The sequence below is a fragment of the Ahaetulla prasina genome, chromosome 1 (assembly GCF_028640845.1).
Source record: "Ahaetulla prasina isolate Xishuangbanna chromosome 1, ASM2864084v1, whole genome shotgun sequence".
Taxonomy (NCBI): domain Eukaryota; kingdom Metazoa; phylum Chordata; class Lepidosauria; order Squamata; family Colubridae; genus Ahaetulla; species Ahaetulla prasina.
The window spans coordinates 6,461,795-6,589,713 of NC_080539.1; the positions used below are offsets into that span (position 1 = coordinate 6,461,795).

A 127,919-nucleotide genomic window follows, 5' to 3' on the forward strand; every position below is an offset into this window, starting at 1 on the left:
AAATATATAGATAGAGGGTTGGATGGCTGGAGATAGATATGGATGGATGGATGGACGGACAGAGATAGATACATACATACAGATAGGGATGGAGATATGAATAAATGGATGGATAGATAGCGATGATAGAGGTGATGGATGGCTAGATAGATTCTGGATAGATAGATGGATGGCTAGATGAAGACAGACAGACAGACAGACATAGATCATCCTCAAACTGCCCAAGGAGCTGGGCGTGGCTTGGGGGGGCGTGGTATAGCTTGGTGGGTGTGGCAGGGGAAGGATACTGCAAAATCTCTGTTCCCACCCCACTCTGGGACCAGCCGGAGATGGTATTTGCTGGTTCTCCGAACTATTCAAAATTTCTGCTACCGGTTCTCCAGAATCTGCTCGATTTCACCCTTGGTCTCCAACCTTGGCAACTTTTAAGACTTATGGACTTCAACTCCCAGAGTTCCTCAGCTAGGTAGCTGAGGAACTCTGGGAGTTGAAGTCCACAAGACTTAAAGTTGCCAATGTTGGCGATCCCTGGCTGAGGAACTCTGGGAGTTGAAGTCCACACGTCTTAAAGGGACCAAGGTTGGAGACCCCTGCAATGGAAGATTGTCTTCTTGTAATACAGGATTGATTTGGCCAGTCATGCGACATAACTCCTCTCACCACATTTATTCAGAAGTAAACCCAGCAAAAGCGACGCTTTGCCTCTCTGATAACCTTAAAAAGGATTAAAAGTAGTCCTCTGTTTACAACACTTCGTTTAGTGACCAAAGTTACGACGGGCACTTTAAAAAAAGTGACTTGCAACCGTTTTTCAGTGTTACGACCTTTGTCGCATCCCCACGATCAATGGATCAAAATTCAGATGCTTGGCAAGTGGTTCCTATTTATGACCGTTGCTGTGTCCCTGGGTTACGTGATCCCCTTTTTGTGACCATCTGGTAAGCAATGTCAATGGGGAAGTCAGATCCACTTAAGACCTGGGTTATTCACTTATCATCTGTGGTGATTCACTTAGTAACGGTGGCAAGAAAAGTGGTAAAACAGGGCAAAGCTCGCTTTAACAAATATCTCACTTAGCAACAGAAACTTTGGGCTCACAATGGATGGCTACTAATCAAGGAGAGAAGCAACCTGGAATTAAAGGAGAAATTTCCTAACAAAACAATTAACCAGTGGAACAGCTTGCCACCAGAAGTTGTGGGTGCTTCATCACTGGAAGCTTTTAACAAGAGACTGAACTGAACTGGTATTGGCAGAGGTGGGTTTCAGCAGGTTCTGACAAGTTCTGGAGAACCAGTAGCGGAAATTTTGAGTAGTTCGAAGAACCAGTAGTAAAAATTCTGACTGGCCCTGCCCCCACCTATTCTCTGCCTCCCAAGTTACAGCTGACCGGAAGGAAATGGGGATTTTGCAGTAAACTTCCCCTGGAGTGGGGTGGAAATGGGGATTTTATAGTATCCTTCCCCTGAAGTGGGGTGGGAATGGGGATTTTATAGTATCCTTCCCCTGGAGTGGGGTGGAAATGGGGATTTTATAGTATCCTTCCCCTGGAGTGGGGTGGGAATGGGGATTTTATAGTATCCTTCCCCTGAAGTGGGGTGGGAATGGGGATTTTGCAGTAACCTTCTGCTGGAGTGGGGTGGGAATGGGCATTTTACAGTATCCTTCCCCTGCCACACCCACCAAGCCACACCCACAGAACCAAATTTTGAAACCCGCCACTGGGTTATAGGGTCTCCTGCTTGAGCAGGGGGCTGGACTAGAAGACCTCCAAGGTCTCTTCCAGCTCTATTCTGTTTCAACTCTGGTCGTAAAATCGAGGACCAGCTGCTGTATCGGGCTAAAGACGAAAACTAATCCTCCAAGCATCCCGGAAGTCTCTTCTACAAAATCCGACTTCACCGCTCTTCCCTTTTCTTCAATCTACCGTCCTCGTACGCAAAAAAAAAAAAACCCTCCTCGAGGCATCTCGGAAGTCCCTGCTGCAAAATCCGACGTCACCGCTCTTCTCTTTTTTTTTCGTCGCTCTACCGTCCTAGAACGCCAAGTAGCCAATTCGCTCCGAAAAAACGAGCTCGGATTGGCTGCCGCCGCCGCAGCGTCAGAAATTCTCTCCGCGCATGCGCTCTGACGCCTTTCCCCGGGGTGCGGAATCATCCCCGCGGCTGTAAGCTGTAAGCGGCAGCCGAGAAAGCCGCGGCTTCCAGCGAAGCGGCGGCCGCCGCGCGGGGCCTTTAGGATGGTGGGCGGCGCGACCGTGCAGGGCCCGGTGAGCTTGCATGAGCTGCTTTTAGCCGGGGTTCCTGCCGTTGCCGTGTCTGCCGCTGCCGCCGCTGCTTCTGCAGTTGCCGCGACCGCAGCTGCCGCACCATCGGCGGCCCCGGCTGCTGCTGCTGCTGCTGCTGCTGCTGCTGGCGGCGGCGCCTGCCCCGGGGTTGCTCCTCCGGGGGAAGAGGAGGAAGTATGCGTGGTAGGCATCTTCGGCAAGACGGCGCTGCAGCTGGGCTCGGAGAAGGCGGCGCTGGTCAACACGGTCTGCGACCGCCAGGTCTTTCCTCTCTTCCAGCGGGAGGGCGGCGGGGGGATCCGGAGGTCTTCAGCCGGGGTTGCAAGCCCGGATCCCGTGGCTGAGTCCCCTCCTCGGCCTTCCTCCTCTTCCTCCTCCTCTTCTTCCTCTTCCTCCTCCTCCTCCTCTTCCTCTTCGGCCAGCCCATGCCAGGGGGATTACAACCACCTGCAGGCTTTCTACAGCCAGGAGAGCAAAGTGCTTTACCTGGTCCTGACCGCCATCAGCGACAGCCACCAGCTCTTGCAAGCTTGCAAGGACTTGGAAGCCATGGGGGGTTCCGTCCGCGGTGTCTCAGCCGGCCAGGCGGGCTCCTCGCTGCCCCACGCTGAAGCCCACGAGTTCTGGAAGCACCAGGAGAAGATGCACTGCCTCAACCTGCTCTACCTTTTCTCCGTCTGTCACATCCTCCTCATGGTGCATCCCACCTCCTCTTTCGACATCACTTATGACCGGGTTTTCCGGGCGTTGGATGGCTTGAGGCAGAAAGTCCTGCCCACCCTCAAAGCCGCCATCAAGGACTGCCCCGTTGGCAAAGACTGGAAGCTCTTCTGCCGGCCGTGCCCGCCTCGCCTACTCTTCCTCTTCCAGCTCAACCGGGCCTTGAAAGTGGAGCCTCCGCCGGGCCGGGGACAAGAACTGGGGGGCCAGCTGGAGAAGCCGCCCCCCAAGAAGCACTCGCCCAAACGCCGGCTCCAGCACGCCTTGGAAGACCAGATCTACCGCATCTTCCGCAAGAGCCGGGTGTTGACCAACCAAAGCATCAACTGCCTCTTCACCGTGCCGGCTAACCAAGCGTTTGTCTACATCGTGGCTGGTGGCGCCCAGGAAGGCGAAGACCCCATTGCCGTCTTGCTGGAGCAGCTGAAAAACAACTGCACGGCTAGGGAGACCGACACTTCCCTGGGCCCGGGATTGGCGGGCCCGCGGCGGTACCAAATGATGCGGCACGGCAGACAGCAGTTGTCGTTCCACGCCGAAAGCAGCGGCGGCGCCTGCGGGAGCAGCAGTTCGAGCTCGGGCCAGCTGGTGGATTGCACCTTGAAGGAATTCTTGTTCCAGCACGTAGAGTTGGTCCTTTGCAAAAAGGGCTTTGACGACAGCGTGGGGAGGAACCCTCAGCCGTCCCACTTCGAGCTGCCCACCTACCAGAAGTGGGTCGCCACGGCCCTGAAGCTTTACGAGGTGGCGATTGAAGGCAAGGAGAATGAATCATCCCCGGGTGGAGAGCTGACTTCCAAAATCATGGGCAGCATCAAAGTTCTGGAGGGCTACTTAGACATCGACACCAAATTCTCCGAGAACCGTTGCCAGAAGGCCCTTCCCATGGCTCACAGTGCCTATCAGTCTAACCTGCCCCATAACTACACCATGACCATCCACAAAAGCCAGCTGGCCCAGGCTTTGCGGGTCTACAGCCAACACGCCCGCGGGCCGGCTTTTCACAAGTACGCCCTGCAGTTGCACGAGGACTGCTACAAATTTTGGAGCAACGGGCACCAGCTGTGCGAAGAGCGGAGTCTGACGGACCAGCATTGCATGCATAAATTCCATTTGCTGCCCAAAGCGGGTGAGTTCAGGAACTTTTGAATTAGAAAAGCATGAAAGGAGCTTGGAAGCTTCGTAGAAACACATTGCGGTCCCCTCTCTCAGTTCTGCATCTGTGCTTTCCTTTTTAAGTTGGGGGAGTTGGTTGGTCCAATAGGTTTTTGCAAGCTGGAAACTGCAGAGCTTTGCATTTCCCTTAAGGTTTCTAGTCCTCTTTGTTTTTCAGAATACAATACAAGATTGATGTGACGGATAGTTTGCAGGAAAAGAGAATGTTATTCCCAGATTTTATTCCCCATTAACTCTGAAACACAACATTTCAGTAATTATATCATTATGTAAAAAAGCATAAATACTTTTTTATTTATTTAGATATTTTTATCCCGCCTTTACAGGTAGTCCTCGAGTTACAACAGCTCATTTAGTGATCGTTCAAAGTTACAAGGGCACTGAAAAATGTAATTTATGGCCATTTTTCACAGTTACAACCTTTGTAGCATCACTATGATCATGTGATCAAAATTCAGATCCTTGGCAATTGGTTCATACTTATTGGTTCATACTTATGACCATTGCTGTATCGCGGGGTCACATGATCCCCTTTTTATGACCTTCCGACAAAGTCAACGGGAAAGCCCGATTCACTTAACAACCGTGTTAATTTATCAACGGCAGGGATTCACTTAACAACTGTGGCAAGAAAGGTCATAAAATGGAGCAAAATTAACAAATGTTTCACTTAGCAACAAAAATTTGGGGTCAATTGTGGTCGTAAGTCAAGGACTAACGGTATTATTTTTATAAATAACTCATGGCGGTGAACAAATCTAATACTCCTTCATCATCTTGTTTTTCCCACAACAACCCTATGAGGTGGGTTGGGCAGAGATAGTGATCTGTCCAAAGTTACCCAGCCGTCTTTTGTGCCTAAGGCGGGACTAGAACTCACAGTCTCCTGGTGATTTGCCCAAAGTCACCCAGCCAGCTTTCATGCTTAAGGCGGGACTAGAACTCACAGTCTCCTGGTGATCTGTCCAAAGTTACCCAGCCGTCTTTTGTGCCTAAGGCGGGACTAGAACTCACAGTCTCCTGGTGATTTGCCCAAAGTCACCCAGCCAGCTTTCATGCTTAAGGCGGGACTAGAACTCACCGTCTCCTGGTGATTGGCCCAGAATTATCCAGCAGGCTTTCATGCTTAAGGCAGGACTAGAACTCACCGTCCCCTGGTGATTGGCCCAGAATTATCCAGCAGGCTTTCATGCATAAGGCAGGACTAGAACTCACAATCTCCTGGTGATTGGCCCAGAATTATCCAGCAGGCTTTCATGCTTAAGGCAGGACTAGAACTCACAATCTCCTGGTGATTGGCCCAGAATTATCCAGCTGTCTTATCCACCGTCTCCTGGTGATTGGCCCAATGTCATCCGGCCGTTTTTTGTGCCTAAGGCAGGACTAGAACTCTCAGATTTCTAGCCCAGTGCCCAAACCAATAGACCAAACCGGTTCCAATAATCTAATATTCAGGAATCGTATTGTGTTGAGCCATCTGATTCATAGACATGTAGCGAGAGAAATTCTGTAAAGTGTAAAAAAGGCTGATCGTATCCAGGTGTAATTCTCTCTTGTTTTATGGACTGGGCTTTGATAAACCACCGATGCCATTAGAAGCTAGATTCTAATAGATTTCATATCGCACCGTTGTAGCGTTGTGGCTGCTGAAAAATGGAAACCTGGCAGTATTTTGTCTGGAAAAGTTACATCACTCGACCACACCAAAATGCTAACATTTCGTTGTTCGGCCTAAGAAGCCAAAGCATCCAGCCAAACTGTTTGCAAAGGAACGAAACTGATGGATTTTGTCTCTTTCTGCCACTTTCTATTTAGGGGAAAAAACAGAACCTGATCGCAATCCGCCGGTCTTATATCATAACAGCCGGGCCCGATCGACCGGTGCCTGCAACTGCGGGAGAAAACAGGCACCCCGGGAGGATCCCTTTGACATCAAAGCTGCAAATTATGATTTCTATCAGGTAATCCCTTTCTCTCCCAAAAAAAATAGAGATCCGTAACTCCAATGGCCAATGGACTTCAGTTTTAACATGTAAAGTATGTAAGAAGACTCACGTTTCATAGGGACCCGAAGCTCAAGGTCATATTTACACAACAACTTAAGCCATATTTACTGTTATCGCTGTTGGATTTAACCTGTCAAGCGTCCCACCCACCAATACCCTGGTCCTTTATATTTTTTTAAATTTACTTATATCCCGCCTTTATTATTTTTACAAATAACTCCAGGCTTTGAATGTATTCAACACCCCTTCTTTATTTTCCTGACAAGAACAACCCTGCGAAGGGTCTTGGGCTGAGAGAGAGAGGAGCTGGCCCAAAATCACGCAGCTGGCAGGACTAGAACTCACCATCTCCTGATAATTGGCGCAAAAATCACCCAGCCTTTGCACCAATTATCTTAGGCACTTTTATTCCTAAAGTAGGACTAGAATTCACCATCTAATGATTGGCCCTTAGCTGGCTTCTGTGCCTAAGGCAAGACTAGAACTCACTGTCTCCTGGTGACTGGGCCAAACTCACCCAGCCGGCATTCATGCTTAAACTGAGACTAGAACTCACCGTCTCCTGGTGATTGGGCCAAACTCACCCAGCTGGCTTTCATGCCTAAACTGAGACTAGAACTCACCGTCTCCTGGTGATTGGGCCAAACTCACCCAGCCGGCATTCATGCGTAAACTGAGACTAGAACTCACCGTCTGTCGTGTCCCACTCCTCCGCTGACGGCCGGGTCGGGGAAGTCCGTATCAGGCGTGCCTCTGCAGCTCTGCCAAAGTCCTAGCAAAGTTTTCAAGGCAGGCAGGAGACCAGGAAGTGACTTCAGCAATCCAAGGTAGACTTTGCCTGACTCAGAGAATGTCAGAAAGCAGATCCTTTATATAGGCCATGGGGTGTGGCTCCATGACTCAGCACTTATCCAGGCCTGCCCCTCCCTTCCTTTTGCTGACGTCGCCTCTCCATTCTCCGGAAGCGAGGATCTCTCTAGGCTCCAGCTGTTGGCAATTCACATTCCTCAGGCTCACATGCTGTGGGGGAGGGGGAGGGGTCTAGTTGCTCCGTTTGCCTGGGCATGGAGCCAGGGCTGGGGGCTGGAGGCACGTCAGGCCCTTCGTCTTGCTTGGCCTGTCTGGGCATGGTGCCAGGGCTGGGGCGTGGAGGCATGCCAGGACATTCCTCAGCGTTCGGCAGAAGATAAGAGGGACCCGGCTGCGGGGAAAGTGAGCGAGACACACAACACTGTCTCCTGGTGATTGGACCAAACTCACCCAGCCGGCTTTCATGTCTAAACTGAGACTAGAACTCATCGTCTCCTGGTGATTGGACCAAACTCACCCAGCCAGCATTCATCCATAAACTGAGACTAAAACTCACTGTCTCCTGGTGATTGGGCCAAACTCACCCAGCCGGCTTTCATGCCTAATCTGAGACTAGAACTTACCGTCTCCCTGGTGATTGATGGGATTCATTTAGCCACCGCCTTGCTAAGCATCAGAAATTCTGGACCCAATTGTAGTCATAAGTCGAGGACTGCATGTAACATTATTGTCTCCCTAAATTCATTTGCTGGAGAAGTTGCATGGGGTGACGGTTGGAGCAAATTGCGTTAATTTCAATTTGGGTGCCCCCTTCCAGGTGGGTTGCGAGTACAGCCCTGCTTGAAGACTGCCAGGGTGGGGGAGGGGTCCTTTGAACCTCATCCTTCATGCTACCGCTCTCTTTTCCTTCCTGTTAACAGCTGCTGGAAGAGAAATGTTGCGGGAAGTTGGAGCACATCAACTTCCCCGTGTTTCAGCCCAGTACACCAGATCCAGCCCCGGCCAAGAACGAAGCCTCCCCCAGCCCTCCCGAAGGGGAAGCTGAGAAGCTGAAGGAGAAGGAGCCCCAAACTCAGGGGGAAAGCACCAGCCTCAGCTTGGCCCTCAGTTTGGATCAATCCACTGATAGTTTAGGGACCTACCCTGCGGATCCACAGGGTGGAGGCAACAACACAGAAGCTCATGGAGCAGCGTCTGAAGCGAAAGGGGAAAAGAGAGCAAGCTTGGTGGATCGGCAGCCGTCCACGGTGGAATATCTACCAGGGATGCTTCACTCCAATTGCCCCAAAGGTCTTCTCCCCACCTTCTCCAGCTGGTCTCTGGTGAAGCTTGGCCCTGCCAAAGCCTACAATTTCCACGCCGGCTTGGATCAACAAGGCTTCATTCTGGGTACCAACTATTTAATGCCCTGGGATATCGTCATCCGGACACGGACGGATGAAGATGGTGACCTGGATACCAATTCTTGGCCGGCCCCTAACAAGGCCATTCCGGGAAAACGGAGTGCGGTGGTCATGGGCCGAGGGAGGCGGCGGGACGACGTGGCGCGGGCTTTTGTGGGTTACGAATACGAAGATGCCCGAGGCCGAAGGTTCATGTGTTCGGGACCAGAGAAGATCATGAAAGTGATGGGCGGAGGACCTAAGGAGTCGGCCGTCAAAGCTCTCAATTCCGACATGCCCCTTTACATCCTGTCGTCCAATCCAGGGAGGGGACTTAAGCCGCACTATGCTCAGCTGATCAGGCTCTTTGTGGTAGTCCCTGATGCTCCCCTGCAAATAATACTCACCCCCCAGGTAAGAGGAGGGCCATGTAAAACCATTGAGCATTGAGTGGGTTCTAAATGCATTCTTTACCTTTCTAACTTTATACATTTAATTTACTTATTTATATCCTGTCTTTATTATTTCTGCAACTAACCGAAGGCGGGCAACATATCTGTTCTGTCCCCCCTTCGCCTCTGTCCGAGTGATGGGTTAATTAGCTGGCACTATCAGCTCTGGCAGCAGAATAGCCAGCGTCTGCCAAGTGACTCTGTTATCTCCCTCGACACCGATGAGTCACCTAGGAACAAACTTCAGCTCTTACTTAATCAGTTGATTTGCCTGCTACAAAGAGGCACAGCAGTTCTCACTGCCTTTATATCCTGTGGGGTGTGGCTCCATGACTCAGCACTTCCTAGGCCTGTCTCACCCCTGCTTCTGTTGTTCCCGCCTCTCCTGCCTACGAAACCTAGGGTCCAGCCAGGCCTGATTGCCATCAGCTGGGTCTGGAGGCGTGGCCTGGGGCGGGAAAGAGTCAGGGGACAGAGGCCTCATTATCTCTTCTACCTGGCCTGCCTCTGGCTCCTGGAGCTGAGCCAGGGAAGCCGTTGCTCCCGAGGTAAGTCCTGACGGCCCTTCCCCCTCACTTTCTAAGTCACTTTCTGGCAGGGGGCCCGGCTCGGGGGGCGCAGACACAACAATATCCGACACATCTTCCTCCTCCTATTTTACCCATAGCAATAGCAAGTAGACTTCTGTACCGCTTTACAGCCCCTCTCTAAGCGGTTTACAGAATCAGCATGTTGTCCCCAACAATTTTGGGTCCTCATTTTACCCACCTTGGAAGGATGGAAGGCTGAGTCAACCTTGAGCCTAGTGAGATTCAAACTGCCAAATTGCAGACAGCTGGCAGTCATCAGAAATAGCCTGCAGTACTGCACTCTAACCACTGCGCCACCGTGGCTATTTTACCCGTAACAATAATTCTGTGAGCTGGGTTGGGCTAAGAGAGACTGCCTGGCTCAAAGTCACCCAGTTGGCTTCCATGTCTAAGGTGGGACTAGAACTCCCCATCTCCTGATGATTAGCCCAAAGTTATCCAGTCGGCTTTCATGCCTAAGGTAGGACTAGAATTCACTGTCTCCTGGTGATTGGCCCAAAGTCACCCAATCAACTTTCATGGCTGGGGCGGGACTAGAACTCACTGTCTCCTGGTGATTGGCCCAAAACACTGTCATAAATGTAACTAGGTACAGATTAACAGAGTTGGAAGGGACCTTGTAGGTCATCTAGTCCAACCCCCTGCCTAAACAGACCCTACACCTTTTTTGACAGATGGCAGTCTAGTCTCTTCTAGAAAGCTTCCAGTGATGAAGCTCCCACAACTTCTGAAGGCAGCTTCTGTTGCATTGGTCGATTGCTCTCACTGTCAGAAAAGTTCTCTTTATTTCCAAGTTGAATCTCTCCTTGATCACTTTCCATCCATTGTTCCTTGTCTGGCCTTCAGGGGCTTTAGTAAATAGCTTGGCCCCCTTCTCTTTGGGGCAGCCCCTCAAGTATTGGAAGACTGCTCTCATGTCTCCCCTGGTCCTTCTCTTCCCTAGACTAGCTATGCCCAGTTCCTGCAACCGTTCTTCATGGCTGGACTAGCTTGATTTTTATCTTTAATTTTAATTGAATGTGATGGGTTTTTACATTTTTGTAATTTTATGGGGGTGTATATTATTTTAATTTTTGGGCATATTTAAATCAGTTTTTTAAGGGTTGTTTTAATTATTGTGTATGCTTGTATTTTATCTGCCTGTTCACCGCCCTGAGTCCTTCGGGAGAAGGGCGGTATACAAATTAAAATATTATTATTATTATTATTATTATTATTATTATTATTATTATTATTATTATTATTATTATTATTATTATTATTATTATTATTATTATTATATGTTTTAACCTCCAGTCCCCTCATCATCTTTGTTGCTCTTCTCAGCACTCTTTCTAGAGCAGTGGTCACCAACCAATGGTCCGTGGACCACTGGTGGTCCGCAAGAAAATTTTGGTGGTCCGCAGAAAAATTATTTGCATTTTTTATACTGCACTAAATACTTTTTATCATTTTAAAAAATTCATATTAGTGGTCCTCGGGATTTAAAATTATGAATTTAGTGGTCCCTGAGGTATGAAAGGTTGGTGACCTCTGTTCTAGATTCCCCGCATCTTTTTTATAGTGTGGTGACCAAAACTGAATGCAATACTCCAGGTACTAAACTAATTTACATTTAATGTAATGCAAATGCCAAATGTAGAGGGACGCGGTGGCTCAGGGGCTAGGACGTTGAGCTTGTCGATCGAAAGGTCGGCAGCTCAGCGGTTCGAATCCCTGGTGCTGCCGTGTCACGGGGTGAAGCTCCCGTGACTTGTCCCAGCGTCTGCCAACCTAGCAGTTTCGAAAGCACGTAAAAAAATGCAAGTAGAAAAAATAGGGACCACCTTTGGTGGGAAGGTAAGAACGTTCCGTGCGTCTTTGGCGTTGAGTCATGCCGGTCACATGACCACGAAGACGTCTTCGGACAGCGCTGGCTCTTCGGCTTTGAAACGGAGATGAGCATTGCCCCCCTAGAGTTGGGAACGACTAGCACGTATGTGCGAGGGGAACCTTTACCTTTTTTTTAAATGCCAAAACCGAAAACGAAAGTTGCTTCTTTCTCCGCTCTTCCAGGTACAGCCAGGGCCGCCTCCTTGCCCTATATTTTACCCAGAGAAGCAAGAGATAACTCTGCCTTCCGATGGGTTGTGGGTCCTTCGCTTTCCTTACGCCTACGTGACGGAACGCGGCGTGTGCTTCCCACCGAAGGAGAACCAGCATCTGATGAACTACAAGGTTCTGCGGGGAATCCTGAAGGCTGTCATACAATAGACCGGGCGATCTGAACTGGTTCTGCAATTCTTGGGTTTACTATCCTTATTTTTGTTTTTTTTTTATAAATGTGTAATAATTCCTTGCCTCTTCACGCAGCTGTAACGGAAATGATGGAGATTTTGATTGCATATAGCTGGTGTGCTTCCAGCAATCATTGGTTTAATTGGGCAGAGCCACCGTACGGTGGGGGGGGGAACAGTGTTTCAGTATTGATATCAGGGGTGAAATGTAAATTTTTTTACTACCGGTTCTGTGGCCGTGGCTTGGTGGTGGTGGAGGTAATGTGACAGGTGGGCGTAGCCAATTCTTTTTTTTTTTAACTTTTCAAAGCATTTTTTTCTACCTCTTCGGCTGAAGAGGTTGTAAAAAAAATGCTTTTAAAGCCCTCTGACGATCAGGCAACTCAGCTGGGATCGCCAGAGGAGCCTTTTAAAAAGCGTTTTTTCCACAACCTCTTCGGCCGAAGAGCTTGTAGAAAAAATGCTTCGAAAGGGTTCTGACGATCCCAGCTGAGCCGCGCGATCATCAGAGGCTTTTTTTTTTTTTACTTTTAAAAGCATTTTTTCGGCCAAAGAAAAAATGCTTTTAAAAGTAAAAAAAAAAAAAAGCCTCTGACGATCGCGCGGCTCAGCTGGGCATGCGGGGGTGGGAGGAGGAAAGGAGGCAGGGATTTTTGCTACCGGTTCTCCGAACCACCCACCGCCATCACAACCGGTTCGGACGATCCGATGCGAACCGGGAGCATTTCACCCCTGATGGATATGATGTGTTAAGTGCCAAGTCGGTAATATTATAATCGTGGGTATGTCAGCAGTACAGCGAAGTTGTGGCTTGCCAAGCGCTGTCGATCGTAATGAAGGAAGAACAAAAAAAAATTATAATAAAAACATTCGTTTCTCCATTGTTCATTCACAACTGCTCGCTTTTATTTCCAAACAAAACTTGATGGCTGGGGAATTCTGGGAGTTGAAGTCCACAGGTCCTCAAGTTGCCACGGCTGAGAAACGCTGATATTCAGTGTCTGTGGAGGTTCTCTCGGTCATCCAGGTGAAGGTTGTCGCAAAGGTGCTTTTTTTCAGGAGGCAACTGGACTGTCTGGTTTTGTTTTTGAAGGCGATTCGCTTCTCCTCCAAAGAAGCTTCTTCAGCTCTGACTGGATGGTGGGGGAATGGAAGGATTTATATTCTTTGAAGACAGCTGGTCATTTGTGTCCTTTTAGAGGGTCGTTGAGGCCACTTTGAGGTTTGTCTCTGTCCTCAGGGTCCAGAACAGGTCCCTGGATAATGTTGTTAAAGGATGGCCGATGTCGTGTCCCACTCCCCCTCTGACAACCGGGTCAAGGAAGTCCGTATCAAATGTGGCAACGAAGCCCCTGCAGCTTGCCAAATTCCTTCGAGGTTTATCAGGGCAGGCAGGAGTCCAAGTTGTGATGTCAGCGATAGAGTACGATATCAGCAAACTAGATGAGACTTTGCTTGACTCAAGGTTGGAATGCCAAAAGCAGGTCCTTTATATAGGCTGTAGGGTGTGGCTCCATGACTCAGCATTTATCCAGGCCTGCCCCTCCCTCCCTTCTGCTGGAGTCGCCTCTCAGATCTCCGGAAGCGAGGATCCTCCCACTTTAAATTCTCTTCAGCTGGATCTGCTGTCAGTAATTCCAGCACGTGGCTGGTTTCCTGCTCACATGCTGTAGGAGTGAAGTTTAAAAAAAAAAAATTCCAGTGTTGGAGCATTCACAACTTCTGCAGGCAAGTTGTTCCACTTATTGATTGTTCTAACTGTCAGGAAATTTCTCCTTAGTTCTAAGTTGCTTCTTTCTTTGATCAGTTTCCACCCATTGCTTCTTGTTCTACCCTCAGGTGCTTTGGAGAACAGCCCGACTCTCTCTTCTTTGTGGCAACCCCTGAGATATTGGAACACAGCTATCATGTCTCCCCTAGTCCTTCTTTTTATTAAACTAGACATACCCAGTTCCTGCAACCGTTCTTCATATGTTTTAGCCTCCAGTCCTCTAATCATCTTTGTTGCTCTTCTCTGCACTCTTTCTAGAGTCTCAACATCTTTTTTACATCGTGGAGACCAAAACTGGATGCAATATTCCAAGTGTGGCCTTACCAAGGCATTATAAAGTGGCACTAACACTTCACGTGATCTTGATTCTATCCCTCTGTTTATGCAGCCCAGAACTGTGTTGGCTTTTTTAGCAGCTGCTGCACACTGCTGGCTCATATCTAAATGGTTATCCACTAGGACTCCAAGATCCCTCTCACAGGTACTACTATTGAGCAAGGTACCACATATACGGTACTGGTGCATTTTGATTTTTTTGCCTAAATGTAGAATCTTACTTTTTTCACTGTTGAATTTCATTTTGTTAGATAGCGCCCAATGTTCAAGTTTGTCAAGATCTTTCTGTAATTTGAGCCTATCTTCTGGAGTGTTGGCTATTCCTGCCAGCTTGGTGTCATCTGCAAATCTGATGAGTTCCCCATCTATCCCCTCGTCCAAGTCATTGATGAAAGATGTTTATGAAGTTTATCGGGCTTGTCTGTTCACTCCTGACATCCTCTCTGGGCATGGGGCCAGGGCCGGGGGGCTGGAGGCATGACAGGCCGTTCATCTTCATTATCAGACTCGGAGTCTGATAACAGGCCTGGGTGGAGACAGGAGGGGCCCAGCTGAGGAGAGGAGGGAGGACGAGGCACAACGGCCTGCGTGCTCAAAAGCAGTTGCAGCTACAGCCGCAGAAAAAACACAGAAAAACCGTCAAGTGGCCTCAACAACTCTACAAAGAAAGCCTGTGACTGTTGGAACTGCCTTTGCTTTCTTTTGCCACAGTCATTCTCTGCTATTCTGCTGCTGCTATTGTTATGGACAGAGCATTAGATGTTTCAAACAACACATCCACCTTCTTAAGTCACCATTTCCCAGTTGGAAATGGAACCCTTCCACTGCAAATAATAACAGTATTATTTCTGAGTTCATGCACTGGATCCCCTGGGCCAATGTTCCACCATTCATTTCCATCACGGGAATGAATAATAACAACAGCAATAGTGTAAGGAAATAGTAATAAGGATATACTGAAATACTAGAATTAGTAGAAACTTGTTATTTGTTTCCTGGAACATATACTTGTATATGATGTCTATGTATACCTGCAGGTTGTAAATACTTTTTTTTCCTGTGACGCATACATATATAATATTCCCTTTGTAGTTATAACACAAACATGCCACATTGACTAACTTCCTGGAACAAACATGCTGTTGTTGGGGTTTGTTGTAAAGTATCTGGTGTCTGTCAAACTATAAATACCAAAAAGGTGGTATACGTTCCATCTTTTGATCAGAGCCTTATCTCTTCCCCACACCCCAGTGTAACACTCAGTCTGTGTTGAGTTCCGTTCCCTTCACACCAAGGGGTCAAGGGGACAACTGTGAGAACAAAGGAAAGAGGTAATGATAATAATAATAACAGAGTTTGGAAGGGACCTTGGAGGTCTTCTAATCCAACCCCCTGCCCAGGCAGGAAACCTTACACCACTTCAAAGGGCCGCGGTGTGGCTCAGGCTGTAAGAAGCCTGTTATTAAAACACAGCTGCCTGCAATTACTGCAGGTTCTAGTCCCACTAGGTCCAAGGTTGACTCAGCCTTCCATTCTTTATAAGGTAGGTAAAATGAGGACCCAGATTGTTGGGGGGGGGCAATAAGTTGACTTTGTAAATATACAAATAGAATGAGACTATTGCCTTACACACTGTAAGTCGCCCTGAGTCTTCAGAGAAGGGCGGGATATAAATGTAAACAAACAAACAAAAAAATGGCTATCCAACATCATCTTAAAAATTTCCAGTGCTGGAGCATTCACAACTTCTGCAAGCAAGTTGTTCCACTCATTAGTTGTTCTGACTTAATGATGCTCATTAAGAGGCTCTACCCTGTTCCAATGGGACGCGGTGGCTCAGGGGCTAGGACGTTGAGCTTGTTGATCGAAAGGTCGGCAGCTCAGCGGTTCGAATCCCTAGTGCTGCCGTTTACTTGTCCCAGCTTCTGCCAATCTAGCAGTTTCGAAAGCACGTAAAAATGCAAGTAGAAAAAATAGGGACCACCTTTGGTGGGAAGGGAACAGCATTCCGTGCGCCTTTGGCTTTGAGTCATGCCGGCCACATGACCACGGAGACGTCTTCGGACAGCGCTGGCTCTTCGGCTTTGAAATGGAGATGAGCACCGCCCCGTAGAGTCGGCAACGACTAGCACGTATGTGCGGAACCTTTACCTTTACGTTTACTTACCCTGTTCCAGGGGATACCCAAACCAAATCCCAGGGGATAAAACAAATCAAAGATGCCAGAGGTTTATGAGGTTCCTAAACAATATAAAAGGGATTTTCACATTCCCTCTCGTTTGTAGTTCTTCCCTGCATGTATCTTACATGTGTTTGGGACAGCTAACCGTTTAAGCTTGATCAAGATCAAAATGGGTCCAGAACAGGTCCCTGGATAATGTTGTTAAAGGAGGGCCTGCCTGCTCAAAAGCAGTTGCAGCTACAGCCATCCTGGATTGCAGAATCACAGAAAATTATTCTTAGAGCCCCTCTCCATGTTTTCACACCCCACGTGGTTCAGATTCCTGTTAGAACAAAAGCTTCCTGCTTGGGCAACAACAACAATAATGATAATAATAATAACAACAACAGAGTTGGAAGGGACCTTGGAGGTCTTCTAGTCCAACCCTCTGCCCAGGCAGGAAACTCTACACCATTTCAGACAGATGGTTATCCAACATTTTCCTAAAAATTTCCAGTGTTGGAGCATTCACAGCTTCTGCAGGCAAGTCGTTCCACTTATTAATTGTTCTAACTGTCAGGAAATTTCTCCTTAATTCTAAGTTGCTTCTTTCCTTGATTAGTTTCCATCCATTGCTTCTTGTTCTACCCTCAGGTGCTTTGGAGAACAGTTTGACTCCCTCTTCTTTGTGGCAGCCCCTGAGATATTGGAAGACTGCTATCATGTCTCCCCTAGTCCTTCTTTTTATTAAACTAGACATACCCAGTTCCTGCAACCGTTCTTCATATGTTTTAGCCTCCAATCCCCTAATCATCTTTGTTGCTCTTCTCTGCACTCTTTCTAGAATCTCAACATCTTATTTACATCGCGGCAACCGAAACTGAATGCCATATTCCAAGTGTGGTCTTACCAAGGCCTTATAAAGTGGTATTAACACTTCACGTGATCTTGATTTTTGTCCCTCTGTTTATGCAGCCCAGAACTGTGTTAGCATTTTTGGCAGCTGCTGTACACTGGTGGCTCATATCTAAATGGTTGTCCACTAGGACTCCAAGATCCCTCTCACAGTTACTACTATTGAGCAAGGTACCACCTATATGGTACCTGTGCATTTTGTTTTTCTTGCCTAAATGTTGAAAAAAAAAACATCCAATAGGATTTCCCAGTATGTGAGTACTATAGTGGAGCAAGAAAATTCCATTATCTAGATGCCAAATTTTAAAACCTGCTACTCTTTTACCATGGCCCAAAGAAGGCACACCCCATGATTGTTTATATATGCTAGAATGCATCGCAGGTTCCAGATGCGATCTAAAGACTGAGCCACTGATGGATGGAAAACTGGCACTCTGGACAGATGGTTCATCCTTTGTGAAAGATGGAAATATATACCAGTGGTGGGTTGCCTCCTGTTTGCACCGGTTCTATAGAACCGGTAGTAAAACTGGTGGGAGGCTCTGCCCACTGACCCGAACGTCATGAAAAGCGATCTGCGCATGCGCGGACACAATGCGAACCGGTAGTAAAGGTAAGTAGAACCCACCCCATACATACATATATACATACATACATAAGAATAAGAATAGAATTTTATTGGCCAAGTGTGATTGGACACACAAGGAATTTGTCTTGGTGCATATGCTCTCAGTGTACATAAAAGAAAAGATACCTTCATCAAGGTACAACATTTACAACACAATTGATGATCAATATATCAATATAAATCATAAGGATTGCCAGCAACAAGTTATAGTCATACAGTCATAAGTGGAAAGAGATTGGTGATGGGAACTATGAAACGATTAATAGTAGTGCAGATTCAGTAAATAGTCTGACAGTGCTGAGGGAATTATTTGTTTAGCAGAGTGATGGCCTTCGGGAAAAAACTGTTCTTGTGTCTAGTTGTTCTGGTGTGCAGTGCTCTATAGCGTCGTTTTGAGGGTAGGAGTTGAAACAGTTTATGTCCAGGATGCGAGGGATCTGCAAATATTTTCACGGCCCTCTTCTTGATTCGTGCAGTATACAGGTCCTCAATGGAAGGCAGGTTGGTAGCAATTATTTTTTCTGCAGTTCTAATTATCCTCTGAAGTCTGTGTTTTTCTTGTTGGGTTGCAGAACCGAACCAGACAGTTATAGAGGTGCAAATGACAGACTCAATAATTCCTCTGTAGAATTGGATCAGCAGCTCCTTGGGCAGTTTGAGCTTACTGAGTTGGCGCAGAAAGAACATTTTTTGTTGTCCTTTTTTAATGATGTTTTTGATGTTAGCTGTCCATCTGAGATCTTGCGATATAATAGAACCCAGAAATTTGAAGGTTTCTACTGTTGATACTGTGTTGTCAAGTATTGTGAGAGGTGGAAGTATGGAAGGGTTTTTCCTAAAGTCTACCACCATTTCTACAGTTTTGAGTGTGTTCAGTTCCAGATTGTTTTGGTTGCACCACAAGGCTAGTCGTTCGACCTCTTGTCTATATGCGGATTCGTCATTGTCTCAAATGAGACCAATCACTGTTGTGTCATCTGCGAACTTCAGTAGCTTAACAGATGGATCATTGGAGATGCAGTCATTGGTATACAGAGAGAAGAGAAGTGGGGAGAGCACATAGCCTTGGGGGGCCCCTGTGCTAATTGTACAGGTATTTGATGTGATCTTGCTTAGCTTCACCTGCTGCTTCCTGTTTGTTAGGAAGCTTGTGATCCACTTACAAGTCTGTTCCGGTACCTGTAGCTGGTTTAGCTTAGTTAGAAGAATGTCTGGAATGATGGTATTGAATGCTGAACATAAACACACACACCCCCACACACACACATATATATGTAGGTCTTGGCGTATTCGGGTCTTTTCCCGTGTAAGGTTGAGAGTATCTTGGCGACGTTTCGACGAGGTCTCACTCGTCATCTTCAGGCTGGTGCTTACGGCTTCGTGCTTGTGCTGAAGATACCAGCCTGAAGATGATGAGTGAGACCTCGTCGAAACGTTGCCAAGATCCTCTTAATCTTACACGGGAAAAGACCCGAATACGCCAAGACCTACATACCTATACCCATGAAAACCTACGAAAACACACGCACACACATATATATACGTACATACGGCTCCCTTCACAGTTCAGCTGCTTGTGTGTCAGCACAAGCAGCTGAACTAATGGCTGTCAAAGAAGCATGCTATTTAGCTGAAGGCCAGCGAGTGACTATATATACCGATAGCCGATATGCCTTTGTAGCTGCACCTACCCATGCCGCCTTGTGGAAGGCTTGAGGCTATGTAGGAGCTGATGGAAAAGCTTTAAAGATGAAACCCTTCTGGAAGATTTGATGGAAGCTATTCACCTACCTTGATAAACGTATCTTTTCTTTTATGTACACTGAGAGCATATGCACCAAGACAAATTCCTTGTGTGTCCAATCACACTTGGCCAATAAAAAATTCTATTCTGTTCTATTCTATTCTAAAGCCATTGCAATCGTCCATTGCCATGGACATCAAACTGACTCCGGTCCTGTGTCTAGGGGCAATAAGGCAGCGGACTGTTGGGCTAAACAGGCTGCCAGGGGCCCAGAGACCACAACCTGTGCAGTTGCATTAATTCCAGAAGAACCTATTGATTACTTTCCCCCCTTGTACCATGGTAGAGACAAGTTAGAAACAGACGGTTGGTGGAGAGATGGCTGGTGGATAATAAAGGATAAAGTACCACTGCCTAGGCAGCTAACTTGGCCAATAGTGAGACGTGTCCACCAGGCCACTCATGCATGTCCAAGAGTAATGAAGAGATGGTTAGAAAGGAGATAGAGGATTGAGAATGTGAGAAGGTTGTGTAAGGTAGTAAAAGAATAGATAGAATAGAATTCTTTATTGGCCAAATGTGATTGGACACAGAAGGAATTTGTCTTGGTGCATACGCTCTCAGTGGTACATAAAAGAAAAGATAATCAAGAATTCTAAGGTACAACACTTAATGATAGTCATAGGGTACAAATAAGCAATCAGGAAACAAAATTAATATAAATCATAAGGACACAAGCAACAAAGTGACAGTCATACAGTCATAAGTGGGAGGAGATGGGTGATGGGAACGATGGCAAGATTAATAGTAGTGCAGACTTAGTAAATAGTTTGACAGTGTTGAGGGAATTATTTGTTTAGCAGAGTGATGGTGTTGGGGGAAAAACTGTTCTTGTGTCTAGTTGTTCTGGTGTGCAGTGCTCTATAGCGTCGTTTTGAGGGTAGAAGTTGAAACAGTTTATGTCCAGGATGAGAGGGGTCTGTAGATATTTTCCCAGCCCCCTTTTTGACTCGTGCAGTATATAGGTCCTCCATGGAAGGCAGGTTGGCAGCCATGGTTTTTTCTGCAGTTCTAATGATCCTCTGAAGTCTGTAATGGATCAGTGTGAGATATGTCAGAAGAATAACCCCACAGGAGGAGCCAAAATCCCACATGGACATATCAGAACATCCTGCTATCCAGGAGAAGCGTGGCAAGTTGATTTCACAGAAATGCCTAAGAAAGGAGCTAAGAACAACCTTTTGGTCTTAGTCGGTATGTTCACCGGATTGCCAGAGGCCATCCTCACAGCCACCCAAGCAGCTAAAGAAGCTGTCAGGATCATGATAGAAGTAATCATCCCTAGCTTTGGAGTACCAAAAAGTACAGAATCTGACAATGGCAGACATTTACATCCCAAGTAGTTCAAGGACTGAGTAAATTTATTTATTTATTTTTATTTATTAAATTTTTATACTTAAATACTTTAAGTACTTAAATACTTTAAGCTTGATCAAGATTAAATGCTATTGTTATTCAAGCCTCTTTTTGGCATTTATGAGCTTAAATGTATTATTATTATTGAACCTTACTATAGCAACGACCATGAACGTATCTTTTCTTTTATGTACACTGAGAGTGTATGCACCAAGACAAATTCCTTGTGTGTTCAATCACACTTGGCCAATAAAGAATTCTATTCTATTCTATTCTATTCTATTCTATTCTATTCTATTCTACTCTACTCTACTCTATTCTAAATAAAGATTCTATTCTATTCTATTCTATTCTATTCTAAAGATTCTATTCTATTCTTAATAAATATTCTATTCTATTTTAAATAAAGATTCTATTCTTAATAAAGATTCTATTCTATTCTATTCTAAACATTTTATTCTAAATAAAGATTCTATTCTATTCTAAATAAAGATTCTATTCTATTCTTAATAAAGATTCTATTCTATTTTATTCTATTCTATTCTAAATATTCTATTCTAAATAAAGATTCTATTTTATTCTATTCTAAATAAAGATTCTATTTTATTCTATTCTAAATAAAGATTCTATTCTATTTTAAATATTCTATTCTAAATATTCTATTCTATTCTTAATAAAGATTCTATTCTATTCTATTCTAAATAATGATTCTATTCTATTCTTAATAAAGATTCTATTCTATTCTATTCTACATATCCTATTCTAAATAAAGATTCTATTCTATTCTTAATAAAGATTCTATTCTATTCTATTCTATTCTATTCTAAATAAAGATTCTATTCTATTCTATTCTAAATATTCTATTCTATTCTATTCTATTCTATTCTATTCTATTCTATTCTAAATAAAGATTCTATTTTATTCCATTCCATTCCATATCATCTATTCTATTCTATTCTATTCTATTCTATTCTATTCTATTCTATTCTATTCTATTCTATTCTATTCTATTCTAAATAAATTCCTATTCTATTCTATTCTAAATAAATTCCATTCCATTCCATTCCATTCCATATCATCTATTCTATTCTATTCTATTCTATTCTATTCTATTCTATTCTATTCTAAAGGAATCCAGCGCATTTTTTAAGGGCGAGAAGGCGGGGCAATCCCCCATCGCGTCCGCCGCTCAGCAACCGTTACTTCCGCTCTCCGCTTGGGCGAGCGCTCTGACGTCATCCGCTAGGTGACGCGCCCATCTCTCTCTCTCCTCCCTCTCTCTCTCTGGGTCTTCTTTCTTTCTGACTGCAGGTCGCGACCGTCCGCCCGCCTGCCTTGCCCGCCCGCCCACCTACCGACGTCCCTCCCTCCGGCCAATCGGCTTCGCGGGTGCGCTCGCACTCCCACCTACCCCGCCGCGATTGGTGGCGTCGGACGGAGTGGGCGGGGCGCCGCGTGCTTGTCGAGTCTCTCTCCCTCGGGTTGCCGGCTCAGAAGGGCTGGGAGAGCCGCGCCGGTCGGTTGGTCCCTTCGCTCGCTCGCTCTCGGCGCGGCCATGTCGACCGTTTTCTACCTCCTCTCCACGCTGGCCGGCTATCTGCTCACCTCGGCTCTGCTGTTGAAATTCCCCGGCTTGCTCCACCGGCGCAAACGCCACCGGTTCCGGTGCCGGCACATCTCCCACCGCGGAGGTGAGAGCAACGGCTGCCCGAAGCGTCCCTTATTGGGGGGGGGGGCATCCTTCCTCCTTCATTTTGGGGCGTCTTTTTTTTTTCTCTTTTCCTCCCGTTGCATATGATTTGGGCATCTAGAATTTCCAAGCTATTTTTTTTTTTAAAAAAATCCGATTGGATGATTTAAGCCCCCTAAGAGTCCTGCAAATGAGTTGGGCGGCCATCTCAATTCTCCAAAATAAATAAATAAATAAATATATATATATTTTAAAAAATGATTGTTTTTTAAGATCTTTAGATTTGGATTTGGCTGCTGCTTCTTGCTTTTTTTTTTCTTAAATCCAGCTATCGAGTCCCCTCCTAACTGTTATTAAATAGGATTTTAAAAAAAATGCTTGGTTCCATTAAAGAACTACATGTTTTGGGACGTATTTTATCTATTTCCTCTTTGCATCTCGATCGTTTTTTTAAATAGGATGTGGATCCCTTTTTTTTTTAAAAAAAATCACAGTTGGATGGTTTGTCAGAAGCGGTTTTGATAATATTTGGATGATTTTTTTTAAAAGGCGGAATTTGGATTCTTTCTCAGTAGTGGCTGGAGGCATGCTACTATAAACCAGATAATTAAAAACTAGCTTTTTTGGGGTGGGTGGGAGGGAGGCATGGGATTTCATCAGTATTTATCATTTTCCCTACAGATCACACCCTCCAGATCAAAATGATCTTTTCTGGGGTCGATGAGCATTTAAATTTGACAGATAAATAGCGGATCTTTTTTTAAAAAAAACAACAACAGTGTTTGGATGGGATTTTGTTTTAAAAGGCTGGCTTCGGCAGACCACAATAATTCGATATTCAGTGCCTGATGGGGGCACGAGTGGGGCAGGCAGGATGTGAGCTTTCAAGCCTGTGAAAAGACATCATTTGTGCAAAGGAGCGAAGCCAGGAGAATATAAATCAGGAGGGCTTTGATGTTTGCGGAGATGGCGAATAGAATAGAATTAGAATAGAATAAGAATAAGAATTAGAATAGAATAGAATAGAATTCTTTGTTGGCCAATTGTGATTGGACACACAAGGAATTTGTCTTTGTGCATACGCTCTCAGTGTACATAAAAGAAAAGATACGTTCAGAATAGAATAGAATAGAATTTTCATTGGCCAAGTGTGATTGGACACACAAGGAATTTGTCTTGATGCAGATGCTCTCAGTGTACATAAAAGAAAAGATACGTTCAGAATAGACTAGAATAGAATCTGTGGGAGCTTCATCACTGGATGTTTTCAAGAAGAGACTAGAGTGCCATCTGTCAGAAATGGTGTAGGCTATAGGGTCTCCTGCTTGGGTTTTTTTGGGGTTTTTTTGAATTTATATCCCGCCCTTCTCTGAAGACTCAGGGCGGCTTACACAGTGTTAAGCAATAGTCTTCATCCATTTGTATATTATATACAAAGTCAACTTTTATTGCCCCCAACAATCTGGGTCCTCATTTTACCTACCTTATAAAGGATGGAAGGCTGAGTCAACCTTGGGCCTGGTTGGACTTGAACTTGCAGTAATTGCAAGCAGCTGTGTTAATAACAGACAGACTTAGTCTGCTGAGCCACCAGAACCCCAACCAGAGGGGTTGGACTAGATGACCTACAAAGTCCCTTCCAACTCTGTTAATCAATCTGAGAATAGAATAGAATTTTTTTTATTGGCCAAGTGTGATTGGACACACAAGGAATTGGTCTTGGTGCATTTGCTCTCAGTGTACGTAAAAGAAAAGATATGTTGAGAGAGATGTTGCTGTTGGGGCAAAATAAATAAATCCAAGTCAGAAGATCTGTAATCTGGGGAATAATCTATGTTTGTTTATCACATTTATATGCCGCCGGTCTCCTTGTCCCCCAGTCCCTCACTGACTCTGCGGCTTTCTATATTTTTTGAGGAAGGGTAGAATTTGGGCAAGAAGAGATCATTTCTATCTGATGGGGTGTCTGTAGAGAATATAAATATCATGAGATCCTGTGTCTCTCTCCCTCCCCCGCCCCCCCAAAAAATCATCTGATTTCTAATTATCTGTTTAATTAGTAGCATAGATTCACCGCATGTACCTCTGAACGGGCACCGTGGAGGGAAGAGTTTGCTGACTTTGAGATAAGTATTTTGAACCTTTGGATAAGCCATCGTAGTTTTCATGTTGAGATGCGTTGCTTGGGATAAACCTGGGCATTGCTTGTATCTGTGGTCAAAATCTGCCACGATTATTCAGGCTTGCTTTTATTGTTAGCAGAGGAGGATGCTGCCTATGCAGTAGGGCTGCAAATCACATTGATAATTGTCTTCTCTGGCTTACTACAAGGGCTGAGTGAAAGCTTTTGATTGCTTGAAGCATGAGGGGCAATGGCAATCAAGGTCTACTACGGGCCTATTTATTTTTTGTATGACCTTGGTGTACGGCAGATTTGGAGTTGCGACGGGAGGGGACTACAGGGGGGAAAGAATTAAATAGGCAGGGAGGGAGGAAGGAAGGAAAGCAGGAGAAGGAGGGAGGGAGAGGGAGGAAAACGAGGGAGGTAAGGAAAGGAAAGACTGGAAGGGAGGGATGGAAGGAAGGAGAGAAGACAGCAAGAGAGGGAGGACGGGAGAGAAGGAAAATGAGGGAGGGAGGAAAGAAAGGGAAGGAAAGTGGAGAGGGTGGAATGGACAGAAGAAAAGAGAAGAGAGAGAGAGGAAGGAAAACAGGGAGGGAGGAAAGAGAAAGGAGCGAGGGAAAGGAAAGACAGGAGGAAGGAAAACGGAGGGAGGGAGGGAGGGAAGGAAAAGAGCAGGAGAGGAAGGGAGAGAAGAAGGAAAACGAGGAAGGAAGAAAAATGGAAGGGAAGGAAAAAGAGAGGAAGGAAAACAGCGAGGAAGAGAGGGAGAGAAGAGAGCAGGAGAAGGAAGGAAGAGAGAAAGGAAGTAAAACGGAGGGAGGGGGGAAGGAAAAGGAAGGAAGGAAAAGATGCTGTGTGTTTGGGAAACTAAGCCAGAAGGGAAAGATCTGTTATTGTATCTGAATGTAGGTAGTCTGATCCTCTATTGTTGATGAATCCATGCAGCCAAGTGAGGGTGTGGGTTTAAATACAAATTAAATGTATGTACATCTGAATTGATACCACCTCGCTTGTTGAAAGTGGATAGTGCTATGTTCCGGCGAAAGATAATCACGGAAGAACCACAGATGAGTTTGGGGAGAAATTTTTACAAAATCCTGAATGAAAGCAATCTGAAAGGGGGGGAATATATATATATATATATACATATACATACACACGTGCACACACACACTCTCGAGTTAACGGATGGGTGGCTGTGAGATGAGAGAATAATGCAAGAAAAAAACACACGATCGAGACGTTTGGAGACCTGAGGTTAAAGGGAAACAATGACTGGGATGTATCTGTTAAAAAAATTAAAAAATAAAAATAAAGAATGTTTCGTTTTATTTTTATTCTGTTTATGATCGATCGGTGTGTTTTCTCTCTCGTTGTTGGCCCTGAAGAGAATATTTAGCATGGCTGATGAGTCTGGAAAAAATATTATACTGGAGATGGACTGAATAGAGAAAGGAAGGAAGGAAGGAAGGAAGGAAGGAAGGAAGGAAGGAAGGAAGGAAGAAAGATCTTTTGCAGAGAATAGAATTTGTGGAGGAAAAGCAGAAAGGGCTTTTTTTAAAAAAAAAAAATTCTGTAGAATGAATGACAAAAGAGGTGTATGCTTTTGTGTGCACCTGCCAGCCGAGATAGGACAGAAGGCTGGGTGTCCTCTTGAGTCGCTGGGCATATTTATCCATCTGCTCTCCTTTAAAGGACCTGCAAGGCTTTTGTGTTCCCTGCAAGGTGGGGGGGGGGAGGAGGAAACGTGCCTAACCCCTTCCCACTCCCCCTCCCTCCCTCCCTCCCTCCCTCCCTCCCTCCGAAGCTCTTAAGGCTCCGCTCATTATTGAGTGCCTTGTCAAAATCCTCTCATTTGTCTTGAGAAAACTAAAATCGCAATCGCTCCCTACAGTCTTTGCCCTTTCAAACCTCCAGGTTGCTTGTTACAGGTTTAGCTAGCTGGGGAAAAGGAAGAAGAAAAAAGAAGGGGGGGGGGAGGAGAACCAGAATAAAGGAGGATTTTCTGTGTTGATTTTCCAGACGGCAGAGAAAATGACTGAGACTAGAGTGTTCCTTTCAGATAAATTTTTCAGATAAAAAAGCAGGTGTGACTTTGGCAAAGCAGTTTGTTTTCTCTGTTTCTCTCTCTCTCTTTCTTTCTCTCTCTCTCTCTCTCTTTCTTTCTCTCTCTCTCTCTCCCTCCCTCCCGCCATTCATATGTATCTTTATCTATCTATCTATCTATCTATCTATCTATCTATCTATCTATCTATCTATCTATCTATCTATCTATCTATCTATCATCTCTATTTCCAGTATCCTCTCTCTCTCTCTCTCTTTCTTTCTTTCTCTCTTTCTCTCTCTCTCTCTTTCTTTCTCTCTCTCTCTCTCCCTCCCTCCATTCATATGTATCTTTATCTATCTATCTATCTATCTATCTATCTATCTATCTATCTATCTATCTATCTATCTATCTATCATCTCTCTCCATTCCTATCTATCTATCTATCTATCTATCTATCTATCTATCTATCTATCTATCTATCTATCTATCTACCTACCTACCTACCTATCTATCTATCTATCAATCATCTCTATCTCCAGTATCCTCTCTCTCTCTCTCTCTCTCCCCTTGAAATTCAATTTTAACCTTGAAGTCTGTCCTATACTACATCCCTGCCTTCCCCTCCCCTCCAAAAAGGGGGTGGAGATTCCTGCCTTCCTTTTCGTGTGTTGGGGGGGGGGGTTGTCCCCCTCCCTAAGCAAATGGCAACAACCTGAGATTTTAATGAGTAGGGAGAACAATTTGCACCTATGTACGTCAATCTGCAAATGTAACTGACCTCTTGCTGTCATCTTAACAGCAGGTAATTACGGTATGGCTGTCATCTGTTTTATGGCATGATAAACTTAGCTCTGTCCTTCCTCTGGTCCCTAAAAGCAGCTCTATTTCCGGAAATAATTCTTCTCTCCCCCTTCCCCCCCTCCCACGGGTAGCGCTGGCTGTTTTACCACGAAGCCTTTTGGCTTTCCCATCACCTGTCCCAGTGCAAAAACCTCTTTCGTGAGGTTTTCAACTGGAGCTGTTGGTTGGTTGGTTGGTTGGTTAGTTGATTGGTTTGTTTTAAATCTCCCTTTAAAGTATTCTTCCTTGTTTTACGTCTTCCTGAATCTCTTTTTCTTCCTCTTTCCATACTCCCAAGCTTGTCCGTGAAGCTATTCGTCTCCGGGAGAGCCATTTTGCAACCTGTTATTGAAAAAGACTGCAACCTGGGTTTAGTCCAGCTTTGCAAAATGAGGGTGGTTTTATTCGTATATTTGTTTGTTCTCTCTCTCTTTTTTTCTTTTTCCTTCCTTCCTCCCTCCCTCCCTCCCTCCTTCCCTTCCTTCCTTTTCTTCCTTTCTCCTTCCTCGCTTTCTCTCTTTCTTCTTCCTCCTCCTCCTCCTTACCTCTCTTTTCTTCTTCTTCTTCCATTCTTCCTTTCTCCTTCCTCCTTTCCTCTATTTCTCACTCTTTTCTTCTGTCCCTCCTCTCTTTCTTCCTTCCTTCCTTCCTTCCTTCCTTCCTTCCTTCCTTCCTTCCTTCCTTCCTTCCTTCCTTCCTTCCTTCCTCCCTCCCTTTCCCTCTCCCCCCTTGAAATTCAATTTTAACCTTGAAGTCTGTCCTATACTACATCCCTGCCTTCCCCTCCCCTCCAAAAAGGGGGTGGAGATTCCTGCCTTCCTTTTCGTGTGTTGGGGGGGGGGTTGTCCCCCTCCCTAAGCAAATGGCAACAACCTGAGATTTTAATGAGTAGGGAGAACAATTTGCACCTATGTACGTCAATCTGCAAATGTAACTGACCTCTTGCTGTCATCTTAACAGCAGGTAATTACGGTATGGCTGTCATCTGTTTTATGGCATGATAAACTTAGCTCTGTCCTTCCTCTGGTCCCTAAAAGCAGCTCTATTTCCGGAAATTCTTCTTCTCTCCCCCTTCCCCCCCTCCCACGGGTAGCGCTGGCTGTTTTACCACGAAGCCTTTTGGCTTTCCCATCACCTGTCCCAGTGCAAAAACCTCTTTCGTGAGGTTTTCAACTGGAGCTGTTGGTTGGTTGGTTGGTTAGTTGATTGGTTTGTTTTAAATCTCCCTTTAAAGTATTCTTCCTTGTTTTACGTCTTCCTGAATCTCTTTTTCTTCCTCTTTCCATACTCCCAAGCTTGTCCGTGAAGCTATTCGTCTCCGGGAGAGCCATTTTGCAACCTGTTATTGAAAAAGACTGCAACCTGGGTTTAGTCCAGCTTTGCAAAATGAGGGTGGTTTTATTCGTATATTTGTTTGTTCTCTCTCTCTTTTTTTCTTTTTCCTTCCTTCCTCCCTCCCTCCCTCCCTCCTTCCCTTCCTTCCTTTTCTTCCTTTCTCCTTCCTCGCTTTCTCTCTTTTCTTCTTCCCTCCCTCCCTCCCTCCTTACCTCTCTTTCTTTCTTCTTCTTCCATTCTTCCTTTCTCCTTCCTCCTTTCCTCTATTTCTCACTCTTTTCTTCTGTCCCTCCCTCTCTTTTCTTCCTTCCTTCCTTCCTTCCTTCCTTCCTTCCTTCCTTCCTTCCTTCCTTCCTTCCTTCCTTCCTCCCTTTCTCTCTCTTTTCTTCTTCCTTCCCTCCCTCCTTAACTCTCTCTTTCTTCCATTCTTCCTTTCTCCTTCCTCCTTTCCTCTATTCTCACTCTTTTCTTCTTCCCTCCCTCCCTCCCTCCCTCCCTCCCTTTCTTTCTTTCTTTCTTTTTTCTTTCTTTTCTATTTATTTTCTTTTCTATCTATCTATCTATTTATCTATCTATCTATCTATCTATCTTTCTATATCTATGTATATTTCTAATCTATGAAAGTCTTGTGAAAAGGAGGAGTAGGGGTGACATGACAGCAGTTTTCCAATATTTGAGGGGTTGCCATAAAAAGGAGGGGGTCAGACTATTCTCCAAAGCGCCCAAAGGCAGGACAAGAAGCAATGGGTGGAAACTAATCAAGGAGAGAAGCAACTTAGAACTAAGGAGAAATTTCCTGACAGTGAGAACAATTAATCAGTGGAACAACTTGCCTGCAGATGTTGTGAATGCTCCAACACTGGAGGTTTTTAAGAAGAGATTGGACAACCATTTGCCTGGAATGATTTAGGGTTTTCTGCCCAAGCATGGGGTCTGACAGTGAGAACAATTAACCAGTGGAACTACTTGCCTCCAGAAGTTATAGGTACTCCATTACTGGAGGGATTAGACAACCATTTGCCTGAAATGATATAGGGATTTCCTACCCGTGCACGGGGTTGGACTAGAAGACCTCCAAGGTCCCTTCCATCTCTTGTTATTCTATTGTTATGGCAATTGGCTCATATTTATGACGGTTGCAGTGTCCTGGGGTCACGTGATCGCCTTTTGTGACCTTCTGACGATCAAGGTCAATGGGGAAGCCAGATTCACTTAACAACCGTCTTACTTCACTAACTTAACAACTGCAGCCATTCGGTTCACAACGGTGGCAAGAAATGTGGTAAAATGGGCCAAAACCCACTTCGCAAGTGTCTCGTTTAGCCACATAAATTTTGGGCTCCTTTGCGGTCGTAAGTCGAGGACTCCCTGTAATCTCCTTGAATGCAGATTGCAATTTCCCCCCCTCCTTTTTGTTTTCCCTACTTAAAGAGTGCTTAAATTCCCTTGAAAGGCAAAATCTGGATAGTAACTGACATTTTCTGGGGAAGAGAATCAAAGGTTTCTGGTCCACCAGAAAGTGGCAGTGAATCCCGTAAGTAAAACTGGCTTTCCAGCGACCTTTGGTAACTCTGGTGGGTGGATTAGGTTCAGGGACGACGGACTGTCGATCCGTCCAAGACTTTGCTATGGCCTCAGCGGAGTAAACCAGATAGAACAACCTGCACACAAAAACAGAACAACCTGCAGACAATTCGGCCTTGGTTGTTTAAAGGAGGACAAAATGGCCTCTGGGGTCAAGGAAACAGAGGGAGGGAACCAGAACTGGTGGGTTTCAGCAGAAAGGAAAGAATTTTAGGCTGGGAATCCTGATTTTACAAGCCGTCAGCCGGCGGAACAGCCCGCCACATGAAATATTCAGTTCTCCATCGCTGGAAGCCTTTAAACAAGAGGTTGGCTCTACCTTCATAAGCGCTCGACAAGAGAGGAAATGCATGGGTCGGTAGAGGTGGTCCTCGACTTACGACCACAATGGAGCGTGGAATTTGCGCTGCTCAGTGAGAAATTCGTTAAGTGAGTTTTGTCCCATTTTACGACTGCCGTTGATTAGGTAATAACCCAACTGTGAAGTGAATCTGGCTCCAACACTGACTTTGCTCGTCGGACGGTCGCAAAAGGGGATCACGCGACTCCAGGATACTGCAAGAGTCATAAATATGAGTCAGTTGCCAACCGTTTAAATGTTAATCAGGTGAGCATGGGGATGCTGCAAGGGTTATAGGTAGGGAAAATGCTAATCAGTCAGCTTTTTCAGTGCCGTTGTAACTTCAAACGGTCACTAAACGAATTGTTGTAAGTCAAGGGCTGCCTGCATTTCTTCAGAATTTAGTTGCAATAGGATCCTTGGTGCTCTCAGAGGTTGGTGGTTTTCCTGCAGATGTTACCAGCTAGGTAGTATGATCAGTGCTATAACATTACGAGAGACACCGCACAGTCCCTTCTGGCACTGATGGTGTTACCAAGGTGGGTCATGAAACGTCTGCAGGAAAACAATGAAGCTCAGAGAGCACCAATTCTCCTCCTCCCTCTTTCTAGCACTGATAATGTTACCTATTTGGGTAATGAAACGTCTGCAAGAAAACAACTAGGCTCAAAGAGAACCAAGGACCTTCTCTCCTTCCTTCCTCCCTTCCTTCCTTCCTTCCTTCCATCCATCCATCCATCCGTAAACAATCAAGAGATACTTCCACCAACATGGACAGGGTAAACCTCCTGTCCTATAGGTAAACCTATATATAAAGAGAGAGCAAACCCCACAGTCCTTTCTGGGACTGATGGTGTTACCTAGTTGGGTCATAAAACATCTGCAAGAAAACAGCCCAGTTCAGAGAGCACCAAGGACCCTCTCTCCTTCCATTTATCCATCCATAAACAATCAAGAGACATGAAGACGGACAGGGTAAACCTCCTATATATAAACAGAGAGCAAACCCCACCACCTTCTGGCACTGATGATATTGCCTAGTTGGGTCATGAAACATCTGCAAGAAAAAAACCCAGCTCAGGGAGCACCAAGGACTCCGCAAAAGTCTTTCTGTCCATTGGATAAATCCCCTGTTGAACCCTGAGCTACAAATATGATTTTTTTAAATTTAGTTTTAATGCTGACTAAAAAGGAGGCCTTTTCCCTCAGCGAAGGCCAGAACAGGGCGTGAGAGAGGCCTGATCTCTTACGCTCAGCAGCCAAAAGTTATTACAGGGGTTACAGTCCATTCATTCATTTAGCGGCCATTCGAAGTGACCACAGCCCTGAAAAAAGTGGCTTACGACCTGTCCTCACACTTACGACCCCACAGCATCCCTAGTTAACATGATCAAAGTTAAGACACTCGGCAACCGGCGTACGTGCACAAAAGTTGCAGGGCCTGACGTCACGCGACCCCCATTTGCGACCTTCCCACAAGCAAAGGCAAAGGGAAGTGGATTCACTTAATGACTGCATGACTCCCTTAACAACTGCAGTGATTTGCTTAACAACCGTGGCAAAAATGGTTGTCCCACTATGTGCGACTCCCTTAACGGCCGCTTAGCTTACTAAGGGGAATCCTGGCCCCAATTACAGGTAGTCCTCGACTTACAACCGGTGGTTGTAAGGAAGTTGCAACGGGCTGAAGAAAGTGACTTACAACCGTTTTTCACACTTAATGACTGTTGTAGCATCTTTGTGGTCATGTGATCAAAATATTCAGATGCTTGGGAAGTGGTTTCATATTCATGACCATTGCTGTGTGCCAAGGTCATGTGACGCCGTCTTGCGACCTTTTGACAAAGGAAAGTTAATGAGGAAGACAGATTCACCTAACAACCGGGTGACTAACTTCAGTGATTCGCTTAACAATGACTGAGGCAGGAAAAGTTGTAAAACGGGGCAAAATTCACAACACATTTTTTTCTAAATTTGAATTTATATCCCGCCCTTCTCCGAAGACTCAGGGCGGCTTACACTGTGTTAAGCAATAGTCTTCATCCATTTGTATATTATATAGAAAGTCAACTTATTGCCCCCCCAACAATCTGGGTCCTCATTTTACCTACCTTATAAAGGATGGAAGGCTGAGTCAACCTTGGGCCTGGTGGGACTTGAACCTGCAGTATTTGCAAGCAGCTGTGTTAATAACAGACAGTCTGCTGAGCCACCAGAGGCCATGTTTCACTGAGCAACAGAATCCATCTTTCCTTCCTTCCTTCCTTTCTCTCTCTCTCTCCCTGCCTTTTCTTTCTTTCTCCCTCCCTTTCTCTCGCTTTCCTTCTTTCTCTCTTTCTTTCTCTCTCTCTCCCTTCCTTCCTTTCTCTCTCTCCCTCTTTCTTTCTTTCTTTCTCTCTTTCTCTCTCTCTCCTTTCCTTCCTTCTATCCTTCCTTTCTCTCTCTCTCTCTCCCTCTTTCTTTCTTTCTCTCTTTCTCTCTCCCTCCCTTCTTTCCTTCCTTCCTTCCTTTCTCTCCCTCTTTCTTTCTTTCTTTCTTTCTTTCTTTTCTTTCCCTCTCTCTCTCTCTCTCTCCTTTCTTTCTTCTCAGCAGCTTACACCAATAAATCCCAGGAGGCCGTGTGCAGGTTTTTATCCGGATTCTGCCTCTCTGGTTATCGCATTTAAAAAACACGGTTCCTCCTTCTAAAACTACAGCGTACAACTTCTGTTCCCCCTTCTTTCTTCCCAACGGTGCCCCTGCTAGCAGGCAACCCCCCACCCCATAATATTAGAAGTAAAATGTTAAAATAAACTGCAGAAAACTGCATTACAGGGGAGAAAAGCAGCAGCTGGATTTTCAAATATACAGCGTGTTAAAAGCCATCTTTTCTGTATTGTCCTGTTGGAAGAAATGTCCATCCGGGTTCAGTTCAGTGGTGAAATCCAATTCTTTTTTTTACTACCGGTTCTGTGGGCGTGGCTTGGTAGGCGTGGCAGGGGAGGGATATTGCAAAATCTCCATTCCCACCCCACTCCTGCGGCCAGCCAGAGGTGGCATTTGCCGGTTCTCCGAACTGCTCAAAATTTCCGCTACGGGTTCTCCAGAACCTGCTGGATTTCACCCCTGGTTCAGTTCCAAGTGCTGCTTAATAATAATAATAATAATAATAATAATAATAATAATAATAATAATAATAATAATAATAATAATAATTAATAATAATAATAATAGAGTTGGAAGGGACCTTGGAGGTCTTCTAGTCCAACCCCCTGCCCAGGCAGGAAACCCTACACCATTTCAGACAAATGGCTATCCAACATTTTCTTGAAAATTTCCAATGTTGGAGCATTCACAACTTTTGCAGGCAAGTTGTTCCACTGATTAATTGTTCTCACTGTCAGGAAATTTCTCCTTAGTTCTAAGTTGCTTCTCTCCTTGATTAGTTTCCACCCATTGCTTCTTGTTCTACCCCCAGGTGCTTTGGAGAATAGTTTGACTCCCTCTTCTTTGGGGCAGCTCTTGAGATATTGGAAGACTGCTATCGTGTCTCCCCTAGTCTTTCTTTTCATTAAACTAGGCATACCGAGTTTCTGCAACCGTTCTTCATATGTTTTAGCCTCCAGTCCCCTAATCATCTTTGTTGCTCTTCTCTGCACTCTTTCTAGAGTCTCAACATCTTTTTTACATCGTGGGGAGAAAGACACTATGGGGAGAAAGACACTGAAAACATGCAGACTGCTTGAAAAAAATAGTTTAATGGTGGACGGGACCACATGGCTTTATGGTCCTGGGTGAAAAAACACATGGGAGAGAGAGGGGGGGGGAGATTTATACCCTCTGTTGGGCTTTGAATTTGAGCTTGTATTCTGATTGGTTGTCCGACTCCCATGGGGCCATGCAGGGGTAACTTTGTAGGTTGACTTTTGAGTCCCAGGCTTGGTTGAATCTTGCTGGGTGATGCAAGCTCCCCAGGTGCCAGGGGGTGGGTTCTGTTGCTAGATGGGTAGAGGGCTAATCCTACCTTTGTTGGATCTTGGGTGAGGGCATTTGCTTATGAATAAAGGTGAAAGTAAAGGTTCCCCTCGCACATACGTGCTAGTCGTTCCTGACTCTAGGGGGCGGTGCTCATCTCTGTTTCAAAGCCGAAGAGCCAGCACTGTCCGAAGACGTCTCCGCGGTCACGTGGCCGGCATGACTCAACGCCAAAGGCGCACGGAACGCTGTTACCTTCCCGCCAAAGGTGGTCCCTATTTTTCTGCTTGCATTTTTTTACCTGCTTTCGAACTGCTAGGTTGGCAGAAGCTGGGACAAGTCACGGGAGCTCACCCCGTGACGCGGCACTAGGGATTCGAACCGCTGAACTGCCGACCTTTCGATAGACAAGCTCGTTGTCTTCGCCACTTATCGTCCCCTTATGAATAGACCTATTTGATATAATCGTTTCATAATTGCTTATGAATAGACCTAGCTATCTCTTTATCTCTTTTAAGTGCTGACATCTGCTGTGGGCTATTGAGGAGGGTGGGGGCTATTAGGAATCCATCTGCTTCCTGCCTACAAAACACGTTTCTCCATTTCTCATCCAGGGAAATATAATATTCTGCCTTTTTAATATTTCCTAGAACAGGGGTCTCCAACCTTGGTCCCTTTAAGACTTGTGGACTTCAACTCCCAGAGTCCCTCAGCCAGCAAAGCTGGCTGAGGAACTCTGGGAGTTGAAGTCCACAAGTCTTAAAGGGACCAAGGTTGGAGACCCCTGTCCTAGAATATTTCATTCTTCTAGGTGACGGGTGGGGGCTAACTTCCTACTGTCCCTTTTTCCTCCTTCCCCCCCCCCCAAGACCTTCTTAATGGTACACTCCTATTACCCAGTTTTTATTAATTGCTCGGCTGCGTAATTGCATCCACCCATACAGCTGGTGTGTAAAAGCCAGGCCCCTCTTCCCCAAAGATTTCTAACCTATTAGGCTCGTAAACAACCCTTTTAAACAAAGAGAAGGGAGGCCAGACGCACAATCGCACACAGCCTGCGGCCTTTGCCAGAGCCATTAAGACGGCTTTGTTCGGGAATCTGGCCGTTTGTGTAGCGTATTTTCTCAGGGGCAGCACAACATGAATTTCCCAAGGCTTGCGAGGTTTGCCTGGACACAAACACACACACACAAAAAGAGTTGAGGTCACCCACAGGAAGCGGCGACCTTGAACGGAGATCCTCAGATGTTCTCCTGGTTGCGATTCCTCCTTGTGCAAAGGTGCTTTTTCTAAAAGGCAGCAGGACTTTTTGGTGGTTTTCCCCTTTTTTCTTTGGAAAATGTTTCGCTTCTCATCCAAGAAGAAGCGAAGAAGCTCCTTGGGGGAGAAGCGAGATGTTTTTCCAAAGGGAAACAACAACAACAACAACAACAAGAAGAAGAAAGTCCAGTTGCCTTTTGGATCAAAGGCCTCTGGGACGATCGTGACCTATTTAATCAAATCAGAATAGAGCTGGAAGGGACCTTGGAGGTCTTCTAGTCGAACCCCCTGCTCAAGCAGAAAACTCTATATACCTGTGATGGTGAACCTATGGCATGTGTGCCCAAGGCGCCACGCAGAGCATCTTTCCGGGCACGTGAGCTGTCGTCCAACTCACCGGCAGATGTGCATGTGCGTGCGCCCCAGCTGGTGTTGGGGCCTCCGGTGCACATGCGTGTAATTCAGGGGACCCAGCTGGTCTTCAGAGCTCTCCTGCGCATGCATGCGCGTTTGCAAATGTGCGAAAGCCGTGCGCATGCGCAGGTGGTATGGTTGCGTGTGCAGCACACGGGTGTGTGCACAAAAGCAATGCGCATGGTGCATAGATGGTGCAGTTGCATTGAAAGTACACGGGGGAGGAGCCGTGCGATAGCGCAGATAGCATGCAAGCACGCAAACCTGTTCGGTAGAATAGAATAGAATAGAATAGAATAGAATAGAATAGAATAGAATAGAATAGAATGTTTTATTGGCCAAGTGTGATTGGACACACAAGGAATTTGTCTTGGTGCAGATGCTCTCAGTGTACATAAAAGAAAAGATACATTCAGAATAGACTAGAATAGACTAGACTAGAATAGAATAGAATAGAATAGAATAGAATTAGAATAGAATTTTTATTGGCCAAGTGTGATTGGACACACAAGGAATTTGTCTTGGTGCAGATGCTCTCAGTGTACATAAAAGAAAAGATACCTTCATCAAGGTACAACATTTACAACACAATTGATGGTCAATATATCAATATAAATCATAAGGATTACCAGCAGCAAAGTTACAGTCATACAGTCATAAGTGGAAAGAGATTGGTGATGGGAACGATGAGAAGATTAATAGTAGTGCAGATTTAGTAAATAGTTTGAGTATTTAGTAAATAGTACTCGGTGAGTAAAAGATTCGCCACCACTACTATATACCATTTCAGATAGGTGATTGTCCAATCTTTTCTTAAAGGGAGGAAGCACCTTAAACTTCTAAAGGCAAACTGTTCCACTGATTAATTGCCTGCTTAGTTTCATCTGCAAATTTGATGAGTTCCTCTTCTATTCCCTCATCTAAGTCATTTATGAAGATATTGAAGAGTCCTGGGCCTAAGGCAGAGCCTTGTGGCACCCCACTGCTTACTTCGTTCCATTTGGACGTAGTACATCAAAGGACTACTCGTTGAGTACTGTTTGTCAGCCAGCTACAAGATGGTGATGCTCTTTATCCCACACTTTTTCTAGCTTATGAAGAAGTAGGTTATGGTCTACTTTGTCGAATGCCTTGCTGAAGTCTTAAGTATATTACATCCACAGTATTTCCTTGGTCTGCTAATTTAGTCACTTGTGACCTGGATGATTGAGAATCTCCAGAGAGCAATAATGGTGGACTTTTTTGGCACTTAGTGCCCAAACCAGAACCTGCGTGCATATGCGCACGCCAGAGCATCGGAAACCCAAAGATAAGCTGGCTGGCACATGCATGCCTGTTTTTCAAGCTGTTTTCCGGCCGTTTTCTGGGTTGTTTTTGGGACCGTTTCCAGGCTGTTTTTTGGGCCATTTTCAGGTCATTTTTCAGGCCACTTCCAGGCCATGTTTCAGGCGCGCATGTGTGCTGGAAACCAGAAGAGCAACTGGTGAAGGCACGCGTGCCATCGGTTCACCTGTTGTGACCCAGGCCCAAGTAGGTAGTAGGAAACAGTGACTGTGAAAAAAACAATCTTTATTTGAACAGCTGAGAATGAACTCATTCTCAGCGTAGTCCAACTAAATTAAAGCAAATTCCTCCCAACACAAATTCCTCAGTTCTATCACCAACCTTGGTCCAATTAGGCAAACTGCCAAAGGCCTTTTTTCTTGGCAAACGTTCAGAAGACGCCGATACAAAACAAATGCAACAAGACAAAGCTATCAACCTTGTTTTCCGGCAAAGCCCAAATGCCCTTGCTGGTCTTTTAAGCCTTATGAGAGGGGCCAATCATCTCTTGGCCCTACTCCTGAGTTGTCCTCTCTGCTTGAGCTGCTCTTGCCTTCTGGCAGCTCTTCTCATGCGTGCATTAGGAACAGGCTGCTCTTGTTCCTCTGCCTCACTACTGTCAACCTCTGGAGGCTCTGGAGTCCGCACCTCACTCCCCGATGGCCCTGGCCTCACCTCAGCCTCATCGCTCTCCGACTCTGTTGCCAGCTCCGCAGGCTGCTGGCGGACCATAACATCACCATCACGGCCATAGAGGTTTCTCCGTGTGCAATTCTTAGAGAGAGGGGTGGGACACAACCTTTTCACCCTCCTCAACAGACCAGGGGGTGGGAGAAAAGGTTGCAGGGTCTCCAAGCACCAGCTTTTTGCCAAGAAGATCCAAATGGGTCATTTCGTCACACTGTCGGCGGTCATCGCACTGATCCAGCGATGTCCACCTTCTTGATCTCCTGCCTGACAGCTCCAAATGTACCTTTCTTTACCTGCGCAGGTGATAGGCCCTTCCTGATTTTACAGGTTGTCCTTCACTAGCGGCCATAATTGTGACCAAACTTTCTGCTGCTAAGCCAGACAGTGGTCAAGTGAGTTTTGACTCCTTTTACAACCTTTCCTGCCACAGTTGTTAAGTGAATCCCTGCAAGTTGTTAAGTTAGTAACACGGTTGTTACTATTGGGCTTCCCCGTGGACTTCGATTGTCGGAAGGTCTCAAATTGGGCTTCCCCGTGGACTTCGCTTGTTGGAAGGTCTCAAAAGGGTAATCACGTGACCCCGGGATACTGCAACCGTCATAAATATGAGCCAGTTGCGAAACATCTGAATTTTGATCGCGTCACCATGGGGATGCTGCGACGGTCGTACGTGTGAAAAACGGTTACAAGTCCCTTTTTTCAGGGCTGTTGCAACTTCGAATGGTCACTAAATAAACTGTTTATTTAGTTGAGGATTACCTGTATTTGATTTGGGAAACGCTGAGTCCCATCTGATTCGTATTTGGATGGGAGACCACAAGGCGATCCTGGGGCCCGCAGGCTAACCGGAAAGTTTGAAAACTGTCTTGCCCGGAGGCAAGAAATGCACAAGGCAAGCTAGTTTGAGCGACACTTTTTCCTTTTTGCAAGTGAACAACTCGGCGTGGCCAACTCGCCATGGGTCAGCTCCCTGCGGGACGATTCAACCATTCAATTCAAGTATTTGAAATCGTTTTTACAAATCGTTTTAATTCTGGTCATTCATGTTTCATTCCCTCCCTCCTTTTGCATCCTTTTTGAAATGATTCTATGCCATCATTCCTGTTGTGCCTCGCCCGCCTTCCTCTCCTCAGCCGGGCCCCTCCCATCTCCTGCTATCTGAGCCAGAGACTGATAGTGAAGAAGAATGGCTTGGCATGCCTCCAGCCCCCAGCCCTGGCACCATGCCCGGACAGACTGAACAAACAAACCTCCCTACAGCGTGTGAGCACGAAGCCAGCCACGAGCTAGAATTGCCGGCAGCTGAGCAGGAGGACGAAAAGACACAGTGGACAGATCCCTGCTTCCGGAGAATGGAGAGGCGACGTCAGCAAAAGGAAGGGAGGGGCAGGCCTGGATAAGTGCTGAGTCATGGAGCCACACCCCATGGCCTATATAAAGGATCTGCTTTTTGGCATTCCTTGAATCAGGCAAAGTCTCATCTGGTTGCTGAAGTTACACCTTGGATTCCTGCCTGCCCTGAGAACTGACAGGAATTTGGCAAAGCTGCAAAGGCTTCGTGGCCACGGAAGATTTCCCAGACCCGGCCGTCAGAGGAGGAGTGGGACACGACAATTCCTTCGATATTAGTGTAACTCTCGGGGATTGTCTGGCACCTATTGCCTGTGGCAAATTGTCCCACAACTACTTAACCACAGTGAATTGGCTGTGGCGAGTTGGCCGTTCCGAGTTGTCCTAGACCAGGGGTGTCAAACTCGATTTCCTTGAGGGCCATATTAGGGTTCTGTTTGACCTCAGGGGGGCGAGGTGGGCAGGGGGGGCATGGCCAGCTTGATGTCACTCATGTCGGGGGGCCCCGTGGCGGCCCGAGTGCTCTGCCAACGAAAATGGGCTCTCGAGCTCAGTTTTCAGCCGCAATGGCAGGGGTGAAATGCTACCGGTTCAGACCGGTTCAGCCGAACCGGTAGCGATGGCGATGGGTGGTTCAGAGAAACGGCAGCGCGAGGCTCCACCCACCCGCCCAGTCGTCGTTATTTCCTGGTTTTAACCAGGAAGTAACCTGTTTTTTACCCTCTGTGCATGCACACAGAAGGGTTTGCGCATGCGCAGAGGATCCACGCGCACTCATGACGCTCGTCCGTGTGGCACATGCACTTCCGAACCGGTAGGGAAGGTAATAGATTTCACCCCTGCGCAACAGCCTCCTGCAACCCTCTGCCAGCGAGAACGGGGCCTAGGAGGGCCGCATGCGTCCTTCCCGAGTTCCGTTTTTGCTGGCAGAGGCACCGCGGGCCTCGTAGTTGATACCCGTGTCTAAGACCTTTTTTTTTTTCTCCCCAGTTTCCTCAACTACATGTAGGGAAGAAGAAGGGGGAAAAAAACAAGGAAAAATCCTAAAATTAAAATGTTCCATCTTTGTTTTTGCTGCTGCTGCATGAAGTTAGAATGAGAGACAAGCATCGCGTTTTCTTGTCTCTCTTCATTATCCTGGCCGTTTTCTAGGGAAGAAGGATTTGACTTAGAATTTAGAATGACAGAGTTGGAAGGGATCTCGGAGGTCTTCTAGTCCCACCCCCTGCTCAGGCAGGAAACCCTTCACCACTTCAGACAAATGGGTATCCAACCTCTGCTTTAAAACTTCCAGCATTGGAGCACCTACAACTTCTGGTGGCAAGTAATTCCACTGGTTAATTGTTCTAACTGTCAGGAAATTCCTCCTTAGTTCTAAGTTGCTTCTCTCCATGATCAGTTTCCACCCATTGCTTCTTGTTCTACCCTCAGGTGCTTTGGAGAACAGCCCACTTCTCTGTGGCAACCCCGGAGATATTGAAACACTGCTATCATGTCTCCCCTAGTCCTTCTTTTCATGAAACTAGACATACCCGGTTCCTGCAACCATTCTTCATATGTTTTAGCCTCCAGTCCCCTAATCGTCTTTGTTGCTCTTCTCTGCACTTTTTCTTATGTGTCTACTTGTCGTACAGGGAAGGGAGCACTTTTATCCGAGCAAATGTCCCCTCTACTAATGAACATAAATGTGCTTTTTAAGCCTGGAGTATTTCTCCGTAGGTTGGGCTGCCGTTCAGCGCCACCACTACTGCTGATCGAATGCAACCCTAAAAGGTTTCCTGGTGCTTAGCATTCAGTTCAGGTTTCCATAGCATGCGTCACCTTGGTTCTCGGTTTACCAGCCTCGGATAGAATTCGCTCATCTATTATTTGTGCCGGCTGGAAGTCCTCAACTTACGACCGCAGTTGGCACCAAAATGTCCATCGCTAAGCAACGCAGTTATTAAGCAAATCGCGTTCAATGTTATGGCCCTTTTTGGGGGGGGGGCCTCACGTTTGTTAAGAAAACCGCTGCATTCGTTAAGTGGATCATGTTTTTTGTTTTGTTTTTAAAGTGATTTTGGCTTTCCCCCCCCCGTTGAGTTTGCTTGTGAGGTCGCAAAAGGGTGAGTCCCTGCAATTGTCATAAATACGGGTAGTCCTCGACTTACGACAGTTTGCTTTAGTGACCAAAGTTACAACGGCACAAAAAAATGTGACCGTTTTTTCACAGTTCAACTCTTTGCAGCATCCCCATGGTCACGTGATCAAAATTCGGACGCTGGGCAACGGACTCATGTTTATGACGGTCGCAGTGCCCCGGAGTCACGCGATCCCCTTTTGCGACCTTCTGACGAGCAAAGTCAACGGGGGAGGGGAGCCAGATTCACTTAACAGCCATGTGACTATTAACTTACCAACTGCAGGGATTCACTTAACAACTGTGGCAGGAAAGGTCGTAAAATGGGGCAAAATTCGCTTAACAAATGCCTCACTTAACAGTATAAAGTTTGGGTTCAGTTTGCGGTCGTAAGTCGAGGCCTACCTGTACATGCCAGTTTCCACGGGCCTGAATTTTGAACATATAACCCTGTGACGGTCGTAAGTGAGAGGACCAGTTGTAAGTGGCTTTTTGCAGTGCCGTGTAATTTGGAACAATTGCTAAAATGTGTGGTTTTAAGTGGAAGGCTACCTGTATTTCTGCACAGATAGACAAATGGTTGCAAATCAAGGACTATCTGAATCTCTGCTTGAAGCTTGAGGTGGGCACAGAAATTATAATGACCGATTGGTCTTCCCCGGGTGTGGCTGGCTTCTCCCATCCAGAGGCGGTATTTATTTACGGGACTGCCTGCTGCCGCCAGTTACCTCCCATCGTCCGGTGTGTCCAGTCCGCTCTCACAGGGAGGGCCTTCTTAGGGTACCGTCGGCCAATCAATGTCGGCTGGCGGCCCCCAGGGGAAGAGCGTTCTCTGTGGGGGCCCCGGCCTTGTGGAACGAGCTGCCGGTGGGACTCCGTCTTCTCCCTGATCTTCGGACCTTTAAACGCGAGCTCAAGACTTTCTTTTTTCACCAAGCGGGGCTGGCCTGATTGATTTTATACTGGGGTACTTTAGCGGGCTTTTTTTTTTTTTTTTAATTCAAAAAGTTTTACAAACATTTTTTCCCCCCTTTCCCCCCAACCCCTCTCCCTTCACAAACCCCCTCCCCCCTCCCCCCCTGGCTTCCCGGAACAAACACAAGGTATAGTTAAAAATAAAACAAACATATGCTAAAAAAAAAAATTTCCCCAAAACTATTATACCAATTCTCCCTCTCTAGCTCTGACTTCCTCCTTACATAACCAAAATCCTGCAAAAAATTAACAATAAACAGTAATAAAATATACAGATCAGTAGAACAAATTAATCCTAAAATATTTAAAACCAGCTAAAGCATAAAAATCCAATCCAGTTCAGAGAATATCTCCCTTATAATTTCTATAACCATATAATTTCCCCCCCAAGTCTTTCTTACATAAGATCTTTCGAGAATATTCTATTTAAGATTCAATACAACAGATTATAAAATTTCAATACAGGGAAATTACAATATCTGTTCAACTTTAGTCCTTCCTCGTCAAAATCCAGTATAAATCCAAATATCTAGTCTTTTATGATGGTTATAAAACATATAATCAACCCATTTCTTCCAAATCTTCCTTACGTATTGTCTTTCAAAAACGCTAAAATCTTTTCTGTTAATATTTCAAAAAAAAATTCTTTCAAAATGATACTTTTGTCTCTTGCCATTTTTGATGCATTAGTCTCTGTCTTTCCTTCATTACTCCTTTTGAAAAGTCAGTCACAATATTTCCTAATAGTTCCTTATGTCCAAGAATCCACGAGTTACTGCCGATATTCCTCAATCCGAAAAGAGAACTCTTGGAAAGCATTAACCCTGTGAATTTTTCCATTTCGGAGACAGCCTCCTGTAGCACAAATTCAGGCTTTTCATCCAAACTTTTTAAAAAGGCTTCTTTACATCCATTCCATATTCCAAGTCCTGATTACTTTGGTTAATTTCTCCAAACTCTCATCCAAAACGCCATTTTTTCCAATTCGTATTGTTGAGTAATTAAATACATTCTTTCTGTATAATCCTGTATAAAGTCACGAATCCATTCTTCTGAAAAAACCTTCATGGCAAAGTTCTTGCTGAAAATCCCCTTATGAAATACTTAAACAAACTAAAATAATCCAACAATCCACAGTCCAGTACAATAAGATAAAATCTCCATTCAGTTTCACTTTCTCAACAAGTAAACGCCATTTTATTTCATTGTGTTGATTGTAGATGAGAGGAAAAAAAAATTTTTTTTTAAAAGAAAAAATAGAAGTCAGATTTAATACTTGCAATTTAAATGACTGATCTCCTGTGTTTTATTCCGTCTGCTTATAAATATCCATAACAATCAATTGAAGCAGAAGTGGTCGCTCTCTTCTCTGTCTGCTTAAAGCAGAAACACACTGGGGCTGGAGCTTTGCAGAAGGAATTCCAGGGAACTTTCCCTTTCGAGTTCCCCAAACGGGGCCTCTAGAGAGAGCTCTACCTTTCCTTCTTCTGCTCTTTCCCTTCTCCTTACCGGGGAAGGTACTTTCAGCCGTTGATTTCGCTGGCTTTTACAGAATCCCAGCGCGGGCGCCCTTAGGGCGTCCTTCGGAGAGAGCGGAGCCACCAGAAGCCAGGGCTTTTAACTGGGGTTTTTATCTTTTTGTAAATTTTCTTATCTAATATTTTTAATTATACAGCGGTTAAATTAGATTTTTAAACTAGTTACCATATTTTAAAATGTTTTTGGGATTATTGTCGTTTTATTTGCTGTACACCACTCTGAGTCTTTGGAGAAGGGCGGTATAAAAATTTGAATAATAAATAAATAAATAAATAAATAAACCGGTTTGTACTGGTTCAAACGAACCAATAACCCCAGCATAATGCCATCCTATTTAGCCACATTTTTTAGGCTGGGCACGCGAGAGAGCAAAATGCATGCACAGAAGGCACGCACGCGAAGTAAGTGAAAGCAAGAATATGTGAAAGTCACCGCTGCTCCCATCCCACACAGGATGGTAAATGTGTTATGGAGAATCTCAGTCCTCTAGGTCACAGGTTGTCCCAAAGGTGCTTTTTCAAGAGGCAACTGGACTTTCTGGGGGTTTTTTTCTCCGAAGATGTTTTGCTTCTCATCCAAGAAGCTTCTTCAGCTCTGACTGAACACCCAGACATAAATTGAGCAACGTGGTACATGCAGTACAATGCAGTGAGCCACGTGCAGATCTGTTCATTGGGGAAACAAAACAGCCACTTCACAAACCCGTGGCGCAACACAGGAGAACAAACCCATCCGGACTAAGATTCAGCAGCCCATCTTCTCTTTTGAAGACAGCGATGTCCACATTTCTTCAAAGGAAGAAATGGCTTAGGACCGGGATATTTACGGGACCGTCTTCTGCCGGCTTCAATCTCCCAGCGACCGGTGCGTTCTCACAGAGAGGGACTCCTTAGGGTGCCGTCAGCCAAACAATGTCGGCTGGCGGCCCCCAGAGGGAGGGCCTTCTCTGTGGGGGCTCCTACCCTGTGGAATGAGCTTCCCCCTGGACTCCGACAATTGTCTGACCTTAGGACCTTTCGCCGCGAACTTAAAACCTATTTGTTCCGTCTCGCTGGACTGGCTTGATTTAAAAAAAAATAAATTTTTTTTAATTTGATTAATTGGGGTTTTAAATTTTTAATAATTTATAGGGTGTAATTGTGTTTTAGTTTTGGCCAATTGAATAAGTTTTTTAAGGGCTGTTTTTTAATATTGGCTGTTTTCCTGTATTTTAACTGGCTGTTCACCGCCCTGAGTCCCTCTGGAGAAGGGCGGTCTATAAATTAAATAATAATAATTATAATTATAATTATAATTATAATTATAATTATAATTATAATAATAATTATATCAGTGAATTATTATTATTATTATTATTATTATTATTATTATTATTATTATTATTATTATTATTATTATTATTATTATTATTAAAGGAAAAAAACAGAAAGTCCAGTTGCCTCTTGAAAAAAGCGTCTTTGGGATACAGGATGGTAGTTACTTCAGATTAGAAATTAACAGGTCTTTGATAGACAGCCTGGTCTTCAGGTAGGGACTTTTTAAGCAACTAGGTGGCTTATCAGATTTTTTTTTAAGCAACTAGGTGGTCGATCAGAAAGGTCGGCAGTTCGGTGATTCGTATCCCTAGTACAGATCTCCTGTTTGAGCAGGGGGTTGGACTAGATGACCTCCAAGGTCCCTTCCAACTCTGTTACTGTTACTTTTGCCTTTGCTATCTGAGGTAAAACAGGGTTTATTGGACCGAAATGGTTTGCATGCGGGGAAGGCACCAGGCTAAAAAACCAGGCGACGGCGAGTTCTAGTTCCGCCTTATGCATGAAAGCAATGGGGTGGCTTTGAACCAGTCACCAGGGGACGGCGAGTTCTAGGCCTACGTCAGGCAGGAAAACGGCAGGGCCACAGGGAGGTTAACCACGGTGTGAAAAACAATCGTTAAGTCACTTTTTCCCCCCCTGTGGCCGTTGTAACTTCGGACGGTCAGTAAATGAATGGTTGTGAGTCGAGGACTATCTGTAAAAAGCAAAGTCATGGTTACCTGCTTTCAGTAACAGTAATTTCTTTCGTTCTACTAGGTGCGGGAGAGAATCTGGAGAACACCATGGTGGCATTTCGTCAGTGAGTATAAAGCAAAGATTATAGTCCATCGCTCTCCTCGTCGCGGACATATGACGTATCAGAATATTATGACGGCGAAGGAGAATGAGGCTCCGACATGCCCTCTCTGTCCACATGGCCCGAGGGTGGAATGGGCCGTAAAGGTGGCACAGCTGCTTGTGCTGGGCCTAAAATGCCCCGTTGAATAAGGGCGGCATCAATGCTCTTAGAAATGTTTTGTGCTATAATAATAATAACAGAGTTGGAAGGGACCTTGGAGGCCTTCTAGTCCAACCCCCTGCCCAGGCAGGAAACCCTACACCATCTCAGACAAATGGTTACCCAACATTTTCTTAAATTTTTCCAGGGTTGGAGCATTCACAACTTCTGGAGTTAAGTTGTTCCACTGATTAATTGTTCTAACTGTCAGGAAATTTCTCCTTAGTTCTAAGTTGCTTCTCTCCTTGATTACAATAATAATATAATAATAATAACAGAGTTGGAAGGGACCTTGGAGGTCTTCTAGTCCAACCCCCTGCCCAGGCAGGAAACCCTACCCCATTTCAGACAAATCCAACATTTTCTTAAAAATTGTCAGTGTTGGAGCATTCACAACTTCTGCAGGCAAGTCGTTCCACTGGTTAATTGTTCTAACTGTCAGGAAATTTCTCCTTAGTTCTAAGTTGCTTTTCTCCTTGATTAGTTTCCACCCATTGCTTCTTGTTCTACCCTCAGGCGCTTTGGAGAATAGCTTGACTCCCTCTTCTTTGGGGCAGCCCCTGAGATATTGGAACATTGCTATCATGTCTCCCTTAGTCCTTCTTTTCATTAAACTACACATACCGAGTTTGTGCAACCGTTCTTCATATGTTTTAGCCTCCAGTCCCCTCATCATCTTTGTTGCTCTTCTCTGCACTCTTTCTAGAGTCTCAACATCTTTCTTTACATCGTGGTGACCAAAACTGAATGCCGTATTCCAAGTGTGGCCTTACCAAGGCCTTATAAAGTGGTATTAACGCTTCACGTGATCTTGATTCTATCCCTCTGTTTATGCAGCCCAGAACCGTGTTGGCTTTTTTGGCAGCTGCTGCACACGGCTGGCTCATATCATGGCACACATTTCTTGAGACAGGGAGGAGTCTTCGCCTTCATCCAGGCAGAGGCTCTGTCGCCGTTGGCATAAACGTGGCCGAAGCAGAGGAATGGAGAGATCCTGATTCTGGAAGGTGTGACCCCGAGACACAATGTTTGCTAGACCTTCCCCGATCCAATCTCTTAGAAAGGAAAAACCTTCGACTCTGTTTGGTTAAGCAAAGGGTTATTTTACTAAGGATTTTACTTTGAAATCTCCCACACTCGCTAGATACAGGTAATCCTTGACCTATGATCCCAATTGAGCCCAGAATTGATGTTGCTCGGTGAGTTTTGCTCCATTTTATGACTTTTCATGCCATGCGTTTTGTTTTTTTTTAAGTTTTTATTGGTTTTATTACAACCACACAAACGTACATAACATAAACACATAATCTGTGTTTTCCTTTTACATGACGGTTTCATTCTTTCAGCTTCCTGCTTTATGCATTCCCTTTTTCCTTTCTTTTTTTACTATCTTTGACTTGATCGTCCCTTTACATCGAGTTTCATTTATTTACAATATTTTACACATCTTCTCTTCTCCTTTTTTTTTTTCTATTCAGTTTTCCTATTATCCAACCGTTCGTACCGTTTGGTCCATATTTGGTAATATTCTGTCTCTTCCTTTACCTTTATTTCTTTCGTTAATTTATCCATCTCCGCACAGTCCAGAATTTTCTTGATTGTTTCTTCTTCTGTTGGTACCTTTTCGTTTTTCCAGAGCTCTGCGTCGGCAATCCTCGGCACCATAATTATGTGTAATATCAAATACTGAATATCTTTACTATAAGTTCTGGTTAGCATCCCAAGTAAGAACGTCTCTGGTTTGCCACGCGTGTTAAATGAATCACTGCAGTTGTTATTATTTCTTTTGTCCTATTCTATTCTATTCTATTCTATTCTATTATTATTTATTTTGTTCTATTCTATTCTATTCTATTCTATTCTATTCTATTCTATTCTATTCTATTCTATTCTATTTATTCTATTCTATTATTATTATTTCTTTCATTCTATTCTATTCTATTCTATTCTATTCTATTCTTATTATTTCTTTCGTTCTATTCTATTCTATTATTATTTCTTTCGTTCTATTCTATTCTATTCTATTCTATTCTATTCTATTCTATTCTATTCTATTCTATTCTATTCTATTCTAAATTTCCATTCCCCTTTCCTTTCCTTTCCTTTCCTTTCCTTTCCTTTGTTCTGTTCTGTTCATTCCTCTCCTCTCCTCTATTCTATTCTATTCTATTCTATTCTATTCTATTCTATTCTATTCTATTCTATTCTATTCTATTCTATTCTATTCTATTCTATTCTCTACACTGTACTCTGCTCCACTCCTCAGCTCTTCCTCCAGAGAGAGGTTTTCTCCTCCATGGCCAGAGTTGTCTTGTACCGCGTTTCCTTCCTTTGTTCCTATTCCCCCCCCCTTCCGTGCCCTGGGTGGTGAATGCAATTTTTTTAATCCTGTTGTGGAAAGGTGCCTTCCTGTTTATGGCGAGAGAAAAGCAGCCTACGAGTTGCAACTTGCCCAGCATCGTTGATTTCAGAGATCTACATCTCCGTAGCGTAGCTTAGGAGAGAAGATGGATTTTGTTTCCGACACAAAACTGCTCTTTTTTTCTTTTTTTCCCCCCCTCTTGGTGCATCTGACCTCTTTGGCTGTGTTTCTATGGTTCAGAAGTCCTAATAACTTGCCGTTGGTTTTAGGCAGTTGTAATATTTTGCAAGAAATAGGAACACTCCAGGGGGGATAATCCTCAGATTTAAACAGCAAATAAATCCGTGGGCTCTGCAGCCAAATCGGCTATGAATTTGGACAGCTAGATGAGTGGCGTATGAATTTTAAGAAATGAATCAACAAATAAAAATGAATGCCATTGGTACAGGTCAGTGGTGAAATGTAAAATTTGTTATTACCGGTTCTGTGGGCGTGGCTTGGGGAGGGTAATGTGACTGGGTGGGCATGGCCACTTTTTTTTTTTTTTACTTTTAAAAGCATTTTTTCTACAACTTCTTCGGCTGAAAAAAAATGCTTTTAAAAGGCTCTGACGATCCCAGCTGAGTTGCCTGATCGTCTTTTCTTTTAAAAGCATTGTTTTTTGCCTTGAAAAGAAAAGAAAAGCCTCTGACGATCAGGCAACTCAGCTGGGATCGTCAGAGGAGCCTTTGAAAAGCATTTTTTTAACAACCTCTTCGGCCAAAGAGGTTGTAGAAAAAAATGCTTTTAAAAGGTTCTGACGATCCCAGCTGAGCCGCATGATCATCAGAGGCTTTTTTTTTCCTTTTCCTTTTAAAAGCATTTTTTCATCCGAAGAAAAAATGCTTTTAAAAGTTAAAAAAAACCAAAACCTTGTGCAGCTCAGGTGGGCATGGGGAGGGCCAGGGATTTTTGCTACCGGTTCTCTGAACCACCTGCCGCCATCGCTAGTGGATCGGGCGATCCGGTCTGAATCGGGAGCATTTCACCCCTGGTACAAGTAGTCCTTGACTTAACAACCGTCCGTTTAGTGACCGTTCAAAGTTACAACAGCCCTGAAAAAAAGTGACTTGTGACTGTTTTTCACACTTAACGACCATTGCCAATGATCACGTGATCACTCCCAATGATCACGTGATCAAAATCCAGAGGCATATTTATGACCGTGACTGTGTCGCCGAAGGTCATGTGATCATCTTTTCCAGCCTTGACACGCAAAGTAAATGGGAAATCCAGATTCATTCAGATACTTGGCAGTTGACTCATACTTACGACGGTTGCAGTGTCCCGGGATCACGTTCAGTTTTGCGACCTTTTTTTTTTTTTTTGCCATGTTTGTTAAGAGGACCGCTGCAGTCATTAAGTGAATCATTGTTGTTTTTTTAAGCAACTCTGGCTTCTCCCGTTGACTTTTCTTGTGAGAAGCCGGCTAGAAAGGTCACAATTGGTGATCCCTGCAGTTGTCATAAATACAAGTAGTCCTCGACTTACAACAGTTTCGTTTAGTGACCGTTCAAAATTACGACGACACCGGAAAAAAGTGACTGACGACTGTTTTTCATAGTTACAATCTTTGCAGCCTTTCCATGGTCACATGGTTAACAATTTGGATGCTTGGCAATTTGACTCATATTTACGACGGGTCGCAGCGTCCTGGAGTCACGTGATCCCTTTTTTGCCTTTGACCTTCTGACCAGCGAAGTCAAGGGGGGGGGAAGCTGGATTCACTTAACAACGGCGTGACTAACTTAGCAACCGCAATGGTTCATTTCACAACGATGACAAGAGTGGTCATAAAATGGGGCAAAACCCACTTAACGGCTGTCTCGCTTAGCAACCAAAAGCATGGTCGTAAGTGGAGGACTGCCTCTACAGTTCATCTCCGGAATGAAGATCAAAAACTATTGTCTAACTCAGGGATAGTCAACCTTTTTATACCTACCGCCCACTTTTGTATCTCTGTTAGTAGTAAAATTTTCTAACCGCCCACCGGTTCCACAGTAATGTGCCATGTATCGTCGTCTGCGCATGCCTCTCGCGCATCATGGATTGGGTTTTGGGGGTGGCGCGGGCTACTACTCTGCTTGTTTGTTACAGCTGGGTGGTGGTGGGGAGAGATGCGTGAGCTATTCTGGGACGAGGCTCTTTTGTTTGCGGTCGCACTATAGCGCCATTTAGTTTCACTTAGGTAAATTGAACTAAACGTACGCGCGGGCGATACAAATAGTATATTTTCAGAAATTTAAATTGTCACGAGGAATTTTATGAAAACCTAATGAAAATGTTTTTAAATAATGCTATGACAATTTTTTTAAAAAGTCAATTAAATTTAAAAAAAAAAGAAAATGCTTCGGTATCGGACAAAACCCCTACCGCCCACTGTAAAAGCTGGAATGCCCACTAGTGGGCAGTATCAAATACTAGTATTTGATCACATCAAATACCTGTACAATTAGCACAGGGGCCCCCCAAGGCTGTGTGCTCTCCCCACTTCTCTTCTCTCTGTATACCAATGACTGCATCTCCAATGATCCATCTGTTAAGCTACTGAAGTTTGCAGATGACACAACAGTGATTGGTCTCATTCGAGACAATGACGAATCCGCATATAGACGAGAGGTCGAACGACTAGCCTTGTGGTGCAACCAAAACAATCTGGAACTGAACACACTCAAAACCGTAGAAATGGTGGTAGACTTTAGGAAAAACCCTTCCATACTTCCACCTCTCACAATACTTGACAACACAGTATCAACAGTAGAAACCTTCAAATTTCTGGGTTCTATCATATCGCAAGATCTCAAATGGACAGCTAACATCAAAACATCATTAAAAAGGACAACAAAGAATGTTCTTTCTGCGCCAACTCAGTAAGCTCAAACTGCCCAAGGAGCTGCTGATCCAATTCTACAGAGGAATTATTGAGTCTGTCATTTGCACCTCTATAACTGTCTGGTTCGGTTCTGCAACCCAACAAGAAAAACACAGACTTCAGAGGATAATTAGAACTGCAGAAAAATAATTGCTACCAACCTGCCTTCCATTGAGGACCTGTATACTGCACGAATCAAGAAGAGGGCCGTGAAAATATTTGCAGATCCTCGCATCCTGGACATAAACTGTTTCAACTCCTACCTCAAAACGACGCTATAGAGCACTGCACACCAGAACAACTAGACACAAGAACAGTTTTTCCTCAAGGCCATCACTCTGCTAAACAAATAATTCCCTCAACACTGTCAGACTATTTACTGAATCTGCACTACTATTAATCGTTTCATAGTTCCCATCACCAATCTCTTTCCACTTATGACTGTATGATTATAACTTGTTGCTGGCAATCCTTATGATTTATATTGATATATTGATCATCAATTGTGTTGTAAATGTTGTACCTTGATGAACGTATCTTTTCTTTTATGTACACTGAGAGCATATGCACCAAGACAAATTCCTTGTGTGTCCAATCACACTTGGCCAATAAAAATTCTATTCTATTCTATTCTAGGGACCAGGTTGACTACCACTGGTCTAACTAAAAGCATGGTGGGTGGAACATGGAAAGGGGCCTTGGCTATGTTGTTCAATTTCATCTGCAATTATTCAAGGAGGAAGCCCCGTGAGTGACACTTGTGCAAAGTACCACAGGTGTTGGCACAGTGACTTAACACTTGTGTAAATAGAAAGCCAGCAGGCTGTTCCTAGGACTTTCCAAGGAAAAGCATCCAGGCAGACTTTGTCCCTGGAGGCACTTTGCTCCGCTTCAAAGTGTTCCACCTCTCTTTAAATTTTAACTTTCATGTTTGAACGTTTTATGGGGCATCCGCCCAGAATCCACCTGTGGAGGAAACGATTCTTTAAAAAATATGATAAACAAACAAGACAAGGTGCCAGACACAAACTTTCTGCCTCATATACTGCAGGAGATTTTTCAATGCAGATGTAAATAGTCCTTGAATGCAGTTGGTCCCAACGTATTTTTTGTTGCTAAGCGAGACATTTGTTAGGGGAATTTTGACCCATTTTACGACCTTTCTTGCCACTCCTGTTAAATGAATTGCTGCAGTTGTTCAGTTAATGACCCCGTTGTTAAGGGAATCTGCCTTCCCCCATTCGCTTTGCTTGTGTTGTATCTGCGCCTCCCGAGCCGGGGGCCCTGCCAGAAAGTGACTTGGAAAGTGAGGGGGAAGGGCCATCAGGATTTACCTCGGGAGCACCGGCTTCCCTGGCTCAGTTCCAGGAGCCAGAGGCAGGCCAGGTGGAGGAGATAACGAGGCCTCCGTCCCCTGACTCTTTCCTCCCCCAGGCCACGCCTCCAGACCCGGCTGATGGCAATCAGGCTTGGTTGAATCCTAGGTTTCGTAGGCAAGAGAGGCGGAAACAACAGAAGCAGGGGTGGGGCAGGCCTAGGAAGTGCTGAGTCATGGAGCCACACCCCACAGGATATAAAAGCAGCAAGGGCTGCTATGCCTCTTCGTAGCAGGCAAATCAACTGCTTGACTAGAGCTGAAGTACTGTTTGACTCATCAGTATCGAGGGAAATAACAGAGACACTTGGCAGACGCTCGTTAGTTTGCTGCCAGAGCTGAACACACTCAAAACCGTAGAAATGGTGGTAGACTTTAGGAAAAACCCTTCCATACTTCCACCTCTCACAATACTTGACAACACAGTATCAACAGTAGAAACCTTCAAATTTCTGGGTTCTATCATATCGCAAGATCTCAAATGGACAGCTAACATCAAAAACATCATTAAAAAAGGACAACAAAGAATGTTCTTTCTGCGCCACCTCAGTAAGCTCAAACTGCCCAAGGAGCTGCTGATCCAATTCTACAGAGGAATTATTGAGTCTGTCATTTGCACCTCTATAACTGTCTGGTTCGGTTCTGCAACCCAACAAGAAAAACACAGACTTCAGAGGATAATTAGAACTGCAGAAAAATAATTGCTACCAACCTGCCTTCCATTGAGGACCTGTATACTGCACGAATCAAGAAGAGTGCCGTGAAAATATTTGCTGATCCCTCGCATCCTGGACATAAACTGTTTCAACTCCTACCCTCAAAACGACGCTATAGAGCACTGCACACCAGAACAACTAGACACAAGAACAGTTTTTCCTCAAGGCCATCACTCTGCTAAACAAATAATTCCCTCAACACTGTCAGACTATTTACTGAATCTGCACTACTATTAATCGTTTCATAGTTCCCATCACCAATCTCTTTCCACTTATGACTGTATGATTATAACTTGTTGCTGGCAATCCTTATGATTTATATTGATATATTGATCATCAATTGTGTTGTAAATGTTGTACCTTGATGAACGTATCTTTTCTTTTATGTACACTGAGAGCATATGCACCAAGACAAATTCCTTGTGTGTCCAATCACACTTGGCCAATAAAAATTCTATTCTATTCTATTCTAGGGACCCAGGTTGACTCCCACTGGTCTAACTAAAAGCATGGTGGGTGGAACATGGAAAGGGGCCTTGGCTATGTTGTTCAATTTCATCTGCGATTATTCAAGGAGGAAGCCCCGTGAGTGACACTTGTGCAAAGTGCCACAGGTGTTGGCACAGTGACTTAACACTTGTGTAAATAGAAAGCCAGCAGGCTGTTCCTAGGACTTTCCAAGGAAAAGCATCCAGGCAGACTTTGTCCCTGGAGGCACTTTGCTCTGCTTCAAAGTGTTCCACCTCTTTTTAAATTTTAACTTTCATGTTTGAACGTTTTATGGGGCATCCGCCCAGAATCCACCTGTGGAGGAAATGATTCTTTCAAAAATATGATAAACAAACAAGAAAAGGTGCCAGACACAAACTTTCTGCCTCATATACTGCAGGAGATTTTTCAATGCAGATGTAAATAGTCCTTGAATGCAGTTGGTCCCGTTTTTTTTGTTGCTAAGCGAGACATTTGTTAGGGGAATTTTGACCCATTTTACGACCTTTCTTGCCACTTCTGTTAAATGAATTGCTGCAGTTGTTCAGTTAATGACCCCGTTGTTAAGGGAATCTGCCTTCCCCCATTGACTTTGCTTGTGTTGTATGTGCGCCCCCCGAGCCGGGGGCCCTGCCAGAAAGTGACTTGGAAAGTGAGGGGGAAGGGCCGTCAGGATTTACCTCGGGAGCACCGGCTTCCCTGGCTCAGCTCCAGGAGCCAGAGGCAGGCCAGGTGGAAGAGATAACGAGGCCTCCATCCCCTGACCCTTTCCTCCCCCAGGCCACGCCTCCAGACCCGGCTGATGGCAATCAGGCTTGGTTGAATCCTAGGTTTCGTAGGCAAGAGAGGCGGGAACAACAGAAGCAGGGGTGGGGCAGGCCTAGGAAGTGCTGAGTCATGGAGCCACACCCCACAGGATATAAAAGCAGCAAGGGCTGCTATGCCTCTTCGTAGCAGGCAAATCAACTGCTTGACTAGAGCTGAAGTACTGTTTGACTCATCAGTATCGAGGGAAATAACAGAGACACTTGGCAGACGCTCGTTAGTTTGCTGCCAGAGCTGATAGTGCCAGCTAATTAAGTCATCGCTCGGACGGAGGCGAGGGGGACAGAACAGCTTGTCAGGAGGTCACAAAAGAGGATCACGTGACCCCTGAAAACCGTCCTGAAAACGAGTCAGTTGCCAAGTGTCCGAAGTTTGATCACATAACCATAGGGACGCTGTAATGGTTGTAAGTGTGAAAAATGGCTGTAAGTCGCGTTTTTCAGCGCCATTGTAACTTTGAACAGTTATTAAACAAACTGTTATAAGTCGAGGATTATCAATCAATTAGAATAGAGTTGGAAGGGACCTTGGAGGTCTTCTAATCCAACCCCCTACTCAAGCAGGAGACCCTTTACCATCTCAGTCAAGTGACTATCTAGTCTCTTCTTTTTATATATATATATATATATTTGTTTTCTGAGGTTTTCACGGGTGTTTGTATATAGGTCTTTGGTTGTTCGGGTTTTCTCCCGTGTAAAATTGGAAGTGTCTTGGCGACGTTTCGACGAAGTCTCATTCGTCATCTTCAGGCTTCAGCTTCGTGCTTCTGGGAGCAATGTGTGATCGCAGCTGTTTCTTCCTTTTAACTGCTAGTGGGGGTTTGAACTGATTGGGTGGGAGCTTGGCTGTGTTCTGATTGGATGGGGCTTTTTTGTGCTCTGATTGGCTGGGGGTGTGTCCTGTGTTGGTGGGGGCTTGGTTGTGCTCAGTCTAGTCTGTGCTGCAGGGGGATTTGAGCTGGTGAGCTGCATAGCTGTTGTTTGGCTTTGTGGTCGTGCTACATCTTCATAGTGGGTGTCAGTCTGCTGCATGAATGGATTGGAGGGGTTTGAAATGGCTAATGTTGCAGCTGCAGTCTGGCTTCTGTCATCTCCTGTCATGTCATGACACCTCCCGCCTACCAGCCATTTGGAAACCCGCCCTTATTGACAAACGAGTCCCTAACACGAGGAATGACACCAGACCCACACTCACAAGGTCCACACAGGATGTCACCACCGCACATCCACCCAGAAAGCAGACCCAAACCCACACTGATCATGAAGCACGACCAAGGACCAGAAGCCAGACTGCAGCTGCAACATTAGCCATTTCAAACCCCTCCAATCCATTCATGCAGCAGACTGACACCCACTATGAAGATGTAGCACGACCACAAAGCCAAACAACAGCTATGCAGCTCACCAGCTCAAATCCCCCTGCAGCACAGACTAGACTGAGCACAACCAAGCCCCCACCAACACAGGACACACCCCCATCCAATCAGAGCACAGAAAAAACCCCATCCAATCAGAGCACAGCCAAGCTCCCACCCAATCAGTTCAAACCCCCACTAGCAGTTAAAAGGAAGAAACAGCTGCGATCACACATTGCTCCCAGAAGCACGAAGCTGAAGCCTGAAGATGACGAATGAGACTTCGTCGAAACGTCGCCAAGACACTTCCAATTTTACACGGGAGAAAACCCGAACAACCAAAGACCTATATATATATATATATATATATATATAATTGTTTTCTGAGGTTTTCACGGGTGTTTGTATATAGGTCTTTGGTTGTTAGACTTTCTTTCATATAAATTGAAATATAAAATCATGCATATTCCATATATAATTTTTGTACATTCAGTCATACTCCAGGTACATACATATTCCCTTCGTATCTATTCAAATCCTGTTTACTCCTATCTAATATTTCTTATATTATTATTTTTTTCTCCCCTTTTCTTCACTTGGTTTCTGATTCTCTATCCCTACATTCCTCCTTTTCTCTAGCCATTTATAAAGTGTATTCCAGGTTACATAGAATTCCGATTCATCTTTATCTTTGAGCTCCGTTGTTAACCTGTCCATTTCTGCACAGGTCAATATTTTGTTGATTATTTCTGCCTCTTGTGGGTTCTCTCTCCATTTTCCAATTTTTCCAGTCTCTTCTTAAAAACCTCCAGTGATGAAGCACCCACAACTTCTGGTGGCAAGTAGTTCCACTGGTTAATTGTTCTAACTGTCAGGAAATTTCTCCTTAGTTCTAAGTTGCTTCTCTCCTTGATGAGTTTCCATCCATTGTTTCTTGTCCTGCCTTCAGGTGCTTTGGAGAACAAATTGTTGTCAGTTGAGTACTGCTTGTATAATACCTGAGAGTCCGTTGGATTCTTAGAATCAAGGTCGGGAGTTGTCAAAGCTTGTTCCTCCAGTTCTAACTTTGACTCACCTGTTGCCATTAATTGAATACCAGAGTCGGGAGGGACCTTGGAGTCTAACTTCTAGCCCAATAATTCTGTATATTTTTTTCAACACAGCCTTGTAAAATATATCTATTGGTAATGGAACTCAAGAGAGACATTGCTTTCATCTTCTACAAACCAGAGTCTTACTCTTCAGATTCTCTACAAATCAATCAGAATAGAGCTGGAAGGGACATTGGAGGTCTTCTAGTCCACCCCTATTCAAGCAGGAGACCCTATACAATTTCAGACAAGTGGCTGTCCAATCTCTTTTTCAAAACCTCCAGTGATGGAATATTCACAACTTCTGGAGGCAAGTTGTTCCACTGATTAATTGTTCTAAATTTCTCCTTAGTTCCAGGTTGTTTCTCTTCTTGTTTAGTTTCCATCCATTGCTGCTTCTCCTGCCTTCAGGTGCTTTGGAGAATAGCTTGACTCCCTCTTCTTTGGGGCAGCCCCTGAGATATTGGAAGACTGCTATCATGTCTCCCCTAGTCCTTCTTTTCATCAAACTAGACGTATCCAATTCCTGCAACCGTTCATCATATGTTTTAGCCTCCAGTCCTGTAATCCTCTTTGCTGCTCTTCTCTGCACTCTTCCTAAATTCTTTTTTTTTTTAATAATAGAATTTTATAATACACCTTTAATATCTTTTTTTATAATACAGGGACCAAAACTGGATCAGTATTCCAAGAGTGGCCTTACCAAGGCATTACAAAGCGGCCTTAACGCTTCACGTGATCTTTGATTTTGTCCCTCTGTTCGTGCAGCCTAGTGCAAGTGCAAAAAAAATAAAATAAAAAATCACTCCCTGAAAATCTATAAAACAGGTCTTTGTGTAACAGGATTCGGCTTATTTGCTTAGACTGACCTCAGCGGATAAATTGCTTTGTGTGATAAGAACATCATAAATCGACTGTAGATTGCAACATTAAGATCCAGGTTTCAGGCTCAATATCACTGCTAAAACACCTCTATTCTGATCAAATCTGAATAACAGAGTATTTGCAGTGGTAAATCAGGTGGGAAAAAAAACCCCACCTCCAATTTCTTTATGAGGGAGCTGAGATTATAACGAGGTATTTTTTTCCTTTCTTCGCTTTTCCTTTCATTCTTTCTTTTGTACTCGATATTAACCGCAGAAAGTACGATCTTATTTTTTCGAGCTCCTGGCGTTGCCAAATCCTTATTCGGTCTGAATAAGGCTATTGAAAGCTCCGGATCACCATGGCAGCAAAATGTAGGCTCAAATACATGTTTTCTAAGGCCGCTAAAAGATCATTTCTAGGAAGGTAGCCACATTGGGGGTGGGTGGGTTGGAGGTGATACACAGATCGCCTCGACTTACAAGCACAGTTGGGTCCAATTTATGTTGCTAAGCTTAACTAAAAAAATAAAGCAAAAACACTTTTGCTTAACAAAATTCAGCTAACAGAATTTTGACCCATTTTGTGACCTTTCTTGGCCCCCGTTGTGAAGTGCATTGATGCAATTGTTAGTAGCAATAGCGATAGCGCTTAGACTTATATACCGCTTCACAGTGCTTTTACAGCCCTCTCTAAGTGGTTTACAGAGTCAGCCTCTTGCCTCCCCAACAATCTGGGTTCTCATTTTACCCACCTCGGAAGGATGGAAGGCTGAGTCAACTTTGAACCGGTCAGGATCGAACTGCTGGCAGCGGGCAGAGTTAGTCTGCAATAGCAGCAGCACTTAGACTTATATACCGCTTCACAGTGCTTTTACAGCCCCCTCTAAGCAGTTTACAGAGTCGGCCCCTTGGCCCCCCAACAATCTGGGTCCTCATTTTACCGACCTCGGAAGGACGGAAGGCTGAGTCAACCTTGAGCCTGGTGAGATTTGAACTGCCAAATTGCAGGCAGCTGGCAGTCAGCAGAAGTAGCCTGCAGTACTGCACTCTGACCACTGCGCCACCCTGGCTTTTCTAGTAAGACGCTTGTTAAGTCAGTCTGCTTTCCTCACTGACTTTGCTGGTCAGAAGGTCGCAGAAGGGGATCCCGTAACTCCGGGATACGGCAACTGTCATAAATACGAGTCAGTTGCCAAGCGTCTAAATTTTCATAATGTGACCGTGGGGATGCTGCAGTGGTTGTAAGTGTGAACAATGGTCATAAGTCACTTTTTTCAGTGCCGTTGTAACTTGGAACGGTCACTAAAGGAACCGTTGTAAGTCGAGGGCTACCAGTAGGTCCCATTTTGAACAGTTCTATAATATCCATACCAGTATTTGAAGAAGTAATCCTGATTATTATTTTTTTTGTTTAGCAGTTTTCCTATGAACTGGCAAACAGGCCGTTCTCAATGTTGAAACTGGGTCTGTCTAATTTAATGAAGAAAAGGACTAGGGGAGACACGATAGCAGTCTTCCAATATCTCCGGGGCTGCCCCAAAGAAGAGGGAGTCAAGCTATTCTCCAAAGAACCTGAGGGTAGAACAAGAAGCAATGGGTGGAAACTCATCAAGCAGAGAAGCAACCTAGAACTAAGGAGAAAATTCCTGACAGTGAGAACAACACTGCGGGTCGGTCCTTCGCTCGCGGGCCGGTCCTTCGCTCTTTCCAGGTCAGCCCCGTGGGCCAGATCTAAGCACCCCGTGGGCCAGATTTGGCCCCACTGGTGTAGGGTCTCCTTCTTGGCCAGTGGGGAAGGGTTGGACTAGATCAGCGGTCAGCAACTGCGGCTCTGGAGCCGCATGTGGCTCTTTCATCCCTCTGCTGCAGCTCCGTGTTGCTGGTCGGCTCCACAATCGATAGGGCTTTCGGTTAGGACAGGTAGAGGAAAAAGCATGCTGGATTAAGACTGGATTAAAATTTTATTGGGGTTATTTATATTTTAAGATTTTAAATTGTTTTAAATTTGCGGCCACAATATAATATGTTTTCTTTTAATTTCTTTTAATCTGTATATAGTGTATTTTTACTTGGCTGTACACCGCCCTGAGTCCTTCGGGAGAAGGGCGGTATAAAAATCGAAATAAATAAATAAATAAATAAATGCCGCGCTAGGAGGAGACTCTATGGTGGGGGGGAACCGGACTTCCGGTCAGCAGAGAAAAAGGGACACCACGCTAGGAGGAGACGATGATGGGGGAACCGGACTTCCGGTCGGCTCCAGGATTGAACGGTGAGCTTTGTGGCTCTTTGAGTGTTTAAGGTTGCCAATCCCTCGACTAGGTAATCTACAACAGGGGGGTCAAATTCAATTTCATTGAGGGCCGCATCAGGGTTGTGTTTGACCTCGGGGGGAGGGCTGGGGGGTATGGCCAGGGTGGGCGTGGCCAGCTCAACGTCACTTGTGTCATGTCCCACTCCTCCGCTGACGGCCGGGTCAGGGAAATCTGAATCAGGCGTGCCTCTGCAGCTCTGCCAAAGTCCTAGCAAAGTTCTCAAGGCAGGCAGGAGACCAGAAAGTGACTTCAGCAAGATATGTTAGACTTTGCCTGACTCAGAGAATGCCAGAAAGCAGATCCTTTATATAGGCCATGGGGTGTGGCTCCATGACTCAGCACTTATCCAGGCCTGCCCCTCCCTTCCTTCTGTCGCCGCCGCCTATCAATTCTTCTGAAGCGAGGGTCACTCCAGTCTGCAGCTGTTGGCAATTGACCTTCCTCAGGCTCACATGCTGTGGGGGAGGGGGAGGGGTCTAGTTGCTCCGTTTGCCTGGGCATGGAGCCAGAGCTGGGGGCTGGAGGTACTTCTTCCTCCTCAGCCTGTCTGGGCATGGAGCCAGGGCTGGGGCTGGGAGGCATACTAGGACATTCCTCAGCGTTCGGAAGCAGATAAGAAGGCCCTGGCTGCGGTGAAAGCGGACGAAACACAACAACTTGTGTCAGGGGTGCCTGTGGTGGCCCGAGCGCTCTGCGAGCGAAAACGGGCTCTCGAACTCCGTTTTCGGCTGTGACTGCCTCCTGCAACCCTCTATTAGTGAAAACGGAGCTCATTTTCTACAGCCCTCTCGAGCTCCGTTTTCGCTGGCAGAGGCACCGTGGGCCGGTCCTTCGCTGTTTCCAGAGCAGCCCCATGGGCCATATCTAAGCACCCTGCGGGCCAGATTTGGCCCCCAGGCCTTGAGTTTGACACCCCTGACCTACAAAGGTCCCTTCTAACTCATCTGTTAATCTGTGGTTTTAAATCAAGCATTACCTGTAATCCGCCGAATCATTATCAGGTCTAGAAAAGATACCTCCGATCAAACTTTTCTTCCTGTCTTGAGCCCCTGGACTTTGGGTTATTCTCTCAGCCTTCAGCGTTGTTTACAGAGCAATCCTCTTTGGGCTGAGCGTCACCAGTTCTCACTTTGCGAGCTTCAGCTCGTACCTGGAGGAGTTAATGACTCAAGGGGCAGTTAGCACCCTCTTGGGCGATGCTCCGACCAAAAATAGCCCGTTTCCAAGGCAGAAATCGTACAAACCTCTTGAAGTGGAAGAAATAAAGATTATAAGAACTACAGCAAATGAGCTACACGTAGGCCTCAACATACAAGCTTCACAGAGCCTGTGTTGTGCAGTCTGCTGACCTGGCAGCAGAGTTGGACAGTGAGGAGGCTGGGGAGGACCATGGGCCAGTCCTGGAGTCAGGGGAAGGCCCGGACAAGGCAGAGGTGGGGCCAGGGCCATCTGGGAGCGTTGCACGGACTCCGGAGCCTCCAGAGGCGGGCGGCAGAGAGGCAGAGGAACTGGAGGAACCTGTTCCTAGTGCACACATGAGAAGAGCTGCCAGAAGGCAAGAGCAGCTGAAGTAAAAAGGACGACTCAGGAGTAAGGCCAGGAGATGATTGGCCCCTCCTATAAAGCTTAAAAGAGCAGCAATGAGCTGTTGGGTTCTTTGTGGAAAAACAATGTTGATTCCATTGCTTCTTGTCAGCGTCTCTTGAACTTTGTGGGGGTTTGTGCCAAGAAAAGCCTTTGGCAGGTTGCCAAAGACAACAAAGGTTGGTGATAAGCGTGAATGAATGTTATGAAAAATTCTGTTTTGGACTAAGCTGAGAATGAATTAATTCTCAGCTGTTCTAATAAAATAAGTTTGTTCAGGACTGAATTGTGTTTGGAGATCACTACTTGGGCCTCGGTCACAACAGCCTGTTCATTACAGTCATATCTTGTGACGTTTTCTGCAGCAGTCATTAAGCAAACATCACGGTCGTTAAGTGAATCAGTGGTTCACTGTAGGTGCAGTTTTTGCCAAAAAAACAACAACAAACCCTGAAGTAAGTATTGGTTTTCAGCAAAACCATGATAAAAAACGGTTGTGTGACCATGAGATGTGCAAACGACCGTTATGTATGACATTTGATAACATTACTCCTGCTGTTAGATCTTTGAATCTGGGATGGTAAGTCCTCCTTTTTTGGCTGGTTGTAACTATGAACGGTCGCTAAGTGACTGGTCGTAAGTGGAACACTGCCTGTATTTCCCATATAGAACCTAGTTGTTGTTTAAAATAATGTTTATCGATATTGGCAATTTGTAAGATGTGTGGACTTCAGCTGGCTGGGGAATTCCGGGAGTGGAAGTCCATCCATTTTAAAGCATGCTGGCTAGGGAATTCCGGGAGTTGAAGTTCATCTTAAAGCAGGCTAACTGGGGAATTCTGGGAGTGGAAGTCCACCCTTCTTAAAGCATGCTAGCTGGGGAATTCCGGGAGTGGAAGTCCACCCTTCTTAAAGCATGCTAGCTGGGGAATTCTGGGAATGGAAGTCCATCCATCTCTTAAAGCAGGCTAACTGGGGAATTCTGGGAATGGAAGTCCACCCTTCTTAAAGCATGCTGGCTGGGGAATTCTAGGAATTGAAGTCCATCCATCTCTTAAAGCAGGCTAACTGGGGAATTCTGGGAATGGAAGTCCACCCTTCTTAAAGCATGCTAGCTGGGGAATTCTGGGAATGGAAGTCCACCCTTCTTAAAGCATGCTAGCTGGGGAATTCTGGGAATGGAAGTCCACCCTTCTTAAAGCATGCTAGCTGGGGAATTCTGGGAATGGAAGTCCACCCTTCTTAAAGCATGCTAGCTGGGGAATTCTAGGAGTGGAAGTCCATTTTAAAGCAGGCTAACTGGGGAATTCTGGGAATTGAAGTCCATCTTAAAGCTGGCTAACTGGGGAATTCTGGAAGTGGAAGTCCACCCATCTTAAAGCATGCTGGCTGGGGAATTCTGGGAGTGGAAGTCCATCTTAAAGCAGGCTAACTGGGGAATTCTGGGAATTGAAGTCCATCAATCTCTTAAAGCAGGCTAACTGGGGAATTCTGGGAGTGGAAGTCCACCCCTCTTAAAACATGCTGGCTGGGGAATTCTGGGAGTGGAAGTCCACCCATCTTAAAGCATGCTGGCTGGGGAATTCTGGGAGTGAAAGTCCATCTTAAAGCAGGCTAACTGGGGAATTCTGGGAATTGAAGTCCATCAATCTCTTAAAGCAGGCTAACTGGGGAATTCTGGGAGTGGAAGTCCACCCCTCTTAAAACATGCTGGCTGGGGAATTCTGGGAGTGGAAGTCCACCCATCTTAAAGCAGGCTGGCTGGGGAATTCTGGGAGTGGAAGTCCACCCATCTTGAAACATGCTGGCTGGGGAATTCTGGGAGTGGAAGTCTACCTCTCTTAAAGCATGCTGGCTGGGGAATTCTGGGAGTGCAAGTCCACCCATTTTAAAGGATGCTGGCTGGGGAATTCTGGGAGTGGAAGTCCATCTTAAAGCAGGCTAACTGGAGAATTCTGGGAATTGAAGTCCATCCATCTCTTAAAGCATGCTGGCTGGGGAATTCTGGGAGTTGAGGTCCACCCATCTTAAAGGACATATTTCCATCAAGGGACTCTTTTTACTCTCTACAATTCCTCTTAACCCTGACCAGCTGATCACCTACCCACGATCTCTAGATCTTCAGAGCATCTCCTGATAACAGGCGATTCCCTCTTCCAAGCCTGCACCAGCCTTCACTAAAAGCCAGGCCTTGGCATCTTAACTCCAGAAGTTGTGGGTGCTTCATCACTGGAAGTTTTTAAGAAGAGACTGGACAGCCATTTGTCTGAAATGGTATAGGGCCTCTTGCTTGAGGAGCGGGTTGGACTAGAAGACCTCCGAGGTCCCTTCCAACGCTGTTCATCTGTTATTTTCTGAATTCCTCTGTTATGCACATGCGTGATCGGTCTGAACTTGAGGAGGAAAAACTCCAGACTGTTCTCTCTTTCAGCGCAGTCAATGTGGGGACCGATATGTTGGAACTTGACTGCCATTTGACCAAGGATGAACAAGTGGTGGTTTCACACGATGAGAATCTGAAACGGTCGACCGGGCTGGATGTCAATATATCAGACCTCAAATACTCAGTAAGTTCATGTAAGCACCCTTCTCTTCGTTTTTCTGCCAAAACCGAATAGCCAGCTGAGAGATGGTAGCCAGGGCCTTGCAAAACATATTTTCTATACTATGCTATGCTATGCTATTCTATACTATGCTATGCTATTCTATTCTCTGTTTCTATTCTATTCTATTTTCTATCCTATTCTGTTCTATTTTCTATTCTGTTCAATTTTCTATTCTATTCTATTCTATTCTATTCTATTCTGTTCTGTTCTATTCTTATTATTCCTATTCTATGCTATGCTATGCTATGCTATGCTATGCTATTCTATTCTAATTATTCCTATTCTATTCTATTCTATTCTATTCTATTCTATTCTATTCTATTCTATTCTATTATTTGTTTCTATTCTATTCTATTTTCTATCCTATCCTATTTTATTTTCTATTCTATTCTGTTCTATTTTCTATTCTATTCTATTATTTTTTAATTTGCATTTATACCCCCCCCTTCTCCGAAGGCTCAGGGCGGCTTACACTATGTTAGCAATAGTCTTCATCCTATTTATATATTATATACAAAGTCAACTTATTGCCCCCAACAATCTGGGTCCTTATTTTACCTACCTTATAAAGGATGGAAGGCTGAGTCAACCTTGGGCCTGGTGGGACTAGAACCTGCAGTAATTGCAGGCAGCTGTGTTAATAACAGACTGTCTTACCAGTCTGAGCCACAGAGGCCCCTTATTATTTTGTTTTATTCTATTCTATTATTCTATTCCATCCCATCCCATCCCTTATTTTCTAGTTTAGTCTAGTTTAGTCTAGTCTAGTTTAGTCCATTCTTTGTTTCTATTCTATTCTATTCTATTCTTTGTTTCTATTCTATTCTATTCTATTCTTTCTATTCTATTCTATTCTTTCTATTCTATTCTGTTCAATTTTCTATTCTATTCTATTCTATTATTAGGAGTGGGAGGGAATTAGGATTTTCCAATATCCTTCCCTTGGAGTGGGGAGGGAATGGGGATTTTGCAGTATCCTTCCCCTGCCACACCCACTGAGCCACGCCCACCAAGCCACATCCACAGAAACAGTAGTAAAAAAAATGTGGATTTCCCCAGTGGTGCTGGCCCTCTGCAGCCCTCTGCCAGTGAAAACGGAGGCCCGGGAGGGCTGCATGAGGCCCTCCTAGGCTCCATTTTCGCTGGCAGAGGCCCTGCGGGGCGGTCCTTTGCTGTTTCCAGGGCGGCCCTGCAGGCCAGATCTAAGCACCCCATGGGTCGGATCCAGCCCGCGGGCCTTGAGGTTGACATCCCTGCACTAGAGGGATTTCTTGTGAACCCTGGGGGGATTAAAGCCAAAAGAGTTCCTGGATAAAAGTTATTCTGATTTTCAGTCTCTGAACTTCTCTGTATTTAAGCTCACGTTTTCTTCTTTTTAAAAGGAACTCCCTCCGTATCTCTGCAAGTTGGAAGTCACTTTCCAGAAAGGTAATCATTCAACGATCCGGATCTTCGCAAAATGCTCTCTTCCTATTGCTCCATTTCTGCCTGGTCGGTCATCATTCCTCACTGGGAATTCCAGGGTCTTGCCGCTGTCCATAACTTCACATTTACAAAGCAGCTGAGAGCAAACTAGTTCTACCTTGCTGTTCTGACCCAGCTCCCATACACAGCAAACCCTCCATCGTTAAATAAATACTTCCTTTATTAAGAGCACCAGCAGCCCTGGCAAAATATCTCTCTCTCTCTCTCCCTCCCTCCCTCCCTCTCTCTCTCTCTCTCCCTCCCTCCCTCTCTCTCTCTCTCTCCCTCCCTCTCTCTTTCTCTCTCTCTCCCCCTCCCTCCCCTCTCTCTCTCCCTCCTCCCTCCCCTCTCTCTCTCCCTCCTCCTCCTCTCTCTCTCCCTCCTCCCTCTCTCTCTGTTGTGACCCAGGCCCCAGTAGGTAGTAGGAAACTCAGTCAGTAAAAAACAACTTTATTCGAACAGCTGAGAATTACTTCATTCTCAGTGTAGTTCAACTAAATTAAAGCAAATTCCTCCCAATACAATTTTTTTAAATTTACATTTATATCCGCCCTTCTCCAAGACTCAGGCGGCTTACACTATGTTAGCAATAGTCTTCATCCTATTTATATATTATATACAAAGTCAACTTATTGCCCCCAACAATCTGGGTCCTTATTTTACCTACCTTATAAAGGATGGAAGGCTGAGTCAACCTTGGGCCTGGTGGGACTAGAACCTGCAGTAATTGCAGGCAGCTGTGTTAATAACAGACTGTCTTACCAGTCTGAGCCACAGAGGCCCCTTATTATTTTATTTTATTCTATTCTATTATTCTATTCCATCCCATCCCATCCCTTATTTTCTAGTCTAGTCTAGTTTAGTCTAGTCTAGTCTAGTTTAGTCCATTCTTTGTTTCTATTCTATTCTATTCTGTTCTATTCTATTCTATTCTGTTCAATTTTCTATTCTATTCTATTCTATTATTAGGAGTGGGAGGGAATCAGGATTTTCCAATATCCTTCCCTTGGAGTGGGGAGGGAATGGGGATTTTGCAGTATCCTTCCCCTGCCACACCCACTGAGCCACGCCCACCAAGCCACACCCACAGAAACGGTAGTAAAAGAAATGTGGATTTCCTCAGTGGTGCTGGCCCTCTGCAGCCCTCTGCCAGTGAAAACGGAGGCCCGGGAGGGCTGCATGAGGCCCTCCTAGGCTCCATTTTTGCTGGCAGAGGCCTTGCGGGGCGGTCCTTTGCTGTTTCCAGGGCGGCCCCGCAGGCCAGATCTAAGCACCCCATGGGTCGGATCCAGCCCGCGGGCCTTAAGGTTGACATCCCTGCACTAGAGGGATTTCCTGTGAACCCTGGGTGGATTAAAGCCAAAAGAGTTCCTGGATAAAAGTTATTCTGATTTTCAGTCTCTGAACTTCTCTGTATTTAAGCTCACGTTTTCTTCTTTTTAAAAGGAACTCCCTCCGTATCTCTGCAAGTTGGAAGTCACTTTCCAGAAAGGTAATCATTCAACGATCAGGATCTTCGCAAAATGCTCTCTTCCTATTGCTCCATTTCTGTCTGGTCGGTCATCATTCCTCACTGGGAATTCCAGGGTCTTGCCGCTGTCCATAACTTCACATTTACAAAGCAGCTGAGAGCAAACTAGTTCTACCTTGCTGTTCTGACCCAGCTCCCATACACAGCAAACCCTCCATAGTTAAATAAATACTTCCTTTATTAAGAGCGCCAGCAGCCCTGGCAAAATCTCTCTCTCTCTCTCTCTCTCTCCCCCTCCCTCCCTCCCTCTCTCTCTCTCCCTCCCTCCCCCCCCTCTCTCTCTGTTGTGACCCAGGCCCCAGTAGGTAGTAGGAAACTCAGTCAGTAAAAAAAACAACTTTATTCGAACAGCTGAGAATTACTTCATTCTCAGTGTAGTTCAACTAAATTAAAGCAAATTCCTCCCAATACAATTTTTTTTTAAATTTACATTTATATCCCGCCCTTCTCCGAAGACTCAAGGCGGCTTACATTGTGTAAGGCAATAGTCTCATTCTATTTGTATATTTACAAAGTCAACTTTATTGCCCCCCCCCAACAGTCTTGGTCCTCATTTTACCTACCTTATAAAGGATGGAAGGCTGAGTCAACCTTGGGCCTGGTGGGACTCGAGCCTGCAGTAATTGCAAGCAGCTGTGTTTTAATTACAGCCTGAGCCACCCAGTCCTATCATCAACCTTAGTCCAATTAGGCAAACTGCCGAAGGCCTTTCTTGGCAAATGTTCAGAAGACACTGATACAAAAATAAATGCAAGAAGATGAAGCTACCAACGTTGTTTTCCAGCAAAGCCCAAATGCTGTTGCTGGTCTTTTAAGCCTTATGGGAGGGGCCGATCATCTCTCGGCCCTGCTCCCAAGTCGTCCTCTTTGCTTTAGCTGCTCTTGCCTTCTGGCAGCTCTTCTCATGCGTGCATTAGAACAGGCTCCTCCTGTTCCTCTGCCTCACTACTGTCAGGCTCTGGAGTCTGCACCTCACTCCCAGATGGCCCTGGCCCCACCTCTGCCTCCGACACAGAGCCCTCATCTGAGCCTTCCCCAGCCTCCAGGACTGGCCCATGTTCTTCCTTAGCCTCATCGCTGTCTGCCTCCATTGCCAGGTCCGCAGCCTGCTGGCGGACCACAACAATTGGGATACGCAAGCCCCTTCGCCACGACAAGGCAGTAATCCATGAAGGGGGTTAAGTCCTGTATTTTTCTTTATTGTTCTTTGCCTATAGACAGAATCTTGCCAGATTAAAAGCAAGGATCTGCATATCTGCAGATACATTCGGGGAATAGCTAGAGAGGAGCCATCTTAACTTTCTTCCTGCTGACCAAAGTTTCCAAGCTCCGCCTCCTCTTGGAAAGCAGCTCTTCCCTCCTGGGAATCCAGACTACATTCCACTACACCAGAGTTCCCAAACATTTCCGGGTTGGCGGCCCAGAGCGGGGGGGCGGAGGGATGATTTTGTAGGGGGGCAGGTGTGCGTGAGCTCACATGATGTGTTCTTGGTGAGCTCGCAAGATGTTTGTGATGACGTGAGCGCAAGTGGGGCCGCGAGCCCCCACAATGACGCTCGCGTGAGTGGGATCCGGAGCGCCCGCAATGACATTTGCGCAAATGGGGTTGCAAACGCCTGTGACGCTCAGATGAGTGGGAGCACAAGCACCTGCGACGTTCACAAGGGTGATCCGAACCACCCGCAACATTTGTGGCTACGCTCACGTGAGTGGGTCCAGACCACCCACAGCAATGCTCGTGTAAGTGGGGCTGTGCGTGCATGCAGGCGCGCGCAACACCAGCCAGCTGCTCATACAGGCCAGTGGCAATTAAGGCCATGGCCACCAGGTTGGGAACCCCTGCCCTACACCGTGGCAGATTCATTTACTAGTCGCCAGGATGGACATTTTAGAGAATAGAGCAAATTAGCTTCCTGTCCAGTGGAGCTTTCTGCAAGCCAAGCATTTTAGGGAACTGGGAGGCACCATCTTGTATTATTCATGTACCATTTCTCAGCAATACTTCACGCGTTCTGGATGTGAGGACGTCCCAGGGTTCTTCTCCCGGAAGCTCTGCCCCACTGAGATGGGACCAACCCTTGAAGCCTGGTCCTTCATCTGTCGTTTGGGAGTGAGAAATCCAGGGTTATTTCTATGGGGGAGGCTGGGTTCCAAGCATCCCAAGGCAGCTGCCAATAACTCCCCCATGTCCTCAGCAGCAACCAAATTCTGCTTGTGTACATCAGAATGCCAGTGCGAAGGTGAAGACAGACGTATCCCTCTCCTTCAAGAGGTGTTTGAGGCCTTTCCCCACACGCCGGTCAACATCGACATCAAAGTGAACAACGACCTGCTTATTAAAAAGGTGAGTCCTCTCTTCTTTTTTCTACTGAGCCCTCCTGAGCGGTGGTCAGGCAAGAGAAGTATGGATTCCATACCCTCATAGTTAGAATTGAAACCCATGTGTTGTGTCTGCGCCCCCTGAGCCAGGCCCCCTGCCAGAAAGTGACTTGGAAAGTGAGGGGGAAGGGCCATCAGGACTTACCTCAGGAGCACCGGCTTCCCTGGCTCAGCTGCAGGAGCCAGAGGCAGGCCAGGTGGAGGAGATAACGAGGCCTCCGTTCCCTGACTCTTTCCCCACCCAGGCCACCCCTCCAGACCCGGCTGATGGCAATCAGGCCTGGCTGGACCCTAGGTTTCATAGGCAGGAGAGGCGGGAACAACAGAAGCAGGGGTGGGGCAGGCCTAGGAAGTGCTGAGTCATGGAGCCACGCCCCACAGGATATAAAAGCAAGGGCTGCTATACCACTTCGTGGCAAGGAATTCAACTGCTTAACTAGAGCTGAAGTACTATTTATTCCTGGCTGACTCATCGGCATCGAGACAGATAACAGAGACACTTGGCAGACACTCGCTAGTTTGCTGCCAGAAGCTGATAGTTGCCGGCTAATTAAGTCATCGCTCGGACGGAGGCGAGGGGGACAGAACACGGTGTTTCCCAAGCTGGACTTGAACTCCCAGAGTTCCCCAGCTAACTAAACTGGGAAACTCGATACATCTTTATAAAGTTTTCAAGGTTGGGGAGCACTGGTCTAAAGGCAGCCTTGCTAGAAAGAGGTGGTGTCAACTCTCCAACTAGCGAACTCACAATAAGGAAACACTGTTGGGATCATTGAATTCCCAAAAGTGAAACTTTATTGGATACACTTCCGGGTGGCCCGTTTTTCCCCTTCCCAGAGCCTCCATGCGGGCCCTGCACTTACCTGGCATCCAAAACGGGCCGCGGGGAGACTCCTGGGAAGGGTGGGCGGGGCCAGCCAGTCCTTGCAATACTGGTTTCTGCGAACCAGATTTACAATTAGCATCCGGTTTTCCCGAACCGGCTGAATCCCAGCTCTGTCTGAGATGGACACATTTTTCCCATTTGAAACTATGGTTAAACCTGTCTATAACTCCAGATTAACTCCAAAGTGACTTATGACCATTTTTCACAGTTACGACCTTTGCAGCATCCCCATGGTCACGTGATCAAAATTTACATGCTCGGCAACTGGTTTCATATTTTATGACCGTTTTTGGGGCCCAACAGAGTCAAGGGATCACTTCTGATAAGCGAAATCAACAGGGGAGCCAGATTCAGCCGTGTTACTATCTTAACAGCTGCAGCGATTCACTTAACAACTGTGGCGAGAAAGGTCGTAAAACGGGGCAAGACTCACTTAACAAGCGTCTCACTTCACAACAGAAATTTGGGGCTCCATTGTGGTCGTATGTCGAGGACTACCTGTACTTGATTTATTTTTCCTAACTGCGTCCTTTTTTCTCATTCATCTCCTGGAAACGCTTCTAATTACCATTTTTCATCCTTGAACTCTAGATTAATAGTTCACCAAGTCATGTAGGAACTCAACTCGAACTCTTAAGAGCAGAATTTTCAAAAATAAAACTGTTTCATTTCTCTACTGATCTTAGGTTTCCGAGTTGGTGAGCTCTTACAAACGGGAACATTTGACCGTTTGGGGCAGCGTGAGCCATGAGGTTGTGGAAAAGTGTCACAAAGAGGTAAATAGAGAATTATACCCTGTGGGTTTTAAAACGCACCCCCCCTTTTTTTAAAACAAAGGTCATACCTTCGAACGGTTGCTTACGAACGACCGTCAAACGGTCGCAAGTCAAAGACTACCTGTATATGTATTTATGTACATTTTTATGGATGCTTCCTGAGGAGGCCTCAGATTAAATGTTTATGTGCATGTACAAAAATTTGTACAGGTGGTTTGTATTCTAATTAGTTTAAGGAAAAGAAGGACTGGGGGTGACATGATAGCAGTCTTCCAATATCTCAGGGGCTGCCACAAAAAAGAGGGAGTCAAGCTATTCTCCAAAGCACCTGAAGGCAGGACAAGAAGCAACGGGTGGAAACTAATCAAGGAGAGAAGCAACTTGGAACTAAGGAGGAATTTCCTGACAGTTAGAACAATTAACCAGTGGAACTGCTTGCCTCCAGGAGTTGTTGGCTGCTCCAACCCTGGAAGTTTTTAAGAAGAGATTGGCCAGACATTTGTCTGGAACAGTGGTTCTCAACCTTTATAGTGCTGTGACCCCTTTAATACAATTCCCCACGATGTGGTGACCCCAACCGTAAAATTATTATGAAGCCGTATTGGCTAGCGATCTGAACTGCTTGCGATTGCCTTGAGGATGGAGGCATTAAAGCGGAGACTCCTCCCCTATTAAGTTTATCGCGCCTGAAGCCAGATTAGGCTAGCAATTGGGAGTGATTGCAGCTGGCTTGAGAGGGAGACATCGGAGCAAAGATTTCTCTCTTTCTTAATTCATCGCGCCTGAAGCCGAGTTCGGCTAGCGATTTGAAGAGCCTGCAGCTGGCTTGTGGGGTCAACCATTGGAGCGCGATTCTTCGACTCGCAAGTATACTTCCCGTATTTCCGATGGTCTTAGGCGACCGCTGGAAAATCGTCATTCGACCCCCAACGGGGTCGTGACCCACAGGTTGAGAACCGCTGTTCTAGAATGATATAGGTTTCCTGCCTGAGTGAGCAGAGGGTTGGACTAGAAGGCCTCTAAGGTCCCTTCCAACTCTGTTATGCAATTATGAATTTTTGAGCGACGTTGCCCTAAAATGAGAAGTCTGTGCAATAACAGGGTTGAAGCCAGTGAAGCATAAAATTCCTTACTACCAGTTCTGTGGGTGTGGCTTGGTGGGGGGGTGGTAATGTGACTGGGTGGACGTGGCCAACTTCTTTTCTTTCAAAAGCATTTATACTACAACCTCTTCGGCAGAAGAGGTTGTAAAAAAAAATGCTTTTAAAAGGCTCTGCCGATCAGGCAACTGAGCTGGGATCGTCAGAGGAGCCTTTTAAAAGCATTTTTTTTTTAAAAAAAACCTCTTTGGCCAAAGAGGTTGTAGAAAAAAATGCTTTTAAAAGGCTCTGATGATCCCAGCTGAGCCGCATGATCATCAGAGGCTTTTTTTTTTAACTTTGAAAAGCATTTTTTCAGCCAAAGAAAAAATGCTTTTAACAGTTAAAAAAAAAATCCTTTGATGATCGTGCGGCTCAGCTGGGCATGTGGGGGGGGGGAGAGGGATTTTTGCTACCGGTTCTCCGAACACCTGCCGCCATCGCTACTGGATCGGGTGATCTGGTCCGAACCGGGAGCATTTCATGCCTGGTTGAATCCCATCCTGAATTAACCTTTCCTGTGATGTCCCTGGATTTTTCTCCCTTCAGAACTGCCACATCCCCATCCTTTTCTGCTTGCGCCGTGTCCTCCTCCTCCTCGGCCTCTTCTACACTGGCCTCCTTCCTTTCTTTCCGATCATGGAAGACTTCCTGGAAATCCCCATGCCTTCCATCATTCTCAAGTAAGTGGCTGTTCGGGTGACCTCCAGCTGCTGCTTCGGCTTTGGCCACAAGCGAGCTTCGTCTCGTGGCTGTACAGGTTAGTCCTTGACTTAACAACAGTTGACTTGGTGGCCGTCCCAAGTTAATGGCGGCGCTGGGGGGAAGGAATGGAATTTATCACCGGGAAGCGAAGCCAAGAAATTTGTAAACTTGGATATTTGCATATTTGGTTTGTTGGGGAATATTAGAATGCGAGTTAACGTCAAATATTTAAACAAAGGAGCCGATGAGTTATTAAAATGGATTGTCATTACGGCGCTATCCTCCAAAACAGGGGTCTTCAACCTTGGCCACTTTAAGACTTGTGGACTTCAACTCCCAGAATCCCTCAGCCAGCTTTGCTGGCTGAGGATTCTGGAGTTGAAGTCCAAGTCTTAAAGTGGTCAAGGTTGAGACCCCTGCTTTGCTGGCTGAGGATTCTGGGGTTGAAGTCCAAGTCTTAAAGTGGCCAGGTTGGAGACCCCTGCTTTGCTGGCTGAGGGATTCTGGGAGTTGAAGTCCACAAGTCTTAAAGTGGCCAAGGTTGGAGACCCCTGCTTTGCTGGCTGAGGGATTCTGGGAGTTGAAGTCCACAAGTCTTAAAGTGGCCAAGGTTGGAGACCCCCCGCAGTTTGCTGGCTGAGGGATTCTGGGAGTTGAAGTCCACAAGTCTTAAAGTGGCCAAGGTTGGAGACCCCTGCTTTGCTGGCTGAGGGATTCTGGGAGTTGAAGTCCACAAGTCTTAAAGTGGCCAAGGTTGGAGACCCCTGCTTTGCTGGCTGAGGGATTCTGGGAGTTGAAGTCCACAAGTCTTAAAGTGGCCAAGGTTGGAGACCCCTGCTTTGCTGGCTGAGGATTCTGGGGTTGAAGTCCACAAGTCTTAAAGTGGCCAAGGTTGGAGACCCCGCAGTTTGCTGGCTGAGGATTCTGGGAGTTGAAGTCCACAAGTCTTAAAGTGGCCAAGGTTGGAGACCCCTGCTTTGCTGGCTGAGGATTCTGGGAGTTGAAGTCCACAAGTCTTAAAGTGGCCAAGGTTGGAGACCCCTGCTTTGCTGGCTGAGGATTCTGGAGTTGAAGTCCACAGGTCTTAAAGTGGCCAAGGTTGGAGACCCCTGCTTTGCTGGCTGAGGGATTCTGGGAGTTGAAGTCCACAAGTCTTAAAGTGGCCAAGGTTGGAGACCTCTGCTTTGCTGGCTGAGGGATTCTGGGAGTTGAAGTCCACAAGTCTTAAAGTGGCCAAGGTTGGAGACCCCTACTTTGCTGGCTGAGGGATTCTGGGAGTTGAAGTCCACAAGTCTTAAAGTTGCCAAGGTTGGAGACCCCTGCTTTGCTGGCTGAGGGATTCTGGGAGTTGAAGTCCACAAGTCTTAAAGTGGCCAAGGTTGGAGACCCCTGCTTTGCTGGCTGAGGGATTCTGGGAGTTGAAGTCCACAAGTCTTAAAGTGGCCAAGGTTGGAGACCCCTGCTTTGCTGGCTGAGGGATTCTGGGAGTTGAAGTCCACAAGTCTTAAAGTGGCCAAGGTTGGAGACCCCTGCTTTGCTGGCTGAGGGATTCTGGGAGTTGAAGTCCACAAGTCTTAAAGTTGCCAAGGTTGGAGACACCCCCCCCTGCAGTTTGCTGGCTGAAGGATTCTGGGAGTTGAAGTCCACAAGTCTTGAAAGTGGCCAAGGTTGGAGACCCCCTGCTTTGCTGGCTGAAGGATTCTGGGAGTTGAAGTCCACAAGTCTTAAAGTGGCCAAGGTTGGAGACCCCTGCTTTGCTGGCTGAGGGATTCTGGGAGTTGAAGTCCACAAGTCTTAAAGTGGCCAAGGTTGGAGACCCCCCGCAGTTTGCTGGCTGAGGGATTCTGGGAGTTGAAGTCCACAAGTCTTAAAGTGGCCAAGGTTGGAGACCCCTGCTTTGCTGGCTGAGGGATTCTGGGAGTTGAAGTCCACAAGTCTTAAAGTGGCCAAGGTTGGAGACCCCCCGCAGTTTGCTGGCTGAGGGATTCTGGGAGTTGAAGTCCACAAGTCCTAAAGTGGCCAAGGTTAGAGACCCCTGCTCCAAATTACAACTATTCATTTTGTGACTGTTTCAAAGTTACAACGATACTGAAAAAGTGACTTTTGACCGTTTTTCACACACTGACCCTTACAGCATCCCCGTGTTCATGTGATCAAAATTCAGAGGCTTGGCAACTGGCATGTACTTATGACGGTTGTATGTCCGCAGGTCATGTGATCCCCTTGATCGCAGCCTTTTCTGACAAGCAAAGCCAAAGGGGAACCTTTTTAACTTTAATTTTAACACCTGCAGTGATTCACTTAACAACAGCAGCTAGAAAGTTTGTGAAAAGGGGCAAAATTCACTTGACCCATGTCTCGCTTAGCAACAGAAATTTTGGGCTTTGATCATGGTCACAATTCGAGGATTTACCTGTGGTGATTATTTTATTCATCAAAAACCACCCGAGGCTTTCTAGGTGGGTGCTACATACATGCCAGTTGCTAAGCAGCCACGGGGTGGGGATGCTGCAATGGTCGTAAGTGTGAAAAATGGTCACAACTGACTTTTTTTCCCCAGTGCCAAATGAATGGTTGTAAGTCGAGGACTAACCTGTCCTTAACAATCCATTTTACATGGTGTAAAGTCGGGGCTGCTCGGTAACCACTCCCGAAGGGAAAGGGTAAGGAAAGAGGAGTAAAGAAGGAAGAAAATAGGTAGGGAGGTAGGTAGGTAGGAAAGAAGGGAGGGAGAAGAAAGGATAGGAGGAGAAGAAGGAGGAGAAGATGGAGAGTTAGAAAGGATGGTAGTGAGAAGTGGGGAAGAGGAGGGGAAGTGGGAAAGCGAGGAGAAGGATGGTGGGGAAAGTTGAAGAAGGATGAGAAGGGTAGAAAGGATTAAGGGAGGGAGTGGCGGTCCAGCAGCCCTGATGGAGTATAATTTGAGTATAGGATCGATTGCTGGATAAGTGATTGTATTGTACACTGGTCAAATTGTGGGAATTATTATTGAAAATAAAAAATTTTGCCCTGGGGGAAAAAAAATCCATTTTAATATATTTAACAGCTCCTTTGCCTTAAATATGTGGCATTATGAGCTTCGGTGGTGCAGTAGTTAGAATGCGGTACTGCAGGCTATTTCTGCTGCCTGCCGGCTGCCTGCAATTTGGCAATTCAAATCCCATCAGGCTCAAGGTCGACTCAGCCTTCCATCCTTCCGAGGTAGGTAAAATGAGGACTCAGATTGTTGGGGGCAAGAGGCCGACTCTGCAAACCGCTTAGAGAGGGCTGTAAAAGCACTGTGAAACTCTATATAAATCTAAGTGCTATTGCAGATTAACTCTGCCCACTGCCAGCAGTTTGATCCCGATTGGCTCAAGGTTGACTCAACCTTCCGTCCTTCCAAAGGTGGTAAAATGAGGGCGCAAAATTGTTGGGGGCAAGAGGCTGACTCTCTAAACCGCTTAGAGAGGGTTGTGAAGCACTGTAAAGTGGTATATAAGTCTAAGTGCCATTGCTATTGCAGATTAACTCTGCCCACTGCCCGCAGTTTGATCCAGATTGGCTTAAGGATGATTCCGCCTTCCGTCCTTCCGAGGTGGGTAAAATGAGGACCCAAAATTGTTGGGGGCAAGATGCTGACTCTGTAAACCGCTTAGAGAGGGGCTGTAAAGCACCGTGAAGCGGTCTATAAATCTTAACCGCTATTGCTATTGCTAACTGGCATTCCTCAACATACCTACCGCTTGCAAATATTTGAACGGTCACTAAACGAACGGTTAGAAGTCAAGGGCTGCTTGCAAGAGACAACTTCTGTCCTTTCCATTTCAGGCTGAAAGAATCGGAGAAGATTTCAAAGGGCCAGCGATTCACCATATGGCTTATTGACATGTAAGGTTCCCTTCTTTCTTGAGCTCCCTGTTTCATTCTTGCTATCTTTCTTCTCCTTCTCCTCCCCCCTATCCCCGCCATTGTCTTTCAGGGCAATCAACTCTTTTTCTAAGCAAAGGCATCGACTCCACTTCCCAGATTCATTGGCTACTATTTGGGGTTCGCAAAACTGCCTTTGGGCCAGTGAAGTCTTTCCAAAGACAGATATATGCAGAGGAGTATATATATATTTTTAATAATATTTTTTTTAACAAAAAAGAACCACAATACATAACATACATTGACATAAAGCATATATTCCTTCTTTACATCAGCTTTGTTTCCTTATTCTTCTCACATTTACATCCTTATTCCCCCTCTTGTTTCTTTTAATTGTACTTTTCTTTTTTGTCCCATTCTCTCTTGTTTCTTTTTGTCTTCTGTCCTGTCTATCCTTCTAACTATTCATTTTCTTTCATACATTGCCATTTTATATACATATATATATATATCTGAGGTTTTCGCGGGTGTTTGTATGTAGGTCTTTGGTTATTCGGGTTTTCTCCCGCGTAAAATTGGAAGTGTCTTGGCGACGTTTCGACGAAGTCTCATTCGTCATCTTCAGGCTTCAGCTTCGTGCTGAAGCACGAAGCTGAAGCCTGAAGATGACGAATGAGACTTCGTCGAAACGTCGCCAAGACACTTCCAATTTTACGCGGGAGAAAACCCGAATAACCAAAGACCTACATATATATATATATATATAAGCTTTTCACCTTTTTTCATCATCTAGTATTTCTAGTCTCTGGCCAGTTATACAATTTGTTCCATACTATGTAATATTCCAACTCTTCTTTTTCTTTTAACTCCTTTGTTAGTTTGTCCATCTCAGCACATTCCAAGATTTTGTTTATCACTTCCTCCTCTGTTGGTATATTCTCGTTTTTCCATTTCTGTGCGTAGGCTATTCTGGCAGCTGTTATTAGAGGTAGAATTAGGTATCCCATTTCCTTTCTACATTTCGTGTGAAATATTCCCAACAGGAAGGTCTCTGGTCTCCAGTCTATATGTTGATTAGTTATTTCTTCCAGCCACTTTTTAATTTTAACCCAGAATTTTTTCCGCTGTTGGGCATGTCCACCATGTATGGTAATATGTTCCATATATCTTTTTATTTTATTTATTTATTTATTTATTTATTTATTTAGATTTTTATACCGCCCTTCTCCCGAAGGACTCGGGGCGGTTCACAGCCAGATAAAATAAACAATAATATTACAATATAAATACTATTAAAATACAATTAAAAAACTTATTCAATTGGTCAGGATTAAAAAATTTAAAATGATAAAACCCATATAAAATTAAAAACCATATAAATCTAAAATCCTATGCCAGTCCTGCGCAAAATAACAAATAGGTCTTCAGCTCGCAGCGAAAGGTCCGAAGGTCAGAAAGTTGGCGTAGTCCTGTGGGGAGATCATTCCAGAGGGTAGGGGCCCCCACAGAGAAGGCCCGTCCCCTGGGGGTCGCCAGCCGACATTGCCTGGCCAATGGCACCCTGAGGAGTCCCTCTCTGTGAGAGCGCACGGGTCGGTGGGAGGCATTCGGTATCAGTAGGCAGTCCCGTAGATAACCCGGCCCTAAGCCATGGATCGTTTTAAAGACAGTAACCAAAACCTTGAAGCGCACCCGAAAGGCCACAGGCAGCCTGTGTAGCCTGCGCAGGAGTGGTGTCACATGGGAGCCACGAGGGGCTCCCTCTATCACCCGCGCAGCTGCATTCTGAACTAACTGGAGCCTCCGGATGCTCTTCAAGGGAAGCCCCATGTAGAGAGTATTGCAGTAATCCAAGCGAGATGTCACGAGCGCATGAGTGACCGTGCATAGGGCATCCCGGTCTAGGAAGGGGCGCAACTGGCGGACCAGGCGAACCTGGTAAAAAGCTCTCCTGGAGACGGCCGTCAAATGATCATCAAAAGACAGCCGTCCATCCAGGAGAACGCCCAAGTTGCGCACCCTTTCCATTGGGGCCAATGACTTGCCCCCAACAGTCAGCCGCGGCTGCAACTTCCAACATAACTTCCACTTCCACGCTTCCAACATAATGTGGAGCTATTCGGGTACATCTGAGCAAGCCTTGCAGGTGGAAGGTGCCATCCGTAAAACATTTTCAGCTGGTTTTCCTTGAATGCCGCTGACATTGTCATTTTTATATTTGTTTTCCACAGTTTTTCCCATTTCTCCAATTCTATATTGTATCCGATATTTCTGTTTATTATTTTTATTTTTATCCTGCCTTTATTATTTTTAAAGACCTCGCGGTGGAGAACATAGCCAAACACACATTCCTCCCCCTATTTGCCCCACAATAACAACAACTGTGTGAGGAGGGTTGGACTGAGAGAGAGAGAAAGGCCCAAAGATACCCAGCCGGCTTTCATGCTAAGGTGTGACTAGAACTCACAATCTCCTGGTGATTGGCTTAGAGTCACCCAGTGGTTTTCATGCCTATGGGGAGATTAGAACTCACCACCTCCTGGTGATTGATCCCAAGTCACCCAGCTGCTCTTTCATTCCTAAATCGGGACTAGAACTCACAATCACCCAATGACTGGCCCAAAGTCACCCAGTGGCTTGCATGTCTAAGACAGGACTAGAACTTACTGTCTCCTGATGATTGGCTCAAAGTTACTCAGCTGGCTTTCATGCCTAAAACAGGACTAGAACTCATCCTCTCCTGCTTTCTAGCCTGGTGCTTTAACCACCAGACCAAACTGTCTCTCCTTTCTGCCCATCTTTTGAAAGTGTCACACTGCTCCATCTTGGCTGCATCTGCTATCAGAGATTAACTCAACCTGTGACATGCCCAAAGACTCCATTCCTGCTCACAAACCATGTTTATGATGAAAGATAGGCCAAGTGGAAACCGACTTTCTCCAGGGTCTGTTAACAACGGATGGGCAAGGCTTTTTTCTTCACGAAACCACGTAACATCTGACTCGATAAAATTCCTCTTAACATTTTTTTAAAGTGTTCTTTGTCGTCTTGCATTAATCTGCGGACACCATGCTACTGATAACAGTTATTTCAATGGGCGGACGCGTCTGTGGAGGTCAAAAAAGTCAAAATGGCAGCTGCAGTTATTTTTTTTTTTTAATATAAATAATACAAACATAGTATTTATTTATTTATTTATTTGATTTTTATACCGCCCTTCTCCCGAAGGACTCAGGGCAGTGTACAGGCAACAATAAAATACAAAAACACCACAATATACAATTTAAAATACGAATTAAAAAACTTATTATAATTAGCCTAGAACCTTAAAATTTATAAAACCAAACCCCATTTAAAATTAGTAGAAAATTTAAAATCGATAAAATTTATGTAATTTAAAATTTAAAATATAAAATTTAAAATTTAGGCCAGCCCCGCGCGAATAAAAAGGTATGTCTTCAGTACACATACATCTAAATACAAAAAAAGAAAGAAGAAGAAAAAAAAACACAAATATTACAGTGCACCTCCACGCCCTGGAGACCATTTTACCCCCTTATATTTCTTTTCTATAACAAATAAAAGATATCTCTATCTGTCTGTCTGTCTGTCTGGGGTGAAATGCTCCTGGTTCAGACCGGATCGCCCCATCCGGTAGCGATGGGTGGTTCAGAGAATCGGTAGTGAAAATTCCTGGGGCCCCTCCCCATGCCCAGCTGAGCCGCGTGATCATCAGAGGTTTTTTGGGGTTTTTTTACTTCTAAAAGCATTTTTTCTTCGGCCGAAAGAATGCTTTTAAAAGTAAAAAAAAAGCCTCTGATGATCGTGCAGCTCAGCTGGGATCGTCAGAGGCTTTTAAAACCTCTTTGGCTGAAGAGGTTGTAGAAAAAATGCTTTTAAAAGGCTCATCTGGCGATCCCAGCTGAGTTGCCTGATCGTCTGAGGCTTTTTTTTTCTTTTAAAGGCAAAAAAATGCTTTTTTTAAAAAAGAAAAGCCTCTGACGATCAGGCAACTCAGCTGGGATCGTCAGAGGAGCCTTTTAAAAGCATTTTTTTCTACAACCTCTTTGGCCGAAGAGGTTGTAGAAAAAATACTTTTAAAAGTAAAAAAAAAAATTGGCCATGCCCACCCAGTCACACCACCAAGCCACGCCCACAGAACCGGTAGTAACAAATTTTACATTTCATCTCTGAGATATAGATGGATGGATGGATGGATGGATGGATGGATGGATGGATGGGTGGGTGGGTAGGTGGATGGATACAGAAATAGATAGATAGATAGATAGATAGATAGATAGATAGATAGATAGATAGATAGATAGATAGATAGATAGATAGATAGATAGGGATGGATGGATGGATGGATGGATGGATGGATGGATGGATGGATGGATAGATATGGATGAATAGAGAGATAGAGATGGATGGATAGATAGATGGATAGACGATAGAGAGAGAGAGATGGATGGATGGATGGGTGGATGGATACAGAGATAGATAGATAGATAGATAGATAGATAGATAGATAGATAGATAGATAGATAGATAGATAGATAGATAGATAGATAGATAGATCTATTCCAATTGTGCCCTTATCCTCTCCAAAACAACATATATTCTTCAGTAGGTTTATTCCCTTTGCCTTCCACCAACACTGATTTTATAAAATCCCTCCCATATTTCAGTTGTTTGCTTTGATCATCCCTTTTTTAAATTTACCTTCTGTTGTTAATTTATCGTTTGTTGCCGTGCTCCAGCTTTCATTATACCACTCATTTCTTCGAATATCCCAGTTTCGTCCCCAATGTTTAGCCATCACTAATCTAGCTGCCATGATCAAATATGCGATCAATTGCTTTTATGTTTAATTTATATCCCATTTTTTCCACCAGCAACAGTAATGCAGGCAGCTGCAGTTATGATGCCAGCAAAAAATGGAGCTGGAATTGGCTCACAGCCGCCATGTTGTCTTTTTTGGATCCCAGTGCATTATATTAACATTTTAAAGGGCTATTTTAAGGGGAAAATTCGCTTGCAGTTATTTTTGAGGGAAAGGACAGTTGGCGGTGGAACATGTATTAATAATCTCCTCTTTGCCATGTTTGCAGATTATTAATGAGGAAAACCTTATTTGATCACCTCACTGCTCGAGGAATTCAGGTATTCGGTATTATTATTATTATTATTTTTTTACAAAATATCTGTAAATATCTCGACTTGACTTGTACAGGCCATTCTCGACTTAGGACCACCTGGATAGTCCTCGACTTGCGACCACAATTGAACCCAACATTTCTGTTGCTCAGTGAAATGTGTGTTAAGTGGGTTTTGCCCCGTTTTACAACATTTCCTGCCTCAGTCGTTGTTAAGCGAATCACTCAAGTTGTTCATCACAGTTGTTAAGCGAATCACTGAAGTTAGTCACTTGGTCGTTAAGTGAATCTGTCTTCCCCATTGACTTTCCTTTGTCAGAAGGCCGCAAGAGGGCGTCACGTGACCTTGGCACACAACAACGGTCATAAATATGAAACCACTTCCCAAGCACCTGGATTTTTTGATCACGTGACTACGAAGATGCTGCAACGGTCATAAGTGTGAAAAACGCTTTCACACTTATGACCGTCACACTTGTAAGTCACTTTCTTCAGCCCGTTGCAACTTCCAACGGTCACTAAATGAGCGGTTGTAAGTCGAGGACTACCTGTAATTGGGGCCAGGATTCCCCTTAGTAAGCTAAGCGGCCGTTAAGGGAGTCGCACATAGTGGGACGACCATTTTTGCCACGGTTGTTAAGCAAATCGCTGCAGTTGTTAAGGGAGTCATGCAGTCATTAAGTGAATCCGCTTCCCTTTGCCTTTGCTTGTGGGAAGGTCGCAAATGGGGGTCGCGTGACGTCAGGCCCTGCAACTTTTGTGCACGCACGCCGGTTGCCGAGTGTCTGAACTTTGATCATGTTAACTAGGGATGCTGTGGGGGTCGTAAGTGTGAGGACAGGTCGTAAGCCACTTTTTTCAGGGCTGTGGTCACTTCGAATGGCCGCTAAATGAATGAATGGACTGTAACCCTGTAATAACTTTTGGCTGCTGAGCGTAAGAGATCAGGCCTCTCCCACGCCCTGTTCGGTCTGCGCTGAGAGAAAAGGCCTCCTTTTTAGTCAGCATTAAAACTAAATTTAAAAAAAATAATATTTGTATCTCAGGGTTCAACAGGGGATTTATCCAATGGACAGAAAGACTTTTGCGGAGTCCTTGGTGCTCCCTGAGCTGGGTTTTTTTCTTGCAGACGTTTCATGACCCAACTAGGCAATATCATCAGTGTTACAAGGGACTATGGGGTTTGCTCTCTGTTTCTATATAGGAGGTTTACCCTGTCCGTCTTCATGTCCCTTGATTGTTGGTGGATAGATAGATGGAAGGAGAGAGGGTCCTTGGTGCTCTCTGAGCTGGGCTGTTTTCTTGCAGACGTTTCATGACCCAGCTAGGTAACACCATCAGTGCCAGAAAGGACTGTGGGGTTTGCTCTCTCATTATATATAGGTTTACCTATAGGACAGGAGGTTTACCTGTCCATGTTGGTGGAAGTATCTCTTGATTGTTTACGGATGGATGGAAGGAAGGAAGGGAGGGAGGGAGGGAGGGAGGGAGGAAGGAGAGAAGGTCCTTGGTTCTCTTTGAGCCTAGTTGTTTTCTTGCAGAAGTTTCATTACCCAACTAGGTAACATTATCAGTGCTAGAAAGAGGGAGGAGGAGAATTGGTGTTTTCTGAGCCTGGTTGCTTTATTGCAAACGTTTCATTACCCAGCTAGGTAACATTATCAGTGCTACGAAGGGGAAGGAGGAGGAGAATTGTGGGGTCCGTGGTGCTCTCTGAGCCTGGTTGTTTTCCTGCAGACGTTTCATGACCCACCTTGGTAACACCATCAGTGCCAGAAGGGACTGTGCGGTGTCTCTCGTAATGTTATAGCACTGATCATACTACCTAGTTGGTAACATCTGCAGGAAAACCATCAAGCTCTGAGAGCACCAAGGATCCTATTGCAACTAAATTCTGAAGAAATGCAGGCAGCCCTTGACTTACAACAATTCGTTTAGTGACCGTTTGAAGTTACAACGGCACTGAAAAAAACTGACTGATTAGCAAAATTTAAACGGTTGCCAACTGACTCATATTTAAGACTCTTGCAGTATCCTGGAGTCGCGTGATCCCCTTTTGCGACCGTCCGACAAGCAAAGTCAGTGTTGGAGCCAGATTCACTTCACAGTTGGGTTATTACCTAATCAACGGCAGTCGTAAAATGGGACAAAACTCACTTAACGAATTTCTCACTGAGCAGCGCAAATTCCACGCTACATTGTGGTCGTAAGTCGAGGACCACCTCTACCGACCCATGCATTTCCTCTCTTGTCGAGCGCTTATGAAGGTAGAGCCAACCTCTTGTTTAAAGGCTTCCAGCGACGGAGAACCGAGTATTTCATGTGGCAGGCTGTTCCGCCGGCTGACGGCTTATAAAATCAGGATTCCCAGCCTAAAATTCTTTCCTTTCTGCTGAAACCCACCAGTTCTGGTTCCCTCCCTCTGTTTCCTTGACCCCAGAGGTCATTTTGTCCTCCTTCAAACAACCTCCTTCAAGGCCGAATTGTCTGCAGGTTGTTCTGTTTTTGTGTGCAGGTTGTTCTATTTGGTTTACTCCGCTGAGGCCAAAGCAAAGTCTTGGACGGATCGACAGTCTGTCGTCCCTGAACCTAATCCACCCACCCGAGTTACCAAAGGTCGCTGGAAAGCCAGTTTTACTTACGGGATTCACTGCCACTTTCTGGTGGACCAGAAACCTTTGATTCTTTTCCCCAGAAAATGTCAGTTACTATCCAGATTTTGCCTTTCAAGGGAATTTAAGCACTCTTTAAGTAGGGAAAAAGAAAGGGACGGGGTGGGAATTGCAATCTGCATTCAAGGAGATTACAGGGAGTCCTCGATTTACGACCGCAAAGGAGCCCAAAATTTATGTGGCTAAACGAGACACTTGCGAAGTGGGTTTTGGCCCATTTTACCACCTTTTTTGCCACCGTTGTGAACTGAATGGCTGCAGTTGTTAAGTTAGTGAAGTAAGACGGTTGTTAAGTGAATCTGGCTTCCCCATTGACCTTGATCGTCAGAAGGTCACAACAGGCGATCACTGCAACCGTCATAAATATGAGCCAATTGCCGTAACAATAGAATAACAGAGATGGAAGGGACCTTGGAGGTCTTCTAGTCCAACCCCGTGCATGGGTAGGAAATCCCTCTATCATTTCAGGCAAATGGTTGTTCAATCCCTCCAGTAATGGAGTACCTATAACTTCTGGAGGCAAGTAGTTCCACTGGTTAATTGTTCTCACTGTCAGGAAATTTCTCCTTAGTTCTAAGGTTGCTTCTCTCCTTGATTAGCTTCCACCCATTGCTTCTTGTCCTGCCTTCAAGTGCTTTGGCGAATATTTATTTATTTATTTATTTATTTATTATTTAAATTTTTATACCGCCCTTCTCCCGAAGGACTCAGGGCGGTTTACAGCCAGATAAAATAAACATTCCTATTACAAAATAAATACTATTAAAATACCACTAAAAAACTTATTCAATTTGGCCGCAATTAAAATTTAGCAAATAATAAAACCCATTTAAAACCCATTAAAAACCCATCGATAAAACCCAATTAAAAACCCATAAAAAGCTAACCCAGTCCAGCGCAAATAAATAAGTGAGTTTTGAGCTCATGAAAGGTTCGGAGGTCCGGAAGTTGACGAAGTCCTGGGGAGTTCGTTCCAGAGGGCGGAGCCCCACAGAAGGCCCTTCCCTGGGTGTCGCCAGGCGACACTGTCGCGCCGGCGGCACCCTGAGGAGTCCCTCTCTGTGAGAGCGCACGGTCGGTGAGAGGTATTCGGTAGCAGCAGGCGGTCCCGTAAGTAACCCGGCCCTATGCCATGGGCGCTTTAAAGGCGTTCACCAATACCTTGAAGCGCACCGGAAGGCCACAGGTAGCCAGTGCAGCCTCGCAGGATAGGTGTCACTCGGGAGCCACGAGGGCTCCTCTATCACCAGCAGCTGCATTCTGGACCAACTGCAGCCTCGGATGCCCTTCAAGGGAGCCCCATGTAGAGAGCATTGCAGTAGTCAGGCGAGGCGTCACAAGGGCGTGAGTGACTGTGCACAAGGCATCCCGGTCTAGAAAGGCGCAACTGGCGCACCAGGCGAACCTGGTGGAAAGCTCTCCTGGAGGCGGCCGTCAAGTGATCTTCAAAAGACAGCCGTGCATCCAGGAGAACGCCCAAATTGCGCACCCTCTCCATCGGGGCCAATGACTCGCTCCCGACAGTCAGCCGCGGACTCAGCTGGCTGTACCGGGGTGCCGGCATCCCCAGCCACTCCGTCTTGGAGGATTGAGCTTGAGCCTGTTTCTCCCCATCCAGACCCGTCGGCTTCTAAACACCGGGACAGCACTTGATAGCTTCATTGGGGTGGCCGGTGTGGAAAAGTACAGCTGGGTGTCATCAGCGTACAGCTGGTACCTCACACGAAGCCACTGATGATCTCACCCAGCGGCTTCATATAGATGTTGAACAGAAGGCGAGAGAATCGGCCCTGCGGCACCCACAAGTGAGGTGCCGCGGGTCGACCTCTGCCCGTCAACACCGTCTGCGACCGGTCGGAGAGATAGGAGGAGAACCACCGATAAACGGTGCCTCCCACTCCCAATCCCTCCAACCGGCGCAGCAGGATACCATGGTCGATGGTATCGAAAGCCGCTGAGAGGTCTAATAGGACCAGGGCAGAGGAATAACCCCTATCCCTGGCCCTCCAGAGATCATCCACCAACGCGACCAAAGCCGTCTCAGTGCTGTAACCGGGTCGGAAGCCGGACTGGAACGGGTCCAGATAGACAGTTTCCTCCAGGTGCAGGGGAAACTGATATGCCACCATACTCTCTACAACCTTCGCCGGAGACCGGACGATAATTACCCAAAACAGCCGGGTCCAGGGAAGGCTTCTTGAGGAGGGGCCTCACCACCGCCTCTTTCAAGGCGGCCGGAAAGACTCCCTCCAACAAGGAAGCACTCGTAAGCCCCTGGAGCCAGCCTCGTGTCACCTCCTGAGTGGCCAGCACCAGCCAGGAGGGGCACGGGTCCAGTAAACACGTGGTGGCATTCAATCTACCCAGCAACCTGTCCATGTCCTCGGGAGTCACAGGGTCAAACTCATCCCAAACAACATCACCAAGACCGCCCTCAGATACCCCGTCTGAATCGCCACAATTTTGGTCCAGACCGTCCCTAAGCTGAACGATTTTATCGTATAGATAACCGTTAAACTCCTCAGCACGTCCCCACAACGGGTCATCCCGCTCCCCCTGGTGAAGGAGGGAGCGGGTCACCCGGAACAGGGCAGCTGGGCGGTTATCTGCCGACGCAATGAGGGAGGAGGCGTAGGAACGCCTCGCTTCCCTCAGTGCCACTAGGTAGGTCCTAGTATAGGATCTAACTAGTGTCCGATCAGCCTCTGAACGGCTGGACCTCCAGGAACTCTCTAGGCGTCTTCTCCGGCGTTTCATCCCCCTCCGCTCCTCGGAGAACCAAGGGGGCGGTTGGGATCTGCGCCGGGTCAGAGGCCGCAAAGGCACGACACGGTCCAAGGCCCCGGCCGCAGCCCGTTCCCAGGCTGCAGCTAGTTCCTCTGCCGTGCCGTGAGCCAGACCCTCAGGAAGTGGCCCAAGCTCCGTCCGAAACCTCTCTGGGTCCATCAGGCGCCTGGGACGGTACCATCGTAATGGTTCCGTCTCCCTGCGGTGTTGGGTAGCGGTCAGAAAGTCCAGGCGAAGGAGAGAGTGATCTGACCATGACAAAGGTTCAATGACTATTTCCTTTAAGTCCAGATCTCTCGACCACTGACCAGAGACAAAAATCAGGTCCAGTGTGCCTCCCCCGATAGCTTGACTCCCTCTTCTTTGGGGCAGCCCCTTGAATATTGGAAGACTGCTGTCATGTCACCCCCTAGTCCCTGTCAAATTCGGTTCCCACGACCAATAGGGCTGCTGCCTGGATCATAAGTGTGAAAAACGGCCATAAGTCACTTTTTTCAGGTCTGTTGTGACTTTGAAAGGTCACTAAATAAAAGGTTGTAAGTCGAGGACTGCCTGAGAAAAGTGCACGTAGTCCTCAGCTTACAACCGTTTATTTAGTGACCGTTCAAAGTTACAAACGGCACTGAAAAAAAGTGACACGATCGTTTTTCACACTTAACGACCTTTGCAGCGACCTTTGCACACTTAACGAGTGTTTGCACACTTAACGAGCTTTGCTGGCTGAGGAACTCTGGGAGTTGAAGTCCACAAGTCTTAAAGGGACCAAGGTCGGAGACCCCTGATTTAAATCACTAGTAAAAAGGCTTGATTTACATCAACTCGATATAAATCATAATTTTGAAAGAGCCACTGTCATCTCTGTCCCACAGCGGCTCCTCTTATCCGCTGTTGACTCACCGATTGTCCCATTCGCTTTATGTTGTGTCTTGCCCGCCCTCAGAGCAGCCGGGGCCTTCTTACCTGCTCCCGAACACTGAGGAATGTATGCCTCCCGGCCCAAGTCCTGGCTCCATGCCCACACAAACTGCAGAAGAAGGAGCATCTCCCTGCCCCAGCCCTGACTCCATGCCCAGGCAAACGGAGCAGCTAGACCCCTCCCCCTCCTCCACAGCAGGTGAGCCTGAGGAGGGTTTACTCCCAACAACAGCTGATTGGAGTAATCCTCGCATCAGAAGACTGGATAGGCGGAGGCAACAGAAGGAAGGGAGGGGCAGGCCTTAATGAGTGCTGAGTCATGGAGCCACACCCCATGGCCTATATAAAGGATCTACTTTCTGGCAGTCTCTGAGTCAGGCAAAAGTCGAACTTATCTTGCTGAAGTCACTTACTGGTCTCCTGCCTGCTCTGAGGACTTTGCTAGGACTTTGGGCAGAGCTGCAGAGGCAAGCCTGATTCGGATTTCCCTGACCCAGCCGTCAGCGGAGGAGTGGGACACGACACTTTAATGGGACGGCTAGTGATGCGGCCGGGACACAACAAAGTGAAGGACATGGCGGGCAGCAGGTGAGTGGATGCCCGCTAACAGGCGCTGCTGCCACGATGGATCTGAAATGACAGGCGCTCTTTAATATTACATTTATAAGCTGCTAAGGTTTCACTTTCGTTTTTACTGCTTGCCCTTCCTCCTCACACTTAGAGTCCGGTGGTACAAATGCATTTCTCTCAGGGGTCGGCTGCTGAGGGTTCGGGAGAACCTTTAGCTAAGATTCTGTGCAGTTCGGAGAACTCCCAATTCCCACGCCTGGCTGGCCCTGCCCACCTCGCCCCTCTCAGGAATCCCAGCGCTGCCCGTTTTGGATGTAGGGAAGTGCAGGGCGTCTGCGGTGGCTCGGGGAGGCCGAAAAATGGGCCTACCCATTTCTGGCCTCCACAGGGCCTTCGGAGCCTGGGGAGGCCGTTTTTGCCCTCCCGGAAGCTTGAAAAAAGCTTCCGGAGCCCAGGGACGGCCAAAACACCCCCTCCTCCGCCATGGTGCAGAAGACTGACTAGGCCACGCCCACCATGGCCATGGCCACCCAGCAGCCTGGCAGGGAACCCCTTGCTAAAATTTTTGAAGCCCACCCCTGATTTCTCTTCAAACAATCATACAATTTGTAGTGTACATAGATTTGCAAAACGATGGGATAAAGGGATATACCCCCAACTTTATTTTATGATTTCTCTCTTGGTTACTGTGAAATTGTGTGAGTGCATCGATGCAGTGCACGTTATCTCACCTTTGCTTGGAATCATGTGAATGAGTTTACCAAAAATGTAAATATTGTGGAATATACAGCCTTGTGCTACATAGCTAAGCTCTACTTCATGCTGAATAAACTAAATTACTAATGTATCTTAAATAGAAAACTATCTTCAGCTAGATTTTTACTCCAAAAGCATTTTATTAAAATAAAATTGATTTTTTAAAAATCTGATTTAAATTTTTAAAAAATCGTCTTTTTTTAAAAATCGATTTTTATCCATCCTGCTTTGGGCTCAATTGTTGTCGTAAGTCGAGGACTAATCTGTATAATAAATCAATAAATAGTCCATACATAATGTATGTGAACTAAAGCAGTTGTTCCCATGAGCTGCGAGATTTCCTCTGGGAAGGTTGTGTCAGTTTTGGAAGGCAATTTTCTTTTTGCTTAACTGCCAAATATTTTAGCTGGGGAAGTTGGGAGGGGGGTTGTTGTTGGAGCGGTAGAAAGTTAGTCATAATAACATTCCCTTTTCAAGGACATCCTGCGTCTGATGTAGACTGCCTGAAGATTGTATCCAATTGAGTGTGAAGAGCTGATTGGACAATGTGATGAACTTGTGGGTGTGGGGGAGGGCTGTGAACTGTCAACTGGGTGTGGAAAACCTGGAAGCTTTCAGTTTCGGGTTTTCCCAGCTGTGCCAACATGACATCTCTAATAAATTAGAACTTTGAGGAACCTCAAGCCTCAGAGCTTTATTTCGTTGGGGGTGTTCCTTTGGAACCCTGAGAGGTTGAAGCGAGGTTGAAAAAGCATTTGGGGGGGATTTCAGAAGAAAGTGAGATGATGACGTCCAGCTGTTTCCTTCAGGTCTACATCTGGGTGCTGAATGAAGACCAGGAATACAAGCGAGCCTTCGACCTGGGGGCCACCGGCGTGATGACCGACTATCCCACCAAGTTGAAGGAATTCCTCCACAACTATCCGGCGTGAAGCCGGGGCAGAGCCACCGCCACCGCCGTCATCGCTTCTTCAGAGTAGAGATCGGAAGAGACCCAACCGAACCCAAGGAGAGGATCCACTCTTCCATTTGAGCTTTTTTCAGCAAACGTCCACCCGCCGTCACACAATACAACCCGACAACTTGGTTTCGATGACCCTCGTTCTTAAAATGTCACGCCACGCCATGCCGCCGTATTCATTAACGGCCCTCGATGGCGGGGTTGACTCTCTCACTCTCCTCCTTTGTAAATAGCTTGGTTTGAGTGGTCACCTCCTCACCCTAGAGACCTGGGGCCCCTTGGCGAGGCCACGTGAAAAACTGGGGGGGGACGGACGGATGACATGACCTCTTGGCGTGTCCACCGAAGTCTTTCCAGCTACGCCCTTGAGGTTGAAAGACGTGCGATGACTCCCCCCACCCTCCCCGAACTTCTTTGTGATTTGAACGCAGCACCTGAGACAACCACTTTAAATAGGGGGCCCATGGCCAGTAAAGTCCTCCATGGATATATCAGGGGTGGCTTCCTGTGGTGAACAACTATTGTTGTTGTGTTGTCGTTGAATTTTTAGCTGTGCCTAGCGAGTTAGGGCAGGATCTCCCAAGCACTCATAACATTATTAGACCAGGGGTGTCCAATCTGTGGCAACTTTTTAAGACCGATGGAACTTCAACTCCCAGAATTCCAGCATACTGACCGAGGGATTCTGGGAGTTGAAGTCCACCGGTCTTAAAAGTTGCAAAGACCAGACAGCCTTCCATTAGAGACTTCCTACGTCTGTGTGCTTGTTCTAATCTCAGATCTAGAATGGCCACTTGGCCACTTGAAGATGGGTGGACTTCAGCTCCCAGAATTCTAAGATGCTGGCTGAGGGATTCTGGGAGTTGGAGTCCATCCATCTTCAAATGGCCAAGGTTGAGAAACCCACGAATCTCGAACGTGGCAATAGTTTTGCAATTAGTTGCATCTGTTGGGTCAGGATTGTTTGCCTAATTTATTGTACAAGGGCCAGGCCATAATAGCTGCCCCATACCTCTATATGTCAGTCAAGTGTTTTAAAAACAAATTCTATTGTCATGAGCCAGGACGGAAAAGACGTTTAATAACGGGGAAATTTGGATATTAGTGCAAGAGATAAACAGATATTATTTTTTAATTTTTTTGTCGTTGTTTTCTTCCTTGTTGACAAATCCGAATAGATATATAGATATATATGGCCTGCCTCTTAATGTGAATAGATCTTGCCAACGTGGCTGGCAATCCATCCCAGATCAAACTTTTTCAGCATTTTTTTTTTTCAAATTAGCACTCTTTGTGGCCAGTCTAGAAATACCACTGCCTTTCGTATTGCCGGAGATTACAGCTGCTTAAATAGGAACGTTGTCCTAGAAAACTTTGGCACCAGTGTTGAAAATACCTGCTTTGCCAAATGTCCTTCGGTTACTTGATCTCTTGTTGTTTGCAAGGGGCATTTGGTGTGCCGGCGGGTCAGCTGGAATTTAGTTTACTGTTGTTGTTTTTTGTTAAGGTGACTTTTTTTTTTTTAAAGGGGAAGCGGAGCCCCGAGTACAGGACGAACGTGCCCTAAAAATCTGGGAGGGGGGGAAAAATGTCTCTTTTTTTTTTTAGAAAAAGGAATGTAGATTTTGTACTCTGCTTCTCTGTAGCCATTCCTGAGCTTGGCTTTTAATCTGTACTACAACCTATGTAGCAGTTTTGGGATTAGAGCATTAAAAAGGAAAAAAAAAAACCTTTCACCATCCATGTGCCGAAATTTGGTTGCCTTTCTTCAAACGCGCTCTTCAAAAACCTTCTCCCCCATGTCAAAGATTTCCTTCCTCTCTCTGATTTTTCTGCTATCAAAGTACAGTTTGGAAGTTAACAACCGCAACTGAGCCCCGGAATTTTGGTAGAACAGGTGGTCCTCGACTTGCAACAGTTCATTTAGTGACCGTTCAAAGTTATGACGGCACCAAAAAAAGTGACCCCTGACCGTTTGTTTTTTTTAGTTACCACATTAGCAGAATACCCATGTTCATGTGCTCAGAATTCAGATGCTTGGCAACTGGTTCATACTTGCGACCGTTGCCGTGTCCCAGGATTATGGGATCTCCTTTTGCAACCTGACAAGCAAAGTCAATGGGGAAGCCAAATTTCCCACTTAATTTTTATTTTTTTATTTTTTATTTTGAATTTATATCCCACCCTTCTCCGAAGACTCAGGGCGGCTTACACCCTTAACACCCTGTGTTAAGCAATAGTCTTCATCCATTTGTATATTATATGGCCGGGATAGCTCAGGCAGTAGAGAAGCCTGTTATTAGAACACAGAGCCTGCAATTACTGCAGGTTTGAGCCCGGCCCAAGGTTGACTCAGCCTTCCACCCTTTAAGAGGTAGGTAAGGTAGGTAAAATGAGGACCCAGATTGTTGGGGGGGCAATAAGTTGACTTTGTAAAAAAAATATATAAATAGAATGAGACTATTGCCTTATACATTGTAAGCCGCCCTGAGTCTTCGGAAAAGGGCGGGGTATAAATGTAAACAACAACAAAAAAAAGTTAACTTTTATTGCCCCCAACAATCTGGGTCCTCATTTTACCTACCTTATAAAGGATGGAAGGCTGAGTCGACCTTGGGCCTGGTGGGACTTGAACCTGCAGTAACTGCAAGCAGCTGTGTTAATAACAGACAGACTTAGTCTGCTGAGCCGCCAGAGGCCCTAATCACCGGGTTACTAAATAACTGCAGTGATTCACTTAACAACTGTGGCAAGAAAAATCGTAAAATGGGGCAAAACTCACTTAACAATTTTTCTCTTAAACAACAGAAATGTTGGGCTCAATAGTTGCCGTTAAGTCGAGGACTGCCTGTAAATCATTGTGGTCGTTAAGCGGGACCCCACGTGACTGGATTGAATTTTAGGATTGGTTTACAAAAAGGATAAAGCGAATCACCGTGGTCATTGAGCGTATCATGTAGTCATTAAGCAAAACCACGGGATTAACTAAATACCCTGCAACTGTCATAAGTACAAGTCAGTTGCCAAGCATCTGAATTTTGTTCACGTGACCGCGGGGATGCTGCAACAGTTGTGTGAAAAATGGTCATAAGTCACTGTTTCCAGTGTCGTCGTAACGCCAAACAGTCACTAAACGAACTGTTGTAAGTCAAAGACTACCTGTATGTGATCTTCAAAGGGAAAAATAACCTGCTTTCCCAAGAGAGTTCTACATTCTCCACAGGTAGTCCTCGTTTACTAGCGATCATCAGTACCAGGAATTGCATCCTTAAATGGTACGGTCATAAAGCCATAACGTCCGTGTCCCAGTTGACATTGTTCAGCAAATCCTGTAAAATCCTGCAGTCCCATGGTCCCATTTTTGACTTCCTGCTGCCTTTCCCAGTGACTTCACTTATCGGAAGCCAGCAAGGAAGGTCCCAACGGGTGATCATGTGACCACAAGATGCTTGCAATGTCGTAATTGCAAGCACTCAAATCACAATCACGTTATTGCTAGGATGAAGTCCCGAGAACCGTTGTAAGTACCCCTCGTTCAGAGCTGTGTCGTAACTTTGGTCACCGTACGAGCGGACATGGAGCGAAGACTACTCATAAAAAGTTCAGTTGAGTTCCAAGCTAGCAGTCTCTCCAGGTGCTGTTAGAAGATGATTAAATGGTGGCTTGGATCAGAGATGGGCCTATTTTTTTCCCCTCAACCGTTTGAGGAATGTCACTTTGTCTTGGTCTCGTTAAGAGTTGCCCCAACAGGGTTAACGCTACGGGAATTGAGCTTTCCCTCACACGGAAAAGGTAATGAAAGACAGATTCAATTTAGAAAGGAAAAACATATCCCTTGACTTCTCTGCTCCAACTGGCAAAGCCCAGTTCATCATTAGCTTAGATTGCAGGATGTTCTCTTTGGGTCTATGACAATTTGCCAACTTGCCATGATACCAACTTGCCATGGCAATCTCACCACGACCAACTTGTCATGGCCAACTTGCCGCGGGACAATTCACTGTGGGACAAGAGTTACACTAATATCAAAGAAATGGTGGAATAGAATCATGAAAGAAAGAATGCAAAAGGAGGAACAGAATAAAATGTGAATGGCATAATTAAAATATTTATTTATTTTGAATAATGAAATTGAATTGTTCAATAGTCCTGCGGTGAGTTGTCCCACACAGTGAGGTGGTCGTCACAAGTTGCCCCATTCTGGTTCTCTTTAGTAGATTTGGATAAATCCATGTAGGCAGTCCTCAACTTATGACCACAATTGGGAGAACCGGAAGCGTCGTGGCGATACTGGCTGGAAAATAGTGAAGCACCAACGAGCGTCATAAAAATCCAGCCAGACAAACCGCTGTTGGAGTCTTTGGACTGGAACCGACTTGGAGGGACAGGAAAGAAAGTGAGGTGCCTCGGAAGACCAAGAGGAACAGGCAAGTTCCTCAAAGGGTTGGAGGCAGCTCTTTGATCCAGCGGTGGGGGCGGCGGCCATTGAAACGACCGCTACAAGCTGGGGCAACCGGACTAAAATTTGTGCAGGAGCGGTGATTGAATGGAATATTGTTACTGAGTGAGTGATTGGCCAACTCACAGGTAAGTAGAAAACTCTAAAGCTTAAAAGAGGTCCCAACCTTAAATAAACGGCTAATTGGCACTTGGGAATTCAAAGTGAAGAAAATAAAACAAAGAGGAACTTTAAAATTAAAGCCCTAAAAAAAGGAAAACTTTCTACCTAGATTTAAAATTGGATTTGGAAGGAATTAAAAACAATATAGGAAAAAGAAAACTGAGGGAAAGCATTCTTTAAAACAAAAGGAATTAATAGAAGAAGAAAGTATTGTCTTTGTGGATTTACAATTTGATATTTTATAATAATAATAACAACAGAGTTGGAAGGGACCTTGGAGGTCTTCTAGTCCAACCCCCTACCCAGGCAGGAAACCCTACACCATTTCAGACAAATGGTTTTGTTGCCTGGGGATTTGTGGATTGGAAAGAGACATCTGCTGGTGGAAAAGTATTGCAATAAGTGTTTTAAAGACTGAAAGAACAAAGGATTCAGACTATCGTGCAAAGTTTTTGTTTAAACAGCTGGAGCACGACTTCAAAAAGAAGTGGAAAGAATAAAGTCTTAAACTGGAATGGTCTGAATGAATATCTGAATTGGACACTACTTGGAAAGAAAAAAAAGAAACACATGGACTTGAATTTGAACTGTACATAAGTTAAAATAACAATAGATTAAAAAATCTTTTCTCCTTGAATTGACAACATGGAAAATTGGGAGTATGAGTATGAGGAACTAAGGGAGATGTTTCAAAAGGTGCGAGAAGTGTTTAAGGGAAATAAAGAAGCGAAGGACTGGTTAGAATACCAAAAAAAAAGGAAAAAAAAATACAAGTGAGAAGCAAGAACACAATATTGGAAAGAAAATAATTGAAGATTTTAAAAAATAGATGATTACCCTGGGATTGACAGTGACAAAATAAAAATGGAGAGATGGAATATTTCTCAAAAAAGAAGAGAAAAGAAGGAAATGGGAAAAGATCGCAGGAGAGAAGTAAGGGTAACAAACTTAAAAACTAGAGGAAGGATGAAGGTGAGAAGATACAATAAATACAAAACGAAAAAGAAGGAAATGAGAGAATGAGAAAGGAGGAGAATATTAAGAAATGGAATTCTGGAGAGACCAAAAGAAAATGGTTAAGGGGAAGAATAATGGATAGTAGAAAGGGAATTAAAGCATTAATATGTTGATTTAAGGGAATGGTATTAATAGCAGAAATTGTATTAAGAAGTAAAATAGAAGAAATATACAGATTACTGTAAAATGGAATAATTAATTGAAATTAAGATACAAAATTGAAATGTTAGTAAATGATGTAAGTAAGGATGAAATATATGTAAGAAGCAAAAAAGAAGTATATTGTTTAATGTAAAATAGATCAGCAGATGCAATGTGAAAGATAGAATGGTTTTTATATGAAAATAATTGAAATTGAGATATAAAATTGAAATGCTATAGTAAAAGAGAAAAAAAATCATTGATGTGGGAATAAGAAATTAGGAACTAAAGAAAATAAGAGGTGGAAGGTTAATTAAGCTAAAAGGTTTTAAGGTAAAAATGGAATAAATTGAAATAAATTGTTAATAATTAAAAAATATGGGAATTCTGAGAAATTTATTCAATAAATGAAGGAAAAAAATAACCTGCTTTCCCAAGAGAGTTCTACATTCTCCACAGGTAGTCCTCGTTTACTAGCGATCATCAGTACCAGGAATTGCATCCTTAAATGGTATAGGTCATAAAGCCATAACGTCCGTGTCCCAGTTGACATTGTTCAGCAAATCCTGTAAAATCCTGCAGTCCCATGGTCCCATTTTTGACTTCCTGCTGCCTTTCCCAGTGACTTCACTTATCGGAAGCCAGCAAGGAAGGTCCCAACGGGTGATCATGTGACCACAAGATGCTTGCAATGTCGTAATTGCAAGCACTCAAATCACAATCACGTTATTGCTAGGATGAAGTCCCGAGAACCGTTGTAAGTACCCCTCGTTCAGAGCTGTGTCGTAACTTTGGTCACCGTACGAGCGGACATGGAGCGAAGACTACTCATAAAAAGTTCAGTTGAGTTCCAAGCTAGCAGTCTCTACAGGTGCTGTTAGAAGGTGATTAAATGGTGGCTTGGATCAGAGATGGGCCTATTTTTTTCCCCTCAACCGTTTGAGGAATGTCACTTTGTCTTGGTCTCGTTAAGAGTTGCCCCAACAGGGTTAACGCTACGGGAATTGAGCTTTCCCTCACAAGGAAAAGGTAATGAAAGACAGATGCAATTTAGAAAGGAAAAGCATATCCCTTGACTTCTCTGCTCCAACTGGCAAAGCCCAGTTCATCATTAGCTTAGATTGCAGGATGTTCTCTTTGGGTCTATGACAATTTGCCAACTTGCCATGATACCAACTTGCCATGGCAATCTCACCACGACCAACTTGTCATGGCCAACTTGTCATGGCCAACTTGCGGGACAATTCACTGTGGGACAAGAGTTACACTAATATCAAAGAAAATGGTGGAATAGAATCATGAAAGAAAGAATGCAAAAGGAGGAACAGAATAAAATGTGAATGGCATAATTAAAAATATTTATTTTATTTTGAATAATGAAATTGAATTGTTCAATAGTCCTGGTGAGTTGTCCCACACAGTGAGGTGGTCGTCACAAGTTGCCCCATTCTGGTTCTCTTTAGTAGATTTGGATAAATCCATGTAGGCAGTCCTCAACTTATGACCACAATTGGGAGAACCGGAAGCGTCGTGGCGATACTGGCTGGAAAATAGTGAAGCACCAACGAGCGTCATAAAAATCCAGCCAGACAAACCGCTGTTGGAGTCTTTGGACTGGAACCGACTTGGAGGGACAGGAAAGAAAGTGAGGTGCCTCGGAAGACCAAGAGGAACAGGCAAGTTCCTCAAAGGGTTGGAGGCAGCTCTTTGATCCAGCGGTGGGGGCGGCGGCCATTGAAACGACCGCTACAAGCTGGGGCAACCGGACTAAAATTTGTGCAGGAGCGGTGATTGAATGGAATATTGTTACTGAGTGAGTGATTGGCCAACTCACAGGTAAGTAGAAAAACTCTAAAGCTTAAAAGAGGTCCCAACCTTAAATAAACGGCTAATTGGCACTTGGGAATTCAAAGTGAAGAAAAATAAAACAAAGAGGAACTTTAAAATTAAAGCCCTAAAAAAAGGAAAACTTTCTACCTAGATTTAAAATTGGATTTGGAAGGAATTAAAAACAATATAAGAAAAAGAAAACTGAGGGAAAGCATTCTTTAAAACAAAAGGAATTAATAGAAGAAGAGAAAGTATTGTCTTTGTGGATTTACAATTTGATATTTTATAATAATAATAACAACAGAGTTGGAAGGGACCTTGGAGGTCTTCTAGTCCAACCCCCTGCCCAGGCAGGAAACCCTACACCATTTCAGACAAATGGTTTTGTTGCCTGGGGATTTGTGGATTGGAAAGAGACATCTGCTGGTGGAAAAGAAGTATTGCAATAAGTGTTTTAAAGACTGAAAGAACAAAGGATTCAGACTATCGTGCAAAGTTTTTGTTTAAACAGCTGGAGCACGACTTCAAAAAGAAGTGGAAAGAATAAAGTCTTAAACTGGAATGGTCTGAATGAATATCTGAATTGGACACTACTTGGAAAGAAAAAAAAGAAACACATGGACTTGAATTTGAACTGTACATAAGTTAAAATAACAATAGATTAAAAAATCTTTTCTCCTTGAATTGACAACATGGAAAATTGGGAGTATGAGTATGAGGAACTAAGGGAGATGTTTCAAAAGGTGCGAGAAGTGTTTAAGGGAAATAAAGAAGCGAAGGACTGGTTAGAATACCAAAAAAAAAGGAAAAAAAAATACAAGTGAGAAGCAAGAACACAATATTGGAAAGAAAATAATTGAAGATTTTAAAAAATAGATGATTACCCTGGGATTGACAGTGACAAAATAAAAATGGAGAGATGGAATATTTCTCAAAAAAGAAGAGAAAAGAAGGAAATGGGAAAAGATCGCAGGAGAGAAGTAAGGGTAACAAACTTAAAAACTAGAGGAAGGATGAAGGTGAGAAGATACAATAAATACAAAACGAAAAAGAAGGAAATGAGAGAATGAGAGAAAGGGAGGAGAATATTAAGAAATGGAATTCTGGAGAGACCAAAAGAAAATGGTTAAGGGGAAGAATAATGGATAGTAGAAAGGGAATTAAAGCATTAATATGTTGATTTAAGGGAATGGTATTAATAGCAGAAATTGTATTAAGAAGTAAAATAGAAGAAATATACAGATTACTGTAAAATGGAATAATTAATTGAAATTAAGATACAAAATTGAAATGTTAGTAAATGATGTAAGTAAGGATGAAATATATGTAAGAAGCAAAAAAGAAGTATATTGTTTAATGTAAAATAGATCAGCAGATGCAATGTGAAAGATAGAATGGTTTTTATATGAAAATAATTGAAATTGAGATATAAAATTGAAATGCTATAGTAAAAGAGAAAAAAAATCATTGATGTGGGAATAAGAAATTAGGAACTAAAGAAAATAAGAGGTGGAAGGTTAATTAAGCTAAAAGGTTTTAAGGTAAAAATGGAATAAATTGAAATAAATTGTTAATAATTAAAAATATGGGAATTCTGAGAAATTTATTCAATAAATGAAGGAAAAATCGGGGTTGCCTGGACACCATAGTGGAAAATACTGAATTGAAAATGAATACAGCAATAGAGAGAGAGCGGAAGAAGGAGCAGGGAGATGGAAGGAAGGAAGGAGAGAAAGGAATGGAAGAAAGGGAAGAAGAGAGGAAGAAAGGGAGGGGAAATAAGAGTAGGAGAGAAGATTAGATAGGGAGGAAGAGAGGAGGGGGAGAAAGGAAGGGGAAGTAGAGAAGGAGTAGGAGAGGAGGAAAGAAGAAAGTAGAAAGGATAAAAGAAGGGAGGGAGAGGAAAGAGAGGAGAGAGAGAAGAAAGATTGCTGTAAAACAAAAAGATGAAACAAGAAAGGCAACACCAAAATTGTTTAAATCTATCAGGATAAAGAACGAATCACAATGAAAGTTAAAAGAGAAGATATACGATTAAAAAAAGGAGAGATTCGAATTTGAGGGAGGAGGAAGATGTTTATATAATAAGCATAGAAATACTAAGATACAATTAAAAAATATGGAAAAATACCAGCTAAGCTAATTGAGGCAGATATTCAAGGAAGATTTATTGCTATTGAACTGGTGATAGATGCAAAAAAGACTTTGTTGATAGGTATTTATGCACCTAATCACCAACAAGAAAAGTTTTACAAAATGTTACATGAGAGGTTGACCCTCTGGGATTATAGTTCATTTATTTTATTAGGAGACTGGAATGGAGTAATTGATACAAGAAGGGATAAGAGAACCTCCTCCAAGAAGATACCTATACATGCAAAATTACCAAAATCCTTTTTTGAAATGATGGAAGACTTTGAGTTTAGAGATATATGGAGGTTACGGAATCCAGATGAGAGAGATTTTACTTTTTTTTCTGATAGGCATCAATCTTTTTCACGCATTGATTTTATTTTAATTTCTAATGACTTGCTTCCTAGGGTGAAGAAAACGAAGATATTTCCGAGGTGTTTAACTGACCATAGCCCAGTATGGATGGAATTATTACAAGGGAAAAAAGGTGGTAGAACATGGAGGTTGAATGAAAATCTGTTTAGATATGAGGATAATGTAACTTATTGTAAGAAACAGTTAAAAGAATTTTTTGATTTTAATATGTACAAAGGGACACCTATAGGAACTGTGTGGAAGAGCAAAGCGTTTATTAGAGGGATATTGATTTACTTGGACAATAGGCAAAGGAACAATAAACAAAGGCAGCGTAGATATTTGGAAGAAGAAATTCAAGGAAGCAACAGTTATTAATTTGGCTGAGATGGCTAAAATCTCAGCTTTTAAAAGACAATACGCAGGAAAGATATTTAATTGAATGGAAAAATGGATTGATTATTTACAAAACAGATATCAGATTAAGAAATATCAGATTGCCTTTGAATAATTAGAAAGTTATTTTATGTAATGGGAGGGGTTGGGAGGCGAAAAGCTTTGGATGTGGTTATTTGGATTGGAAGGAAAATTTTATTCTATGTTTGGTTTATGTATAACTTTTTTGTGATTGACCCGGGCCGGGGAGGGGGGTGTTTTGTTTTTTTTTGGGAGGGAGGGGGAAAAAAGGGGGAAAAATGTTTTTGTTTTTTTTTAAACTCTTTCAATAAAAAAAAATATGGAAAAAGAATATTTTGGCAGAAATTGTAACTTACGTAAAATGTATTTTAGATATGACAAGTTGTATAAAATGTAACATGGTCAATACTCTGTTCATAAAATATGTGGGTGTGGGAGAAACGAAAATCAATAAAACTTGATTAAAAAAACAACAACTTATGACCACAATTGAGCCGAGAATTTATGTTGCTAAGTAAGAAATGCGTTAAGTACGTTTGGCCTCATTTTACGACCTTTCATGCCACATTCGTTAAGCGAATCACTGCAGTTATTAAGTTAGTCATTATTACATATGTGAGATAAGGAGAGAGAGCTGAAAAGTGGACTTTTCTACGCCTCGATGTACTTTTAAAAGATACTGTATTTTTGATAGATGTCCAGGCGCTTGTTTAAAGCTATCCATAAGCAGTTATGGAAACCTTGCATGATGTGCTGATTTGTTTTTGCTCAAATAAATATTCATGTTATTTTACTTGGCTCTATCTTTATTTTTACATTGACCAGTAGCTGCCTCATTTCCCACAGGCTTATAAGTCAATAGTTTTTCCAGTTTTTGTGGTAAAATTAGGTAGGCTTATATTGGTCTTTATACTCAGTATATAATGGGTAAGTGAATCCACTTCCCTTGACTTTGCTTGTCAGAAGATCACAAACTTAAAGAGGCTATAAAATATTACAGAGTCAATTTAATATGTTAATGGCAGACCAGGTGGCAACGAATATACAATATGCTAAACATAATACCTTTTGTAATGCAAATAAACCTGGGAGATGGTTGGCATATAATTTAAGGAAGAAACAGAAAGCACGTGTCATACAAAAATAGAATATAAAGGTAAAGAGATATCAACAGGATAAAATTAAAAGGCATTCTCAGAATTTTATACTGCACTATATGCAAAAGACAAAATATTGGATAGGGACATTTATGATTATTTGAAAGATTATAAGGTTAATATTCTAACATTAGAACAGAGGAGGAGCTGAACGCCGATAGCTACTGGAGAAATAGTGAGGCAATTAAACAATTAAAATGGGAAAACCCTGGTACAGATGGTCTTACAGCAACTTATTATAAAAACACAGGATGAAATATTAGGCCCACTTAAAGAATTATTTAATCAGATACAATTAGGGTGGGAATACCCCGTCATGGAAAACATCTTTTATTTCACTGATACCAAAGAGGAGCAAGACTGCTCTAAACCTGGTAACTATAGGCCGATTTCACTTTTAAATAATGATTATAAGATTTTGTAAAATAATAGCAAATAGATTAATGTTAGTTTTACAACAAAGAATTCATACTGATCAATCTGGTTTTATAAAAGGGAGGCAGATGAGGAATAATGTTAGACAGATTATTAATATATTGGAATATTTGGAAAAGAAGAATACTTCAGCGGCACTTATTTTTTGGATGCAGAGAAAGCCTTTGATCGATTGCATTGGGATTTTTATTTAAATTAATAGAAAATGCAATTTGGAGACTGTTTTATTAGAATAATTAAAGCGATTTATGGAGAGCAAACAGCACAGATTATAGTAAATGGTAGTTTGACAGAATTTATTAAGATTGCGAAAGGAACGAGACAGGGATGTCCCTTATCACCATTATTGTTTGTTTTGACTCTGGAACCATTATTAGATAAAATACGAGAATTAATGAAAATAGAGGAATTAAGATTAGACAATATGAGTATAAAGTTAGAGCTTTTGCAGATGATGTAGTGGTTACGTTAACAATCCTATAAATTCAAGTAGATTTTGTTGGAAGTAATTGATAAATATGGAAAGGTATCAGGATTTAAAATAAATCAGAATAAAACAAAAGTGATAATTAAAATATGTCTATACAACAGAAACAAAAACTAGAGGAAATGACAGGATTTGAGGTAGTAAAAAGGTTAAATACTTAGGGGTCTATATTAGCTCATCGAACAAGAAACTTTATAAGAATAATTATGACTTGCTATGGCAAAAGTTCAGAATGATATGAATGGCTGGAAGAAATTGCAGTTATCCCTATTGGGAAGGATTGCGCTATTAAAATGAATGTGTTACCTAGATTTTGTTTCTGTTCCAGATGATACCTATAATTAAAAAGGATAAAATTTGGAAGATTGGCAGATTGGGATTAATAAATTTATATGGCAGGGTAAAAGGCGAGGTTAAAATGAAAATAATACAGGACTCACGGGAAAGAGTGGTTTAAGAATGCCTAACTTTAAATTATATTATGAAGCAGTAGCCCTTTCAGTAATAAGTGACTGGTTTAACTTAACAGAGGAAAGAATTTTGAATATAGAAGGTTATGACTTGTTATATGGATGGCATGCGATATTATTTTATGAAAAAAGTGGATAGGGCTTTTAAGAATCATGTGTTGAGAAGTGCTCTTTATGGTCTGGAAAAAATATTCTATAAATTAGAATTATAAGATTCCTATATGGGCGAGCCCCAGACATGCAATAGAGAATATAAATATAGAACAGAAACAGGAAATGATTACTTATAAAGAACTTTTGTATGCTGAAGGAGGTAGATTGCAATTAAAATCATTACAGGTATTAAATGAAGAAGGGAGGAATTATACTTGGTTTCAATATGGGCAAATAAGTGCTAGATGGAAAGAAGATCAAAAATTGGTATAATGCAAAGGAGGAAAATTTAATAAAGCAAATAAGAAATCAGACCCAGGAGCATATAAAGAGATTGTATAATGTGTTGCTTGAAATAGATTCGGAAAAGGATTTGGTAAAGGATTGTATGATAAAATGGGCACAGAATATTCAGGAACCAATAATGTTGGAAACATGGGAGAAAATTTGGGTTAGAAATGTTAAGTTTACACAAGCACAGAATTTAAGGAAAATTTTTATAAGATGTTTTATAGATGGCATTTAGATCCCAAAAAATTATCATGTATGTATCCTAATATCCAAGCGAAATGTTGGAGGTGTGATTGTGATGATGCTACATATTTTCATATTTGGTGGACTTGCAAGAAAATTAAGGTCTTTTGGATAAGAATTTGGTGGATTATTCAAAATGTACTGAAGAAGAAGATAAAGTTCCTGCCACAATTTTTTCCTTTTGGGAATTATAACGGATTGTACAGGGATTGAGACTAAATTGATTTTGAACTTAATAACAGCAGCAAGACTGTTGATTGGACAATACTGGAAGAAAGAAGAGATACCTACAATAGAAGAATGGATATTGAAAGTTATTAATTTGGCTGAGATGGCTAAAATCTCAGCTTTTAAAAGACAATCATGAGGAAAGATATTTAATTGAATGGAAAAATGGATTGATTATCTACAAAACAGATATCAGATTAAGAAATATCAGATTGCCTTTGAATAATTAGAAAGTTATTTTATGTAATGGGAGGGGTTGGGAGATGAAAAGCTTTGGATGTGGTTATTTGGATTGAAGGAAAATTTTATTCTATGTTTGGTTTATGTATAACTTACCTTGGATTGACCCGGGAAGCCGGGGGAGGAGGTGTTTTGTTTTTTTTTTTGGGAGGAGGGGAAAAAGGGGAAAATGTTTTGTTTTTAAACTCTTTCAATAAAAAATATGGAAAAGAATATTTTCAGAAATTGTAACTATAAATGTATTTTAGATAAAGTTGTATAAAAATGTAACATGGTCAATACTCTGTTCATAAAATATGTGGTGTAAACGAAATCAATAAAACTTGATTCAACAAATGACCAAATTGAGCAGAATTTATGTTGCTAAGTAAGAAATCATCTTTCCATTTTAATTTTTCATGCCACATGAATCACAGTTATTGTTAGTGCATGGTTGTAGATATGAAAGATGCAGTTTTTCAGCATTTTGTGTTGAAATGTCTTTATACTTGAGTCAGCCTCATGTACTTTTAAAAGATACGTATTTTGATAGATGTCCAGCACGCTGTTTTTAAGGTTTCATAACTCATGGTTATGAAACCTTGCAGTGATGTCTGATGTTTTTCTTCAAATAAATATTCATGTTATTTTACTTGCTCATCTATTTTTTACATTGACCAGTATTGCCTCATTTCACCTAGGCTTATAAGAGTTTTCCAGTTTTTTGTGGTAAAATTAGTATGCTTATATTCTGGCTTCTGAGTATGGGTAAGTGAATCTGACTTCCCTGACCTTGTCAGAAGATCACAAAAATGATGGACACCAAAAGATCACAGAGGAAATTGAAGCATCTTGAGTCTAATTCACATGACCATGCGATCAAAATGAAAAAGGAAGTCCTTTTTTCAATGCCGTGTCTTAAGGTCAAAACGAACTGTTGTAAGTTGAGGACTACCTGTTCACACCCCATCAGTTTCTTGCACTTCCACATCATTTTTTGCCAAGGAATCGTGCCCGGTTTTGCTTTTCCGGGTACCAACTTTTCCTATCGTTACAGATAGCCCTTAACCTACAAACCACAATTGGGGAAAGGAATATCTGTCACTAAGCAAGGCAGCTGTTAAGGGAGTCGTGCCCAATTTTACAAGCTCTTGCTGGGGTTAAAGAGAATTCACACGGTCATTAAGCAAAACCAGGTTTCGCCCACTGAATCCTGAGATGTTGAGATGGTGATTTGATTGCATTTTGGCATTTTTTAAGATGCTTCACTAACCTCAGCCAGCAAAGCCGACTGAGAATAGGAAGTAGTCTTAAAGTTGTTAGATGCTGATGATGGAATAGGCTAGCTGTGGATACCTCAAAAGTGAGCAGCCAAGAGGATCAAGGACTAAGTGGAAAGCTGGAGAAGAGGAGACATAGTACACCAATAGTCCTCGGTTTACGACAACAATTGAAATTGACATTTGGGATAGGCGTTAATTTTGCCCCATTTTACGTCCTTTCTTGCCACAGTTGTTAAGGGAATCACTGCGGCTGTTAAAATTACTTGCAAGGTTTTTTTTTTGTTTGCATTTATATTGCCTCCAAGACTCAGGCGGCTTACATCATGTGCAATAGTCTTCATCCAGGTATTATATACAAAGTCAACTTTATTGCCCCAACAATCTGGGTCCATTTAGGATCTTGGAGTCCTAGTGATAACCATTTAGATATGAGCCAGCAATGCAGCAGCTGCTAAAAAGCCAACACAGTTCTGGCTTAAACAGAGGATAGAATCAAGATCTGAAGTGTTAGTACTTTATAATGCCTTGTAAGCACACTTGGAATATGCATCCAGTTTTGGTCGCCACGATGTAAAAGATGTTGAGACTCTAGAAAGAGTGCAGAGAATAAATAAAGATGATTAGGGACTGGAGCAAAACATATGAAGAATTTGCAGGAACTGGGTATGTTTATTTAATGAAAATAAGGACTAGAGACATGATAGCAGTGTTCCAATATCTCAGGGTTGCCAAAGAAGAGAGTCCTGTTCTCCAAAGCACCTGAGGGTAGAACAAGCAATGGAAACTAATCAAGGAAAGAAGCAACTTAGAACTAAGGAGAAAATTTCCTGAGTTAGAACAATCAATATGGAACGACTTGCCTGCAGAAGCAGAATGCAACACTGGAAATTTTAAGAAAATGTTGGACCATCTGACTGAGATGGTATTTCCTGCCGCATTGACCAGAAGGCCTCCAAGGTCCCTTCCAACTCTGTTGTTATATATATTATTTACCTATATAAAGGATGCTGAGTCAATCTCAGGGACTTAACTTGCAGTTTTTAAAGCAGCTTAATAAAGACTGTCTTATCCTGAGCCACAGATTGTTATCCTATATTGATTTTGCTTCTCAGAATCACAAAAAGGAGACTGTGTGATTACATAGTCATAAATAATTTATAGTCTTTATTGATCACAGGACCAGGATGCTGCAAAGGTTTCAAAAAGTCATGTCTTTTAGTTCTGAAACTTGGCCACTAAATGAACTAAATCAGGACTACCTGCAACTGTTTAAGCAGATCTCAACTTGGCCACTTTTAAGACTTGTGGACTTCAACTAGAATTCTCTAGCCAGTGCATGCAATTGTTCATGATCAACTCCCAGAATTCAAGCATTTTTTATTTGTTGATCACAATTTTAAATATTGAGATCCTGATCTAAAGCAAATTATTGGCAATAAGATTGTGGATTCAAAGAATTCCTCAGCCAGCAAAGATGAGAATCTTTAAGTACAAAATCTTAAATTCAATTAGATCATCTGATGATAATAGGCTAGCTGTGGATACCTCAAAAGTGAGCAGCCAAGAGGATCAAGGACTAAGTGGAAAGCTAAAAGACATAGTACACCAATGTTTTACAACAATTGAAATTGACATTTATATTAATTTTGCTTTGCCTTTCAGTTGTTAAATATCTGTTAAATATATTTTGGTTTTTTTGCATTTATATTCGCCTTCTGAAGACTCAGGCGGATAAGCAATAGTCTTCATCCATTTGTATTATATACAAGTCCTTTATTGAACAATCTGGGTCCTTTTATCTTATCTAGTGGATAACCATTTAGATATGAACCAGGTATGCAGCAGCTGCTAAAAAGCCAACACAGTTCTCATAAACAGAGGATAGAATCAAGATCCTGAAGTGTTATTTTATAATGCCTTTTAAATCACACTTTCTGCATCCAGTTTTGGTTACGATATAAAAAAGATGTTGAGACTCTAGAAATAGAAAGCAACAAAGATGATTAACTCTAAAACATATGAAGAATGGTTGCAGGAACTGGGTATGTTTTTAATGAAAATAAGGACTAGGGGAAATGATAGTGTGTTCAATATCTCAGGGTTCCACAAAGAAGAGAGTCAAAGCACCTGAGGTAGAACAAGAAGCAACGGTGAAACTAATCAAGGAAGAAGCAACTTAGAACTAAGGAGAATTTCCACAGTTAGAACAATCAATAAATGGACGACTTGCCTGCAAGTTGTGAATGCTCCACACTGGAAATTTTAAGAAAATGTTGACCATCTGACTGAGATGGTGTAGGGTTTCCTGGGCATTGGACTAGAAGGCCTCAGGTCCTTCAACTCTGTTATATATATATTATTTTACCTATTTAAAGGATGGAACTGAGTCAATTCTTACTTGAATTTTGATTTTTAAGCATGTGAATAACAGACTGTCTTCCAGTCTGAGCCACAAATTGTTATCTAGCATTGATTTTGCTTGAATTCAAGGAGACTGTGTGATTACATAGTCATAAATAATTTATAGTCTTTATTCTGATCACAGGACCATGAATGCCAAAAGGTCTATGAAAAACAAGTCATAAGTCTCTTTTTTTGGTGCTGACTTTGACTAAATGAATTGTAAATGACTATGCAACAGCCAAGATCTAAACAATCTCAACCTTGCACTTTTAAGACTTGTCTTCAACTAGAATTCTTTGCATGCAATTAGAAGATTGTGGATTGAAGAATTACAACTGTCACTGTATTAGTCAATCTTAAATCCTAAGATCCTGATCTAAACATCTCAAACAGAAAGATTGTGACTTCAAAATTTGCCAGCAAATATACACAAGTCTTGTTTGGTTATATGTTTATTTTTCTGTAGACATTATAAAAATTTCTAGAACCATATATTCTTTACAAACTATTCTTTGATCATCAGATTGTGTTTTTACTTTTAAAAGCCTCTTTTCTTCCAAACTTTTTCTGATCAGGCTGAACATCCTCAAGCATTTCTTTTTTTCTCTGAATTCCTCATAATTCAATCTCCTTTCTCTTTCCTTTTCTCCAATCAGTTACATTGTCTAGAAGGCAGAATCAGTTGCAGCTGATGTAATTGATTATTCAAATTCTAATTGAAGTCCACAAACTTTAAAGTTATAAGGTTGGAGACCCCAGAGCAAATACAGATTATAACCACAATCACAAGCTAGAGTATACAATATACAATTCCCACCTTAGAAAATTTAAAACTATGATCCCACAATAAAAATAAAAGATAGGAAAGAATAATAAAAAAGAAAAGAAACAATACCAACTTCATATTACTTCTTCTTACAGTCCTTTAAATTAATCCATCTTCTCAAATTCAATTTTTCTTTTATTATATTCCTTCAAATTTCATAAGTCATTCTCAAATTACAGTCCATCTTCTCGAACTCAAATTTTGTCATTATATATTTCTTCAATTGCCATAACATTTAATGTCCATTCTTCTTGGTCCATTTTAAAATTAGTCCATCTTCTAAAGTTCAATTTTTTTTCTTGTATATTCCTTCAAATTTCATAAGTCTGTTTCTCAAATTACAGTCCATCTTCTCGAACTCAAATTTTGTCACTTATATATTTCTTCAATTGCCATAACATTTAATGTCCATTCTTCTTACGGTCCATTTTAAAATTAGTCCATCTTCTAAAGTTCAATTTTTTATTTATTTTTCACTTGTATATTCCTTCAATTTCATAAGTCCATTTCTTAAATTACAATCCAGCTTCTCAAATTCATTTCATCACTTATATATTTCTTCAATTGTCATAAAATTTAATATTCAATCTTCCAATACTACTCCATCAATCAAATATCAACAAATAATCATTTAAAACTACATCACAATATAACAGTAAACAGTTATCATTACATCCACATTATCTAAATTCATAAATTTCACTTTCCAACCTTCACAATTGAGTAATATCATCCATAGATTTATACCATACAAATAGCAAATAACAAAATCCTATAATTTATATCCTAAACAAATCAATTCCAAAATTAACCATAATCATCCTATTCACATCTTAAACATTCCTCCCTCTCATTCTATTTTCCATCATTTCCAAACCAGTTAACAGCATCTAACAACAAAGTTCCCACTCTTTAAAACATTAATATAAAAATGTCTCTTTCATAACTGAATTAAGAAAATACTTTCTGCCTCTAAAATTCAGACAAACCCATTGAGACTTCCCATCTAAAATATCTGATATTTCTTAAAATATCCACCAAAAACAAATTCTCTTCTGTCTTAACATTTTAGGAGAATTTCCTTCATCATTTATATCTTGTCCCAATATCTGAAATTTATTTTATAAAAATGCAAATTTCATATCTAACCTTTTTAGTTGTAAAATAAATAACCACATCCTAGGTACTCTATTTTGTCTTGCCCACCAGAATTAACACGATAAATTCTTTCAATATTAATCTCAAAATCTTCACTCACACTTTATCTGTGCAAAGGCTGTAAAATCTCCTTTAAATTTTCCTTCCTGTTTTGTTTCAATCACCCTAGCATATTCCATTAAGCTATATTGTAATATTACTCTTTCTTCATCTGCCTATCTACCTTTGCCTTTAAATCTTCCATCTTATTATCTAAGTTCAATTGTTTTGATTTTTGAATATCTTCTATTTTCCTTTGCAGCTCTAAATTAGCTTAAATTCTGCAAGATTCTGCATCTGAATACAAGAACTTAATATTTGCAATTGCATCCTTACCATTTTCATTTCCCTCTGCTCTTACCACTTCTAAAATCCAACATCTCTTTCTCTATTTCATCAAATTTTGATCTATTTCTAAAAATGACTCTCAAAACTCCTGTAAAAATTTCTTACTTCCTTTTGATTTCTTCTTTTAATTTTTGAATCTGAGCTGAAGAAATTTCAGCTGAAATTCAAAGTTTTTAATAACTTTTGTATTTGCTTAAAGCCATTTAAAAAAAAGGATAACAATAGACCAAAGAAAAAATTTTAAGAAATTTCAAAACTATCTTCTAAATCACTATAATCCCAAGGAAGATGAAAAAATATAAATCATAAGATTCTCATTTCTTCCAATTAGTCAGTAAAAAGAAAAAAAATATAAATTAAATTCTCATCTTAATTTAGTCAGTATGTTTCTATGTATCTTCTTTCTTCTGTCAACACTAGCTGTTAGTAAGCATTTCTACTTTCGTTTTCAGAGACACATTCCACAAAACCATTTGCTTTCTTCTCTCCTATCTTAAATAAATCTCAGGGTTTCATCTTCTTACAAACAGGTATTAGAACTCAGTTTTTCTGTGTTCAATCCATCATTAAATCAATTCCTATCGTGGATTGGGCTTTTGTTTCATTCATGAAATTCTAGCCAGGAGCTCATCAGGTTATAGAAGCTTTAAAAGCATTAGCATCTCAACCTCGAATAGCTTCCTTTGGCTGTTATGAAAGCAGCTATGATTTGCTGCTAACTCTAATCTATAAAGCTGTTGACATCGTAAATCTGTAACAATTGGATTCTCCTTACAAGGAGGAAAGTTTGATTTGGATTCTGGATCAGTTCATATTTGCTTTCAGCCACAGTAATCATACTGGGAGATTTTGGGCTAAGCAGCCGTTCCTTAGCCTGGTCTGGCCTACCTGTGTTGTTACAGAGAAAAAGGCGGAGAGATAGAAAATACAATGTATGCCCCTTCCAAGCCCTCCCTGAAAAAAAAATCAAGATATCAATCTACAAAAATAATAAAATAATTGGCATTTTCCACTTTTTAAAGAAGTCGCAATATTTTCATTTGCCACCATAGCCAACCTAAAATTTCATTCAAGCATTCCTGTCATTGATTTAATTTGACAGAGAATATCTTTTAGTCCTGGGTCACTCGTGAATGAATAGTCTGATAGAATAGAATAGAATAGAATAGAATAGAATGAATAGAATAGAATAAGGAAGGGAAAAAGGGAAGAAAAAGAATATTAGAATAGAATAGAATAGAATAGAATAGAATAGAATAGAATAGAATAGAATAGAATAGAATAGAATAGAATAGAGGAAGGAAGGAGAAGAGAATATGAGAATAGAATAGAATAGAATAGAATAGAATAGAATAGAATAGAATAGAATAGAATAAGGGAAGGGAAGGGAAGAGAATATTAGAATAAAATAGAATAGAATAGTTGGAAGGGACCCTGGTCTTCTGTCCAATTGTAGCAGGAAACTATACAGGGTCAGCAAATGTTGTCTTTCATTCTGCTGGCTCCTGTGCTCAAAATATAACTGCCATTCACTGGCACAATTTATTAAACACCATGTAGTAATCACGGATAAATCCAGAAGAAAGAAAAGTTTCAGAAGAAAACAATCAAATTCAACTACATATGCTAGTTTTCCTCAGAAATAGTCACACTTTTGTGGCTCAGTGTTTTGTTTTCATGAAACTTCCAAATGGATCTCTGATTGTTTAAGCTTGCCGACCCCTGCCCTATGCCATTTCAGACAAAGAGTTGTCCAGTCTCTTGTTAAAAACCTCCGGCGTTGGAGCATTCACAACTTCTGGAGGCAAGTTTATTGGTGGTGACCATCTTCACGGGTTCTGTAAAATTAGCCACTGTGCTCTGAATTCATCCAACTGGGATACGGTAAAAGATGCCAAAAAAGCCAACACAGTTCTGGGCTGCATAAACAGAGGGATAGAATCAAGATCACATGAAGTGTTAATACCACTTTATAATGCCTTGGTAAGGCCACACTAGGAATATTGCATTCAGTTTTGGTCGCCACGATGTAAAAAAGATGCTGAGACTCTAGAAAGAGTGCAGAGAAGAGCAACAAAGATGATTGGGGACTGGGCTAAAACAATTTGCAGGAACTGGGTGTTTAATGAAAAGAAGGACTGGGGAGACATAGCAGTGTTCCAATATCTCAGGGTTGCCACAAGATGGGCTGTTCTCCAAAGCACCTGAGGGTAGAACAGAAGCAACAGTGAAACTAATCAAGGACAGAAGCAACCTAGAACTAAGGAGAATTTCCTGACAGAGAACAATTAATCAGTGGAACAACTTGCCTGCAAGTTGTAAATGCTCCAACACTGGAAATTTTTAAGAAAATGTTGGATAGCCATTTCTGAAATGGTGTAGGATTTCCTGGGCAGGGGTTGGACTAGAAGACCTCCAAGGTCCCTTCCAACTCTGATATTATTATTATTATTATTATTATTATTATTATTATTATTATTATTATTATTATTATTATTATTATTATTATTATTATTATTGTAAAAGAAAATCTAATTAGGGAGTGCATGAATATAACTTTGATGTCTAATCTTTGACGTTCAAAAAAAAGAAAGAAACTTCCGAGTAACAGAAGCAAAAGTTCTTAGGTTTTACCTAAGAAATCAGTTTTGAAAAGTATTACTTTTGTTTCGCAGTTTTACCATTAAGCCAAAAGAACATAAAAATCACATGTTTGTCAAGTTATGCAACTCTCAGATGGGTGAATTTCAACTCCCCAAAGTTTCCTAGCCAGCATGATTATGGGGAAGTTGAAGTCCACACCCAGCTTAAAGGAATTCTGGGAGTTGAAGTCCTCACATCTCAAATTCACACGCTTGAGAAACATCTTGTGCCTTAGAATCAGAAACTTGGCTCTTTTAAGATTGTGGAAAATAGGTTCCTCAGCCAGCTGCTTTGAGAACTCTTTAAGTCCAGTAAAAAACAAGTTCAAATCTGTTAGAATTCATGGATGTCCCTAATATTTATATTGTTTTAATTGCCCTTAATCTTTATTTTTTTATTTTAATTTTATTTATTTTGTCACAACAATATATGTAAGTATTGTACAAAAAGATTATATAATATATAAACACATATATGAGTAAATATAAGGAGGTATAAGCATATATATATATATATATATCTGTCTTTAATTTTATTGGGTTTCTCCGTGTAAATTGGAAGTGTCTTGGCGGCGTTTAGAAGTCTCATGTCATCTTCAGGCTTCAAGTGCTTCTGGAGCAATGTGTGATCGCTGTTTCTTCCTTTTAACTGCTAGTGGGGTTTGAACTGATTGGGTGGGAGTTTGGCTGTGCTCTGATTGGATGGGGGTTTTCTGTGCTCTGATTGGCTGGGGTGTCCTGTGTTGGTGGGCAGGTTGTGCTCAGTCTAATCTGTGCTGCAGGGGATTTGAGCTGGTGAGCTGCACTGCTGCTGTTTGGCGTGTTGTGGTCGTGCTACATCTTATAGTGGGTGTCAGTCTGCTGCATGTATGGATTGGAGGGTTTGAATGGCTAATGTTGCAGCTGCGGTCTGGCTTCTGGTCCTGGTGGTGCTTCCTGATCAGTGTGGGTTTGGGTGTGCTTTCTGGGTGGATGTGTGGTGGTGACATCCTGTGTGGACCTCGTGAGTGTGGGTCTGGTGTCATTCCTCGTGTTAGGGACACGTTTGTCAATAAGGCAGGTTTCCAAATGGCTGGTAGGCGGAGGTATCATCTCGTTTGTTCATGCTGTGTGGGCGTTTTTCTATCTCGATGGCTTCTCTGATTATTCTGTTGTTAAAATGTTCAGTTTTGGCGATAGTTCTGGTCTTTTAAAGTCAATATCGTGTCCTGTGACTTTAAAGTGTTGGACCAGGGAAGAAGTTAGTTCCTCTTTTGAATGAGTTCTTGTGTTCTTCAATGCGTGCACTTATTGTTCTGTTGGTATCTCCAATGTATGTGGTGGGGCAGGCGGTGCTTCAGATTTCATATACTCCTTGATTTTCTAACTCAATTTTGTCTTTGGGGTTTCTTAGGATGGTGGATATTTTTTGGTTTGTGCAGAATGCTGTCTTGATGTTATGTTTGTGGAGGATCTTGCTGATTCTGTCTGTGGTGCCTTTTATATATGGGAGGAGGGCTGTGCCATTTTCTTGCTCTCTGTCTTGGGTTTTAGTGGGGGGTTCTTTTGGATTAGTTTGGTAATCTTATTTCTCTGGAATCCATTGGATGTTAGTACGTTTGTGAGAGTGTGTAGTTCGGTTTTTAGGTGTTGTTCATCAGCTAAGCATTTTGTTCTAGAGATGAGTGTCTTGGCTACGGAGTTGATCTGTGCTGGGTGGTGGTGTGAGAGTGCATGCAGATAGCGGTTTGTGTGTGTTTTCTTCTGGTAGATGGTGTGTCCTAGGGAGCCATTGGGTTTCTTGTAGACTAAGACATCTAGGAAGGGAAGTTGGTTGTTAACTTCTGTTTCCATGGTGAACTGTATTTTGGGGTGTAGGCTATTGAGGTGTGTGAGGAAGTTTTCAAGTTTTTCTTTCCCGTGTGGCCAGATTATGAAGGTGTCGTCTACGTATCTGAGCCAGAGTTTGGGTTTGTGATCAGATTTTTCTAGTGCTTGGGTTTCAAAGTGTTCCATGTAGAGGTTGGCAATGACAGGTGAGAGGGTGATCCCATGGGTGCGCCTTCTATTTGTTTGTATTTTTGTCCGTTATAGATGAAGTATGTGTTGGATAGGCAGTGGTTGGTCAGATCTAGGATGTGCTTGGGGGTTATATTTGTTTTGGATAGCTGTCAAGGCTTCTTTGATTGGCACTTGGGTGAAGAGGATATGACATCAAAGCTCACGAGTAGGTCGCTGGGCTGTAAGTTTTGTTTCTTTATGATCTCTATGAACTGGAATGAGTTTTTTCGTGTGGTGATGGATTCTGCATAGGGCTGTAGTTGTTTGGCGAGAAATTTGGCTAGGTTTTGTAGAGGTGAGCCTATGGAGCTGACTATGGGTCTGAGTGGGGTTCCTTCTTTGTGTATCTTGGGAGGCCGTGAGCTTAGGGCATCTGGATGATTTCTCTCTGGGAATGATTCTTTGTTGGATTTCTTGCTGATGGGGAGGCTTTTATTTTGGATCTAGTGGTTTTCTAGGTAGGTGGTGGGGTCTGTTTTAGGGGCTTGTATGCAGGGTCTTGGAGTAGGTTGGTTAATTTGGTTTGGTAGTCAGATGTGTTCATAACCACCGTGGCGTTGCCCTTGTCTGCTGGTAGGATTATTATGCTGGTATCTTTTTCAGGTTAAGTAGTGCTGTCTGTTCCTCTTTGGGTAAGTTGCTTTTGGGTGGCTTGCTGCTGCAGGATGTTGGTGATTTCAGTCTGATTTTGTTAGCGTCATCGGGTTGATTTTGGTCAGGCTGGTTTCAACTCCATATAATGGTCTCAGTGGGGATGTATTTGGGAGTGACTGCAAAGTTGAATCCTTTGGAAAGGACATCGGTTTCAGCTTTGGTGAGGATCCTATCTGAGATGTTATGCACTGTTTGTTTCATGTGTTGCTGTGAGGGTGGAGGGTTTGTTTCTGGCGTTCTTGTAGTCTTGAGTTTGTTGGTGTGTGTCTGTCTTGAGGTGGTCTGTGTTTGCTCTCAGGCAAGTTGTTTAGTTGTCCCAAAGTGCTGGGTGCATCTTGTTGCTGAGTTTGAGGTGAAGTGTGAGGAGATCTTTGTTGATTTGATCTAGGAGGAATCTTTTGTGTGAAGTTCATTTCTGATTAAGGCCAATTCTGTTCTTTTAGGATGCGTTTGGTGGCTGCAGAGTTGGAGTGGAATTTCAATTGGAAGCATTTGGGGATTAAATTTTCATAGTTTCAGGAATGCGAGGTCACATAAAATGGAAGCTCTTTGGACTTCTAGTTTTCATAGGTCCTGGTCAGATGGTGGATTTCCTCCCGTAGAGGTGCAATATTTGTTTTCTGAGGTTTTCACGGTGTTTGTATATAGGTCTTTGGTTGTTCGGGTTTCTCCGTGTAAAATTGGAAGTGTCTTGGCGACGTTTGAAGTCTCATTCGTCATCTTCAGGCTTCAACCGTGCTTCTGGGAGCAATGTGTGATCGCAGCTGTTTCTTCCTTTTAACTGCTAGTGGGGTTTGAACTGATTGGGTGGGAGCTTGGCTGTGCTCTGATTGGATGGGGTTTTCTGTGCTCTGATTGGCTGGGGTGTGTCCTGTGTTGGTGGGGGCTTGGTTGTGCTCAGTCTAATCTGTGCTGCAGGGGATTTGAGCTGGTGAGCTGCACTGCTGCTGTTTGGCTTCGTGTTGTGGTCGTGCTACATCTTCGTAGTGGGTGTCAGTCTGCTGCATGTATGGATTGGAGGGTTTGAATGGCTAATGTTGCAGCTGCGGTCTGGCTTCTGGTCCTTGGTCGTGCTTCCTGATCAGTGTGGGTTTGGGTGTGCTTCTGGGTGGATGTGTGGTGGTGACATCCTGTGTGGACCTCGTGAGTGTGGGTCTGGTGTCATTCCTCGTGTTAGGGACACGTTTGTCAATAAGGGCAGGTTTCCAAATGGCTGGTAGGCGGAGGTATCATCTCGTTTGTTCATGCTGTGTGGGCGTTTTCTATCTCGATGGCTTCTCTGATTATTCTGTTGTTAAAGTGTTCAGTTTTGGCGATAGTTCTGGTCTTTTAAAGTCAATATCGTGTCCTGTGACTTTAAAGTGTTGGACCAGGGAAGAAGTTGGTTCCTCTTTTTGAATGAGTTCTTGTGTTCTTCAATCGTGCACTTATTCTTCTGTTGGTTTGTCCAATGTATGTGGTGGGGCAGGCGGTGCATGGGATTTCATATACTCCTTGATTTTCTAACTCAATTTTGTCTTTGGGGTTTCTTAGGATGGTGGATATTTTTGGTTTGTGCAGAATGCTGTCTTGATGTTATGTTTGTGGAGGATCTTGCTGATTCTGTCTGTGGTGCCTTTTATATATGGGAGGAGGGCTGTGCCATTTTCTTGCTCTCTGTCTTGGGTTTTAGTGGGGGTTCTTTTGGATTAGTTTGGTAATCTTATTTCTCTGGAATCCATTGGATGTTAAATGCGTTTGTGAGAGTGTGTAGTTCGGTTTTAGGTGTTGTTCGTCAGCTAAGCATTTTGTTCTAGAGATGAGTGTCTTGGCTACGGAGTTGATCTGTGCTGGGTGGTGGTGTGAGAGTGCATGCAGATAGCGGTTTGTGTGTTTTCTTCTGGTAGATGGTGTGTCCTAGGAGCCATTGGGTTTCTTGTAGACTAAGACATCTAGGAAGGAAGTTGGTTGTTAACTTCTGTTTCCATGGTGAACTGTATTTTGGGGTGTAGGCTATTGAGGTGTGAGGAAGTTTTCAAGTTTTCTTTCCCGTGTGGCCAGATTATGAAGGTGTCGTCATATCTGAGCCAGAGTTTGGGTTTGTGATCAGATTTTTCTAGTGCTTGGGTTTCAAAGTGTTCCATGTAGAGGTTGGCAATGACAGGTGAGAGGGGTGATCCCATGGGTGCGCCTTCTATTTGTTTGTATTTTTGTCCGTTATAGATGAAGTATGTGTTGGATAGGCAGTAGTTGGTCAGATCTAGTATGTGCTTGGGGGGGTTATATTTGTTTTGGATAGCTGTCAAGGCTTCTTTGATTGGCACTTGGGTGAAGAGGGATATGACATCAAAGCTCACGAGTAGGTCGCTGGGCTGTAAGTTTTGTTTCTTTATGATCTCTATGAACTGGAATGAGTTTTTTACGTGTGAGGCGATGGATTCTGCATAGGGCTGTAGTTGTTTGGCGAGAAATTTGGCTAGGTTTTGTAGAGGTGAGCCTATGGAGCTGACTATGGGTCTGAGTGGGGTTATATATATATATATATATATATTTCTTCTTCATATATATATGAAGAAGAAAGGAAAAACAATAGGACATGAACGGTAGGCATGTTTGTGCGCTTATGCACGCCCCTTATGGTCCTCTTAGGAATGGGGTGAGGTCAATAGTAGAAAGTTTTTGGTTAAAGCTTTTAGGATTATGAGAAGAGACCACAGAGTCAGGTAAAGTTTTCCAAGCACTGATGATTCTGTTACAGAAGTCATATTTTCTGCAATCTAGATTAAAGCGGTTGACATTAAGTTTAAATCTATTAGTTGCTCTAGTATTATTGCAATTAAAGCTGAAGTAGTCTTTAACAGGAAGGACATTACAATAGATGATTCTGTAATGTAATAGATGATTCTGAGGAAGCCTACAGAAAAGGTGATAAAATACTGTACAATCAGGCCAGAAATGCACTAACAAGGGAGATAAGAGCAGCAAAAAGAAGCTACTCTGAAAAGCTAAAGAATCAATTTTCAGCAAATGAACCAGCAAACATGTGGAAAACTCTTAAAAATATCACCGGCTATGGCAAACCTCCTTCCCAGGCTGAAGGTAATCAACAACTGGCAGATGACCTGAATGAGTTTTACTGCAGGTTTGAAAGGAAACTACAGCCACCTATCTCCACAACCCCATCTCAGACACACCAACAACACCAAGCCTCCTACAACTGACCCCATTTCATTGGGTTCACAACCCCTAGTGATCACAGAAAAGGAAGTGCAGGACCTATTTCACAGACAAAAGCCAGGAAAAGCTCCAGGCCCAGACAAGATAACTCCTTCTTGCTTAAAAGTCTGTGCTGACCAATTGGCCCCCATCTTCACCCATATTTTCAATAAATCACTAGAGATGTGCTATGTTCCTTCTTGCTTCAAACGCTCTACCATCATCCCAGTGCCGAAGAAGCCCACCATCAAGGAACTGAATGACTACAGACCAGTTGCTCTAACATCTGTAGTCATGAAAACCTTTGAAAGGCTAGTGCTTTCCTACCTGAAAACCATCACGAATCCACTCTTAGACCCCTTGCAATTTGCATACCAAGCAAATAGATCAACAGATGATGCTGTTAATATGGCTCTGCACTACATCCTACAACATCTTGAGTCTCCAAAGACCTATGCAAGGGTCCTTTTTGTAGACTTTAGTTCAGCATTCAATACCATCATTCCAGACATTCTCCTAACTAAGCTAAACCAGCTACAGGTACCGGAACAGGCTTGTAAGTGGATCACAAGCTTCCTAACAAACAGGAAGCAGCAGGTGAAGCTAAGCAAGATCAAATACCTGTACAATTAGCACAGGGCCCCCCCAAGGCTGTGTGCTCTCCCCACTTCTCTTCTCTCTGTATACCAATGACTGCATCTCCAATGATCCATCTGTTAAGCTACTGAAGTTCGCAGATGACACAACAGTGATTGGTCTCATTCGAGACAATGACGAATCCGCATATAGACGAGAGGTCGAACGACTACCCTTGTGTTGCAACCAAAACAATCTGGAACTGAACACACTCAAAACCGTAGAAATGGTGGTAGACTTTAGGAAAAACCCTTCCATACTTCCACCTCTCACAATACTTGACAACACAGTATCAACAGTAGAAACCTTCAAATTTCTGGGTTCTATCATATCGCAAGATCTCAAATGGACAGCTAACATCAAAAACATCATTAAAAAAGGACAACAAAGAATGTTCTTTCTGCGCCAACTCAGTAAGCTCAAACTGCCCAAGGAGCTGCTGATCCAATTCTACAGAGGAATTATTGAGTCTGTCATTTGCACCTCTATAACTGTCTGGTTCGGTTCTGCAACCCAACAAGAAAAACACAGACTTCAGAGGATAATTAGAACTGCAGAAAAAATAATTGCTACCAACTTGCCTTCCATTGAGGACCTGTATACTGCACGAATCAAGAAGAGGGCCGTGAAAATATTTGCAGATCCCTCGCATCCTGGACATAAACTGTTTCAACTCCTACCCTCAAAACGACGCTATAGAGCATGCACACCGGAACAACTAGACACAAGAACAGTTTTTTCCCGAAGGCCATCACTCTGCTAAACAAATAATTCCCTCAACACTGTCAGACTATTTACTGAATCTGCACTACTATTAATCGTTTCATAGTTCCCATCACCAATCTCTTTCCACTTATGACTGTATGACTATAACTTGTTGCTGGCAATCCTTATGATTTATATTGATATATTGATCATCAATTGTGTTGTAAATGTTGTACCTTGATGAAGGTATCTTTTCTTTTATGTACACTGAGAGCATATTCCTTGTGTGTCCAATCACACTTGGCCAATAAAATTCTATTCTATTCTATTCTAAGTTAAACTTAGGTCTTGTCGAAGGCAACGGAGTTCCAAGTTTTCTAAGCTGGGATAAGGTATTTTATTGTTTTCAGAGGAATGGAGAACTCTTCTTGTAAAATATTTCTGGACACGTTCAATTGTATTGATGTCAGAGATGTGGTGAGGGTTCCAAACAGGCGAGCTGCATTCTAGAATTGGTCTAGCAAATGTTTTATATGCTCTGGTTAGTAGTGTTAGTAGGTTTTTGGAAAAGAAGCTATGCAAGATTAGGTTTACAACTCTTAGAGCTTTTTTGCTATGTAGTTGCAGTGGGCTTTGGCACTTAGATCATTTGACATGAAAACTCCAAGGTCTTTAACGGGATGGGGGTCGTCTGTAAGGTAATGTCCATCTAGTATGTACTTAGTGTTTGGGTTCTTTTTTCCTATATGTAAGACTGAGCATTTGCTAGTTGAAATTTGGAGCTGCCAATTTTTAGACCAAGCGGTTAGATGATCAAGGTCGTTTTGAATGATAGAGGTATTGTCTGTGGTGACAATACAATAATTCTTCATGGAATCCTTCATGAAAAGAAGGACTAGGGGTGACATGATAGCAGTCTTCCAATATCTAAGGGGCTGTCCCAAAGAAGAGGGAGTCAAGCTATTCTCCAAAGCACCTGAAGGCAGGAGAAGAAGCAATGGGTGAAAACTCATCAAGGAGAGAAGCAATCTAGAACTAAGGAGAAATTTCCTGACAGTGAGAACAATTAACCAGTGGAACAACTTGCCTCTAGAAGTTGTGGTTGCTCCAACACTGGAGGTTTTCAAAAAGAGACTGGACAACCATTTGTCCTAGAGGTGGAGCTCTCGCCTCACAATCAGGAAGACTGTGAATTCCATCCTAGGTAACAGATTTAACAGATTAACCGAGCTGGAAGGGACCTAATAGGTCATCTAGTCCAACCCCTCCCACCCAAGCAGGAGACTCTATACCATTTCTGAGAAATGGCAGTCCAATCTCTTCTTGAAAGAGATGAAGTGATGAAGCTCCCACAACTTCCGAAGGCAACTTCTGTTCCACGGGTTGATTGTTCTCACTGTCAGAATATTCCTCCTTATTTCCAGGTTGAATCTCTCCTTGTTCAGTGTCCATCCATTATTCCTTGTCTGGCCTTCAGGTGCTTTGGAAAACAGCTTGACCCCCTCCTCTCTGTGGCAGCCCCTCAAATATTGGAAGATACTATCATGTCTCCCCTGGTCCTTCTCTTCACTAAACTAGCCAGGCCCAGTTCCTGCAACCATTCTTCGTATGTTTTAGCCTCCAGTCCTCTAATCATCTTGGTTGCTCTCCTCTACACTCTTTCTAGAGTCTCAGCATCTTTTTTATAGTGTGGTGACCAAAACTGGATGCAGTACTCTAGGTGTGGTCTTACTCGGGCTATAAAATATAATAATATATATATATATAATATACAATATATACACACATTATATTATATATAGGTAGAGGCAGCTATTTCTCTTTCTGGGCACAATGAGAATATATCTGCTGAACAAAACTCAGCATTGGCAACAGGAAGGGCATCTGGCCATTAAATGCTCCACTAGCTCCATTCAGTTGCCCAGACTCCACCCTGCAAGGGATTATGGGAATCGTTAAATGATGATATAGGATTTCCTGCTTGAGGGGTAGGACTAGAAGGCCTCCAAGGTCCCTCCCAACTCCTCTAATTCTGAATCCCGTCAAACTTTCACAGCTTCGAAAACCCTGAATACAACACAGTATTATACAGATTGTGTCGTGTCCCACTCCTCCGCTGACGGCCGGGTCAGGGAAATCCGAATCAGGCTTGCCTCTGCAGCTCTGCCCAAAGTCCTAGCAAAGTCCTCAGAGCAGGCAGGAGACCAGAAAGTGACTTCAGCAAGATAAGTTCGACTTTGCCTGATTCAGAGACTGCCAGAAAGCAGATCCTTTATATAGGCCATGGGGTGTGGCTCCATGACTCAGCACTCATTAAGGCCTGCCCCTCCCTTCCTTCTGTTGCCTCCGCCTATCCAATCTTCTGATGCGAGGGTCACTCCAATCAGCTGTTGTTGGAAGTAAACTTTCCTCAGGCTCACATGCTGTGGAGGAGGGGGAGGGGTCTAGCTGCTCCGTTTGCCTGGGCATGGAGCCAGGGCTGGGGCCGGGGGATGCTCCCTCCTCTGCAGCCTGCTTGGCCATGGAGCCAGGGCTGGGACCGGGAGGTGCCCCCTCCTCTGCAGCTTGTCTGGGCATGGAGCCAGAACTGGGGCCGGGAGGCATACATTCCTCCGTGTTCGGGAGCAGATAAGCAGACCCCGGCTGCGGTGAGAGCGGACAAGACACAACAGATTGGAAACATGCAGAAGAGGCCTTAGACAGACAGTAGATAGACAATGTCTAAAACGACGCTGAATGATGGTTCATATTCTTTCACATCCTTTCATTGACACCTTGGATGTTCAGCCGCCAATATATTATCTCAACCCCTGTCATTCTGTCTCTCCATAATTCTATTCTGGAGCCTAAAAAGGAAACCCAAACAAACATCTTTATTCTGGATTCTGTGTAATTTCGGATATTCTTACAGTCTTCACTTTCAGCTATAAGGAGCGGCCCACCAAAGGTGCAAATAAAATTAAAACACAGCCATTATTTTTTTAAGCCACGCTTAACTGCTATTTCTCGCTGTGGTGAACTGGCAAGTTAGCAAACATTTAACTCCCCGTCAAATTCGGTGGGTAAACTTGGGTGCAAAGGAGGTGAGGAACTGCTAGCCACAAGCTGTATTTTTAAAGCTCGTGCTTCCTGACTAGGATATTTCTGTATCCAACTCAAGGTTGTCTGTCGGTGAAGTTCGCCTACCAACACTACCATTTCTGATTTGGGAACGGAAGGGCCCAAACTTAAATGAAGTTTTTATTTTATTTTTATTTATTTGTCTGTCAATCATATATAAGATAACAAGTAAAAGTATAAACATAATTTGGATACCTGAAAAGAGTAAGTAAAAAGGAACATTAGGACAGGGATGGTAGGCACGCTGGTGGTCTTATGCAGCCCCTTACAGACCTCTTAGAAATGGGGTGAGGTCAACATTAGTCAGTCTAAGGTTAAAATTTTGGGGGTTTGGGGAAGAAAGTCAGCTAGTGCATTCCAGGCATTGAACGCTCTGTTGCTGAAGTCGTATTTTCTGCAATCAAGTTTGGGTCTTAAGTTTGTATCTATTATTTGTTTGTGTATTGTTGTGGCTGAAGCTGAAGTAGTCATTGATGATAGGACATTGTGGTAGATAATTTTATGTACTATACTTAGGTCAGACTGAAGTCGGTGTAGTTCTAAGTTGTCTAAGCCCAAAATTTGGAGTCTGGTGGGCATAAGGTATTTTGTTGCAAGCGGAGGAGTGGAGGACTCTTCTTTTGAAATATCTCTGGACTCTCTCGATTGTATTTATGTCCGATATGCAATGCGGGTTCCAGGCAGATGAGCTGTATTTGAGAATTGGTCTAGCAAAGGTTTTGTATGCTCTAGTTAGTAGTACATTATTACCGGAGAAGAAGCTATGCAAGATTAGGTTAACAACTCTTAGTGCCTTTTTGGCAATGTTGTTACAGTGGGCTCTGGTAGTTTAGAGGTAGTTTAGAGGTAAACAAACGACCCAAGCTTACAGTTTATATCAGTGGTGAAAACTAAATTTCTTTCCTACTGGTTCTGTGGGCGTGGCTTGATGGGCGTGACTGGATGGGCAGAGTCATGTGACTGGGTGGGTGTGGCTATGCAACCATGTGACTGGGAGATCAAAAGACAGAAACTCACTAACAATGTCCTGCTGGAGCAGGGATGGACTAGATGACCTCCAGATCCCTTCCAGCCGTGGATTATCCTCTGAAGCTGCATCTAGTGCCAGGTTTGTAGTCCTTCCTTCCTCTCCTTTTCCTTCCTTCCTTCCTTCCTTCCTTCCTTCCTTTTTCTTTCTCTCTCTCTCTCAAACAAACCCCCCACCCCCTTATTTTTTGCCTAGCAGGCTTCAGCCTTTTTATCTTTTAAAAAATGCTTTTAAAAGTTAAAAAAAAAAGCCTCTGACGATCAGGCACCTCAGCCGGGATCGGCAGATCCTGGTTTTAACCCTTTAAAAGCATTTTTTTTTACAACCTCTTCGGCCGAAGAGGTTGTTAAAAAATGCTTTTAAAAGTAAAAAAAAAGGCTCTGACGATCGTGTGGCTCAGCTGGGCATGGCGGGGGGAGGGATTTTTGCTACTGGTGCTCCGAACCACCCACCACCATCGCCACCGGATCGTCCAATCCGGTCTGAACCGGGAGCATTTCATCCTCTGGCTTACACGTTTTCAGGTCAGAAACTGCTGCATTGGTGCTTCTAAAAATTCTAAAACTCTAAAGAAGACGAGAACGGCCAGGATTTGCAAGGACATTTACCTGGTGTAGGATTTCTGCCTCCTTTTTCGGTCTTCCAGTTGTCAACTTTTTCTGTTTTGTTTCCACTGCAATGATCTGCTTCAGGAGCTCTTGACTTCAAAGTCGGCATTCTACCTCTGCGTTGCTCCAAGCAGAAAGCTGGTGGTTTGTCAAAACCAGATTGTGTCTTAATACAAAACCGCAGAGCTATTTTCCCCCTCTGGCAAACGTGAAGAGGATTCGTTCGTGTTGACCTAAACGGGAGCTTAGGCGACAAAGTTCTTGCTTTTTCTACATTTCTGTGCTTGCAAAACTTGTTGTTCTGGCTCAGTCGTTGGGTTTCTACACGCTGGTGACCTCCAGATGTGCTGAATTTAATTTTTTTTTATCTATCCGGTACATCTGGAGAGGACCAATCTTGGTTTACATCAGTGTTTTTCAACCTTGGACATTTTAAAATGTGTGGATTTCAACTTCCAGAAATTCCAAGCTGGCATGGGAATGTATGTCCGCACATCTTAAAGCCTGCTGTCTGGGGAATTCTGGGAATTGAAGTCCACCCATTTTAATGCAGGCTGGCTAGGGAATTCTGGGAGATGAAGTCCACCTATCTTAAAGCATGCTGGCTGGGGGATTCTGGGAGTTGAAGTCCACCTATCTTAAACCATGCTGGCTGTGGAATTCTGGGAGTGGAAGTCCTCCCCTTTTAAAGCATGCTGGCTGGGGGATTCTGGGAATAGAAGTCCTCCCCTTTTAAAGCATGCTGGGTGGGGGATTCTGGGAGTTGAAGTCCACCTATCTTAAAGCATGCTGGTTGGGGAATTCTGGGAGATGAAGTCCACCTATCTTAAAGCATGCTGGCTGGGGAATTCTGGGAGTGGAAATCTACCCATTTTAATGTAGGCTGGCTGGGGAATTCTGGGAGTGGAAGTCCACCCATTTTAAAGCATGCTGTCTGGGGAATTCTGGGAGTTGAAATCCACCCATCTTAACACATGCTGGCTGAGGAATTCTGGGAGCTGAGATCCACAAATCTTAAAATTGCCAGGTTTGAAAAATAGAGCTCTAGCAGATCCTGCACTGAGGAGGGGGGTTAGTCTAGATGACCTCAGAGATTCCTTCCAAGTCTTGAGATAAACCACTGCGTGCAATGTGCAGTGGTTAGATTCATAACGCTGAAAATTGAAATCGAATACCTTATCTGATTTCTATTTCTCCTTTTTTGTGGAACTGATGGTATAGATATTGGTCTGTACAGATAAAAGAGAATATTTCCAGCTCAGGGTTGAACTGAGGGGATGCTGATGCTCTCTCAGCTGTTTTCTTGCAGATGTTTTATCAGAGTTTCTTGCAAAAATCAAATCCAGAAGCACACGCAGATAACTGATTCAGCAGGATTCATTCATTTCTCTTTTTATACATAATAACAGATGAAATAAATTTTACAATATGA

The 127,919-nt window shown here is 43.7% G+C and overlaps 2 protein-coding genes across 8 annotated transcripts; both read left to right on the plus strand.

Moving 5' to 3' along the window:
* The first annotated feature begins 2,137 nt into the window (after positions 1-2,137).
* Positions 2,138-12,585, plus strand: SMG8 (SMG8 nonsense mediated mRNA decay factor). The gene is made up of 4 exons (XM_058164066.1): positions 2,138-4,136; positions 5,999-6,144; positions 7,920-8,795; positions 11,479-12,585. The coding sequence occupies exons 1-4, from the start codon at positions 2,240-2,242 to the stop codon at positions 11,674-11,676; spliced, it is 3,117 nt and encodes a 1,038-aa protein (XP_058020049.1). The 5' UTR covers positions 2,138-2,239; the 3' UTR covers positions 11,677-12,585.
* Positions 12,586-22,141: 9,556 nt separating this feature from the next.
* On the plus strand, positions 22,142-96,130 carry GDPD1 (glycerophosphodiester phosphodiesterase domain containing 1). Of its 7 annotated transcripts, none has more exons than XM_058164082.1 (11): positions 22,142-22,361; positions 46,328-46,370; positions 64,887-65,022; positions 67,972-68,017; positions 70,282-70,400; positions 72,008-72,097; positions 73,786-73,919; positions 77,447-77,518; positions 77,752-77,811; positions 82,902-82,953; positions 91,456-96,130. In XM_058164082.1, exons 1-11 carry the CDS (start codon positions 22,226-22,228, stop codon positions 91,576-91,578), a joined length of 1,011 nt encoding a protein of 336 aa, XP_058020065.1. In that variant the 5' UTR covers positions 22,142-22,225; the 3' UTR covers positions 91,579-96,130. The 7 variants fall into 7 exon arrangements, with proteins under 7 accessions (XP_058020065.1, XP_058020072.1, XP_058020069.1 ...); XM_058164088.1 differs by having other exon boundaries at positions 22,267-22,361; positions 64,892-65,022; XM_058164089.1 differs by lacking the exons at positions 67,972-68,017; positions 77,447-77,518 and adding an exon at positions 66,444-66,489 and having other exon boundaries at positions 22,144-22,361.
* Positions 96,131-127,919: the final 31,789 nt, after the last annotated feature.

Bases quoted from the DNA above. Each gene is read 5' to 3' on its own strand.
- SMG8 (XM_058164066.1), top strand. From the start codon at position 2,240: ATGGTGGGCGGCGCGACCGTGCAGGGCCCGGTGAGCTTGCATGAGCTG. The intron at 4,137-5,998 runs GTGAGTTCAGGA...CTTTCTATTTAG, and splicing joins CCATTTGCTGCCCAAAGCGG to GGGAAAAAACAGAACCTGAT. The intron at 6,145-7,919 runs GTAATCCCTTTC...TCCTGTTAACAG, and splicing joins CAAATTATGATTTCTATCAG to CTGCTGGAAGAGAAATGTTG.
- GDPD1 (XM_058164082.1), top strand. From the start codon at position 22,226: ATGTCGACCGTTTTCTACCTCCTCTCCACGCTGGCCGGCTATCTGCTC. The intron at 65,023-67,971 runs GTAAGTTCATGT...TCTTTTTAAAAG, and splicing joins TATCAGACCTCAAATACTCA to GAACTCCCTCCGTATCTCTG. The intron at 77,812-82,901 runs GTAAGGTTCCCT...CCATGTTTGCAG, and splicing joins ACCATATGGCTTATTGACAT to ATTATTAATGAGGAAAACCT.